The 144179-nt window shown below is 36.5% G+C and overlaps 7 protein-coding genes across 7 annotated transcripts; 6 read left to right on the forward strand and 1 right to left on the reverse strand.

Moving 5' to 3' along the window:
• Positions 1-2506: 2506 nt before the first annotated feature.
• Positions 2507-4040, forward strand: LOC129247671 (uncharacterized). Its single transcript, XM_054886902.1, has one exon. The coding sequence runs from the start codon at positions 2659-2661 to the stop codon at positions 3943-3945; it is 1287 nt and encodes a 428-aa protein (XP_054742877.1). The 5' UTR covers positions 2507-2658; the 3' UTR covers positions 3946-4040.
• Positions 4041-12914: 8874 nt separating this feature from the next.
• LOC129247938 (uncharacterized) lies at positions 12915-14402 on the forward strand. Its single transcript, XM_054887317.1, has one exon. The coding sequence runs from the start codon at positions 13041-13043 to the stop codon at positions 14325-14327; it is 1287 nt and encodes a 428-aa protein (XP_054743292.1). The 5' UTR covers positions 12915-13040; the 3' UTR covers positions 14328-14402.
• A 43745-nt stretch (positions 14403-58147) lies between these two features.
• On the forward strand, positions 58148-61604 carry LOC129248598 (uncharacterized). The gene is made up of 2 exons (XM_054888215.1): positions 58148-58358; positions 61370-61604. Exons 1-2 carry the CDS (start codon positions 58197-58199, stop codon positions 61463-61465), a joined length of 258 nt encoding a protein of 85 aa, XP_054744190.1. The 5' UTR covers positions 58148-58196; the 3' UTR covers positions 61466-61604.
• A 680-nt stretch (positions 61605-62284) lies between these two features.
• On the reverse strand, positions 62285-103981 carry LOC129247444 (WD repeat-containing protein 75). The gene is made up of 11 exons (XM_054886573.1): positions 103548-103981; positions 103106-103489; positions 102940-103047; positions 102725-102860; positions 102121-102531; positions 101878-102056; positions 100730-101822; positions 100512-100653; positions 100268-100428; positions 99984-100187; positions 62285-63079 (listed from the first exon to the last, which is right to left on the reverse strand). The coding sequence occupies exons 1-11, from the start codon at positions 103637-103639 to the stop codon at positions 62594-62596; spliced, it is 3396 nt and encodes a 1131-aa protein (XP_054742548.1). The 5' UTR covers positions 103640-103981; the 3' UTR covers positions 62285-62593.
• LOC129247445 (uncharacterized) lies at positions 83769-91993 on the forward strand. The gene is made up of 2 exons (XM_054886574.1): positions 83769-84406; positions 91000-91993. Exons 1-2 carry the CDS (start codon positions 84308-84310, stop codon positions 91120-91122), a joined length of 222 nt encoding a protein of 73 aa, XP_054742549.1. The 5' UTR covers positions 83769-84307; the 3' UTR covers positions 91123-91993.
• Positions 103982-104241: 260 nt separating the features above from the next.
• Positions 104242-107130, forward strand: LOC129248378 (malectin-A). The gene is made up of 2 exons (XM_054887904.1): positions 104242-104912; positions 105701-107130. The coding sequence occupies exons 1-2, from the start codon at positions 104538-104540 to the stop codon at positions 106283-106285; spliced, it is 960 nt and encodes a 319-aa protein (XP_054743879.1). The 5' UTR covers positions 104242-104537; the 3' UTR covers positions 106286-107130.
• Positions 107131-110206: 3076 nt separating this feature from the next.
• LOC129249134 (leucine-rich repeat protein 1) lies at positions 110207-111797 on the forward strand. Its single transcript, XM_054888787.1, has 2 exons — positions 110207-110900; positions 110960-111797. The coding sequence occupies exons 1-2, from the start codon at positions 110328-110330 to the stop codon at positions 111641-111643; spliced, it is 1257 nt and encodes a 418-aa protein (XP_054744762.1). The 5' UTR covers positions 110207-110327; the 3' UTR covers positions 111644-111797.
• Positions 111798-144179: the final 32382 nt, after the last annotated feature.

The raw sequence follows: 144179 nt of genomic DNA on the forward strand, positions 1-144179 counted from the left end.
ATGTACTTCAATTGCGTAACCTCTTGATCCTTCAGATTTCACCCCTACACAGTTCATGGTTTTTATAATCGCTGATTAGATTACTACGGCACACTTCTACAGAGAAAAGCGAAGCTTAGTCCCATTTCCTTCATTATAGATTCTAGACCCTCACCGAGTCAGTAAAGACTCCATCGTGTATAAGTTCGGGCTCAGTTTGGGGTTAGAATCATTGTGTTTATATATGATATGTATTCACCTTGCATTGAAGTGACCCGTATTAATAAAGCAAATCTTATGCTGAATATAGTAATTGCTTTGACAAAATACTCAATTGGCTTTACCTTTCCTCTTCTTCTTCTTCCTTAGCATGACACTCCTGGATGAACCACTGCCTCCGCAACTATCTTCCTCCAGATTTTTCGATCCGCTACTAAGCGCCACCAGTTTTGCCCGTTCATCTCTTTGATTAGCTTTGGTTAGCTCGCTTCCCATACGGTAGTTTCTGGCAGACTCGTTTTGGTGCACTCTTTCTGCCTGATTTTATGTATTTCGTGATGTTTTGATATTGGATGAGGTGCCCAAGTTCAGAGTTGTATCTAGTATGATACGATAACTGTCGTATCACCAGAAATCTTCACTCCATCTACTCAGTCTCACAGGGTAGTGAGGACAAGCTTTACATGAAGTGTAACTCTCTTCCGCGGTAAGGCTAGGTTGCTCTGATTAAAAAGCTGAAGTGGATGAAAAATATAGATCAACTATAATGAAAAATTTCTGAAGTCTTCTATACAGACATATGGGCCACTGAAAGTGGGAACTATATTAAATAAAAAAATATGCCACTGTATATACTGTCAGTCCTACTTTACTGTATGGCGAAATTTTAGGATAGCCTGCCTTCTTTCCGACCTCGCAAAATATCAAATAACTCATTGTTTCATCCTGTAATAATTTTTCATTTTATAGGTATTTAGTGCTCTTCCAAGTAGCACAGATCTTTTTGCACCAATCTCGGAACCAGAAAGCAATTTCAAGCAATCGAAAGTTGAGTAAAAGCTACTACAAACCACCTGATAGTGAAGGAATCTATTTATTTACATATTTAGATATTTTAGGCCTTATGGCAGGCTAGTAGACGTAGGCTATCTTTTCGGTTGCAGGATCATTGCTAGGTGGTGATTTCAGCGATCGTTGAGGTTGTAGCATAATTTGAAGCCAAACCTCTGAGCGAGATTTTATCTTTAGCCAGGTAGTAATCGGAGCTCTGATCGCATTCATGTTTATTTTTCATCTTGAACTACACATTCCGTTGACCTCTTTGGAAGGCATTCGAACTGAATAGATTTCACCTCCCTTGGGCTCAAGATGATGAGAATATAGTGGGAATCGGGATGGATGATCAAATTGCAAGGCAAAGGAAATTTATACCCGAATCTTCATGAAAAAGAAAGTATCGCTTGCAAACTGAAGCCAAAATACGTCTTCTTGGAACTCCTGTTAAACGTGGATTGCATGGGATCGGAAGTGAGGGTGAAGTATGAACTACCTAACCGAGAAGAATATATGTATGTACCCTTGTCAGAGCTCTAAAATGGCATTCTGTATAAGGAAGATATGCAGAAAAGCTAGTTGTGTCTTTCCAAAGATAGCGCAGAAATTGTTTGAACCGAGAGGAACAAGAGATTTCTCTAAAGCTCCTCTTTCAAAGGAGATTGTGGTAACTTTTCTAGTTGGCTTAATCAGAAAATCGGTTCAGATGCTCAAAGAGATTTTTCAAGACGGAATGTGATGAAGTTCACAATGGGTATTTATTTTTAGTCTAAGTGTTGCGTCGTAGTCAACCGTAGTCACTTTTACTTACCTAACCACCTACGTAGTTATCTTTATCATTATGATACTCAGCGCTCCCACAATGCAATTTTTATGCCCAGAAGTAGAGACTATCTCTGTTTTATTGCGGCAACTTACTCAAATAAAGTAGCTGCTCAAAATAATATATTAGCCGTAATAAGACAATGTATTTTTCCTAAAATTACAACTATACATGCGGGCAGTACTTTCGTAAATTTTCTTTTTATAATTTTATTTTCTACCTCATCATCCTGATGCCTCTAATGGGAATTATGGATCATCGATGAAATTTTCTCCCATTCCTGTATATAAAACGTCCACCTTTGGAAGGATAATTGAACAGCAAAGCCTTGCGAAATCTTCGGCAATACTATTATCGTCCCAACCACACATTACTTCAATCAGCCACATCCACTTGTGGTGCTCAGCTATGTACGAGTATTCTTCCAGATATAATTGCCGGCTGCCTTCGATACGCCCTTCATCTCTTAAAAAAATTAATTGTTCTAATCTCGGCGACACCTTAAATCTTAGAATAATAGACGGAATAACATAAATAAAGAAATTAATCTCTTTTTTTGTGTGCATTATAACGTTTCTAAGCAAATACGACACATTTCACTCAAGTTCGTTGAACGCCTGCAATCTGCTTATAAATTAGAACCCAACAAACAGGGACAAAAGTTTCGCGGCTTCTAAATTAAGCGTCATTTTGCTTCATTGACTACTTCAGTTCAGACCCTCAGTCTCAGACATCGCAGTTCCCAAAACTTTGTTTAAAAAATTTAAGTGCTCCTGTTGCTGTTTATTCTATTCTTCCACAAAATGGCTACTACAATTGAATTGAGCAGCATTGCCTTGCAAAATCTCTGCCAACGCTATCACGAATACAACCACCAGTCCAATCAGCCACGCACACTTGAGGTGCTCAGCTACGAGCATTCATCCAACACAGACACAGTTGCCGGCTTCCTTGGTCGTCATCAGCTTCTCAAACTCAACGTGCGTCGCATCGATGTTGATGGCCAAGAGCATTTCGAAAAACTACATTTCTTTACTAAATCTCCAATCATAGAGTTGGCTTCCCACATGGATTACGTAGAAGAGTATGGCGTTTTTAAAAAGGAAGTGTACGTTTACCGTGAAGTGCTACCCGAATTGCAGAAAATCTTTCCCAATGTGGCGCCAAAATGTTACTACGCCGATGAGCGATTACTTGTCTTCGAGCACCTTGGCGATCAGGAATTCCGCATGGGTGCCGAACGTGATGGTTTACTAAACTATGAGCACCTGCATTGTGCACTGAAAACACTGGCTGCGTTGCATGCCAGTTCGATTGTTTATGAGGTGCGTTGTGGCCGTAAGCTGAATGAGTTATATCCCGACGCGGTGGTGGAGAATGCCTATCCGTTGGGTATTTCGGAGACACACGTGCGCTCGCAAAACTTCAATAACGCGAATCGCGTATTTGTAGAACTCATAAAACTACTACCGAAATATGAGGAAAACCTGGACTATATATTACGTGAATTTCCGCAACGCATGGCAATGATCTTCGAGCTCACTCAGACGTCAGACAAATATTTGAATGTGTTTTCTCATGCTGACTTATGGGCAAATAATGTTATGTTTCAGTATGGCAAATTTGGAGCATTGCCTCAACAGAGCCGCTTGGTGGACTTCCAACTGGCGCGGTATGCCCCGCCTATGGTGGACTTGATGACTGTTCTCACTATACCGACGAGCAGTAACTTCCGCAAGCAACATTTATCTGAATTGCTTTGTGACTACTATCGTTTTATGACGGAGTTCCTGAAGAGTGAGCAGTTGAATATTGAAGACTACTTGCCGCGTCAAGAATTCTACGAGACGGCGGAGAAATTCCGAATCGTCGGACCCATCGAAAGTTTGCTTTTCTCGCACTTGACAATTTTACCTCCAGCAGTGGCTCAGGCAGTGACGTCATCAGCGAATGGTTTCAGTGACTTTTTCGATGCCAAGCGTGTGGACATGTGTTTGGAAGCTTTTCGCACTGACGATATTTATAGAGAGAGATTGACGGACATGTTGGAAGATTTGATAGATAATTTTGTATTGAATATTAAAATTTAAATACAAAATTTTTGCGTATTAAATGTTTAGTAAATTGTTGCTTATTTCTTGTGATTTAGTTAAAATAATGTTTTAGTGAGAGAGTAATAAATTTTATAGCTAATAAAATCATAAAAATTCCATTGACCAACACTGAGTACAAATATTAGGTGAAGTGAAAATATCTGTGAGCGTTTCTCTTTTTTTTCGTTTCTCTTTACTTCGGTGAAGTAATTAACGTATTATCGGATTTAGAAAAAAAAACATGCTCTGTTTTCTTAGATAACTTTTGCACATTTTATCAGTTCCCTCAAGCCAGCCCGCTGGGATGACTTCCATTATTTTATTAATATTCTCGACGATAGTTGGATCAGTGCGTGTTTCCTTTTCAACGTTAATATTTATTACTTGAATGCAATGATTAGAAGCACTATTTTGCGGTAACATCGGTTGTTGTGTTGGATCCGTAAACAGCAAAAATTTTCTTGGTTGCCTTTTTCGACTTTTAACCTTCGTATTTCTGGTACTGTAGAAGTTATAGAATTTCCTCTCTTTTGCCTATTGGAAATATGTAATGCACAAGTGATTTCACCCAAAATATGAGCAAACGGTTCAAAGTTCCAGCGCGATGCTACGACTACTAAGATGCTGGTCAACTTCGATTATTTCTGTGGTTGTCTCAACGAAACCAAAATTGTACGTGATTATCTGTTACAGTATGCAAACAGGCAGTACAAATAGCATTCACATTCACAATTTCAGTGGCCTGGCCTGCATTTTCGTCTTTATCAAAGAAAAATTGTAAAATGTACCGAATAAACATTAACACTCTGTAACTCACAATAGAAAAAAACATCAACAGACTTTTTTAGTGTGATATGTCAGCTTGACAACAGGCATAAACTTTGAGTTGCTTGATTGGTACTTTACGAGATAACAATCACTACAGCCATCTACCAAGCAATGGATTTATTTTCCCCAAGCGCCGTATTCGTTTCGCCATGCGTTAAGGACTAGTGTTAAAAAAATAAATATGCATAAATTCCATTTGTTCGGAAGCACTTAAGGGGGCCTCTTATCAGTGGCTTCAAAAAAAGGTGTTTTTTCTCAATTTTTTTTTTTCGAGGCGAAAAAGCGACACACAGGAATAATCTTTTGCATTTATTTGAAGGCATGATTGAAAAGTAATAAACAATTTTTTAACATAAATAAAACAACACATGGAAATTTTTCGTCAAACAAAGTAAGCAGAGAAGTAGCAAATCGAAGATGGCTTATATAAATTGTGACAGCCAGTTTGATATGCGCACATTGGAAATTTAATTATTTTCATTTCTGAAAATATTTTTTAAAGAATGAGGCGGAATCAAGGCACATTGTTGTAGAGCGAACACCATAAGAGCAAGCAAAGATTGAGAGTTTAGGGATAATTTAAATAAGATTTTACAATTTAAAGACCAAATAAACAGAAAAAAATCAAATCAGCTACTCTAATACCGACATGGGTACACCGAAAAATAAAATTACTATATAACTGCAAAGTTTTCATACTGAAAAGGAGCGCCATTTCTACCTGACGCACTTTATATCATTACACTATGGTTTCACCTAAGGCGCATTCATTAAAGGTGATGGCACCAGACTAACAACAACGTTTTGTACATTAGAATGTCCCGGCAAACAAAAATAGAAAAAAAGAAAAGGACAAACTGCGTTGAACAGCTGGCATGCCTCCCATACGAGAAGCATACGACGATAGTGCTAATGGAACGGCTTTTTGCCATTTAATTTTGTGCTTAAAGATTCGCCTTGACTTCACCAAGGTAGGTAGGTAGGTGAAATGATTGAAGTGCCAGTCTGGCACTCCTCAAGCAGCACTGAACCGCAATTTTGATACCATTATGAGACCTCAAACAGGCAGATGTCTATAGCCAACCAGAGCTGTTGATATAATGGAGATGGATTGAAGGGATTTAGGTTGGCGCGCTGCCCGAGGCTGTCGAAGAAAGGAGCACCTAGTGCCCTTAATCGTCTAGCTGCCAAACCCGGCCATTTACAGAGAAAGTGCTCAACAATCTCCTTCTCAGAAAGGTCCCCACAGCTTCTGCAATGGGGGTTAAATGGTAACCCAAGCTTTTCCGAGGGTGTGCAAATCGTCCAGTGACCTTAAAACACAGCTACAAGTTTGGAAAATGAATGGCGAGGAGTCCAAAGGACTTTCTAAGTCTTTCGTATATCGTACTGGGCCCAAAGGGTTTTCGAAATAGCACTTGAAGAAATGGAGCTCCATCTTTTCTGTTCTTTTCTGAGAAATAATTTGTACAGTTCCCCTTTAACAACTGTCAGGGGGATACCTATGACCGGGTAGGAGGTCTGTGAGGCCAATTCAGTACGCTTCCTGGCAAGCTCATCAGCAATTTCATTTCCCTCTATGTTCTTATATCTTGGCACTCAGATCAGAGAAAGGTTACCTGCACACACAATAGATTTGATTTCCTCCATACTAGTTTACTAATTTCGTTCTGCACCATGGCGTCGTCAGAGCCTTAATCGCGGCTTGACTCTCGGTGACGACTCCTTCGCTTCCGCGTTCTCTAAGCATTTTGCATGCCTGCAGAATCGCAAAGACTTCTGCTTGAAAAACACTAGCTGTATTCGGTAGTTTAAGTCCCAAATACCTAACTTCCGATGAAAACGGAGAACGTGGTTGTTTAATTTGGGAAGTCGAAAGGGTGGAGGTTTATATTTTCTGGTAAATAGCACCAGCTCCGTTTTGTCAGAGTTGACTCGGAGGCCGCAAGTGGTAGCCCAGCGACTGAGCACAGAAAGTACCTTTCCAAAATTTCAGCTATAACTGAGGGAAACGGTCCCGATACCACTAGAACCAAGTCATCGGCGTATACTACTACCTTAACCCCACCCTTATTTAGCATTATCAGAACTTCGTCAATAGCAACTAGCCAAAGTAGGGGCGAAAGGGCACCACCCTGCGGCGTCCCCCTGTGAACGAATCTACTGACTTTAGTCCCTCTTGCCACCGCAATAACTTCCTTGCATCCAAGCAGGGACGAGATCTAGAGACAGATAGGTCTTTCCACCTTCACTTAACAAAAAACACAAACTTACAAGCATGAATTTTCACTTCAGAATCTAAACAATGAACTATGTGAACAAAACACTTACAAGTATTTTTTGAAATTTGTGTACTAAAGCGAACAAATCAGCTATTCTACTGATACCAGCTTGAATGGATTAACTTTGGTTGCACCTGGCGGAAACAAATAAAAAAACTTGTAAGAACTTTTAAGATATGGCTTACTACAGACATCCAGCGGAAAGCATTATTACTTTTTTTTTACTTCACGTAATACAGAGGGTCCCTCAAAAGTCACAACAAGATGTCAGTAGTGAATAATCGCTAGATGGTGTCTTTTTTTATGTCAATTTTGACATTTGTCAGTCCGACAGACAGATGTACAATTTTGCACGATAGAACAAAACGCCAAATTATTGACACCTATTTTGAAAATGGCCCAACTCTAAGAACAACATATCGCAAAATCCTTGAATTTTTATGGAAATAATCGTCCGAATGAGTCGATAATTCAAAGGTTGGTGGAAGAAACTGATTCTGTCGAGAATATAAAAAGGGCTGGCAGACAAAACAGTGAACGTTCTGTTAAAAATAGTGCTGCTGTAGCCCAAAGTGATGCTGAAAAACCTTCATCCTTCAACATGGATACTTCGATGTTCTCAACAACTAGGCGTTCATGAATCGATGGCGACTGTTTGGTGGAATTTACCTGGTGCTCATGACGGGCATTCTAATGATGTCATTTTTCATATATTAGGTGCGCAACTCAGTTCCCGCTTTTTGTCAATAGATGCCGCCAGCAGTGTGTGCTAGTCGATTCTAACATAACCTAAACGTTATAAACCAAGCTTAGATATATGGTAAACAAACTGTTTCAACACATTAGTGATTTTTTTTTGGTATCATATACTTTTGGTTTTGTGAAAATGTCTGATTTTCTGCCCAATAAACGTCATTTCCCGGGAAGTGTTGAACTTCCTCTTTCATTCGAAAAAAAACGGCGGCTGAATCGCATCGAGAGCTACCAAAAGTTGATGGAGATGCTGCTTTAAATGGAACAAGGTGCAAAGATTGGTTCTGTCGCTTCAAAGACGGTGATTTTAATGTTGACGACCGTCCGCGTGCAGGAAGGCCAAAAACCTTCGAAGACGCTGAATTGGAGGCATTGCTCAATGAGGATCCGTGTCAAACGCAAAAAGAGCTTGCTTCAGTATTAGGAGTTACCCGCCAATCCATTTCCAAGCGATTGCATGCTTTGGGAATTATTCCGAAACAGGGGACTTGGGTTCCTTATGAGTTAAAGCCAAGGGATGTTGAACGTCTATTTTTCGCCTGTAAACAGATGCTCCAGCGGCAAAAAAAGGAAGGGTTTTCTTCATCGCATCATGACGGGTGGTGAAAATTGGATTCATTACAGCAATCCAAAGAAAAGAAAACCATGGGGACTGCCCGGTCATGCTTCTACGTCGTCGCCCCGGCTGAATATTTTTTGGTGTTATTTATTATGAACTGTTAAAATCAAGCGAAACCTGGGGATCACTGGGGATCGGTATCGACTTCAATTGATGCGATGGATGCGATTGAGCCGAGCACTGTGCAAGAAGCGTTCGCAATACGCGGAGAGGCATGAAAAAGTGATTATACAGCATGACAACGCTCGGCCTCAAGTTGCCAAACCCGTTAAAACGTACCTGGAAACACTGAAATGGGAAATCCTACCCTACCTGCTATATCATCTACATATTGCGCCTTCCGATTATCCCCTGTTCCGATCGATGGCACATGGTCTAGCTGACCAGCAGTTCCACATATATGAAGACATCAAAAAATGGCTTGATCCGTGGATAGCCTCAAAAGATGAACAGTTTTACCGCGACGGTATACGAGATCTACCACAAAGATGGGAAAAAGTAGTAGCCAGCGATGTGCAATACTTTGTACATCACTTGTAACCGTTTTTTCAGAATAAAGTTGTATTTTCATCAAAAAACAGCGAGAACTTAGTTGCACAACTAATATATATTGTAATATAGGTATACATATATTTTGTAATAATTTATTTTCAATACCGTCATTTTCTTTGAGATTCAAGCACTTTCAGTATCGATTCTGTCTATCCCTAGTTTATTTTGGTAAATAAAATTAAGAAAACACAGAAAAGAGCTTTTGCATAATAATACAGCCCTTGCGTTTTTCTTCTTTATTCTCTTCGGAAGACTGAAAAGCAAGGAGTTTTTAATTTTTTTTTTTAAATTGCTATTTCTACAAATATTGTAACTCAGCTGTGAAAACATTATTACTGAAAAGCAATAAAAATTTGGAAACTGCGAAAACCATAAACTGTGAGACTTTCTGCCTCTCGAAAAGTGTCAGTTATTGTCTTTGGTGCTTTGGTACATTACTAAATTATTATGCGACTTTGCTATTATACAAATACTATAATAAAGTAATTTCTATCTCCAGAGGCATTTGCTGTGCAACTACAGTGGGCTCATATTTTTTAATATTTTTTTTTTTTTTGTTATTCCACAGGTTAGATACTCGTATACAGTGGGAAAAGAGGCAAACAGCACGCTGCGAATGATAAGCAATAATTTTAAGAATATTTTAATATTTTTTATTTCATTATTTTCTGCGATAAGCTCTGTGGCGGTATATCTTTCCGGAAGACATTTGACATTCTTTACTTGTCGTAGCAAATTAACCCGGCCTGTGATCATCCATGCGTGCCTTGCAAGAGCTGCTTTCCGTTCTGGTGTTAAAAAGCCGCATTTGCGGACAAATTGGGCGGCGCTAATACTGTTTTCCCTTTGCACACAAACTTAGTTTTGATGGAGGGAAAATATAAAATGTTCATGGGCATATTACCACTGATTCCAGAACTTAATTTGAGCAACCCAACTCCTTGGCTGCACACTGTACGAGTACTAACTTATCAGATAAATGTAATATGTAACAACTTGGTTTTCCCCACAAAAACATCTACACGCGTGAGCATTAAAGTTGCAGTGCTCAAGTGAAATTCTCGCTTCGGGTTATCTAAATTCTTCGCTTACAAATTTGATCAAAATTAAAATATTTTGAACTTATAGCAATGAGCGTTTTTAATCAAATTATTATATAACCGAACTTGATTGATGAACTTTTGCAGGTTTTTCATGTACAGCCATCTTCCGTCAGTGTAGATTTTTTTGTGCAGGAAACTCTTTGAAACTAAAACAAGTTCGGCATGATCCGCTTGAATTCAACTTTACTCTTTAAGGGAGTTCTGCAGTGACCGCAAAAGCTGACCGTCTGGCGGTTCAAAAGCAACTCTAAATGATGGATTTAACAGAAGTTTCCAGCTTCGCTCTCGAAGTTGTTTATGATGTGATCTAACGTTGTTGTGATCCTTCCCTGTTTATCCAACTCGCTCGCTTCAATAGAATCAGTTGATTTTTTAGTAACAAACGTGGCTTCGCTTACTAAATGAAATACTTAGCGAATTTTCCTAAAACCAGCGTAAACTTCTAAAATATTTTAAAAGATCCCTGATTTCCACAGTACTGAGAACTGCCAATTATTAAAAAAATTGTCGATGTAAAGTGGTGAATCTACGTGTGGATAGCGCAGGACAATGGACACAGAAGGTTCTAAATCATATCTTCCTCTTCCTCGTTTAGTCACCTTTTACAGAAGTTATGTGTCTGCACGCCTATCTTCTGGGCGTGTCTGCCTATTAATTCATCTATACTATTTTTTATTATATGCGCCTTAGGAGTTAGGTGGCAGCCCCATACACAAATAAAACTTTGTTCATTCCTTTGAACACATGTTTGATACCCATATCCTAACCTCGAGTTAATTTTTTTTATTACATACCTTTTAATAACATCTTATTGGATTAAATTTGTAACATTTTATATAATATATACATAATATTTTTGTAAAATATTCCTTAATTTCTGCAAAATAGGTGGCAACACTGGTTAAAATATTTTTGAATTAAAGCTTATTTAAACGCTTTTGATTTTATACCTTATCTTAATATTCACCGGAAATGTTTGATAAACTGCTATCTTCCCAATAAACTTTAGGTGCTATCAGGAAAATTGTGTTTTGGAACATATTTTCCCAAGAAATTTGCCAGTAATAGTAAAGTTTATTTTCTAATGCAACACGCTTTTTAAATGAAAACCACTGGTAACACCCAGAAAAAATAACTGTTACACCCAAACCATCTACGATCCAATAAGTATTTTTAAATATGTACAAACAAGTGGTAACACCTTTCGTTAAAATATTATATTATTGGATTAAATTTGTAGCATATTATGTAATATAGACACATATAATATTCTTCCAATATATTTCGTAGTTTCTAAAAAATAGGTGGCAACTCTGGCTAAAATATTTTTCTATTAAAATTTGTTTAAACGCTTTTCATTTCATACTATATATTAATATTCAACTAAAATGTTTGATAATTTGCTATCTTGCCAATAAATTTCAGGTGGCAACGCTATAAAAAAAATATTTTTGGACCATATTTCTCTAAAAAAATTTGCAGTAATTATGCTATTTATTTTTCAATAAATTTGTTTTTTAAGTAAAAACAAGTGGCAACACCCAGAAAAAAACTGTTACACCCAAACCATCTACAATCCATAGGCTTTCGAATGACATAAAAAATATTAAAATTGAGAAAGTAGTTTTGAGTGATGCTATTTTGAAAAATTTCTTTTCTTTTTATATGAGGTGGCGCAAAACTAGTCATCCAATTTTGTTTCTGAATACATTTTCTTAGTAATTTAAAAACAAAAACTGATTTCGAGTGATGGAGATCTTTATTTCGATATATATGTATGCGCTCCATTGCTTCTCTGTTTGTACACTGCAGATGTTTAGTTCACTACGATGCCATTTATAAAAATTATAAATTTTTCAATACGGTGATTAATTTTGCGCCACGTTGTATACGAATGGATGTATATCAGTTTGGGCAAAAAGAAATCCATTATGTTTGAGTAAAATTTTTGCGCAAATGGCTTAAAACTATTTTGTGGTCCATCTTTAGCTGCTGGACAATGCTACGACTTGGATTATTTCAGTGATTTTTATTATTGATTATTGACATTTTCTTTAACATGAAATATGGCAAAAAACGGAATGGATGAAACCAAAATTGCACGTTTACCTATTACACCATCGGCACCATAGACACCTTTCACAATTTCAGCGACCTGGCTCGCATTTTCGCTTAATCAAAGACAAACTACATATAAAACGTACCAAATTTCTCTTTGCTGGCTTGCATCTCCCTGTAACTCGCAACTGAATGGAACGAACAAAAAGCAGCAAATATTTTTTTTTTGCTTTGCAATATTTTGGGAAGCTTCTGCTTGATTCACTTACAATCGTTTTGATTCATTTACAAAAGTTACTGCCGAGTGTCGTCCATTTCCCCATTACCAGTAAGGAAATGGTCATTCTGCTTTGCCCTGGATGTTGGTCGCTAGGCATACCATCCAAAATACAAGATCTTCCCCGCTAGGTATATATACCCCCATCTTCTTAGTATAATACAATTTGTCCTTTCACACGTTTACCAGAAATTATATTCACCTGCTTAATTAACAGAAATAATTTTGAAGTTATTTACTGCAAGGGATATTTTGTCCCTAATTCACATTCAGAAAATCTCTTTTCATTTTCACAACTGTACTCTGTACACACTCTGATTTGCATTAATACTTCTAATCTCGTCGACATCTTAGATATCAAATAGAATACGGAATAAAGCAAATAAAGAAATTAATGTCTATTTTTGTGTGCGTTATTAAGCTTCTATGCGCAAAAGATGCATTTCACTCAAGTTCGTTGGACGCCTACAATCTCCTTATAAATTAGAAGGCACTAAACATGGATAAAAGTTCAGCGACTTCTAAACTCCGCGCCATTCTGTTTCACTAACTACTTCAGTTCAGAAATTTGTATAAAAATTTAAGTGCTCCTGTTGCTGTTTATTTTATTCCTCCACAAAATGAGTACTACAATTGAATTGAGCAGTATTGCCTTGCAAAATCTCTGTCAACGCTATCACGAACTCAACCATCACTCCAATCAGCCATGCACATTTGAGGTGCACAGCTACGAGCATTCATCCAACACAGACACAATTTCCGGCTTTTTTGGCCGCCACCAAATTCTCAAACTGAATGTGCGCCGTATCGATGTTGATGGCCAAGAGCATTTCGAAAAACTACATTTCTTTACTAAATCTCCAATAATAGAGGTGGATTCCCACATGGATTATATAGAAGAATTTGGTCTTTTTAAAAAGGAAGTGCATGTCTACCGTGAAGTGTTACCCGAATTGCAGAAAACCTTTCCCAATGTGGCGCCAAAATATTACTACGCCGATGAGCGATTACTTGTCTTCGAGCACCTTGGCGATCAGGAATTCCGCATGGGTGCCGAACGTGATGGTTTACTAAACTATGAGCACCTCCACTGTAGACTAAAAACCCTGGCAGCGTTGCATGCCAGTTCGATTGTTTATGAGGTGCGTTGTGGCCGTAAGCTGAATGAGTTATATCCCGACGCGGTGGTGGAGAATGCCTATCCGTTGGGTATTTCGGAGACACACGTGCGCTCGCAAAACTTCAATAACGCGAACCGCGTATTTGTAGAACTCATAAAACTACTACCGAAATATCAAGAAAACCTGGACTATATATTACGTGAATTTCCGCAACGCATGGCAATGATCTTCGAGTTCACTCAGACGTCAGACAAATATTTGAATGTGTTTTCCCATGCTGACTTATGGGCAAATAATGTTATGTTTCAGTATGGCAAATTTGGAGCATTGCCTCAACAGAGCCGCTTGGTGGACTTCCAACTGGCGCGGTATGCCCCGCCTATGGTGGACTTGATGACTGTTCTCACAATACCGACGAGCAGTAACTTCCGCAAGCAACATTTATCTGAATTACTTTGTGACTACTATCGTTTTATGACAGAATTCCTGAAGAGTGAGCAGTTGAATATTGAAGACTACTTGCCGCGCCAAGAATTCTACGAGACGGCGGAGAAATTCCGAATCGTCGGACCCATTGAAAGTTTGCTTTTCTCGCATTTGACAATTTTACCTCCAGCAGTGGCTCAGGCAGTGACGTCATCAGCGAATGGTTTCAGTGACTTTTTCGATGCCAAGCGTGTGGGCATGTGTTTGGAAGCTTTCCGCACTGACGAAATTTATAGAGAGAGATTGACGGATATGTTGGAAGATTTGATAGATAATTTTGTATTGAATATTAAGGTTTAAATATAAAAATGTTTGTGTGTAGTAAATTGTTGCTTATTGGTGTGATTTAATTAATAAATTTTACTGCTAATAAAATCATAGGAATTCCATTGGTCAGATAGAGTTGGTGCAACCTGATAGTTATGCTGGGAGCCTTATGAAGTTTGTTTGAAGTGCAATGTTACTGCTCAATTCCCTCCTCAGTCAAAAATAGTGATTATGAACAAAAGATATTCTCGATGTGATTTTAAGGCTGAAATTATTAGTGATGTGTCGCCGACAGAGAGAAGTACGATTTAACCTGCCAACGGGGGTAGACGTGTCTGCGAGTGAGTGAACTGCTCGGTGCTAGTTCACCGATTTTAGTCATTACAATTGCATTGATTGCTATTCTTGGTATTTTTAAATATATACAAGGGAGTCATCCGTGACAGAAATTTATGCTGATGAATCACGACCACAATTACCTCAAGTTCCTTATGCACATGGAGCCGATAGCCTCACGTTTCTTAAAGCAGTTCTGATCGAACGTTTGAGCCCATTGCCTAGATAGACCAGGGCAGCGACAGAGAAGGTATTGTATAGCCTCATCTTCTCCACATCTTGGCCACTTCTTCAGAAGTCGTTCCAAGGAACACCCAGTGTAGGAGCGTAAAAGCCATTCAGTCAATGTGCTTGTACAAAACGGACCCCGGTTGCTACACAAATTTTTTGTCTACTGATTATGCCGACTGAATATATTGATTAATTAGAAGTTTGCAGGTTTGTAAGGCAGGTATACGAGTATGCCATGTCTAGCACGCTAACCTTGCATTGTATCGCACTGGCGTGGAACCCAGGCACTGTGAGTATGAAATGTCTCAGTCATCTTGTGAAGTGATCGGCAGATTTTCACAGTCACTTTTAATAGCAGTAATCTTTTTTTCCAGGGATTTAATGGCTGACTTTCTGACAGCGAAAATGTCGTATTGCAAATCCGTGGAATTGTATCAGTGATGCGGCTTGAATATAGCCATCAGCATGGCCTCAAATAAGCTAGAATAATAGTTCAGGCGCAAACTGAATGATATGTTTAAATTTTTATAATACATATATACTACCCCATTCAGTACATCAACTCACAGCGAGCGTGCACACAGCTGTGCATAGGTGAAAATTTAGTTCTCTGAGCCACTTCCACAATGCACTTATCCCTTGTGCCCAATCTGGTTGGAAATTTGCGTTGCTTGAAAATGTGTAGCTCTATTTCAAGGAGCGAAGTTCTTGTTAAGGGACGAGAGAGTTAAATAACTTAAGTATTGTTCTAAGAGGGTATTTTAGGACACACTTTCCTCAAAGACAGGCATACTCGTAATTGTGTTTGACAGGCATTCCTTTGGCTCAGTCGGATCTTTAATCTAAGATGCCTCCTGCTTTAGAGGCTTCAAAAAATCGATTTTTTTTTTTTTGCATAAATGTCTTCCCAAACTATCCAAGAATGTGTCCTCAAATTTTCAGAAGCAAATTCAAAATATTTTCGGATATACAGAAGAAATTGTGAGCAAGCGTCAAGCAGGTATACGAGCGTATATATTACCTGGCTGTGGTATATAGTATACAAAACTTGGACGCGCGATTTCTCGGTTTTGTTATTTTTACGATTTTTCCTAATTGGCGGGAAAGATAGGGAAAAAGTAAACGTCCTATCGAAACGAGATAACATTGAGGAAGTTATGATTAACCCACTTCTTAAACAATCTAAAGTGAATTTGTTTTTCTAGAAAAATGATTTTTTTTTAATTAGCGAAAAATTGTTGAATTTCTCAATTTTTGTTTAATTTTCTTGATTTAACTAGAAGCTATACTATACTAAAATAAAATTTTTTTTGGGTTTTTGGTTTCAAATGAAAATTGCGACCTGCATCTTTCCCGCCGCACGACACATGCACACTCGAGACGCCTCGGCAAAATGCTTGCACCAGGCACAATATGACATATATTTTAATGAAATAATTTGAGAAGGCTGTTGAAATATATAACAATAAAACCTGAATGTTTCGTTTCAATCGACTATTTCTTTCCTTCCCAAAAAAATCCACGAAGAAATCGATTTTTTCAAGACTCTAAAGCAGGCTCCCCCCTTAACGAGTATTGCGTCATTCAAGAAGAAGAAGAAGAAATAAAACAGTTATTATTTAACATAGCCGACCATAAAAACGCACACTGTACAATCACTTGAATTGAATTTTCTCACACCACTTTGGCAAAGCTCTGCTCCATGCTTTCTGCATTCAAGCATTTAATTTTGCAATATTTTGAGAGAAAACATAATTATCAATTTTCCTGTACATACCGGTATACCTTCTTTTCTTAATGTTTTGTGTTTTATTTTTGCATTTTTTTTTTTCTTTTTTTGCCTTGTTTTTGTTGGCAACTTATGCATACATAGCTCCAGCGACAACTTGTTCCCCAAACAAACCATTTCCCAGCATATTTCCTCGTTGAAATGTGCATCGCTTGGATAAATTTTTAATTTTTTTTTTTATTGCTGAATTTCTTTGTGCTGCTTCACCATCTTCGCTTCTCGCCTTCTTCATTAGTTTTCTTCTTCAGCATTCGTTTCAGTGGCGGTTGGTTTTGATTTTTCAAAATCAAGCCTGGGCTATTCCAGTGCTTGAATGCTTGGCGGGCTTAAATTTCATGTGTACTTACATACAACGGTTAACTGGTCAAGATGTAAGTTTCAGTTGGCAATCGGACGCGTTCAATTAAACTACGTATAAAGCGCGCAAAAATACGAAATAAAGTAATTTAAATTTCAATTACATTTCATTCGTGGCGGTGTTAAGTGTCTAAGTGCTCAGTGGCGCTAAATTTTATGCGGTTAAATACGAGTACAAAGCAATTAAATATTTATTGTGCAAAATGTGAGTTCACCCAAAATTTCTGCACTTTAAGGGCTAAATAATTTTGATTTAATGCATTTCATAAAGGAATTTTTGATAATCCAATGATAGTTCCTTCCACAAAGGCTCGAAATGAATCGATCAAATCGGAAGGGAAATTGCTGATAAAACTGAACTTTTACTTTAATGCTTATAAGTTTTGTATAAGAAGTTGAATAGCTTCGGCTCTCGAAATAATACTTTCCGACCATTTTGTGGGGTCAAGAAAGTGGCCAAATAATACTGATACTATTTCATAAGCCCATTTGGCTTGTCGAATAAAGTTTATGAGTTCGGTATGCTTCGGTTGTTTTTTAGGTTAGTAGGTCAAAGCTTCAAACTTTGGCTACAGAATCTTAAGTAAAAAGTGTTGTAAGTCGATTTCTGATTGTAAAGAATATTATGTTTGTTGAAATAAAATTACTTCTTGGTTGTTTGGCCGAGCTTCTCCTGCTATTTGTGGTGAGCGTCTGGGCTTTTGCCCACAATTTAAGAGATCTACAGTTTTCGCCGCCTCCGAATGGCAGGTGGTTTTCTATGAGAAGCTTTTTAATGGCGAAAATTTCCACAGAGGTTTGCCATAGTCTGCCATAGGAGCGATCGTTGTTAAGAAGAACATTTCCTATCTCTTGGTGTTGCATGTCCGGCGATTGGAACTTATGCACTTCCGAATGGTAGTGCACCACGCATCAACCCCAAGGGTGAACCAAAAAAAAAAATTTTTTCTTTCTCTGTTGCAAAAATTTTTTTCTGTGGCCAACAAATGAGGCACCTGAGCGATTCCATGTCAAGTAAACCAACTATTTTAGGCATTAACGTAAATTTTTCTGCTAATTAATTTATTTGTACGCTTGGACATAATAATATAAGAATTGAAAAATTTTGGACAACAAATTTTTAATTTTGAGATATATTCAATTTTTTTGTTATTTTAAAGTGAAATATTTTCGGTTATTGTTTTATTTTTTAGTATAAAGTATACGTCAATTTTTTTTTTTTTTTGAAGAAAAATTTTTTATATTTGTTCAATATTTTTGGCGAAAAGTTTTTAGTCAGTTTTGAAAAACAGCCTATCAGATTTTTGTCTTATTTTTTCATTTTGCTTCCCTGTATGTATTTGAACATAACTCGAAAAGTTATGAGAATCCCGATATGAAATTTTCAGGATTTACTGAGCATAATTTAAACTATGATATTATTATAGGGAGAGGCGTCAATATGAAAATACAAATTTTTGTCACAAAAATTTTGAAGAAAATTTGATATACATTTTTTGCGAAATTTTGTTTTTTAAGTAGATATATGAAAATACAAATTTTTTTACAAAAATTTTGATCAAGAGAATATTGCATACATTTTACTGCGAATTTTTTTATTTTTTTTAAATAGATATATTTTAAAATTTAATAAATATATTAATTTAGTTTTTATTTTTATTTTTTAATTTAATTATTAATTATATTTTTAAAAATAAAATAAAAATATTTAATGTCAAAAATACCCGTAGAAACGAGCCCATTAAAAAGGGGTCTAATCGACCCTTACAAATGAAAGCTAGGGGCTTAAATGTGCCATTAAAATAATACTTATAAAATCCTACAATGGATGTTTAAAAATAATATTTCAAATAAATTATAAGAAAATTACTCTTTTTACGCGTAATAAAAAGATTTTTATGGAAAAATGTTTATAACTTTGGCCCACTGTAAAATATAAAAGTAGATATGTTAGATATTAACTTTTTCTACAAGCATCGTATATCCATAAAGTAGTTTCAAGATTATGTGGTCGCTTTTCTGTTCCATTAACAAAATTCAAAATGTTTGAAATGCAAAATGAATGAAATGCTTTAATTTTATTAAGCTATTATAAAGTCATAATTTTTGACTTATTGGTTTCAAAATTCTTTATTGCATGTATTTCAAATCACCACTTAGGACTGCAAAAAAAAAAAACTTTATAAATTACAAACAAAAAACACAAAAAAACAAAACAACACGAAACGAAATTGCAGGCCGACAATATTTGACTGATTTTCAGAACAAAGAACTATGTAGATTAGAATTTGTTGAAGGTCCTTAACTTAGGGAAATCAAATCTGAGCTCAGAATATCTCTAAATAATACTTTCAAGCTATAAATATTTGAGGTTATGTGACACTAAGAAATATTTTTAGTTTTTTAAGATCTTAACAGTATTTAAATGCGACACTCTTTCCCTTCTGAACTCACTCGCACTGATTTTTGATTGCCTTCTCAGGCCAACCGAACGCTTTCTGTTAACATTGAAACTATGTTGAAAGTAATTTTAGCAATGCAATGGAGGTTTAGATATCAAACGAAAATTTCGATGAATGAATTTAAATTTTTTATTTTTTGTTCCTGATAGAAGACTGCGAACTTAAGATCTATGGTGCCTACTTCAAGGGCTTAGGGAAGGATCTTCGGGAGGATCGTCAAACATTTCAATATTTAGCACTTGGAATTAGTTTTGACGTTCTTTGGTCACTATCTAACCAAGGAAATTTAAACGGTGTAGAGAAATCTTATCCGAAACTTCGAAGGCTGATATTGTTCTACAAACATATGGCGCAAAATTAATCATCCAATATCGTTTTTGAATCACTAATTGGCACATACACTCTTTTTTGGGTGTTTGGCCGAGCTGCTCCTCCTATTTGTGGCGTGCGTCTTGATGTTGTTCCACAAATGGAAGGACCTACAGCTTCAAGCCGACTTCGAACGGAGTATTTTTTTTTATGAGGAGCTTTTTCATGGCAGAAATACACTCGGACGTTTACCATTGCCTGCCGAGGGTTGACCGCTATTACAAAAATGTTTTTCTTAATTTTGGTGTTTCACCGAGATTCCAACCTACGTTCTCTCTGTGAATTCTGAATGGTAATCACGCACCAACCCATTCTTTACTAAATAAAAAAAAAATGATTTTGAGTGATGAAAATTTCTTTCTTTTTTACCTTTTTATGGCTTTAAATTTACAACCCAATTTGTGTTTTGAATAACTTTTCCACTAAATAAAAAAAAAACTGATTTTTAGTTCCATCTTCATTTTGACCTTTACACGCTCCATCACTTGTCTTTTTGTATGCTGCAGCTGTCTAGTTCACAAGTGTCAAATACGATTCTCATACGACGTCATTTGCAAAGATTAAAAAAAAATATTTTCGTACGAAAATTTATCAGACGCACTGTATGAGTTTACTAAATATTAAGCGATTTTTTAATATAATTACTTAGCATTACGCGCGCATTGCACCAACGGTTATTTAAGACTTCACCTTAGCCCAATTGTGAATTGATTGCAGTCACCACTGCGGTAATGTAAATAAAATAAACAATCGACAAATTTGAGCTTAAAATTAATGATACTCGACTAGGGTATACACACACACACATAGCTATACATATTTTGCATGTAAATTTTGCGAACTACAAGAATCAGTAAAATATAACTTTTAAACAAAACCAACCAAAAATACACAATTACCTGAAATCACAAAAAAATTAAAAAAAAAAAACGAAACAACGAAATCCTGGTAATTGAAATAAACCACATAAATGTAAACAATCCAACAGCTACCAATATTTCAATAGCTAAAACGCCCACTTGAGGCAAAACGCTCACTGACTACCAATTGACAGCAGCTGTCTGCCACTTGCCGCAACCACAATTGATGTGCAGCGAATGTTTGGGTAGCGCACAGGTAAGGAGTGAATGTACTAGTGCCTACGAGCACTGCGCAGCGAGAATTGTCCAAATCGGCATAAAGGTCGAGTGGGGTCGATGAATGAGCACTTCAGCGGCAAAGCAGTTTTTTCGGTTTTTTTCTTACTAATAACTACTTTTCTGGCTTGCAACTATTGTTTGGAGTATTCTTGGCTGTCATTTGGCTTTGATTGCTACTTTGTAGGTTTACAAATGTTTTACGAATTTGTGGCTCATTAAGATTCAGGGAATGATATAACTGTAAAAAAGTAAATATTTGTTGGTTGGCGTTGTTCGTATGGCGAGGGCGAATGGCAGACAAAGTTAAACTATTAATTGTTTCAAAAGACATGAGCGCAGACCTTACAAGTGCTACAATAACAACGATTTGTTAATATATCTTTGCGTCGACCTTGCGCACTTTTTAATGGTTTGTTTGGGTTTTGAATATTTTTACGATTAAACAAAAAAAAAAACATTGAGTAACAATAATCGCCAAAGTCGGAAATCTTGCTTGCGACAAAAAGCGCGTAATACACTGTGCAACACAACAACCGAAACCAGCCTGGACTTTGTAAATATTTTCGGAAAGCATACTTCAGGAGAGGTATTGATAAAAGATTCGTTGAATATGCAAAGAGAGCTCGATTTATTTTTTTGAAGGCATATAGAAGGGTTCATGTACCGGACTAAGTTTTACAAAAAAAAGAAAAAAATAATAATAAAATAACTGTCTAAGCGAAATGAAAGGTTAAGACAAATGTGGCAAAGTTTTACGGGGAATATTTTTCTAGAACATTTTAACACATTAGCTCCTACCTAAAAGTGTCTTTTTGACCCTTACTTCAGAAATCTTAAAAAAAACGAATTTAGAAAGTCGTTAGAGAACTAAACTGCCATGGAAAATTATTCTTCGCAAAATTTACCTACCGGTTTTCTTAGGCTAAACCTCCATATTTACCTATTTTTTTGAATGCAACTTAAGCTGGGATATGAAAATTTTGATGGGCCGTAAAAAATACTCGAACTAATTTTTGCAAATTCATCGAGTGTTTTAAGTATAACTGCATAGAAAATATTAACAAAGTCCGGGCGGGTTTGAGTTGTCATGTCCCAGCCTACGTTGTTTTCAAAACAGTGGAAAAAATTATTAAAATATGTGTCTGAGCTAAAAAAAGATCGGGGCATATGTAGGAAATATTTTTGTGGAATATTTTAACCTAATAAGTCCGACTTAAGTGGGGCCTCTTATCAGTCGGCTTAAAAAAATCGATGTTTTTTTACTGCAATCGATAGATATATTATAGGAGAATATGCCCTCAAGAGAGTCTATTATATGCGGGAAAGCCTTCTGAATAAGGCAATATTTTTTTCTTGTGTTTCAGGTGAAAACTACGACCGCAATCTTACACGCCGTTTTACTAGCGCACAACGTGAAGCTGTGCGAGATTCCTCATATGTCCGCCATTTTGTTTTTTTATTTATGTTAAAAAATTGTTTATTACTCTTCAATCATGCCTTCAAATAAATGCAAAAGATTATTCCTGTGTGTCGCTTTTTTCGCCTCGAAAAAACTTGAGAAAAAATACCTGTTTTTTTAAGGCCCCCCTTAAAAGTGTATTTTTGACCTTTACTTCAGATAATCTCTCGAAAAAAGAAATTGGGAAGTCGTTAGAGGAATAAAATACTCCAGAAAATTATTCTTCAGAAAATTTTAGTGGGTATCTTCTCAGACAAGATCAACATATTTTAGCAATTTTTCGTTTTTCCCCTGCTTTGAAAGCAACTTAAGCTAGGATATGCAAACTTTAATAAAACGTAAAAAAATGCAAGCTAACTTTAGCAAATTCGTCAAGTGTTTCAAGTATTACTGGATAGGTAAGTATTCAGAAAACATTAAAAAAATCCGGGCTAGTTTGAGTTTATTTATTTATTCATTTAATAATCTAGAAATGCACTATTTCTTACAAACTTCGAAATACAGATGAATGCTAAATAATTCAATCAAAAATAAATAATCCAAATTATATTATAATTTCCGTGATTCACTGTAATGAATAAAAGAAAATTAAACATTTCCTATAATTAAAGAGAAAGAATTTAAAAAATGCTTAGAAGTTAGTGCAACAATGAATTTAGTAACAACTTGAAGTGGTTCTTTGTTTAAGAAAAATATAGACCCATATGATTTGAAAGCGAATTAAATTCTCACAGAGTTCTAGAAATCGGGGCATGGGAAGCATCAGTTCTAACCCTTCCTAACCAGAAAATATTTATATTTCCGTAAGCTTCGCTGAGGAATATTGAAATAAATTGTCTCGAGTAGTGATAAGAAAGAGAAGTGAGGGGGAGAATAGTCCTTCTAATATCTAGCGTTTTTTTAGATTAATGAGCAGGCACCGACTTTGATAGGATGGAATTGCATTAGCGAAATGCAAAGAACGCAAAGCATAACGCACAAATGCTTTCTGGATACGTTCAAACCTACTAATATGATCAGCAAAATATTGTTTCCAAATCGCCTAAGATTTGTCACTCAGTGATATAACTTCTGCTCAAATATGAACGAGACGGTATCAATAAAACGGTCCGAGGATGACATATGGCAAAAATAAATTTTTTGTTTTTTGGTAGGACTGTTATAAGCTTACATGGCAAATTTCAGCGTGATATGTCACATAGTTTGTTTTCTGTGCTACTGTAAACAAGTCAAGCTCCTACCAAAAAACAAAAAATTTATTTTTGCCATATGTCATCCGCGGACCATTTTATTGATACCGTCTCGTTCATATTTGAGCAGAAGGTATACAAGGTGGTGCAAAATTAATCATACAATTGGAAGATTTATGAATTTTGCAAATGGCATGACGAGCATATTTGACACTTGCGAACTAAACAGCTGCCGTAAAAAGGCAAGCAATCGAGCGCGTAAAGGTCAAAATAAAAACTTTCAACAATCCAAAAAAAATTATTTTTTTGATTTAGTAAAAAAGTTATTCAAAAACAAAATTGGGTGACTAATTTTGCGCTGCCTTGTATACCAGTTAGATACCTACGCTAGAGTATTTTTAAACCTTCCCAAATGTCTTTTTTTTTCGTCTGTCATCTGTCAACAATATTCAGTTCATTATTTGTTACGTTTCATGCAACAATGCATTTTTGTCGCTCTTAAAAATGTCGAATTTCGTTCCTTCAAACTGCGATTTGCGGACATCGTTGATTTTCTGTTTTCAATTGAAGAAAAACGCTTCTCAAGCTCATCAAATGCTTATAGAAGCTTATGGTGGACATGCTCTAAGTAGAGCACAGAGCTTCAGGTGGTTTGAAAAATTCCGAAGTGGTGATTTTAGCGTGGATAACGAGGACCGTGGCCGGCCACCGAAAAAGTTTGAGGACGCCGAATTGCAAACATTGTTGGATAAAGATGATGGTCAAACGTATGAAATGATGGCAGAGCAGTTGGGAGTGACCCAAAAAACCATTTCCAAACGTTTGAAAGACATGGGCATGATTTTAAAGGTTGAAAGATGGGTGCCGCATGAACTGACTGAAAGGCTGGCAAGAGGATCAAAAAACCAGTTGTGAAATGCTGCTCTCCCGGTTCAAAAGAAAGCCTTTTTTGCATCAAATCGTTACGTGTGATGAAAAATTGGTGTATTTCTCCAATCCCAACCGTAGAGGATCGTATGGTCCGCTCGGCCACAAGCCAAAAACAACGGTCAAACCAAATGGCTTCGGCCGCAAGGCAATGCTGTGTGTTTTCTGGGATCAGGGTGGTATGATTTGGTACGAGCTATTAAAACCAGGTGAAACAGTTGACGGTGCACGCTACCAACGACAATTGGCCGATTCGATCAGCGCTATACACCGAAAACGCCCAGAATATGCCGATCGGCGTCACAAAGTAATTTTTCTTGATGACAATGCACCGTCACATCGAACAAGAGCAATCCGGGAATTGGGAACCGCTAGTGCATGCGGCTTACTCACCAGACTTGGCGCCTTCCGATTATAATTTGTTTGCATCGATGGGCCACGCACTTTCCGAGCAACGCTTCAATTCTCACGAAGAAGCCGCCAAAAAATGGCTCGATGATTGGTTTGTGGCCAAAGACGGCCAATTTTTTTGGCGCGGCATCCACAAATTGCGTGAGAGATGGGAAAAATATGTCGCTAGCGATGGCTATTATTTTGAAGATTAAATTTGTAACCATTTCTTGTTAATAAATAAATAAAAAAAGTCTCATTTCATAAGTATCTACCGAATATATAAATTTACAGAGGCCAATATTTTAAGTCAATATATTTTCACTAATGTTTTTGTTTTAATTTATTCTCGGATGGGATTCCATGTAAGTTCGTAGTTTTGTTGGTAAAACTTTTTGCTTTGGATTTTTCGAAAAATGTCAAGTCAATATACAGTCCTACAGTTCATTGATTTTTGTGCAAATAAAATTGAAGTTCAAAGTAGCTCAAAAATTCAATTCATTTTCGAGAATTTTTTTTTCTTTGCTGGCGGTCTTGTGTATTTTCTCCATTTAATGATTGCTCGACAGGCAGCCACCGTAGCCGAATGGGTTGGTGCGTGACTACCATTCGGAATTCACAGAGAGAACGTTGGTTCGAATCTCGGTGAAACACCAAAATTAAGAAAAACATTTTTCTAATAGCGCTCGCCCCTCGGCAGGCAATGGCAAACCTCCGAGTGTATTTCTGCCATGAAAAAAAGCTCCTCATAAAATTATCTGCCGTTCGGAGTCGGCTTGAAAACAGGGTGTACGCGCCAATTATTGTATTGTTGTATTGTATTGTAATGATTGCTCGACATTTTGTTATATGCAAGAAAACACGCAACAAAAAAAAATTGCCAAAAATCAACGTTATTCCTCAGCTATTTGAAACTTGCACTTTATTGTACCAAAATTTAATAGACAATAAAACAGCATACTTAGAATTTTTAAAAAATTTTTGTAATATTTTTTTTTTTTTAACTTGGAAAATTTTGTCTAAAATTGTTTGTTTTTTAACTTAGAAAATTGAAATTAACTTCTGAAATTGTTTTTTTTTTTTTAATTTTTTGGGAAAAAATTTTCTAAACATTTTTTTTTTATTTCGAAAATTTTTTCTAAAATTGTTTGTTTTAATTTTTTGGGGAAAACTTTTTCTAAGAATTCTAAGTAACCGTTTGTAATTTTGATAAAAATTTTCGGAAATTTTTTTCTAAAATTGTGTTTTTTTTAACGTAGAAAATTTTTTCTAAAATTGTTTTTTTTAACATAAAAAATTTTTTCTAAATTTGTTTTTTTTTTTAATTTTTTGGAAAAAATTCAAAAAAAACTTTTTTTTTTTATTTAGAATTTGTTTTCTAAAATTGTTTAATTTAATTTGTTTGGGAAAATTTTTTCTAAGAATTCTAAGTAAAAGTTTGTAATTTTGATGAAAATTTTCGGAAATTTTTTTTTAATTAGTAAATTTTTTCTAAAATTGTATTTTTTTTTAATTTTTTGGGAGAAATTTTTCTAAAAATGTTTTTTTTAACATAAAAAATTTTTCCTTGAGTATTTTTTTTTTAATTTTTTGAAGAAAAATTTTTCTAAAAATGTTTTTTTTTATTTAAAAAATTTTTTCTAAAATTATTTATTTTAATTTTTTTGGGAAAAATTTTTCTAAGAATTCTAAGTAAAAGTTTGTAATTTTGATGAAAATGTTTTTTAAAAAATTTTTTAACATAGAAAATTTTTTTCTAAAATTGTTTTTTTAACACAAAAAATTTTTCCTAAAAAAGTTTTTTTTTAATTTTTTGCGAAAAATTTTTCTAAGAATTTTAAGTAAAAATTTGTAATTTTAATGAAAATTTTTTCTAAATTGTTTTTTTTTAACATAGAAATTTTTTTCTAAAATTGTTTTTTTTTTAATTTTTTGGGAAAAATTTTTCGAAAAATTCTAAGAAAAACTTTGTAATTTTGATGAAAGTTTTCTGATTTTTTATAAATGTTGTAGAAGGTTTGAATACTTTACATTATATGGTTTTGGTTTTGGTTTTTTTATAAATATCAGTTATAGTTATTAAAAAATAAATAAATAGTCAAAACTTGTCATCATTTGGTGTACACTTTCTTTTGACGCTGACAGTATGTGGTTTACACTGTGCAGCAGTCACAAAAAGATAAGAATGCAGAATAGCAATTCTAAAAGAGGAAGAGCTGTAGAATAATGGACCAACAGACGCTTTGTCCCTAACCGTCACCATTTTTTGTTTTAGTGCCTTAAAGGTTTCCTAATTTGGCAGTCATGTCGATCGAAATTATTTAAAAAAAATAATCATGTAACATTAATATTGTCTTTCAAAGTCTTTAATAAAATTTAATGACACATATTTTTGTGGAATATTTTATTTCAATATTTCATACCCGTATGGGTATTTTTGACCCATTTTTTCGAAAGTTCGAAAAATATTAGCTTATTAGGGTCGATAGGGGGTTAAAATGTTCCCTGGAAAATTTCAGTACCTTTTCAGACGAATTGAGTGTGCATTAGCGGACAAAAGTACACAATTTTGTTTCAAGCTTGATCAACATTTTCGTCTCGCTAGGAAGCCCCGAAGCTGGAATGACGCAAAATTTGCTGAGAGCCTCACTAATTTCCAGTCGCCCTTACTAAACTTTTCAATTAAATGTCCATATGAGCGTAAGTTTTTCTCTGATTTTTAGAAATTTTGAAACAAAATTAAGAAAGCGTTAAGCCTTAGAAAAATGAAAAAAATCGATTTTTAGAAAAAACAAAATCAGTGAAATATGCAGAAACTCTCACTAATTCCCAGTTGCCCTTACACTACGCTTTTTGAAGAAAAAGTGTTAAGGCGCAACAAAAAAATATAAATAAATTGTAATGAAGACACAACGACTAAAACGCCACAAAATACATATGTATGTGCATGCACTTTGCAGATATCTAAAAAAACTGTTAAGTTTCCTTTTTTATTTATTCAGAAAATCGATGTTAGTAGCATTACTGACCCTTGCATGTATTGCCCAACTCTGCAAGTTACATAAAAAGTTACCTGCAATCGTAATCTTCTGAGTTTATTGGCTGAAAAGATTGCATGCACTTAAAAAGCCCAATAGCGATACATGAGGAATGAGTGCATACACACTTGCACACATGTATATGTATATGTATTACGTAGGCACTGAATCATCCACATCGCAATAAATTTAAATATTGCCGATATTGGTTAGGGTTTTTTCTCACGGATAGATTTGCCAAAGCTCTAAAAATTGGATCGCAATTGAATTTATTCGATCAAATGAAAGTACCCACTATTTATGTGAATTTAAACAATTTTGTTATATGCTTTAATACAATAATTTTTTTTACACTTTTACCACAGTCATCATGTCACTATCGAATTTTAGAAAGGCCCAACACTATTTTATTACTATTTGCAATCAAAATCAAATATTCAATTTAAGCAATATTCACATGGCCAATACACAATAGGTTCAAAGACTTCATTTCATGGATTAATTAAAAAAATATTTGTGTATCACCTATAATCTAAATAATCTAAAAATCATATAAAATTCATAAAATTCTAAATCAATAAGCAAAAAAATTATGTCAAATTTTTTGTATTGAGACCTTGAAGTTGAAGATTGTGAGAAAAAACATTGGAAAATAGCAAAATAGAGATCTGAAACTCCTGCGTAATAAAATACAGCTTACAGGCTCAAGTAATTTAGAAAAATTGGTAGATTTAACTATGCAACCTTCAAACTCTATGTGAGGTAGTCATAAAAATTTTTTCGCATTTCATTTTTTTTTTTGCATTTTTATTTTTAAAAATATTTAATAATAAATAACATTTTTATTTATATTTAATAATAGTAATCCATGCAGAGAACCTTTTATCAAAATTTCAAGTCGATCAGTGCAAAACTAACGAAAATATGGGCATTTGAGCATCCGTTGTTTCACACCAGATTTTGGTATATGCGACAATAAGCGTTTTTTTTTACTGTGCGACCGATGGTGGACGCCACGCACCAACCCATTCGACTACGGCGCCCATCGTCTAGTTCAGAAGTGTCAAATATGATTGATGTACGACGCCTTTTGCAAAAATTTGAAATCTTTCGATGGAGCGACTAATTTTACGCCACCTTGTAAAGGCTTTTCCAATAACAGGTGTTACAGGTGAATTCATTGCGCTATCGAGAGATGACTAAAGATTTTTTATGGCCGGAACTGGATGGTATTGATCTGGACAACGTTTATTCTTACAAGAAGACGGCGCTACGTGCCACACAAGTAACGAAACCATTGATCTTTTAAGGGAAAAGTGTCCGGACCGTGGTATCTCTCGAAGAGGTGATCACAATTGGCCACCAAGATCTTGTGATTTAACACCTTGTGACTTTTCTCTTTGGAGCCACGTGAAATAGAAGGTCTACGCCAACAGTCCATGGTCGATTCAAGGTTTCAAAGATGGAATTCGTGAGGCTGTCGAGAACATAGGCTAGCCAATTTGCAATTCGGTTATGGAAAATTTCATGAAAAGGATTGTCCTGTAAGCGTGGTCGTGGCGGTCATTTGCCATATGTTATTTTCCACTATTAACGGCATACTTTCCTCTTTATGATTAAATAAACATCCGATCATTTATATTAAAAATAGCATTTTTCTTTGAAAATCAAAATAACACCTCTTATTAAAAACCCCTTTATATACATATGTATATAATTGGCGCGTACACCCTTTTTTGGGTGTTTGTCCGAGCTCCTCCTCATATTTGTGATGTGCGTCTTGATGTTGTTCCACAAATGGAGGGACCTACAGTTTCAAGCCGACTCCGAACGGCAGATATTTTTATGAGGAGCTTTTTCATGGCAGAAATACTCTCGGAGGTTTGCCATTGCCTGCCGAGGGTCGACCGCTATTAGAAAAATGTTTTTCTTAATTTTGGTGTTTCACCGAGATTCGAACCTACGTTCTCTCTGTGAATTCCGAATGGTAGTCACGCACCAACCCATTCGGCTACTGCGGCCACCCTTTACATGGATAAAAATTATGAAAAGTTCTTATTAAAAAGTTCGAAATTTTCTTGATTTATTAAATTTATTTATAATATTTAATTTTCACGAATTTTGTACAGAGTGTGGAACTTTGACTTATAAGGTTTTTGTTATGCCCTTGTCCAAGAATAGGGACATTTGCTATTACAGAGCCAACTCTTACCGCAATATTCCACACAGAGCTTGTGATTGGCGATAAAATTTAGTTTGTTTTGCCTTTTCACTTTATGGTCTTAGCTGCTGATTTTTTCTATTATACTTGGTCATGCACGTACTCATTTATGTATAGAAATATGCTTGTAAATTATATTTTTCTTCACCATTTCCATCCTGCTGCCAATTCATCGCTTCACTGATTTACACTTTTCTCAGGAGCAGGGGAGTGAACGCCTATTAGGCAAATATTTAGAGAAATTGTTGACTTGACTTGTTTACTTAATGTGTTATACTAAATGATAAAATTCAAACAAAACTTAAAGAACATTTTTTGTTCATTAAAAAAGATTAAAAAAAAAATGTCTTTGATTTAAATTTTTTGCTCGACACTTGAATTTACACGATACTTTTTACCGATATTCATTCAGTCTTCGATGCTTTGTTCCGATGCCAGAAACAAGTAAAATTATCAATACCAAAGTGGTATCCTATGATTGCTACCCGTTTCAAGACATCTTTTTCACAGTTTCCTCACTAAGTAATTTATTTGTCCATTGCATTAAAAATATGAAAGATATTCATAAACTTATTTTCAGTACCAATTATTATTATTTTTTTTTTTTTTGTTTTACAAGAGCGAAAATAGAACAGCTCGAAACTGTTGAAGAAACACGCTGGAAAATATACCTGGGTTAAGTATAGTGAGGAACAGAGAATGGAAATGGAAGCGAAAATATTGTCTTAGTTTTTGGGTGATCGCCTTTTACTATACCATTTATCTGAGCTTTATAGCTCGGAGCGCCTAACAGCGTACGCAAAGCTAGTGTGGTATATTTTTCAAATTTATTAAGCCCCTTGGCACGTGCGACTCTTGTACAGAGATGCTCATATGTTTACCATTTCATACGCCATTTGTGAGGTGCAAAGATTTGCTGAACTAGTGAAATGATAAGGAGAACGCGCAACTTCCTACATAAGATACTTAGCGGCGACAAAAAATTGTGAGCGCAACTCGCCAGCATCGTGATAGGCATTCCATGCATTTGATTCACGCACTCACTACTTTTAGAGATACAACTGGCTGCAACTTTATCGTTGTCAACAGAAAAGTGGAAGCCAAACGGTGAATAAAGTATTTGACGGTATCTATTTGCCCGCATAGTTCTCAAATATGATAAATAAGCTGAACGTGAGATCTAAGCAATGCAGTAGAAGTGATATAAAAAAAGTATCATGCACAACTGTTCGATAGGTATTATAAATAATATTATACGGATGTAGTAAGTAATATATGCAGGTATGTCAAATAAACTTTTCGCTGTATTTTTTTTTTTTTTTTTGTTGCTAATCTATTGAAGATTTTCTCGAGTATGCAGTTTATATTGTAATGACAATTTTGTTAACAAATCGCATAACCAAAACGAATCTTATTTCATATTTAGATTTTTTTGATTTTGAGTGGATCGTGTGAAATGTTTGTATGGTTGTAAGTCTGCTACTTCCGAGGCTATGCTAAGTATTTCGCTTCATTTAAAATTTTCTCATCAGTGATTATCTCCTTGAAAATTATAGGCACATATATATATTTTCCTTTAGCTCTTATATTAGGTGAAAGCAAAGGCCTCAATAAGCAAGTTAAAATTATATTTATTTACGACCTGCTCGTAGTGCTTTTGCTTCCACTAGTCACTTCCACTTAATATATGGCCTACCACATCTCCAATTGCCTTGTGGGTTCCAGTCTAGGGCTGCTTTTGTTATATCTCCTTGTAGTTTTCGCAGTGCGTAACCGATCTATTTCCACTTTCGCCGTCAGATTTCTAGATGTACGGGTATCTGCTTCGTCAATGCCCACTGGTTGGTGTTGGTGTCAGGCCAGAAAACAAGAACAATTTTGAGAAAACTGTGATTGATAAATACTTGAAGTGCTTGTACTTACAGGGTGACAAAAAATAAGTGTATACAACATTTCTTAATGAAAAAAATTTATCATTAATAGTAGCTCAAAACAAATTGTGAAAATTTAATAGGCAATGTTTGAGCAACATTATAATCAGTCAGTTTCGAAGTGGCCACCTTTAGCACGATTACATAAGCTCAAACGTTTCAAAAAATTTTGGGCTATAGACCGTAGTTCGTCTACCGTTATGCGATCCCACACTCGACGCAACGCTTGCTTCAGGGACTCCAAAGTTTTGTGGCGTTTTGCACAGGCCCTTACTTCCTAAATTGACTATATGCTGAAATCTAGCGGATTCAGATCCCGTGAGTAGGGTGGCCATTCTTGGGAAGTAATGAAAGAGGGAAAATTGGCTTTACACCACTCATCGTCACCAAAGTGCTGCTGGGACCAGGGAAGAACAACTGCTTCTAATATGTCGTGACGGTAAACTTCTTTATTGATTTTGACTCCTTGGTCTATGAAAATCAGAGGAGTCTTGCGACTGACGCAAATTGACGCAGACAGATCGCGGATTTTGATGATGTTCAACAATGAACGAAGGTTCGGGGGCTTCTGTAGACCAATTTCTGCCGTTTTGATGATAGTGAGCTTGTACAACGGTAAACAGCTTCTCATTCGTAAAGACGATTTTTTTCCAACCCGTACCTGCGCCCGACGTTGGAGCGAGCGACATCTTTCGAGTCTTACTTTCTTGTTTTCATCCGTGAGCAACTGGTATTTTTATAGTTTATAAAGCTTAAGTCCAAGTTCTTTTTTTGCTATAAGGCGAACCGATTCACGATTGATGTCCGTCTCACGAGCAATTTTCCTCATCGGGACCATAGAATTTCGTTGAACTCTTTTTTTGATGATTTTTCGGTTGTTGGAAGTTGTTGGAACAGCTCGTCTTCTTCCTCTTCCAGGACGGTCACCTTCATTACCAAACTCCTTAAAACGTTTGATTGCACGAGAAAAGAATGAACGTGCAATTCCAAGCTTCCGACTGAGCGACTACTTGACATCGTTACACAAAGTATTTAAAAAGAGCTGGAACAGAAACGAATACTTTTATTTGTATTTCAGAATACACACAACAATCACAAAATAAGAGCATTCGCTAAAAAACAGGTTAAATTCATCTAATTGCACAGAGAAATTTATATACAGTTATTTTTTGTCACCCTGTATATATCACGCATTGTTGTATTCCATGTGTCATGCCCACACAGAAGAAGAGAAAATAATTTTGGAATGGTTTCGATTTTATTTTTAAAACCCTTGTTCTCTCTGCTCGACGGCCTCGACAAGACTATTCCATCGTTCACGGTTCTGGGCTCTTGTTTTTGCGCCGTCTCATGTGATGTCAGCGCGTCGTTGCTGATGGTGTTCGGCCAGAATATTCTACAGATGATGCGGAGGTATTTGTTGACGCAAGATTGTAGTCTCTGTGTGATGGTGTTGGAGACCAGACATTAGGCCGGGTCGATTTGTGGGGAGGCAAAAAAATCGTCCATTGCTCTGTGAAAATCATATTCTAGGGATCAAAATAAGAAACTTTGCCGAAGGAACCATACCTCTAAAACGAATTCTGATGTCCCCTAATTTGGGTCGAACTCTTTAGTTTCTTTTCTCATGTAAAGGCCAAAAATGGTGATATTTTGAAATGATTGTATGTGGAACCCCCCAGGGGAGTTCCAGGGGGTGGATCGGGCGTCCAAAGTTAGTGGGGGTCGGTTATACATTTGGACTCGAATGGAGCACTCTAAATGGGTCAAAGTGGGATTTTTCGTTCGACTCAAATTGGGGAACATCAGAATTCGTTTTAGAGGTATTTTTCCTTCGGCAAAGTTTCTTATTTTGATCCCTAGAATACGATTTTCACAGAGCAATGAGCGATTTTTAAATCGACCCGCCCTACCAGACATGTTTCACTTCCGTACAATAATACGGACTTCACACGTTAGCTGAATATTTGCAGTTAAGTTCACCTGGAAATTTGCGAACTCACGCATACTGTATGCATTCGTACGAACGCCGTCTTTACTTTGTTTAGCCTGCAGTTGAAATCTTCATCTGCTCCGCCGTCTGTTGTGATAGTGCAGCCGCGGTAGCAAAAGCTTTCGACAAACTCCACACCAGACACCTGTCAACCATTATATGTCTTACTTTATTGTGGTGACAGGGACCAACCTTGCCTTAGTCCTGCGCCGTTGCGAAGCACTGCGTTTATATCTGTTAGTGGTGTTTATAGGTATCTGAAAAAGTAGCTTAAGATATGCCGAAATTAAATCCCGAAAATCCCGATAGTAAAATTCCAACAAAAGGGGATTTCTCTGTATCGATTTCATAAACTTCGTATGAAATTACCAATCCCGAAAAAAACCCGATATTAAAATTCCAACAAAAAGGATTTTTCTGTATTGATTTCATAAACTTCGTAAGAAATTACCAATCCCGAAAATGCGGGACTTTACCACCAGGATTTTCGGGACTTAAAAAATATCTAAATCCCAAACTGCTAGGCACTCCTAACTACACTCATAAAAAGTTGCGTAATTTTATTCTTAAATGTATACATGAAGTTACCATGAGGCTTCAGCTCTACAGAAGCATTCAAAATTCGTGTTCAAAACCCATATCCATATCCATATCCAAGGATGCCACAAAAGCGTTAGAAGAGACATTTCCTGTCAATTAATGTCTCTTTGTCTTCACAGTAGTCATCGAATCTGCGTCCAAACGAATTGCACTCACGCACAAAAACCCAATCGTCTACGATGGCCGGCAAACTGTAATAACTTCTCTGTAAAAAGTGAATGCCATCGTTGCGTCATTGTGACAGTAACCAAGAAAGTGACAATTACATAATCGGCCTGCTACATGTCAGGCAACATTGTAGCAGAAAAATATGTTGACACAAATGGACAAATACAAATACAAATACACGCATATATGGCACATGTCGGTTTATGTGGCCATCAAGGAAAGCGAAAAATGCATAATTATGTGCAAGTGCCTAACGACTGCCAAGTGGAGTTCGGCATGTGATCAACGCTCATAAGGCGAGTAAAAAATTAATGCAGTCAAAACTTGCCACATGTTACTTTTGGATTTCTGCTGCAACATCATTTTACAATCGACGCATTGCCGCTCCAATTAATGCCCATGCAACTCGATTATATGTATGTTTGTATGTGTGTATGTAGCTCATATGATAACAATTTGCCGGTAGCCATCCGGCTGGGCATCTTGTGCGTGTGTCATTGGAACAAGTTATTGAACATGACACTGTTATACAAGGCACAAGGAAACGACGAGAAGAGGCAAATTGAAAAAATAAAATAATATAAATAAAAATTAAAAAAATTAAAAGACCCATGTGGAAAACCTATTCGGACTCTGAGGAATTTCACACTTCACAAAACGAATTTTAAGATTCATATCGAAGTCATGACAGGTTAAGATCTTTCTAAATTTGCAAAATATTTTGAGTTGAGTTTTAGAATGTAGGATCGAGATTTCCGATTTTTTTTTTTGTCGGGACAACTAGCAAGTGCAGCACTCGACATTAATTAAGTCCATTGTACTACACTTGGATTCCCTTTTAATTTTCTTTAAATCTACCCGATCTCCGATGAAATCTGAGTAGTTCTTGTGGCGCCAAGGAGCCAAGGTGATCGCTTCTTAACACATGAGTGCCAAAGACCTCAAGCCTGACTCGAGCGAAGCCGGGCAGACGCACAGGAAGTGGTCCGCCGTCTCATCCTGATCTTCACATGCTGGGCCGAGTGCACTGTCTGAGATGCCTTCCTTTTCCATTTGCTTCGCCCACAGAAAGTGGCCCATCATCAGTCCAACCAGCTGTCTGCACTCCCTTCTGCTTGACTGCCTATTCACTTGAAGCTTTTCGAGCAAACCTTGAATCTCCGAAAAAACCCTTGTAATAATGGCTGAAGGAGAACCCAAATGGGAATTTTATAGACAGTTTCGAGTAAATAATTTAACCACAAATAAGCTCATAAAGGCTGTTTGTCTGAGCTACGGACAACCCAGTATCTTTGTACAAATGTCACTCTTGATATATGGCGGACTGCTATTGAAAATAAGGCAAAATTTAACAATAATTCCGTTAAAATAACGATTATGGCTTAAAAAGAAAAAAATATATTACCTATATTGTACCCACTACTAAAAAACTGTTCAAGCAAATATAAGAAAGAAAGGAATATGACTCTAATAATATTTTAGTTAATGGACGTATTCCCGCCCATTTAATGGTAAATGATCTCCGAAATTCCTTCGTAAGCTCTACGAACCACGTGGCGTTTTATCTTGCATGATTTTGTAGTTAAATGAAGTGAGGCGGCAACCGCGTCCACCTCACGTATAAAAGAGCCCATCTTTACCTGTCAATCCGATCACCATTGCATTGACGAAGTCAAGTAAAAATTAGATAGCTCAAAGATACTTGGTACCCATGAATGAAATTATATTAATAACCCCGCCCTCCTTACATATACTGATAATTTTTGAAATCTAAAAAATGTATTTATTCCTATAGCCAATGCAGGAAATCTTGAGATATTTTGAAACCAAGAGGTACTTTGAGACAAAGTATTTCTATACACAAAGTCAGCTGAGGTAATGAAAAACGAAACCGTGGTACGGTTCATTAAGTTCCAGAGAGTAAGATGACTGGGGTACGTTATGAGAAACATCAAAGAGCGAGCAACACGAAAAACGCTTGAATCGTGCCTGGTTGAAGACCGTTAAAGAGGACGCCCAAGAAAAATATGGCTCGAATATGTGGGGGCAGAGCTTAAGAAGCTAGACGTGAGGTGATAAACGGAAGTGTTTTTGAATAGATAGATAATAGACGCGGTTGGAAATGAAGCAACGGTTCATCAATGGTAAAAAGAAATTGGAGTCAGCTGAGCTAGTGCTGGGTTCAGTTGCAAAGTTACAAAGTAAGGGAACTTAACGTTGAGCGCGACCTCGGTTGCAGGGAGCCAGCGCTGATTTTTCCCCCGTAGCCGGCTCCGATCCTTGGGGACCATCGAGTTATACTCTTCATGGGAGCGAAAGTGTTAAAGTTAAAAGATAAATGTTACCTGAATGAATGTAGGCAAATATACTTTTAATGAGCTTTTACGAGGGGTGCCTTGTATATGTCGGGATTTGGCAACCCTGGTGTTGCAATCTGGCAACTGACAGCTGTATCGCAAAGTTTTACATTTTTTGGCTTTTACGTACTCAGAATGTTTTGAAATACCAGCGCTATTTGTGTTGTTTACAGTAACTTAAAAGATTCATCTCGGTCCAAAAATGGAGTTAAATCGTGAATATTTTCGTGCGATTATTTTTTACAACTTTCGACGTGGATTAACTCAGCAACATTGCATGGATGAACTTAATTCATTTTTTGGCGATGAAGCTCCATCAAGGACCAGTGTTTATCGATGATATGGTGAATTCAATCGTGGTCGTAGTTCACTCCAAAACGAATTTCGTGAAGGTCGTCCAAAATCAGTTGTTGTTCAGAAAACCATTGATGCTGTGCGCGAACTGATATTGCAAGATCGTCATGTGACCTATCGTGAAATTGAGACAATCTTAGGCATTAGTGGGACCAGCATACATTCAATATTGCATAAACATTTGACTTTCAAAAAAATTTATTCGCGTTGGATCCCACATAATTTGTCAATCGCTCAAAAAAAGGCTCGTGTCGATTGGTCGAAGGAAATGCTCAAAAAGTACGATCGCTGGACTTCGAAACACGTCTATGACATCGTGACAGGTGATGAATCATGGATTTACGCGTATGAGCCCGAAAGTAAACAGCAGTCGACTGTATGGGTGTTTCAAGATGAGCCAAATCCAACAAAAGTTGTTCGCGCACGAAGCACTTCCAAGCAAATGGTCGCCTGTTTTTTCGGAAAAACTGGACATGTCCCAACCGTACCACTAGAACAACGCAGAACAGTAAATTCTGAGTGGTACACAACCATTTGTTTGCCAGTTGTCTTCCAAGAAATTATTAAAACCAATCGCCAAAGACGGATCACTCTTCACCAGGACAATGCGAGCTCTCACACATCGGCTCAAACAACTGCATTTTTGAGCACCCAAAACATCGAATTAATGGATCATCCGCCGTATAGTCCTGACTTGGCACCGAATGACTTCTTTTTATTCCCGTACGTAAAAAACAAACTGAGAGGTCAACGTTTTTCGACATCTGAAGAAGCGGTTGTGGCATTCAGAATGCATGTTTTGGAGGTACCTCATTCAGAGTGGCAAAAGTGCTTCGACAATTGGTTCAAACGCATGTAAAAGTGTATAGATCTTCATGGAAAATATTTTGAAAAACAATAAAGTGATTTTCGATGATTAAAATTTGTTTTTGTTCTCTAATCTCGACATATAAAAGGCACCCCTCGTATTGAAGCAATCTAAGCAAAAGTCTGATTGGGATTTTTACACGTAACAAAATATTACTTGTTTTTGTTAAATATTCAATCTAAATTATTGGCTTTCTTAGACCCGAATAATATTGAATTTGCATCATAACAACCAGAATAGTATTTCCGAACTATATAGACGTCTTTTTCCTCTTTCTGTAATTTATGCACAATTTGTCTTTGCCGAACTGGAATTTGTTCATCTACTCGCTGTGTCAGTTCATTTACCAATTCTCTCCAAAATTTCGTAACTGATATTTTTTGTCCGGTTACCTCTTGAAAGAGGAACAGCGAATTGATCGCTGATAATATTGCATTATCGCATACTTAGAGAGCGACCGCTTTCTGCCGGACACTCAACGTGTTAACCAGTGGCAAATCGAAGGCTGTTTTGGGAGCTGCTGGAACTCAATGGACCGGAAGATTGAAGTTCGTACCTGTCTTTCATATTTGATCTTCTATAGGAACTGAGTAGCGTCATCAAAGCTTCTACTCCTGCGCCTACACCGATATTGCCTCTTCCAAATTTTTACCTCTAAATTTAAACCTTCTCAAAAGTTGTAATATCCTTTTCTCATGTAGGATGAAATACCTACCAGAAAACACATCTATCGTTTTCACTTGACTCCCTTTCGAATAATTCCCTGTTTGAACTCCATCAACAATACAGTGTACTCTCTTAAGTGGGCACCTACCTGACTGAAAAACTTGTCCGCATATAAGAAAAGTGTAAACAAAGTTAATTATAAGTTATGGGATGGTTAAAATGTTATAGGAGGGTTGTCCGTTCAAAAGAAAATAAATTAAAAAAATTCTTAGAGATTTGTGTTTTAAAAGTGGTAAAAAAGTTTGTGGTAAAAATATGTCTGTTAAAAAAATTTCTGCTTATGGAAGGTGTCTGCTTGTCCGTTAAAAGGGAGTACACTGTCCGTTAAAGGGGAGTATTATAAATTTACCAATATTTTATAGTTTCCGGAAATCCGAATTTGGTAAGTAAAATCTAAGTTTCAGACATATCGACTCCTTTAGCCAAATCTGCAGATATAGAATTTTTAAATATTACATAACTAATGAATTACATCTGTGGGATGAAGCGGCCAGTATAACCGTAAGTGGGTATCGTTCGGTCTTCTCCATGACCTTCAAACATAGTCCCTTTTCCCAATTCTTTCTTTCCTGTCTCTCAAATTGTATTCCCTCAATAGTATCACAGGGGGCGAAATTCATATTTTTGATCCAAATGGGCCTTGGCACGGCCAACCATATAACCTAACCTAAGTGAAAGGCATGAATATGATTGGTCCTACAGTACCTGGTGTATGCCATATACTATTCCCATGCAATTTTCTTCTACATGCCACTCTACGAACTCTGGCCAAATGAATTTGAAGTTTTCAAACATAAAATTATGTTCTGCACAGATCAGCAAAAGTCTAACAAAAATTTTGGATATACTCTAAAGGCAGCATTTCACTATTACACAAAACATCTCCTTGAAAAGTTTTAGCTCCAAAGTGCTCCATACCTCCTTAAGCCTAAGAGACTCTTATCTCATACAAACTGTGTCGTTTCATTCATGAAGCAGACAATGTCACGTATTTACGCAGGCGCGTGCCTACTTGCCAAACCACCACTTTCACATACATTTGTGTGTATAACCAAATATGTTAGTATGCCAACTGGTCTATCAGCTGATGCACAGCTGGTTGAACGACCAAACACCATCAACTTAATCAGCTGATTACCGACTGCAATCAAATTGCATTAACCTGTTGGCAACTCGCCTGACTGGAAGTGGGAAGGATCGCGACACGGCAGCTAAAAACATTTCGATATGTTGTCTGGTCAGCGAACAATGCGGAAATGCATAGCTGGAAAAGTGGTCCCTGCAAAGCATTTGGTTCGAATTTTTTTATACACCTATGAATACAAATTCAAAGTTCGCACATACGTGGAAATATTCACGCATCGTTGGTTTCACTTTCAATTGCAGAAATAAAAGTTATTTATATGTGTGTATGGATGTTTGGATGTGCAAGTGTGCTATGTCAATGTTGCTATAGCTGAACGCATTTGTCACACATTTCCTTAATAAAAAATAAATAAAAAAACAAAAACAAAACATTCACCTTTGCTGGTGATGATTGCGTAATAGCAAAATAGAAGTAATAAACTGTTTAAATATGTATATTATGTACAGTATTGTGCGAAAGAAATTCAAAACAAAACATTCACCTTTGCTGGTGATGATTGCGTAATAGCAAAATAGAAGTAATAAACTGTTTAAATATGTATGTACAGTATTGTGCAAAAGAAATTCAAGTGTTTTTTGTCTGAATTTGTCTGAAAATAAGTTCATTTTTAGGCTTAAATGTAATAAGAAATAAGCCGAAAAAAAATTTATAATTTTTTTATTTACTCAATATTGAAAATGTTGGTACGGAGGTTCTTAAAGTCAAATAGGTATCTTCGATTTTATATGTATATTTTTTTGTTTTTTTTTTTAGGATAAAATGTCAATTAAAAGAAAAATATTGGCAATTTTTAATTAATTTTTGTTGCGAAACTTTTTTATTTTTTTAATTTTTGGAAAAAAGTTTTTTGTCAAATGTGAAAAACAAGTTATACTTAAATACATATGTACATCGAACCAATAAAAAAAGAAAAAAGCACGAATAAATCTTGCGTAGATACGATTTCCAATTCGATCAACTTTAAGATGGAAAAAATGCACTATGAAACTTGAGATTTACGGCGATTCAATGTTGAACTGTCAAGTGATTCAAGTATTTTGTAAATACATATTATTAAATTTTTATGAAAATAGATTTCTAATAAAAACAAGAAAAAAAACTAAACAATTTATGAAAAACAAAATTTAATAATTTTCACGTTTATTCAATGTTAATAATTTCAGTACGGAATTTCTGAAAATGACAATTTATACATTTTTTCTTTATTTTTTAGGATTAAAAGTCCATAAAAAAAATTTTTTTTTTTTTTGTTTGAAAATTTTGATTTTTCGAATTTTGTTTTTTTTTTTAATTTTGGAAAAAAAATTTTGTTTTCACGTTTTGGGAAATTTTGTTATTTGTCGTATGACTTATGTTATGTTCAAATACATATGTATGTACATCGAACCAACCAAAACAAACACATAACACGAAAAAATAGCACCGACTTCCTATTGGCTCGACTTTGAGAAGGAAAAAATATGAGTACGTTGTGTTTGCGTTTCGCTGAAGCAATATTTTGCACTGGTTTGGGCTCACTCTACGTTTTTGAGTATAACTTGAAAAGTTTATGGAATTATACAATGAAACTTTTATGGATTACTTAGCATTTATTACTGAGATTTGTTCCATAGTACGGAATTTTTTTGAACTATTTTCTGCTCTTTTTAGCATTTTTATATATTATAATTTTTCTTTGTCTTTTAAGATAAAATATCCATTTAAAAAGAACATTTTTGGAAATTCTGTTTCGAAATTTTTTTTCAATCTTTGAACATTTTTTTTTTAATATTTGTTATTTATGTTTATGTTTAATGGAAAACGGAAATCATTTGTTCTGGCACTATGCGCCCAGTGATCGGCGCGGGAGCACTTAATCATCATCGTCAGACTATTTTTTGTGGCACCCCGTTTAGTCTTAATGTTAAGCCAACCATTAACTGCCGATTTAAGAGCTGAAATATGAGGTGTGTTCAAAAAGTATCGGTAATTTTGTCGCCTTCAAAGTAATACCCATGAGATATTATGCACTTGTGCCAACGTTTTTTCCAATCTTCGAAGCACTTCAAAAAATCATTTTTTTTATCTTGTTCAGCTCCTTCTTGCCGCCTTTATCTCGTCAATCGTAGCGTAGCATCGTCCTTTCATGTGCCTCTTCAGTTTCGGGAACAAGAAAAAGTGACAGTGGGCCAGATTTGGAGAATACGGTGGTGGCTGTGGCATCATTAGTGAGTTGTTTTTGTCCAAAAAGTCGCGCACAAGCAACGAAGTGTGAGCAGGGGCGTTATCGTGATGCAAGAACCAATTTTTGTTCTTTCACAAATCCGGGCGTTTCTGGCGGATTGCTTTACGCAAATTGTGCATAACTTACAGGTAATATTCCTTATTGACCGTTTTACCCTATGGCAAAAACTCATGATGCACAACGCCCCTACAATCGAAGAAAACGGTAATCAAAAAGTTTACATTCGACCGAACTTTGCGTGCCTTTTTCGGTCTTGGTTCGTGCGGCAGCTTCCATTGAGATGATTGCAAGATAACGTGCAAGCAAAGCAGCTATCAACCATTAACTGGACATTCAAAATGTCCGCACTCGTCGGCATGAGTGAGAGACATGAGTACCAACATATCGCCACAAAAAAATTTGAACACACCTCGTATGAAGTTGAAGTTGCCATTTGTGAGATACGTCTCAAAACCCGCGAAAATTTACTAAAAAATTATGTTTATGGAATGGGCTACTATAAAGCCAGACATGGAATCATTTCAATATAATTATGATCAATTTTTAGTGGCATGACTTACACTTTACAAAAATGAAGGAATAATTAAAAAATATTCATGCGTATTTTATTTATACCCGAGGTAAATAAAATTCTAAGCGCGGGATGGGCCACTCTGTAGTTTGTTGCCTTTAATGAGCTTTAAATAATTCATTCAAGTCCATAGACTGATTATTGATACAAAGTCTGAAGCCGTACTAATTACGCACTAACTGTCGGAGATCTCGAAAACTGTGACTTGAAATTTTCAAGTTGGTTAAATTTTGCGCAATACTGCATGGAAAAATAACAAATTTATGTGTCTCAGCAAAAATTGCAAGCATGCAAACATACATACAGAGATACAAACGTAGCAACTAAGGCATGCCGCACTTTCTGCGCAAACGTATTTTTCTTGTTTTATTTAGTTTTTATTTTTTTTGGTTGTATGTGTATAGTATGTATGTTTATTCTGGTACTTCTTCACTTAGTTTATTTTTATAGTTTCATTGTTTAGCTGTCACTTACTGGCTGGTTTTTGTCTGCCATCTGCCACAAATAAAACGCATTTGTTTTCCGGCAAGTTTTTGCCATTGTTCCTTTTGTTTTCCATAATTGTTTGCGTTTTGCCAAAGTGTCATCAATGACAGTGTTCATGACAGTAATGTATCGCACAGTGCATCATTTTACAAACAAAAACAGAACTCGTAATTGCGCACCTCTTTATTATAGTATCGATATTGTCCAAAATATAACCCGAGCCAGCAAAATATAATCGCAGCCCACGGAAAAAAAATTTGGACTTCACTTTCTAATTTGTATGTTTTAAGTGTTTAAGTTTTAATATAAAAAAATGTTTAAATGTTAAGTAAACTTGTTTCAAAGTTAATAGTTGGAATATACACTAATTTTTACCCCATGATATTTTAGGATATTTGAGTGAGAGCTAAAGAAAAAAAACTTGGAAGAAGACTCAAAAGTATTTGGGCGTATAAAGGGTTTGATTGAAAAGTAATGAGCCTTATTTGTTTTAAGCAGTTTTATTAAACCTTTTGACTTATACAACTAATATTCTTCAAAATAGGACCCTTGAGCGTCAATACACCGCTGATAGCGGTCCTTCCACTGCAGGAAACATTTTTTAAACTCATCCGCCGGAATCGCATTCAATTCGGCTGTCACAGTTTTTTGGATCGCCTCGATGGAGTCGAAACGCCTCCCCTTCAGCTTTCTTTTCACGCACGGGAACAAGAAGAAGTCCGGAGGGGACAGGGCTGGGCTGGGCTGTAGGGAGGGTGGGGACGCACCGGAACCCACATCTTGGCCAATGCAGAGGTGCAGAGGAAGGCGGTGTGCGCCGGCGCATTGTCGTTATGAAGGGTCCAATTGTTGACGAGGTCGGGCCGAACCCGGCGACGCGGTTTTTCAGCCGAAGGAGCATTTCTTTGTAAAATGCCGGTCAATGTTCAAAAATTCTCTAACCGGGTTCACATCTTCGTCCGTTTGCGTTGTCGTAGAAAACTGTAGACTTTTCAAACAAATTAATATTGTTTTTTATTTAACAACTTTCCCCATTTTAATATGTTTCGAAAAAAAATATCTTTTCCGTTTCTTTCTTTTTTCTTTTTTTCTAGTCTCTAAAATGAACTATTTTCTTTAAAATAAAATTACGTCACCGATTTAAATGGAAAAGTTACTTATAAATCATAGAAAATTAAAAAAAAATAATAAAATTAAATAAATTAAAAAAAACATAGAAAATTGTAGACTTTCAAAGAGATTAATATTTTTTTTTATTTAACAACTTTCTCCATTTTAATATGTTTCGAAAAAAACTTATTTTTTTAGTTTCTCTATTTTTTCTTTTTTTCTACTCTCTAAAATAAACTATTTGCTTTAAAATAAAATTATGACACTGTTTAAACTGAAAACTTACTTACAAATTTACAAATTATAAAACAATTTAAAAAAATTTAAATTTTCTAAGTTTTACAAAAATTTAAAAGATTTTTATATTACAACTTTTTCCATTTTAACATCTTTTGAAAAAAAAAAATTTTTTTTGCTTCTTTCAATTTTCCTTAAAATAAAATTATGGCAGTTTTTTTTTTAATTAAAAACTTACTTACAAATCATACATAATTTTAAAAATTCGGCTTTTCCAGCTTTTCAAAAAAATATATTTTTATTTTACAATTTTCTCCTGTTTAACATCTTTGAAAAAACCTTTAAAACTTTCTCCAATTTAACATCTAGGTTTTTAGTGATTCTTTTAATTTCCTTTAAATAAAATTATGGCCCTTTTTTAAATTGAAAACTTACTTACAAATTATAAAAAATTAAAAAACTTAAAAACTGCAGATGTTTCAAAAAATCTATATTTTGGTTCATTTTACAACTTTCTCCGTTTTAATATGCTTCTTAAAATCAAAATATTTTATTTATAATAGCATTTCTTTTAAATTTTTTAAATAAAATTATGACATTTATTGAAATTGAAACCTTACTTAAAAATCATAGAAAATTAAAAATTCCAAATTAAAACAGTGCGTGTAGCGTAGTAATCATAACAGAAGTGAAACTTTCAAGGCAGACAAAGAAAGAGCGAGAGACCAGAGAGAATGAGAGAGAAAGAGAGAAAGAATATATATCTAAATAAATTCTCAACATTTGCAGAGAATAGAAATAGACAAAATTTTCAAAAATATGGCGTTAGTGCTGTACGTTTACGCGTCACTCTCTTTCTCTCTCTGTTATATTCTAACGCCTTGTATATAATGTATACGTGGTTCTCTCTCGCTCCTACAATACGAGTAACGTTGTACGACTTAGACTAGAGCCTTAGCGTAGGAGTGGGAGAAAAGACAAAGCACCGCATAAAAGGGAGGCGTGAATAGCCTAAAGTGTATCTAAGGTATATATAAGGTATAGCTCTCTCTCCCCTTTTCCTCTAGGTTATATCTTTTTTCTTTCTCGCGGTACGCAAACGCCCAAAATGGTCTTGAAATTTTACTCTCCATTCTCGCTCGTCCAATGACGCCTAAGAAGTTTCACTTCAAAAATTGTAAATAAGAAAAATGTAGATTAAAAAAAAATTAATATACAGGGTGGCTGATGAAAGCCGCTACCAAAAAAAAATTGAATAACTTTTTTTCTTTTTAAGTTATCTGTTCCATTTTTGTTTTAATTTGCAGATTGATCTTTAAAATTTATTAAAATGGATAACTGGGACACGCAAACAAGAATTTGGATAGTCCGCCGCTATCACGCACAGGAGTCCGTAGTTTTGCTACAAAGAGAGTACAGGCGGATGTTTGGCGGCGATCCCCCGAGCAGATGGACCATAATGAGACTGGTGAATAATTTTGCTGTGCAAGGAACAGTCGCAAGAAGGCCTTATCATCGAAACCCACCAGTTCGGACGGAGGAAACGATCGCTGCTGTAGCTGCAGCTATACAAAGCAATCCAAGGGTTTCAACAAGAAGCTTATCTGCTCAACTTGGTGTCAGCCGACAGTCTTTGCAAACAATAATGCACAAAGATTTAGACTTATTTCCCTACAAAATTCAAATGGTTAACAAACTGAATGCAGCAGACTTGCCGATTCGCTTGGAATTTTGCCAGAAGATCCTGCAAATGGTGGAAGAAGACCAAAACATGTTAAACTGCCTTTTCATGTCTGATGAGGTCCATTTCGTTTTAACGGCAATGTGAACAAACAAAATTGTCGAATATGGAGTACTTCTAATCCACAGATACTCCACGAGACGGAATTGCATCCTCTTCGCGTGACAGTGTGGTGTGCGGTTTCTTCACGCTGTATTGTCGGGCCTTATTTTTTTGAAGAAAATGGTCACACCGTTACGGTTACTGGAGACCGTTATTTGAAAATGCTGAAAGAATTTTTCTATCCAGAACTACGCCGAAAGAGAATTCCTTTCAACTCTGTGTGGTTTCAACAAGATGGGGCAACGTCTCACATAGCCCAGACTGTTATGACAGAGTTGCGACGAAAATTTCCCAATAAACTGATTTCAAGAAACTCCGAATTTCGTTGGCCCCCCAGGTCGCCTGACCTTACTGCACTTGACTTTTTCTTGTGGGGTTTATGTAAACAAGAAGTTTATAAAACAAAGCCAACAAATTTGGATGAACTAAAACAATCCATTCGGGCAACAATTGCGGCTATTCCTGTCGCAACTCTCAAAGCAGCAATGAACCACTTTTTACTAAGATGCCGCACTTGTGTCAACGAGCATGGGGGGCATTTAAATTCAATTATTTTTAAAACTAGTTAAGCTACATTTAATAAAATTTAATGACCTTCAACTTGAAAAAAAATAAAATAAATGAATTCCATACACTAAAAAAAATTTATTTGAGTTTCTTAATGTAGCTAAATTCATCAGCCACCCTGTATTTTTATTTAACCATTTTCTCCGCTTTAATATGTTTAAAAATTTTTTTTTTTTAAGTTTCCTTGCAAATAAATTATGGCACTTTTTAAACTGAAAACTTACTTAGATTTTTACAAATTAAAAAACAAATAAAAAACTTAAACTTTTCAGGATTAAAAATTATAATTTATATATATTTTACAACTTTCTCCATTCAAAAATTTTTAGAAGGAAATAAATATTTTGTTAGTTTATTTAATTTTATTTAAATAAAATTATCCTTTTTGAAATCTCAAACTTACTTACAAATTATATAATTATTAAAAATTTTTAAATCTGTATATTTTTCAAATTTTTTTTTTTTTATTTCACAACTTTCTCCATTTTAACATGTTTTAATAGCCTGAAGTTTTAGCTTTCGTAGAATTTTGCAAATTTCTTAAAAAAAATTGTGACACTTTTTCCAGCTGAAAACTTTAAAAATTTAGGTTCCTATAGAAAATCAGATAAGAGACGAGCAAGCGGGTTTTCGCCCTCACAAGTAGAAGAATCAGTTGAGTGGCGCTCCCCGCTCTACATGCTGTTCGTAGACTTTAAGAAGGCGTTCGACACTATCAAATGCGCAATATGGCTGGCACTGAGTAGAAAGGGAGTTCTCGCCAAGATAATCCGCCTCATTAAAGCTCTCTACGAGAACTCCGAGCTGGCAGTGCTTCACAAAGGCGATATCAGCGATCTATTCACTACCAACACAGGCGAAAGACAAGGTTGTCCCCGGTCGCCCCTTTTTTCGCCATTGTCCTTGATGACGTCATGAGCCAAATGACCCTGCACAAAAAGGCATCGTATGAAGTTTCATAGACATCTTGAGGACCTGGAGTTCGCCGATGACATCTGTCTCCTCTCTCACAAACTCTCCGACATGCAAGCGAAGGTGGACAAACTGGTCGCGCTGGCACACACTGTCGGACTGGAGGTCAACAACGCTAAGACCAAGGCCATGAGAGTTAACCACAACAACGCAGGGCATATATTGGTTGACGGATGCCCGGTGGAATTCGTTGAAAGCTTCTGCTACCTCGGCTGACCTAATTTCAGTCTATTAATTTTTAAGTCAGAGTTCAAGCAAATTTATATAAACGCGTTTATACTTTGTATTGATGAGCGATATATAAATAGTTATTTATGCAAGTCGTGTCTGAAAGTTGTTAAGAGGCATCAGTCCTCAAGTAGTGCATCGGCTTGAGTTAAAAACGGTAAGCGATAATTATGTGTGGCTTTGAATGTAACAAGAAATTCCATAACTAGAGTCGTCTAAATTTTAATCATTTATTTTAACTCTTTAGATAATTGGTGTTTTGTTTTTTTTTGTTTTTTGCTTACAAATTACTCTACAGCGCCAGTACAATGTGCCCGATACCCACCTACCTCGTTGGGTCATTCTTTAATAATTCATTTTCCGATCTTATCGGTTATCGCACTAAAATATTTGCTTAATAGATAAAATGTGTTATAAATCAAATTCTGAAGCCAAAAATTTACTTTCAAATTTAAATTTTTATGCTGTTTCGCTTTCCTGCCACTGCACAAAGTCTGCTTATCATTCTGCGCAGATTCTCAAGCGACTATTGTTTTTGAGCACGAAAAACCATGAAACTATAATTTTTTTTAGCTTTTCTATCATTCCGTAAGAACCCACTGTGCCTGCTCAATATCGCAAATAGCCATCAATACCAACACGGCAAACATCATTAGCAAAGGCTAGATCTCCCTCGGCACTCAGCTGTGTTCTCCCTCTCTTTAGCTCCACCACTCTACTATGTTACCACCAATTCACTGGAAAAGTGGGTCAGAAGACACTTAAGTACATATTGTTGGTGTAGTTACTAGCAGTTGTTGTCGTGACGGACAACTAAAAATGTTGCAAAATCAAACGAATATAAGTGTGAGTATGTAGGAATGTATTCATGTAAGTATGCATGTATGTACGTATGCATGTGCCGTGACTATCTCACCGCTGTGACGTATTGTTTATCATGTCTATACTAATGTCTGCTTTAATTGCTGATAGCTCTGGACTTTGAGATATTTAAATAATAAATTCTTATTTTTTCGCTATTATCTGCTTGGCAGATTTTTAAAAGTCTGTTTATAAATATTATTTAAATTATAATAAATACTATTTCTTATTGTCTTAGCTGACTTTTATTGCTGATTAGGCAGTTTTGTAGCGATTTGTATTATTTTCTGGTTCGCGTATCTGCTGTATAGGTATTTTGTATGGTTTTTGTGTACGTGGTTTGATTATAATTCCCGTTTTGTTTTATTTTGTTGGTAATGGCTAAGCCAGTCCTATACTGAGGGGTTAGACCACCGTAGTGGTGGGAAAAGTAAGCGTAATTTGGGAAGTGGGGTAATGATATAAATCGAAATTCTGAAAAAGGGCATTTATTGTACACACACACTAACATACCATAAAGTGTGTAGGCTAGGTTAGGTTAGGTTTGGCAGCCGCATCCCACATAGAGAGAACGATGCCACTTAGACCACGAAATGGGTCCGTTGTGAGCCGCGGAGGATGGGCTACATTTCCCTCTCCATATTGAACCATGCTGAGCTTTTGATAAAGCGTAAAAGGTTGTTGATGCCTAAAGTGAATAGATTATCTATATTCGTTAAAAGAGGTGTTGAATTGTTTCCAACTCCTCCTCATCTCTGCAGCTACGACAGAAATCATGCGTGTAAACGTCTAATCTCCCTGCATGATTTCCTATGAGACATTGTCCTGATTCAGTTTTATAAAACTCTTGGATAGACGTAAATTTAGCCTAGCAATTCCACAGGTGTTTACGCTAATCCATCTTTGATTTGCAGAACTCATTGGTGCGTCCTTAATGAGAAGCTTACAAGTTGCGAGAGGTATCTCCATAAAATTACTTATGTCTGGCATACAGGTACCTTCTCTTGCAAGTTGGTCTGCCCTACAGATGCCCGGTATATCTCTGTGGCCTGGCACCCAGCATAAGATTATACGATATTGTTTGGCCATCTCATTTAGAGATTGACGACAATGTGAGACACTCCGTGATGTTGTTTGGAATGCATCCAGGGTTCGTAGGGCAGCTTGGCTATCCGATAGAATGCAGCTTTCCATTGATGATATTCTGTTTATCTTTAACCATTTTAAGGTTTCATGAATAGCGTTTATTTCTGCTTGAAAAACACTACAGTGATCTGGTAGTTTAAAGGATTCACTGAGAGATAGCTCTTCGCAAAATAACCCTGATCCTACACCGGTGTCCATTTTAGATCCGTCAGTGTAAATCTTAACGGGTGTGTTGGGTGTTAGATCTTCTTCAAACCATTCCAGTCTAGAATGCGAGGGCGATAATCACAGTCACTGGGTATATCCGTGAAGGAGTCTAAGATGGTTGAATGTCCATGTGTGACAGTTCTCCATTGTGAGCTCGCTTTGAGCCTTAAAGCGGAGCAGGTACTTTCGAAAAACCAATGTTGAGTGCAAAACACGTTGAAAAACTAGTGGAATGGGCGAAGGAAAACTTGCACCGCGATTGGGGCAACGTTATTTTTTCTGATGAATCCTCCTTCTGGGCATTTCAGAGCATCAAACACGCCTAGGCAACCTCCACCTGTAGGATGCTTCAACGGACTGTTAAACACCCCGTCAAGGTCCATGTTTGGGGGTGCTTCTCAAACAAAGGTTTCGGTACTTTGTTCTTATTTACCAAGAATTTAAATGCCGAAAAAATGAATAAATATATCAATCCAAATACCATCTGCTAAGCAATGGTATATCAAGAAAAATGAAAGCTGGATCCTTCAAGAGGTTAGGTTAGGTTAGGTTGGTATGGTTGCCCAGGGAATGGGCACACTTGGACGAAGAAAGATTCGTCCTTTGTGATACCATTATGAAGGGGGTGCGGTGAGAGAGAAAGACCGACGGGATGCACCTCATCCTCCATACATCCAGCGCAAAAAGGACTCTTGGTGATTCCAAGTCTCACAGCATGCATTCCTCGCGCATTTTGTCCTGTGAAAGAACCCACTCCCTCAAGAGGACAACGATCCGAAACATCGGAGTCGAGCGTGTAGCGAGTGGAAGGCGCAAAACGGAGTTGTCACTTTAGATTGGCCAACTCAGTCACCGGATGCAAATCGCATAGAAAATGTGTGGGCTCTGACGAAAAGCTAGCTATGTAATTTAAATCAACTTTCTCGAAAAATTCGGAAAATTTGGAGGTCTTTTCCCTTCAGAATATGCAGAAAAACTAGTGGAAAGTATGCCCCGACGGTGCCAGGCCATAATTGACAATGCAGGAGATTGGACTTGCTACTGAGGTATTTGCATTGAGTATTGACGACCAAATTATCAATAAATATGCGAATTTTCGAAAAATCAATTGTTGTTATTATTTAACAGTGGCCACGCTCTTATGTATCAGACTGTACATATACATATGTCATAAATTGTATAAATTACTATAATGCAAAGTTATACAAAAGAAGATGGTGGCTGAATGGCTTTTGTTCGATCAATCATTATATTTTTTGAAGGCCACCCAGCCGGAGAAACTTAGCCAATTTTGTGTGTGAGTAACTGTAGAAAAGGTAGGATTTTTTTGATATACATATCAATTTTTCAAAAACTGTGTGCTTAAAAAATTTCAAAATTTTCAAAAAAAAGTTGGTAAACATTTAGAAAAAAATACTTTGTAACATATCAAAACAGTCCATCCGTATTTCCGTGCAGAATATTTTAGTGAACGTACAGTTAAAATTTCAAGTAAATTGTTCGCGATTTGTTTGGGTTCGTAGAGTGGCTCTGCAGGAGTGGATCTCTCGAAAGGATCTTGCTTCGCCTGGCAGAATCCCTCACGGATTCAATGGACTCGCAGTACTCCTTCCAGGAGTTGCGTTTTGCATATTTAATGGTTTTTTTGTATTCATTCAAAAATACTTGGTAATTTTCAAAGTTTTTAGTTTGGCAGCATTCGTTAAAAATCCGACTAACCTTCTTTTTCAAGTTGGTCAGCGTCTTGCTCCACCAGGGAGGAAAGTCTTTCTTGCTAAAAGATACTGATCAAGCCACTTTGAAGGCCGTCTGATAGGATAGCTGGAAGTGTACCACCTGCTTGTCCAGTTGATCAGTGGATGAGTAGGAAAAAGTTCGCCTGTTCAATCTATTATTGAAAACCCTATTGAACAGAGACCAGTCGCTTCTTTTAGGGTTCCTGTGGCGAGATATGGTTTCCCGTGCGAAATTGATTTCGAAAAGGATCAACCTGTGATCCGAAAAGGAATTTCTCTGAGAAGCCTTCCAATTATTGACCCTAATGGCAGGCGAATTAGCTGAGAGAGTGATATAAGGAACCTCCTCCCAACCGTTTGATGTTTCCGATGCTGGAAATACAAGCTTGGGGGTGTTGGCCTTGTTCCAAATAAGGAGATTACGGCTAATAATGAAATCAAAAAGAGACTCACCTCGATCATTTATGTTGAGTTTGTGTTTCTTTTCCTCGAGTACCTTCAGGGAGTCTTCAGAAATTAGTAGAAGTACAGTGGACCTATTTTTCTGAGATTCCTCCAAATTGATCATAGACCAGTTATCCAGCCAGTTAGAAACCTCAGGGTTTTGAAGCTTGAGGCTGTGGAAGATCTTCGGACCCTCCAGATTTGCCTTCGGTAGCCAAATGCGGTCTCTGAGTCTTCTTGGGATCTCCGAAGCTGGGATGAGCTTAGGTGAAAGCCCCTCTCAGGCATTGCTGACCTCAGCAACGCACCTCTCCAAGAAACCCCTGGAGAACTCATCGGCACACTTGATCACCCTACAGCCACGGCAGATATCTCCCGAGTCGAAAATAGGTACCTGTCCTTGGTTTGCCATGAGGTATTCGACGATCATTTCTGACAGCCTCCCTCAGGTTCCAAGGAGTTGTATGTGATTGCAGGTCGGTAGTTTCCTCGCGGCCATGATTTCGTACTCCGAAACTACGGCCTTAAATCTGGCCTTGTCCCCTGCATCGCGATCATCTGGTTTACCGGCCAATTCATTCTTAGCTATCTTACCCATATTCGAGCTCTCGATTTTGTTCGCAAATTGAGTACCCATAGATCCGTTTAATGCTCATTGCTAGAAAATGTTCGGGCATGAGTTCGACTATACCGAACTTCTTCCAGTAATTCGAGCATGAATTTTGATTATTTTGTTTTTGTTTTGTTTTGGGAACCTTTTTTTTACTTTTACAAGTTATTTATACACAGCGCTAACGACATTGGAAACCTAAAGAAATGTTGGCAAAATAAAATTTTCAATTTTCCTTTAGCTGTTTGTGCGAGAGAAAGTGTCGAACAAACCTTTGAGCAGATGAGCAATGAATTACGAGTATCGGCCACTCGCACTGCTGGATACCCTAGTGTTTGGAACTCTAGAATGTTATTAGTCTCAATCTACTGGCTTACACTGGTTTACAAATCATTAATAATTTTTTTTAACCAAGAATTAGACCTTTCAATTCCTATGTGAAATCAGTCGCTAAGTTAGAACGCATGAGAATAAAAATACTTTATAATTGCAATTTTTTTCTTTAGGGTAAATAATTTTTTGTCGATTCAGTGTTAAACTTTGGTCAAAGCGAAAATGTGTATTTTTGTATTCTCATGCGAAAAACTCTTAAATTTATTGGAGCATTTTTTTATTTATATCATAGATTTTTTCTAAAGATTTATATTTTTTCGGAAGATTTATAATTTTTACAGTTTGTGTCGTACATGAATCATATTTGGCACTTGTGAAAGATTTCTATTATTCAAAAGCAATTTTTTTATTTAGTAAAAAAGTTCTTCAAAAACACAATTTGAAGACTGATTTTGCGCCACTTTGTTTATTCCTAAGCAGCTCTCGTAAAGCCATAATAGAGATTTAGAGATTTAGAGATAACTCAATAGAGATAACTCAACATTTTTTTTTATTTAGTTGGAAATTCAAAAGCGAAATTAGATGATTCATTTTTGCCACCTTGTATATTCCTATACAACTCTCGCAAGGTTAAAATAAAGATTTCTATATCTCAACAACATTTTTTTTTATTTAGTTATAAAATTAATCAAAAGCAAAATTAGATGATTAATTTTGTGCCACCTTGTATATTCCTATGCAACTCTCGTAAAGTCAAAATAAAGATTTCTATAACTCAATAGCATTTTTTTTATTTAGTAGGAAAACTATTCAAAAGCAAAATTAGATGATTAATTTTGTGCCACCTTGTATATTCCTATGCAACTCTCGTAAAGTCAAAATAAAGATTTTTATAACTCAACAACATTTTTTTTATTTAGTTATAAAATTAATCAAAAGCAAAATTAGATGATTAATTTTGTGCCACCTTGTATATTCCTATGCAACTCTCGTAAAGTCAAAATAAAGATTTCTATAACTCAATAGCATTTTTTTTATTTAGTAGGAAAACTATTCAAAAGCAAAATTAGATGATTAATTTTGTGCCACCTTGTATATTCCTATGCAACTCTCGTAAAGTCAAAATAAAGATTTCTATAACTCAACAACATTTTTTTTTATTTAGTTATAAAATTAATCAAAAGCAAAATTAGATGATTAATTTTGTGTCACCTTGTATATTCCTATGCAACTTTCGTAAAATCAAAATAAAGATTTCTATAACTCAATAGCATTTTTTTTATTTAGTGGGAAAACTATTCAAAAGCAAAATTAGATGATTAATTTTGTGCCACCTTGTATATTCCTATGCAACTCTCGTAAAGTCAAAATAAAGATTTCTATAACTCGACAACATTTTTTTATTTAGTAGGAAAACTATTCAAAAGCAAAATTAGATGATTAATTTTGTGCCACCTTGTATAGGGTGATCAATTAAGAGGAGTTTTTTTCATTTGCGTTATTTTTACAGATCGCGCGCGAGTTGTGGCAAACTGTCATCGTGGATTTGTTGAACAGCGTTTGGCATTTCATCATGGAAAGACTCACACCGCAACAACGTCTACAAATTGTTCAACTGTATTATGAAAATCAGCGTTCTGTTGCCATACAGCTCGTGAAACAATGACTTTATTGAGAAGTCATTTCGGAGAGCAGCTGATTTCACGTTTAGGACCTGTGAGTTGGCCACCAAGATCTTGTGATATCACACCTTTGGACTTTTTTCTTTGGGGATTCGTGAAGTCCAAGGTCTATGCTGATAAACCAGCTACGATTGAAGCTCTGGAAGCCAACATTACGCGTGTTATTCACGACATACCAGTCGAAATGCTCGAACGAGTGATTGAAAATTGGACCTTCAGAATGGACGACCTTAAGCGTAGTTGCGGCCAACATTTGAATGAAGTCATATTCAAAAAGTAAATGTCAAAGAATGTCCTTTCAAATGATAAATAAAGGTTTGGAACATAATTTACATTTTTGTTTTTTTTTAACTATTGAAAAAAGCACCTCATGATTGATCACCCTGTATATTCCTATATAACTCTCGTTAAGTCAAAATAAAGATTTCTCTCAAAAAATATCATTTTTTTAATTAATAAACAAGTTCTTCAAAAACACGATTGGATGATTAATTTTGCGCCACCTTGTATCGTAAAATGGAACGTAGCGATAAACAAAAGTTAGCTGAACAACGCTCGTCCGCATTTTTTGTAGAACATAAAAAATGCCACACATTCACCTGGTTAGGGTACATCAGTTTGAGAACAAAGAACCAAAATTTGACAGCTCTGACCCAAGCGGAGTAAATGCAACATTATTGAATACATTAGGTTAGGTTGAAAGGATTGTCCATGGAGAGGGCACACTTGGACATTGCACTAAAATACATTACAAAGAAAATGGCATTTGGTTTAAGAAATTATTAAAAAATATTCCGAAATCGTTTATAAATCGAAAATGTTGATATTTTTGCGAAAACAACTTTTTTATTAAACTTTGTAAATATCTTAAAAAAAGAATTCTGATTCAATGATAGAAAACTAAATTACCTTTAATTTGTTATACCACTGGTTTTCATCGGTTAACGGATTCTTCCGACATTCGTGCCATTTCTATTTATACAGATTTTCAGACCCAGCGACCCATTTTACAGTCAGTGTCAGAAGAAAATAACCGGTTTTTTCTTGTAACTTCAAGATATATTTCGTTCTGCTTTTTGCTGCATAATAGTCCCAACCAAGGAGGAGAAGAATCTTACGGCTTGAAGCGAATGACGACAAAAAAGTAGGATAAAGTGATTGTGCAACTTTTTAAGAGGGACCCTTCTTTGCGACTATGCCAAACTCGCACAATTCTTGCTAAAAAGGGAAAAGATGTGTGTATCAACACCATCGAACGAGGACTGAAGGAGGCGAACAAATCCTACCGTCCCACATCATGAAATCCATTGCTCTCAGAAAAAACAAACGTTGAAAAACAACAAAACAAGAAAATGGCGTCACAGTAATGGACTGGCCTTCCCAGTCCCCAGACGCCAACCCCATAGAAAATGTGTGGGAATTATGAAAACGCATCTTTGCGGAAAGCCAGTCAACTCGGGACTCAAGTTCGCAAAATCTGGTCCTCTTTGTCGACAAGCTACACAGAAAAGCTGGTTCAAAGCATTCATGTCAAAACAAATTTAAATATATATTACATATATCTTTTATACTTCACGAATAATCGTGGTTCCTTTTTTCTGACACAGACTGTATGTAAGAATTGAATGGTCTGCTTCTTGTGTTTTCTGGCTGTAAACTAGTCTAAATATTTCCCACTCATAAAGTTTTAGTATTTTGTGCAATTTTTTTTTACATTTGCAATATCTATTTACTTTTTAGTATCGCCCTTTAATTTACTGAATGTTGACATGTTCGCCTTCTAAGGCATTTCCGGCAACAACTGATATTTCTCATATTCGTATCAACCATTATTTCCGTATCAAAGAATCTACATGGTAATTAGTTGACTAGTGTGAACAGACTATCAAAATACGTGATATGAATTTTCGGCCTTTTATTTCATTAAATTTTTGTTCTCTGAAAAGTCTCTAACGTGAGATAAGATGAGGTAAGGCCATATCAAAGCTTAGTCGTGCATATCTGGTTGCTGATAATCTTTTAAGGTCTAAGCCACGCTGATAAGTTGCAGGTTAACCGAAAACGCAGATGGGCCCAAATATTTCACAAAAACCTTAATGAAATCTTACAATTGCACTACTAAGGCGATCCATTACCAGGTAATTGATGCAAATGGAATTTTTACACTATTTCTGGGTAACATCAGGCGACATTATTTTAAGAGGTTACAACACCTTTCTGGCACCATTCTTTGTATAAATAAATGGTATAAAAAATACCATCATGATCTGTGACATGAAGATCAAAACAAAAATTTTATTGAACACCAATTACTTTTTTTCTTTTGCTTAATATTTTTTACCCAAACATAATAGAAATAATGGTTAACGTATCAATGTGAGAGAGAAATATGATGTACTAGATCCAAGTGTGTGAACCTATTGCTTGGTAGTCAATTTCAATTTCTCCCTATCTTACATTTTTTTTGTCTCGAAGTAGTGTCTAAAATTTAAATATAGAAAATTGCCATCTTTACGCCATTCTGGTTTCTTTTTGCAGGTGCCTTAAAAACGTTCACAACATCAGCCTTGTTATTCTTCTCTTCGCTGCTACTATGATCTGGGCACGACCACAACGATACGCTCACATTGCCGTTATAGAAAATGATGCCTACGAACAGACCTTGCCCAATGCGCTGAGAAATCCCTTCTATAAAACGCCGCGTGTGCGTGAAGCGCTGGCTAAATCTAGTTGGTTTGGACCGGGCGAAGAGCCGGTAAGAAAATAATTGAAAAAAAGTACAAGGAAATGATAAATAAAAATAATGAATAATAAATAAAATAAAACTAATAAAAAAAAATAAAAATAAAAAATATAAAACTAAAATAATAAGAAAAAGAAAAATAACAAATAAAATAAATAAAAACAAAAAATAAATAAAGATAAAAGTAATAATATTATTAATTATTAAAAACAGAAATAATAAAAAGAATACAAACTAAATAAATAATAATAATAAAAAATGATAGTAAAAAAAATAATAATAAAATAAGTAAATGATAAAATAACTAAATTTAATAAACAAAAAATAACCATACAAAATAAAGATAATTAACAAATTAATAAAAATAATAATAACAAACAAAGAATTTGTTTCTATGTTCCCAAAAAATACCCATAAATAAGAAAGATAATTAACAAATTAATAAAAAAAATAATAACAAAAAAAATAAATTTTGTTATGCCCCCAGCGGCCCAGCGGGTTGCAGTACGGCATGCTTGTCATTAGAGGCGGCTAAAATCTGGCAGGAGAGGAAGGGGTCAGACTTGAAAAGCCTCTTATAAACCGAGTATCTCTAGCAGCAGGGCTGTAAAGCGCGTCAGGGTCGCGACCAGTAAGATCCTAATTATGGTATACTGGAAAAATTATTCGGATTCCACAGTCTAAGGGTTGGTGAAAGTAGTAGCTTATCCACATCAGTACAGGAGGGTGACACCTCACCGAAATGGCTGATAGGCTAATGCTACAATCGCCTTCGTCTCGTTAAAATCCTGTCAGGGCTTCAACTACGTTCGATGCTACATCACCATGAAGTTGGTGGTACAGATTAAGTTGAAACAACTCCTGACTAGTGTCTGATTCTGGCTCTGAACACAAACTCCCAAGAGTAGTCGAAAAAAGACCAATAAAAAATAATAACAAAAAAAATTACTTAACAAATAAACATTCGAAATGGCATCTTTCAAGGTGACTCCTTGAGTGCACTCTGGTTTGTTCTTAGCATGAACCCCTTAAGTCATATCCTGAATGAGACGGGACATGGGTTTGTATCAATGCGAACAGTCTGGAAGATGCTGGATGCATTATAACTAGCATGTATCGAAAAGACTTGCTGAGCGCACATGTCGAACAAAAATTGTCGCACTTATGGCTTACCAACAGGTCGATATTCGCCGAAACGGAGGGTACCATTTTCGCCTAATAAGATGGTGTTGTTCCAACCAGAAATTACATTAAATATGTAAAGCGAGATCCAAATACCGCTGCAGACAGATGTCGAAGATGCAATAGTCGGAGTGAGACATTAGACCATGTGTTAGCTAGATGTACCACACTGGCAAACTCTATGTACCTGAAGCGACACAAAGATATCGGGAAAATAACCACTAACGCAGATGTACAACTTCAATCAAAGCAAAATACCGTATTTCAGATACATCCCAGAACATGTTCAAGAAGACTTCAACAACCTTTTCTATTAGATACGATACCGAAATCTATACCGATGGTTCTAAGATGAACTGTGGTGTGAGAGCTGGCTTCCATTCGGAGCCACTCAACCTATCTCAGTCAATTCGTCTTCCTGACTATGCCAGAGTGTTCCAGGCAGAACTTTTACCGATCAGAGAAGCATGCAAATCACTAAAACTCTATAAGGAAGTTGGTGCAGGAGTAGCTATCTTCTCAGACAATTCGGCAGCTATCAAGACCGTAGATGCCAACTCCATTTCATTCAAACTGGTCTTACAGTGTAGAGAAGAGGTGGAATTGCTTAGTCATTGGCTTGAAATTACTGTGATATGGGTTCCCGGTCATAGGAACATACGATGTAATGAGATAGCGGCTGAGCTAGGAAGAAAAGGTTCGACACAAGACTTAACAGAGGTGGTGGCAGTCTCCACCCCACTAAACACATTAAAAGCATCCATAGCTTGACACTATCTTGCTTTAGCCGAAAGAAGATGAAAGCAAATAACGGCATGTATTACAACAAAAAACACATGACCGTCATACAAAGCCAAAGGATGTATGATCTGTTAGGATGTTCTCTGCCAAACATCTCACGCATCCCTGCAACCCTTACAGGACATTGGAAAGTAGGGGATCATGCAGCCAGATTCAACTTCCCGTCAATCCTATCTGTAGAAGCTGTCAAGCGGAAGGGGCGAAGGAAAGTCTTTTCCACTATTTGTGTGAATGTCCGGGACTAGCCAGGGCACGAATCCGATCCTTCGGTAAGCCTTTCCTACAGCAAATTAAGGAGATCTCAGACATTGAGATAAAGGATCTGCTGTTATACTTGGACTTCACTAAATGGATCTAACTTGGAGAAAAAGAAAAACAAACATCATCACACGAGATAGTGGTAGTAAAACGGTGCTGGTCACTAAATAGGAGTATTTCAGTGGAAATATTCACCCACTTCAACAACAACCTTTTCTATTATGACCGAACAATTTTAACTAATGCAACAAGAAACCATAATAGGCCAGACATTTTCTGGATCGATAAATCTCAAACGACTGGTTATAAAATTGATATTGCTGTTGCTCTGAACAAAAGCATGCAAAAAACATATGCAGAAAAAAATATCAAAATATTCTGACTTAGGGATTGATGTCAAAAGCCAGTGGAAGCTAAGGAAGGTGTACATACTACCAATTATGATCTCGGCCCATGGAGTCGTGCATAAAAACTTAGCAGACAACGTGAAAACTCTTCAACTCCCTGAATCTTAATTTTCGACACGCAGGCTTGCAGCTAAGCTGTCTCCAATTAATGTAAACCGATCATTTTTGGGATGCAATAAGTAAAAAATATTAATAATATTAATATTAAGATAAAATAATAAATAAACAAAATAAAGATTAAGAAAAACTAAAAATTTATTTAAACACATAATATGTAAAAAATTTAGAATAATAATAAAAAACAAATAAAAATAGTAATAAAATAAGAAAAAAATAGTAATAAAAAAAAATATTCATCATAATATTTACTTGCAGGTATATGACCGTCAAGCGGAGAAAATACCACGCGCCGAGATCTACAATGTGCTCGCCCACGCTGGATTCATTACACGAAGAGGAAAATTGATTTGAAATGCAGGAACGGAAATTAGAAAAAAATGTAGAACAAAATAAAATGGCAAAAAATTTACAAATGTAATAAATAAAACAAGTAGTGTACCGTTATATTATTTTGGCAAAACAGAAAACAACAGAAAATATAAGAAAATAATTCGCATTCAACTTTTTACTCTGCTTAGTGCCACAAAACGCGTTTTTTTCGTAAAATTTATGAAGATTTATGTTACTTCTATTATTGTTTCTTAATTGTTATTACTTTTCGTTACTTTCGTTACGATTTTTTTTTGTTATTGTTAAATTTAATTTAAAAAATGAAAATTTTTTTTGTAATTCTTAAAAAAATGGTTTTTAACATGTTTTGTATAATTGCCTTGCCAACGCCATATACAGCAGCACAAACATAAATAATATTTGTTTCACATCCTGTAAATTTTAAGTCATTAGCTACTGCTCTGAATGTCCTTTTGTTTTATTTTCGTTAGTTTATTTTTGTTTTGGGTTATTTGTATTTGGCTCGTTGATTGGTTTGCGACCAAAGACGACCCATCCACAAATTGCCTGAGAGATGGGAAAAATGTGTCGCTAGCGATGGCTATTATTTTACAGATTAAATTTGTAACCATGTTTTGTTAATAAACGTTTAAAATTGAAAAAAGTCTCATTTCATAAGTATATCTATATATAATTTCTTTTGAAGATTTTGCAAAAATTATGCATCTTTCGATAGGATGATTAATTTTGCGCCACCTTGTATTTCATTAACTGTGTGGCACTAGTAAATATGTATGCAAGTGGAAGTTGAGAATTCGTTGAAAATGAAAATGGCAAGCATTTAAGTTATAATTTCAGCGGCTTTATTAAAATTATTCATTGCAGTCTGTAACTTTAAGTATTGTCCAGTGTTAAAGTAAGCAAAAACTGTTTGTTTATGTTGTTGTATGCACACAAAATTATTGCATATGTACCAAGCAAAGTGAAAATAAAAAATTAAATAAGCGGAATTTTTACAAGTTACGAAGGTTTGTAATTTGGACTTATCGTTATTTCTTACATCGCTTGCATTTTCCTTTCAATTGTAGTCCGAAGTCTATTTTATCTAAAAATATTTATATACATATGTATGTATGTGTGTATGTATTTTTAAAATTCTACGACTACACTCGTCTCTGCAATGCGTTGCAACTGCGCCTCGTTGTCCGGCCGTTGTTGTTTGTTTGCCGCACTTTTCGCCGCATTTGCACTGATTTCCTCATTTTTAATGATTAAACTCTTGCGTTTCTTCAGCGCTGTCGCCTCATCCACCATTTCCACATCGCCGTCCATGGCTGTGGCATGCTTCGTCTCATGCACAATCGCATTTTTCTCTGAGCCAACGTCATCCTCCTCATCGCTTTCGTTATCTGAATCAGCACCGTAACCATTCGTAAACTTAGCACCACCATTTAGCATTTTTCTTCGGTTATACTTTGGCTTGTCTGCCTTTTTCGTCCGCTCCGCTGCATCATCCGTCTCCGTTTCCGCTTCTGCATCTTTCGCTGGTGAGTCAGCAGTTTTTAAGAGGGATTTCACAAAATCGGCGGCGAGGAGACTTAGAGGCGGCATTGTGTGTGTGGACATGTCAATAAGCTGGAAGGTAGAAACAAAAACAAAAAAAAAACATTTTAATAAAAAAATATCTACATGTGGGTATGTTTTTTAGAAAATTGACAGCAATGGTTTCTAATGTAAGTATGAATTTGAATGGCGGCCGCCGTAGCCGAAAGTGAAACACCAAAATTAAGAAAAAGTTGTTTCTAATAGCGGTCGCCTCTCGGCAGGCAATGGCAAACCTCCGAGTGTATTTCTGGAATGAAAAAGCTCCACATAAAAAACAAAACTTTATGGAACAACATCAAGACGCACACAATAGGAGCAGGGGATCGGCCAAACACCCTAAAAGGGTGTACGCGCCAATTACAGTTAAGGAAAAAACTCTACATACACCCTACTATTTTCAACTTCTAGAGAACTCGTGATAATATTCAACATAATTTTGATGTGAATGTTTACGACATTAATAGTTAAGAATGTTAGAAGAAAAAAAAGTAAAATATTGGTAACTTATAAACTATTGGCGATAAACATAGAAATCGGTGGGGGAAAAGTCTACTTACAGCTTTGGCAACTCTTAAAATACATAAGGAAATGAAGAACTTAAAGGGAAAAAACCCGTTAGTTTTCTTGATTTGCTTTATCTGTCAAACATTACAATTATTTAAATTCAGAAAGCGATTTGTAAAACACGTTTTAACTTAAAAAATGGCAAATAGAAAAGAAATTCAGCAATCAGTTCGAAATTTGGTGGTTAATCTTCAAAAAGAAAACAAATCTTACGGGGAAATTGCTGAAATAGTAAAATTAAGTCGCTCTACAGTGCAAACTATTGTCAAAAACTATAAAAAAAACCCAACAGTACCGAAAACAAGCCAAGATCTGGAAGGCCGAAGAAGCTTTCAAGACGCGATGTCAGTAGTGTCCTTAAAGAAGTCCACAAAGATCCAAAAACAAGTGCCCCAAAACTAGCCGAATACCTTGCAAGATATTCGAATATTACTGTTTCATCAAGAACAGTAATAAACGTTTTGCATGATAGCGGCCTTAAAAGTTGAACAGCACGCAAAAAGCCATTTATGTCAGCCAAGAATCCTCAACTTCGCCTGGATTTTGCTAAGGCCCATTTACAGAAAGGAATGGATTTTTGGAAGGAAAGATATTTACTGATAAAAGTTAGTATAATATTTTCGGGAATGACGGCCGAAACAAAGTTTGGCGAAAACCGAATACTGCACTTAATCCCAAAAATATTATACCTACTGTGAAACATGGTGGGGGTAGTGTTATGGTGTGGGGAGCTATGGCGGCATCTGGAGTTGGTCGATTGGTTTTTGTTGAAGGCGTTATGGATAGATATCAGTACAAGACAATATTGGAAAAAAATCTGAAGCCATCTGTGGAAAGCTTGGGCCTGGGAAACCAATGGATTTTCAAACAAGACAACGACCCCAAGCATATTGCGCATATTATTTGAGACTGGCTCCTTTATAATGCACCGAGACAGCTCAAAACACCTCCCCAGTCACCAGACCTTAACCCAATTACAAAGTTTTGACTATTTATTGGGTTGTCCGAAAAGAAATCGCCGATTTTTTAAAAGAAAGTAAATACATTTTGACGTGATAACGTCTTATAATTCGATTTAACAGGCTGCACGCACGAAAAAATGTGTCGTTACCTTGCTCATTACTGTTCATATGTAGTTACCTTGCTCATTGCCGTTACCTTGCTCATATTAGTGTTACCTTGCTCATTACTGTTCATATGTAGTTACCTTGCTCATATTAGTGTTACCTTGCTCATTGCCGTTACCTTGCTCATATTAGTGTTACCTTGCTCATTAGTGTTACCTTGCTCATATTAGTCTTACCTTGCTCATTGCCGTTACCTTGCTCATTGCATTGAATGAACTGCAAGCGAAAGGGCGGAACGAACGACAAAGCAAACAAAGCAAACGAACGGCAACGTTCGATATCTTGCTCTCTCCTACTTAAGTGAGCGTATATATGTATGTATGTATATGCGCAAATGTACATATATAAATTCACGTATTTGTATTTGCATATGCCTTCTTATTGATTATTATTAATTTGATTCACTTGAAGAATTTAAAATAAAACCAAGTTTGTTAATAATACCTGTTGTTTTAATGTTATAATTATTAATTTTTTTATTATATATGAAGGAAAAAATGTATGGTATATTAATATTTACCATATACCTTATAAGATATGTTGTCTATACTAATATTATAAAGAGGAAAACTTTGTTTGTTTGTAATGAATAGGCTCAAAACTACTGGACCGATTTTAAAAATTCTTTCACCATTCGAAAGCTACATCATCCACGAGTAACATGGATTATATTTTATTTTGGAAATAGGGCTCGAGATATAGGTCAAAACGTGGACCCGGGTAACCTTCGGATGTGTATGTACAATATGGGTATCAAATGGAAGCTGTTGGTGAATGCTTTAGTACAGAGTATTTTTCATGCCGCTCCGTGACTGGGGTCTCGAGATATAGGTCAAAACGTGGACCCGGGTAACCTTTGGTTGTGTATGTACAATATGGGTATCAAATGAAAGCTGTTGATAAGTGCTTTAATACGGGGTAGTTTTCATACCTATTGATGACTAGGGTCTCGAAATATATGCCAAAACGTGGACCCGCCGTGTCTTTGAACCGAATTAAACTAAACTTACACACATTGTTAAGTAGGTATTGAAGATGATTTCCGTATAGTTTGAATTCCTATTGGTAGATAGGGTCTCAAGATATAGGTGAAAACGTGGACCCGGGTAACCTTCGGACGTGTATGTACAATATGGGTATCAAATGAAAGCTGTTGGTGAATGCTTTAGTACAGAGTATTTTTCATGCCGCTCCGTGACTGGGGTCTCGAGATATAGGTCAAAACGTGGACCCGGGTAACCTTTGGTTGTGTATGTACAATATGGGTATCAAATGAAAGCTGTTGATAAGTGCTTTAATACGGGGTAATTTGTTATGTTATGTTATGTTATGTTGTGTTAAGTTATGTTATGTTATGTTATGTTATGTTATGTTATGTTATGTTATGTTATGTTATGTTATGTTATGTTATGTTATGTTATTTTATGTTATGTTATGTTATGTTATGTTATGTTATGTTATGTTATGTTATGTTATGTTATGTTATGTTATGTTATGTTATGTTATGTTATGTTATGTTATGTTATGTTATGTTATGTTATGTTATGTTATGTTATGTTATGTTAAAGTATATTATGTTATGTTAATGTTAACTCATTCTCTATATCCATACAAAATATCTATCAAACAAATAAAATTAAAATTTTCTTTTGAAAATGCAACCATTCAATCAGTATTTTCTTATGACGTTATCACGTTAAGCTATCGTCAGTAAACCGACTTTACAGACAACCTCTTTTTATTAAAAATTAGAATGAACTTTAACCAATTATATATTTTCCATTTTGTTCGATAATCGTTTGCCATCTTTCCGGCAAATTAATTTTTCTGCGCTCATAGAACTTCTGGCCTTTATTTGCAAAAAACTGAACCAAGTGCGATTTTATAGACCCGTCATTGCCGAAAGTTTTACCATTTAAGGAGTTCTGCAAAGACCGAAACAAATGGTGGTCTGACGGTGCAAGGTCAAGGCTATATGATGGATGCATCAAAAGTTCCCAACCAAGCTCTGTCAGTTTTTGGCGAGTGACCAAAGATGTATGCGGTCTAGCGTTGTCCTGATGAAATATGACTCCTTTACGATTGATCAATTCCGCTCGCTTCTCCTTGATGGCTCAATTTGTCCAATTGCTGGCAGTAGACATCCGAATTAATCGTTTCGTTCCTCTGAAGTAGCTCAAAATATACCACACCCTTCCAGTCCCACCGAACTGACAGCATATTCTTCTTTTGGTGAATATCAGCCTTTGAAGTGGTTTGTGGCGCTTCAACATGCTTGGACCATGATCGTTTTCGATTGGCGTTATTGTAAACAATTCATTTTTCATCATCAGTGCGTTTAAGATGCATATCTCAAGCGTTGATTCGATTTGTTAAATGAATTTCTTTCAATTCATGTGGTACCCAAATATCAAAGTTTTTTACCAGTCCAAGACTCTTTATATGCTCATGAACGGTTGGTTTTGGTATATTTAACTTCTCTCCAATCTCACGCAAAGTTACATGACGATCCAATTCGATTAAAGCCATTGATAACGTCTTCATCGACATCACTTGGCCGACCTGAACGAGGCTCATCTTTAAGTGAAAAATTTCTAGAACAGAATTTGATAAACCAATTTCGACACTGCCTTTCTTTTAAGGCTTTATCACCATACAAATCACGCAACTTTTTAGCAACCTTCTCTGCGTTTTTTCCTTTATGGAAATATCAGGTCAGTCCATAAGTTCGTGCGTATTTTACCCATAATTTCACTTTTGTACGATTTTTGCATACAAAAAATTATCGCGGAATATAACGGAACTATTTATATTTTCTTTGATATATTGTGCATTCAACAAGTGATTTTAATCGCGTGCTGTTAAAAAATAAAATGAAATCTTCGAACGCGTATAAGAGACATACTTTGAATTTTTTTCATAAAAATGGTAAAAATGCAACAACTGCTGCTGCAGATATAAACACTGTTCACGGAGAGGATACCGTGAGTATAAGGACTGCGCAAAAGTGGTTTTCAAAATTCCTGAAGTCTTTCAACTCCTACGCTTTGCTCGAACTCGTGGAAGCTGTGCCAAATTTGACAGTAGATATGATAGCTCAGAGGTTAAATTCAGCATGGAACAGTTCACAGGCACCTGGTTCAGTTGGGAAAGGTTTCAAAGCTGGCCAAATGGGTTCCGCATAGACTTTCCAACGCCAACCTTCAGCAGAGAGTGAATGTGTGTTCTCAGCTGCTGCAACGGCTTGAAAATGAAAGGTGATGGTGATGAAAAATGGGTCCTTTACAATAATCCTGTTCGCAAACGCCAATGGTTAGATAAAGATGAAACACCAGAACCGACCCCTAGAGATGGCCTTCACCCCAAGAAGATTATCCTGTCTATTTGGTGGAGTATGACCGGTATTGTTTATTATGAACTTCTGGAACCAAACCAGACGATAACTGCTGATTATTATTCCCATCTGCTATCAATCCTGAATGAGGCACTTAACAAAAATCGACCGTCTTTAGTGAATTTAGTGAATAGACGCAAAGTTTTGTTTCGCCACGACAACTCTATGAGGGCTTGCGGCCGCAAGGCAAACATTAGGCAAACTGAACGAGCTCGGATGGGAGCTAATGCCGCATCTACAATACTCTCCGGATATTGTACCTTGTGATTATCACCTTTTCCGTGGACTTCTATCCCATATGAGTAACAAGAACTACTCCTCAAAAGAAACTATAAAAAGGGATATCGAAGAGTATTTTGGCTCCAAGGACAAACAATTTTTTGAGCAGGGAATTAAAAATTTGCCTAATAGTTCGGAAGACATTATAAATAATGAAGGCAAATATATTATTGATTAATAAATACTTTAAAGATCTTTTTTATTAATTTTAGAACCACCTTTAAAAAACGCACGAGCTTATGGACTGACCTGATATTATTGTACATAAAGGTGTAAAAAATTTTGATCAAAGGTTTGAAATTTTGATTCAAATTTGCGTATTTTTTTTAAATTAGTACAAAGTTTGAAAATTTGAGTGAATTTTTTTTTGTTTTAATAGAAAACATATTTTTATAAAAAGTGAAAAAAATTTGAAAGTGTAATAAAAAATTAAAAAAAATGTTATACAAAATAAAGAAAAGTTATAAAAAATAAAAATATTTATAAAAAAATGTATAAAAACTAAATAAATAGCCAAAACCTCGCAATATATTTCCTTGTGCTATTGTAGTACACACAGATGTACGTGCATATGCAAGCAAATGCGCCTTATTGTAGAAAAAATCGCCGAGGTCGCTTTACAAAAAATGCCCACCAGTCGAGATTACGAGAGATCGAGTTTACGCGCACTTGTCAATTGAAGGATGTTTTTATTGTTTTTTAGCCGCAAGATTATTTCAAATTTAAAACGCAATTCCCAAAGTCAATAAGTGCATTTTTTGTTTCGCTTTCAGCCAGTGGCTGTTTGTAGCTAAGAAGTGGCATAAACAGAAAAAAAAGAAAGTGCATTAGAAATAAACTCTACAATGAAATAAAGAAAGACAAAACCGAACCTTATAAAAACCCAGCACATGTTTTTAGTGAAAGCTGGAAATGAAATATTCATCAAGCAGGTATGTTCAGGCATGCACCTCAATTGCGAAAGCCATTTAAGCCTTTAATTGAGCCCAAATGCTAAGCATAAGATGAGTAGTAAAATTCCCCATGCAACTCTGTGAAAATTGCTTAATAAGAAGAGCAAAGTATATTCTTTGAGAAAACGAAATGTCTTGAAAATAATAAAGAGAAAAGTTGAGTACTTTTTAAATTTTTTTTAATTTTCATAAATTTTATATAAAAATATAATTTATTCTATTGTACAGCAAATGCCATATAAAGTTTCAAACTTTGTACAAGATTTATAAAAATACAAAAAAAAAATCATGAAAATTTAAAACTTTTCGTACTTAATCTTGTCGTAAATTGCGTGAGAAATTTTACAATGCATACGAGAACAAATTCGCAGAAAAAAGTTCCGTTATTTCCGATTTTGTTCATATGCACTATCTACTCATAAATTATACTCAGTTTAGTGGCAAATTTCGCGCGGACCTAAGGAATATCGCCTTGCAGTGATTGCATTATAGAAGTAGGGTAAAAACACAAGTGAGATGTACGAATTGCTGAAAAAACTTAATATTTCTAGATAGAATGTTTGTTAACCGCGCGGTCAATGGTTTTTCCCAAACGTCTGAAGTGACAGACAGAAAAAGAAGTGGTCGTTCTTGCGTTGCTCGAACCAGTGCAGCCATCATAAAAGTCGTTCGAGAAGGAGTTCGCAGAAATCCTCTTAGAAAGCAGAAAATCATATCCAGGGAAATTAATGTATTGACCAGATCCATGTTAAGACTAATTAGTGATGATCTCCAACTCAACGTCGCTCAACTAGTCATCTTTTGGCAACGCGCTTGAAGAAAATTAGACTCGACAGATGCAAGCAACTTCTTCGGTGGACCACGTGCCACCTTTTCACAGATGAGAAAATTAAAGTTTTTAATAAGCAAAACGACAAAATCTGTGCTAAAATTTCTAAAGACCCAAAAGATGTTCTTCCAGCAAGATTCCCCTCCAGCCCATAAGGCAAAAAACACCCAGCAGTGGATAAAACAACCAAAATTCCTGGGTTCATAGTCGCAGAAGATTTGGCCGTCTGGAAGTCCAGATCTGAATGCTTTGGACCACAGTTTGTGGTCAGAATTGCAGAGCATGATTTGTCGAGGACCTCACAGAAATTTGGAGTCTCAAACAATCTTTGGTTCGAGCAGCAACGTCAATATCCATAGAAACCGTTTGAAGGCTTGTGTTCATTGTGTGACCATTTCTAATGAAGATTTACAATTTTTTGTTTTAATATTTACATGATTTCTAACTTTATTGAGAAAAATATTATAATTTCATATCTATAAGGGACTTAACTTGTAACAGAACTTATGGCAGGACTAAGTATAACAAAGTGCACGTTTGAAGTGGCTCAAAATTTGCGCTGATTTGTAATTATTTTTGCTCCTGACGGTATTGTCGATTTTCTTCATAAAACGAGCGCACGATTACCTCAGCCTAGTGCACTAGTCCGCATCAGTATAATAAACAGATTAGCTATCAATTGAAGTACCATTTCGATTGCGCACCTGAGCAACAAAGTCAACCGCATTGACACTAATCGAAAAAAAAATTATAATGGCTTCGTGGAAAAATTTGCCAGATTTGTGCATATACGGGGAGATCAAAAAGTTCAGTCAGATAGCAGACTGAGTAGATTTTTGGACATCGTCATCTAGTTCAAGTTGATTACTGCCAAAAAGAACTGCTTAAGAGACGGCTGGTTAGGTTTCTAGTAAATACTGAAACCCCATTCTAGTGTCATTTGTCTAGCTGGTCTGTGACATCTATGCACCTAAGATTATTAACTTTTTTTTAACTACAAATATCGTCTTTCAGCCAGCAGGCCAGCCGTCACCTTTCCATATTTCGTGCTCGATGTTGCTTGGCTGCCAATCTAGGGTAGTCGCTTTGCGCTCAAATCGCTTTTTCTCCACTGTCCGACGGCAGTTGCCCTGTGATCTGCATCAATAAGACTACATAGACTGCACGGTGCGCTGAGTGATGAATACTATACCTCAGACTATTACGCAATACGTTGAATGTACACCCTGCGCAACAAAATGTTTTGACTATTTTTCTTCGGTTGTTTTTGAGTATTTTTATTTCTGTAATTTTGTTTTTTTTTTTCATTATTTATATTATTTTTTCTTTTATTTCCTTTTTTCCTATATTTTTCTTTTTTTTAACTGTTTTTCTTAACTTCTTTGGTTGGTTGGTTGGTTGGTTTAAGGGTGACCCCGCATCGGAGTGGGTCCGTTGTGTTGCCCTAGAGCTCATTATATTATATGATTTCCCCACCTGACCGAGATTTTTATTATAGATTCTGGTAAAAGATATTAATTCGTTTCGAGAATTTAATGAGAGATTCGATTTTCAGGTCCAAGAGTACTGAAAGATTGTCAATTGTTGGAGAGCCTAGAAGAACGAGTCGACTTCTGGCTAGACCGGGACAACTGCACAGCAAATGCCTGCTCGATACTTCCTCATCTTCGTCCTCGCAGTATCCACCTTCTAACTTCTTTCCTTTTTTATTTTTAAATATATTTTTATATTTTTTATATTTTTTTATGGTTTCTTATATTTTTTTATAGTTTTTTATATTTTTTTATATTTTTTATAGTTTTTATTTTTCTATTTTTATTTAACTTTTTCTGTTTTTATTTTATTTTTTATTTCATTTTTTATATTATTTATAATATTTATTTTTTTAGAGTGAATTTCAAAGGAAAATAATGTTTGTTTTATTTTTATTTGTTATTTAATTGTTTTATTTTTTTATTTTTTTATTATTATATTAATTTTTTATTATTTATTTTTTATTATTTATTTTTTATTATTTATTTTATTTATTTTTGTAATCTATTTTTTTTATTTTTTTATCTATTTTTTTTAAGTTTTTATTTTTCTATTTTTATTTTGTTTTTTATATTATTTATTTACTAATTTTTAGCCTGAATTTTTAGAAAAAACATGTTTTTTTTTTAATTTTTTATTTAATTCTTTTATTTTTTTATTATTTACTTAATGTTTTTTAAATTTTTATCGATCTTTTTATATTTCTATTTTCATTTCATTTTTTTCTATTTTTATTTCATTTTTCCCATTTTTATTTTATTTTTTATATTATTTATTTATTTATTTTTTTAGTCTGAATTTTTAGAAAAAATAATGTTTTTTTTTATTTTTTAGTTATTATTTAATTCTTTTATTTTTTATTATTTGTTTTATTTTTTATCTATCTTTTTATTTTTTTATCTATTTTTTCTTTTTTCATCTATTTTTTTATTTTTCTATTTATTTTTTTATTTTATTTTTAAACTTATTTTTCTACTTTTTTATTTATTTTATTAATTTTTTTTATTAGTTTGAATTTTTGGAAAAAAATTAGAGTTTTAATTAGTCTACCTACTTTTGGTATAAAACTGCGTGCAGATTTCTGATATTTTTTGATTGATTTTCCATATAAAGAATGCCTGAATTTTTTTATCATGACAAACCGGAAAATATTTTTAAAAATTTAATTGTAAAAACGTCTTAGAGTAAGGTTTTTACGACATTGGTTTTTCCATAGCAGAAGTACACTCGAAGGTGTGCCATTACCTGTCGAGGGACGATTATTTCTATCATTTCGTGTCTTACGCTCACTCTGGGTTCCGAACACAGGTTCTACTGAATGATAAGTCACTATTTCGTAAAAATAAATATATTTCTGACTTCTGCAAATAAATTCTAAATTAGACGTTTTACTTTTTTTGTAATGATTCAACAGCTACCGTAAAATGATATTTTTCGAGGGTCTTATTTTTTGTGAATTTCTATTCTAACAAAAAAAGTGAAAATGAAAGTTACAACATCATCTCTCATGAAAGGTTCTCGGAAGATCACTTTTTTCATTCTCTTAACCCGTAACACCTTAAACGAAATTTGGATGCTCAGCGATATGAAAATTATAATAAACCACCTTCCACCGCATTTCATGCACTTTTTAGCGCCCTCCATTTATGTGTGGGTATGTATGTATGCACAATACTACATTTATACACACAAATATACCAATTTCACGGCAGATAATTCTAAAAATATATTAAGCAGCCAATTAAATTGTTTTGAAATTGCCTAGCCAGCTGTTAGGCACATATTAAATCAAGAACTACATACATACACACACATATATATATATATACATTTGATATTAGCATACGTTGGTATGTAGTAAATTTTGGCAGGCATACTTGTGTGGAAGGGTCAAAGTTTGAAAGGAGATAGTGCCTGATAAGCCTCCCTGAATAAACACATTCGCAATTATAATAAAATTGTATTATTGCATAACTATAATTAGAAGCTTTAATTGATTTTATTGGGTATTGTATTAAGTTCAGTTAGAAATTCGGGCACACTTTCAATATATTTTATCTTCTTAATAGTTGATCTTGCGGGCAGATGACATTTTCCAGTGTCAAATTTCTGTGCCCTCTGTGCGAAAAACTGGTGCAAGTAAAAATTTAAATTCAATAAAAGAATTTCGCAGCGACGGAAACAAATATTAGACCTAGACTCAATGGATGCAACAAAATTTTCCAGTTAAGCTGTCATAGCTGCTGTTTCTGGACTGATGGAGTCAATCCAGTCTACTTCAGGGGAATGGCTTTTTTCGATATTATCAACTTTTAACCGTAGATGCGAAAATTGATCTCTGATTAATTAGATGGTATGAGTTCATAACGTCAATTTGTTTTTTAATTGTTTCGGATCTCACTAAACTTCCAGTGCATTCCATCAAAATATAAATTCTTTTAGAGGTGATAGCAATTTTCCCTTCTCACTCCACACCAGAATTGAACTATTGTAACAAACCTCATGTGGAGGTCTTCACTGATCCATGTATTTTTATGTGCTCTCGCAAGGCAGAGAGCGCTTGTAGGTATGTACGACGTTACTTGACCCTCATTAAAAGAGTCTCCCAAGCCACTCAGCGGAATGAAGTTGATAAAGGATGGTCAGGTGCACCACTTGGGTGCACGCTAACAGGACTAGCCATAAAACACAAATAAATGCAGTCCCGATATAAATATAACATTTACTTTCAAGCTTGAAAGTTTCATGGCAATCAGAAGTCCGTGCCTCTTTGTTCAGCCAGAAATATTTTCTCTTCATTCAGTTCTATTGCAGTCCGAAGTCTAAGCTGCCTTACTGATCTATTTATAACATTTTCTCTTAACGGAGCTGCACGGCAAGCCGAGGTGTGAATATCTTTATTGATTCAGATAAAATAGTTTCCCTTAATGGAGCTCCACAGCAATCCGAGGTCCGTGTTTCCTTATTCACTCAGAAAATTGTTCCATTAATGGAGTTCTACTGCTGTAAGAAGCCCAAGCCTCCTTGCTAATCTAAATATAATATTTTCCCTTAATGGAGCTCCACAGCAATCCGAGGTCCGTGTTTCCTTATTCACTCAGAAAATTGTTCCATTAATGAAGTTCTACTGCTGTAAGAAGCCCAAGCCTCCTTGCTAATCTAAATATAATATTTTCCCTCAATGGAGCTCTAGAGTAAGTCGAGGTCTGAGTATCATTATTCATACAGATGTAATAGTTTCCCTTAATGTGAGCTCCACAGCAATCTGAGATTCGAACCCTGTTCATCCAAATGCATTTCCCCTTGATGGAGCTCTACGACAGTCCGTGCCCCCTTATTGAGCCAGAAATATTTTCCCTTAATGGAATTCTACTACAGTCCGAAGCCCAAACGACTTTGCTAATCTATTTTTAACATCTTGTATTAACGGAGCTGCACGGCAAGCCGAGGTCCGAACCCTATTCATCTAAATATATTTTTCCTCAATGCAGCTTCTCGATAGTCGGAGTTCCGTGTCTGCATACTCAGCCAGAAATATTCTACCTTAATGGAGTTCCATTTCAGTCCGAAGCCCAAGCCCCTTTGCTGATCTAAATGTAATATTTTCTCTTAACGGAGCTTCATGGCAATCCGAGGTCTGAGTGTCTTTGTTCATACAGATATAATTAAAGCTTCATTTAATGGAGTGCCACAGAAATGCGAGGTGTGAACCCTCGTCATCCAAATATTTGGATTTAATAGAGTTCTACTATAGTTCGAGGTCCGTGTCTCCTTATTCAGTCAGAAATAGCTTTCCTTAATGGAGCTCTGCTACAGTTCAAAGTCGAAGAATCCTTACGCATCCGAATAAATATTTTCCTGTAATGGAGCAACACGGCAGTACGAGTTACAAGCCTCCTTATGCAACCGAATAAAATATTTTCCCTTAATCGAGCTCCAGGACAGTCAGCGGTCAGAGCCTCCTTATTCAACCGGGTATAATATTTTCCATTTATGGATCTCTACTTTAGTGCAAGGAAGAGTAGAGATATTCGCAACTTCAATGCTTATCAAACAGTGTTCAGGTGCCCATGAACAAATTAATATTATCAGGCAGTCCATATAATTGACACAGCCGAGTATATTCTGCGTTTGAACGTGGACTCGAAGCCGACTATGGATTTGACACATCAAATGATAAAACAAGTTTTTTTTCAATAGCGGTTGTCCTTCGACAGGCAATGGCAAACCTCCGAGCGTAGTTCAGCCATGAAAAACCACCTGCCATTCGGAGGCGGCTTTAAACTGTATAGTTCTCTATTTGTGGAGAACCATCAAGACGCACATCACAAACTGGAGTGTCAGTTCGGACGGGTATGCCATTAATTTGTTATCGAACTTTTTAGGCTACCCAATAAAAATGTGTTAGTTTAACAAAAATGAAATACATTTTTCTAAACTTATCAATACTTTTATATTTTTAAAGATTTTTAAATCAAAATATGTACGAGTACACTTTGAGCTACCAAAGAGTTGAAAAGAGTCAAAGCCATAAAGAAATCATCAATGCACGCGAACGCATATTTTTTTCTAAAATAAAAATGTTTTTAATTTTTTCTGTTTATAATAAAAAAAGGTAGCTTGTTGTAATGGCAAGCGATAGCGAAATCATTGCAAAGCAATAATGATTCAGAAGGAAAGCAAGTGAGCCTGCACTTTCGAGTAAATTGCAATCATTCGAAAGTAGGGAAGTAAGTAACCAGTTAGAACTGGCCAGAACATGAAGTCACTTGCGGAAGCTGCTCGAAGGCAAGCAGATTATGTATGTATGTATGTACAGCATATAGTAGCAACAACGATGATTGATATGACGATGATAGCAATGATTTGAATGTCGGTGAATGACTTAAGAAATCTTGAGCTTGCTCCCGAGTAAAGATTACGCATGACACATTTCGCTGGGGGTATAATACATACACACATATGCACGATTATAAGCAATGATGGCACAAATATTCCATGGAAAGTTAATTAATGAATTTCCTAAAAGTGCGTTCGTCATAAGCAACAACAATAAATGGGTAAATTTCAGGCAACTGCCGTTTAATGTCGGTAGCAGTCGTACATATAAACAAGTAACTCTCTTAAGTGCATTAATTAATTTTCCAAATTGACTTAGACCTAACTGGCTATCCACTTATCCGCCCCACGCAGCAATGCTCCTCCTCATCACTGGCCGTATAGTTGAAGGCACTCTTTGGACATAAGGTGTCTTCGCAACGCAGCCAAATGAGTAATACCCATTTTTATTGATATGAAAATGAAACTCAAACTGACAGTCATAAAATGCGTTTGACCTGCTATATAAATAATTAAGCACAAGCGCAACCAAGTCACGGACAGACAGAAGACAGAATGTGCAGCACAGTGTTGCCAGTGGTGAAGATTTATCTTAAAAATAAAGGTTTACAAAACAAAAATAAATCTCAAAAAAATATATGAAATCTTCACAGTGAAGACAATTTCAATAGTTGGACAGTTGGAATAGTTAGACAAATTTGCGATTTTCGTCAACTTTTGTATCCTACACCTTATAAAATAAAGTTTCAAACGATGTATGTACCATACGTTAACCCTTTGAGGACGCGTGTCGGCATATAGCCGGCCAAGCCGTTTTACTGTTACGGAAGCGTATCGGCATATAGCCCCCCACAATTAGTTCGTAGCTACAAGACTCGCGACGTCTGTCATTCTGAGCAATAAGATACGCAAAGGTGTAATAAAAGAGTCACGTTTTCATACAAAGACCTTAGGGGCCATTAGCGATGAAGTTTTATCTTCCTTATAACGTAAACTTACGATGTGAGACGACGGTAGAGTCAGAACGAAATTCAGTTCTTCGATTCGGTCTCTCAGTGCCACTGCCAGAGGAACCAGCAGTCTTTTTATATATTTTATAGTTTATCCTACGCACGATCGCTAAGCGATCTAGAGATGATATGTGGGACAGTGACAGTTTTGACGAATATTACTTGGAATCTGATAAGACGCAAGATGACGGCATTACTTCGTCAAGTGGAAGTGAAATCCATGCAATAAAGAATCCAAATAATAGAAATAGAAAAATAAAAACAAAAAAATAAAAAATTGTGTGCACTTTCACTTATTGTGTTGCATGATGGAAAGAATTCAGAAGAGGTGTCCAAGATCAGATCGTTCTCAACAGATTTGAAATAATCAGTTAATGGCTGAAGTCACCGGGTCATGACAGAGGTTTGTTTACGAAAAAACTGAAATTGGCTTTGTGATATACGAAAAAATTCAGCACAGTTTTCGCTCGTGTCGCTTCGTTGCCGTCAGAACAACTACTGGTTGGACGCAAAGATGATAGAATAAAAGGTTGCGTCTTCCGAATTCGCAGTGTCGTCAGACTCTATGAATAAACGAACAAAAGGAAGGGAAATCACTTGTTTGTGAAGAGGAAGAGTAAGTGAAAGCAATGGAAACAACCAATCACAAGAAATTATACACACACACACACAATTTCTTGACATGGCGTCTTTCGCAAAAAAAAACTGCATTTGGAAGCAAATGTGCTTTGTGCTTTCACAATTTAACAAACGGCACTTCGCTTTCCTTAGTTTGTATAGTTTAAATCTTACAAATCACAAGATTGCCAAGCCATTCACTGATTTTTTACAAACATGGAATTTTTCTTCCTTTTGTTTCATTCGTTCCTTTGCTATGTATTGATAAGAGACTTGACGCCACCTTCAGTATTCAATTCGTGTTGGATTGGGCGAGTGTGTGAAAGGAGCGAGCAGAATTCGACTGCCCAGCAGATTGGCCAAAAAAAAGATTTTTAGAGGTGTGCTCTTTAGCAGACCGTTATTTGGCTCTGAGCCAATTTGACAGAATCAGTTGATGGGCTGACGTCACTTGGCATATGTTTACAAACAAACAGAGATTGTGTTAGTAATATATGAATAAAATCAACCAATGACTCTTCGTTTGCCGTCTGAACAACTGAATGGGAAGAGGGTGTGAACACATCTGAAATGATCGTGCAGAATTCGGCTGCCAAATCTCTCAGACGAATATGAATCTCTCACGTGGCAGCCGAAGTTCCCCTCACAATTATTTTTTTCACCATAGTTAAAGAGCAAACCTGGTAAATCTAAAATTTACCCTTGATTGTGTTGCTCACTACACTTACGCATTTTTTTTCCTTGTTCACTCCACTCGGGAGCATAGGGCCTCGACAAGACTCTTGCGTTGGTTTCATTAATCTATTTTGCTTTCTGGCAGGGTAGGTGATTAGTCTGCCGCTACCAGTGGCTTTCGCATACATGTGGTGAATTTTTAATTTTTATTTTTGCATTTATAAAATAAGGTTTAAAAAACTTTCCGTTTTGCTTAAGTTACTTTTTAATAAATTTGTTGCTTTTTTTTTAATTAATGTAAAATTACATAATATACTCAATTTTTGCTGCTCTATAAACGAACTATTTTTGTACAATAAATTAGAATTTTATGTATTAAAATGTCTAAAAACAATTTTTTTGTTTTAGTTTCTTGAGAATTTCTTATCACGAATTGACAGAATTAAAAAAACAAATTGTCTGGCAACTCTGCCAGCTCAACATACAAATAGTTAACTGGAATTACAATTACAAGGAGAAGAAGAAGAAGAAAATAAGTAAAAATGCATATGCATGTATGAAATAATAAATGAAAATCGCCAATTATAATAAAAAAATACGCTTGGCAAATGCACAAAGCCACCACATAGGAGATGGGTTGCCGAAAAACATACACGAAATACACAAATACAGTAGATGTTGTTGTGCTGAAGAGTTGGTTTTATTGTATGCAAATAATCGCAGCAATTAGCCGCATAAAATATGACCCCACAGCCGCATCAAATGCTTAGCAGTGAGCAGCGATAAAAATAGCAATAAAGTAGCCAATAAGGTGGCAGCTATCAAAAAATAAACCGGCCAAAAATATATGTAGTTATAAAATAAGTGGAGGAGGGGAAGGCGAATACGAAGAGGAGGAGGAAGCGGAATTAAGGAATCGAGCTAGCGAAAATCGAATTTCCTTGTAAACCGGAACGCTAATAACTTCTACACATGAAGCTAATGAAGTGGCTGGTAGCTAAGCAGCTTTCAGCCGGGTTAAATATAACTCAGAAGGTTGCGGGTTCTGAGACCAACCAAAAATGGCAAATAAACTATTTATTCTTTATATTCGGCTTCTACCATGAAACTCATTTTGAAACGCTAGATATTATTTGAAAAAAGTAGGATGATAAAACTTGGTGTTATTTCAAATGTCCTGTTATATAAAAATTAAGTGAAGTAAAAAGTTTACAGCATTTTTTCGATTTCTGAAATTAATCTATTTTGTATTATCAGATTTATTATATGCGTTAATTTTTTTATATAACTTGTCCAGCGTGAAGAAAATTCCATGGTTCCACGGATGAAGAGATCCTCGCCCCTGAATTTTGTAAAAAAAAATAGGTAAACATTTTAACCTGCTAATTTCTATAAGCCTCTTTTGAGACCAGTTTTGCACCAAAAATAAAATTTTACAAATACTTGAAAATGTGGCAATCCCTTGATGTCAGCTGTTGACTATACACCCCATGCTTATTATTATTGATTGACTGTTTGTGCACTGCGACACGAAGAGATCTATGGCTGCACGCATATAGTCTACTCAAACAGTTTTAGGTTGTTAATAAGTCCTAAATTTGTTGCAGGTTTAATTTCTACCAGGAGGTTTGGATCTATAACCCCATTTCCCAGGTAATTTAGTCTGCGTCGTGCCACTGTTGGGCAGTCGCATAGAAAGTCTTCTGCTGTTTCTTGTGCCTCTTTGCAGAGTCTACAGGAATCGTTTTCTATCGCACCTATATTTTTCATGTAATAATTAAGTTTACAGTGTCCTGTTAGTAGTTCACTGTAAAGTTTTATATCCTTTCTGCTTAGGTTCTGGATCTATTAGTCTTTTCGACTGCCGCATGCTCGATTGGGCTCTCCAGTAGTCGATTAGGCCTCGTTGTAGCCTGCTCACGTAGAAATGCACTTTTGAAGCTGTTATTTACCCTGCAGAAAGGTTCAGGACCTATGAAGGGCATTTTTCGCTAAAGTGTCCGCAATTTCATTCCCTTCATACCCCTCATGTCGCGGAACCCACATCAAGGTAACAGAGTTTCTTGATGCTAGAGTGTTGAGAATTTCCAAACATTCCCAGACCAATCTTGATTGGAATGAGAAGCTATCCAGCGATTTTAGAGCTGCTTGACTATCCGAGAGTATGTTAATATTGGCACCGCGCGTGCCTCTCCGTAGATATTTTCTGGCACACAGCTGTAAGGCGTGGACCTCCGCCTGGAAAATGGAAGTGGTTGCTTTACAACCTCCTATCCATGCTCTTCGCACTTCTGGCGCATCATACAATAGTGAGCGTCTAGTGTTAGCTTAACTAGAACAACACCTTTCGTATTTCTGGTAGATCGCCCACATAAATCTGGCCAATTGTTAAGTTAATCAGATGACAGCAGAGTTGGGTATTTGCTCAGATGAGAGTAGCTTTTAATAGGTGATTTTTCGAATTTCCCCATATAAACAGCTTAGTGTGACTCAACCACTACTATTTTTTTTTTTGTTTTTTTTTTTTTTAAATTGGAAAAGTAATGAATTACAATCACAATGATTTTAAAGCATTAGCGGCTCGGCCATCAGCTTATTATTTTCTATTTTTGTTCTGGGATGTGATCAATTTTCCATATGTAGTTATCATCCGCTTCAGCAAAGAATTACAGACGCCAATTCGCCGCCCAAAACGTTCCTTGGGGTCAATACATATGGCACGCACACAGAGAACTTCTGCTTGCGACGAGCCTTAAATCATTGATTCCAAAGGTTTTTCTGGCTGATCCTTAGTTCCTGGACAATGGAATAAGTGCTCGCATACCGGGCCAATACTATGATTTCCCGGATTTTATCCGATTAGAATTATTATTATTTCCAAAATCTCCAAACTATTGTAAACAAAGTTGAAAAACACAGCAAAGACTTCGGGCTAAACATAAATATTGACAAAACCAAATTTATTATATTATGGCAAAACAATAGAAAGAGTAAAACGTTTCAGGTATTTGGGTGTATGGCTGAATGACCAATGGGACCATGATCAGGAGATAAGAGGCAGAATAGAAATGGCTAGACCGGCCTTCATGAATATCAAAAAGATACTGACACGCCGGGATATACCAATCGGATTAAAGACAAGATTTTTAAAATGTTATGTATGGTCAACACTCTTATAAGGATGCGAGGCCTGGACATTGAAAACCGTAAGCATACACCGACTAGAAACTTTCGAAATGTGGTGCTACAGAAAAATGTTGAAAATAAGCTGGAATGAGAAAATATCAAATGACGTAGTGCTAAATAGAATGTAAACCGCTAGGAACATGCTTACGGACATAAAAAGGAGGAAAGTCGCTTATTTCGGACACATAACAAGAGGTGACAAGTATGATATTTTAAAACTGCTGATGCAAGGAAAAATTGAAGGACAAAGAGGAATTGGTAGGAAGAAAATGGCATAGCTAGACAACATCAAAGAGTGGACACGCCTCAAAACAATCGGCGAACTAACAGCAGCAGCGAAAACAGACAAAAATATAATGGCATCATTAATAATATGACCTGACAACCGTACGACTAAGATCACAATGACGTTTGTATGTAATCGCGAACATCCAGCATGGATACGCCGATTAAGAAGAAGAAGAAGGATTATCAGAGATCGTGCTTCCTTTTCGAAATCCATATTATTGCTTTGCATTCAATACCGCGCTGAGCCCATAAGCAAGCAATTTTTCTCTTTTACTACCTCCATTTTGGAAAGCTCTGAGACCTAACTTTCATCGAACATCAAATTCCCTTGTTACAAAAAAAACCCAAAAACCAGCCTGAAATTGATAACTCTCGCTCTCACTTTTTAGGGATTTTGATAGAAAACTATGCCAGAGCACTAGTAACAAATGCAAAAAAAACAGGTCTTGCTTTCTTACTTGGCATAATCGAGGAAAAATTTCATAAAAAATTAAATATACGGAAAACAGGACCACAATTCAAAATTTCAATATATCAACTAAATAATATTTAGGCGTCGAGAACTAGACCTAGATGAAAGGAGGATAAGCATACAATACCATGGCTTGTATAGTATTTACTCGTACCTACCCCATAGTCTAGTTTTTACTCCTATACTCCATAAAAATGCACAAATTCAGGGATAACAATCGCTGCCACCGGCGAAATGGTGAGTAAATAAACAGTAACAAATAAATATTTTGCAGGTGAAAAATATGCTACAACAAAAACACCCATAGAAATACGATGGGCATTCAACTGGAACATAAAGTGTAGTAAACAAGTGGCAAAAGAAAAATGTGCAGAAAGAGGGGGAAAAACTAGCATTTTTTTTTTAAATACATTGAAAAGAAGAGGAAGATACAGCTCGCAAAACAGTTGTAAACAATGAAATATCACAATAAAAAAAAAATTAAAATTAAAAAAGGAAAGAAAAATTAAAAACTTCACAATACAAACAAGAAGGAAAAGAAATATATGAGAAAAATAAGATAAGCGCTATTGCCATTGACTGAAATGCAAGCGGAATCCATTGCGCACAAAAATTGCCAGAGCTGGTGCAACTTAGTGCAGCAACTATGCAACACAATAATTCTCGATGGTTGCCGCCACAGACTACCACCATTACACTCGTTGCTAACCACACCGCCCCCACTCAACACTGGCATCACCACCACGGCCCATCGCAGACACAGTTGGACGAGAAGCAGAGTGAGGCAGCGGCAACAGATGGGACACTGGCGCTGGTGCTGGCTGTGACTGTGACTGTGACAAACGTGGCAGTTATCTCCGCTGTCGTTTTCGCAGTCGTCGTGCAAACAATGCGAGCATCGGTTCTCGCATATAAATTGGGACGCATGCAGCACTATGTCCGATAATTTGAAATTGTCATTCGCGCTCGTCAGAACACACAAAAGGCTAAACGCGGTACAACGTGGCGTATGCGGCACGCGCAAAAATCGAAAACAAAAAATTGTAGAAAGTAACAATAAAAAATAGTTAAATAAGCATTACACAAATATATGTATGAATTGTGGATTGTGAAGTGTGTTACAAAAAAGCATAGAAACAAAAACCAACGGAAAATTATTAATAAAATTAGTAAAACGCAGCAAAACTTAATGTAACAAAGTAGCGAACGCATTAAATAATAAACAGAGGAAGATTTGTTAAGAAAGTTTTGCAAAAAAGTGGCAAGAATTTGAAGTGTTTGCGTTTTTCTTTGCTTTTAAACTTTATCCTTAAACATCAACAAATAGAAGTGAACTTATTGTTTTTTTTGTGTAATAAGTGCAAACTTTTCGCTGGAAGGATTTCACGCACATACAGACACACTCACACATTTAAAACGAATTGTGAAATTCAAAAGCGTGAAAAATATAATAAATCATAAATAACTGCAAATATAAAAAAACAACAAAAAATGCTGTCGAAATTGTTCCATATTTTTGCTATTGTTGCACTGCTGCTTTTCGCTCTGATGCCAACCAGCCAGTGTGGACCGTTGCCAAAAGTGGATGAGGTAAGGGTTTGTTTGGATTGAGAGAAAAAAAAACGAAAATAAGTTTAAAGCAGTTCATTTTAAAACAGAAAAACTGAAAGTAAAGCATCAGGATAGAAAATGAATATTTGGAACTGTGTAGTTTATTGTAATATAAGAGAAATTATTATTTTTTTTTTGTTCAGCGCGGAATAAGAACATTTCAAGGCAAGTATACAGAGAAAAAATATGTACCAAATGTAACAGAAGATACTCGTATACTTGAAATCATAATAAAAAGAGCACAGCAGCTGAAAAGAGTTTCAGGAAAAAATAAAATTAAATAATAATAATAATTAAAACTACTACAAAATTTGTAAAGTAGTTTTAAGATTAAAAAAAAAATACTAGTTTTAGGTACGTTTTTCCTAACACCCTATATCTTCTTGGTGTAGATTCTACGAAGGTTATATCCATACCTAATAATAGCTAACAGTCAGCCTGGAAATCCAACGTAGAATCTCTCGTGCCAACAATTGCTATTTTGGACTAAGCAGGCAACTGAGCAGTAAAGTCCTCTCCCGACGAACAAAACTAACACTCTACAAGGCTCTCGTCATGCCCGTCCTAACGTATGGCGCAGAAGCGTGGACGATGACAACATCCGATGAAGCGACACTTGGAGTGTTTGAGAGAAAGATACTGCGAGAGATTTTTGGACCTTTGCACGTTGGCAACGGCAAATATCGCAGACGATGAGCTGTATGAGCTTTACGACGACATAGACATAGCGCAGCGAATAAAGATCCAGCGGCTACGCTGGCTGGGTCATGTCGTCCGAATGGATACAAACGCTCCGGCTCTGAAAGTATTTGATGCGGTACCAGCTGGTGGTAGCAAAGGAAGAGGAAGGCCACCTCTGCGTTGAAAAGATCAGGTGGAGAAGGACTAGGCTTCACTTGGTGTGTCCAACTGGCGCCGGTTAGCACGAGAAAGAAACGACTGGCGCGCGCTTTGTTAAACTCGGCCAAAATGGAGTAAACGGTTATAGCGCCAATTAAGAAGCAGATAGCTAACAGTCTATGATTTCCAACAAATGCTTCGTCAACACTCGACTTTCGAAAAACTTAACAAAACTATATTTATTTATTTATGACCTAACATACTCAAAGCAAAAACAAATATGAAAATATGTGATAACCCTCGACCGATGCGGTAAGAGACTCTAGACCAAGAACGATTAGACGTGACAAGAAAAGAACTGAAAAATGCAATCCTGTAAAATCTTAGCTGAAACAAAGGACAATTTTATTTGATTCGCAACTAAAATTAACAGTTAACGGCACTTTAAATCTATGCACGTGATCCCGTGCACAATTACCCCGTCAGATAAAAAAAGCTTAAATGCACTCACAAGGCAACTTAAAGAAGCGCTTGTTAATGAACGAAGCACACAATTTAATCGCTATCTCAGTAGTCTAAGCGCTACAGCAGATTCTGAGTAGGTACTCGCTCTGGAAGGCTGCTAGAAATATAAAAAGACCTATACTCTCTAGATACCTGCCCTTCGAATGGAAAATAATGAATGGGCTAAAAGCGACTCCGAAAGAGCAGCGACATTTGCCCGGCACATAAAAAAGAGTATTTACCCCACACTCAATGACCTCTTCACCCAGTACCCTAGAAGACATAAATTCTATCCTAACACAAACCTATCAAATGGACCCAGCCACACGTAAATTCTCTAAATTTGAAGTGAAATCTGCCATTAAAAATCTGAACACTAATAAATCACCCTGCTACGATCTTATAACAGCCAAAGTACTCAAAGAGCTCCCAGAAAAAGGAGTTACTCTGTTAACGTATTTTGTAAAATGCAATTATACTAATTGGAAAGTTTCCTGCCCAATGAAAAGTGGCTCAAATTAAAATGGTCCTCAAACCTGGCAGCAACCCAGATTCAATTGAATCGTATCGTCCAATAAGCCTTCTACCAATCATTTCCAAACTTATGGAATGATTTATTCTTAAAAGACTGTGTCCGATCATCGAAGAACGAAAAATAATACCCAATCATCAGTTCGGTTTTCGAAAAGAACTCAGTACTATACAACAAGTTCATAGAATTGTTGAATACACTCACAATGCATTCGAAATAAAAAAAATACTGCACAGCAGCGTTCCTCGATATTGCCCAAGCTTTTGACAGACAGGGTATGGCACGACGGCTTGCTCTACAAAATTTAAACCACCTTCCCTATGAACTTCTACACACTTATAAAGTCTTCTCTTAATAACCGAAATTTCTTCGTCAAAGGAGATCATCTCTCCGAGCTCTGCGAAAGTTCAGTGGGCGAAGCGTAATGGGACCAATATTGTACCTACTCTACACATATGACTTACCCGAAACTGAAGGAGTAACTACAAGCATATTTGCTGATGATACTGCTTTACTAGCAAGTGACTCTTTCCCGTAAGCAGCTTCTTCTAAACTGCAAAAAGGACTCGACAAAATCCCCCTATGGCTCAAAAAATGGAGAATAAAGTCCAATGAAACAAAATCAGTACAAGTCACATTCACTCTTAAGCGAGAAACTTGCCCACCCGCCATACTCAACGATATGGGCATTCCACAAAGCAATGAAACCAAACATCTAGGAATGCATCTAGACAGAAAATTAACATAGAAAACACATATATTCTCAAAAAGAAAATCACCTGGTATTAAAATCAGGGACTTTTAATGACTTTTATATGGTCATTCCCAAGTTTCTGTCGAAAGCAAATTGCTCTTATACTCAGCAGTTCTAAAACCCGTGTGGGTATTCAACTTTGGGGCACTGCGGCAAGCTCCAATAAGAATGATCACCAACTCACCCTACTGTATTACAAACTCGCAAATACACCGTGACCTCCAAATATCCACTGTTATGCAAGAAATAGAGAAATATGCAAGATCCCACAATCTCAGGCTCTTAGCTCACTCTAACTCCTTAATAACGGAAATAATAGCAAATCCCATTGCTTTCACCCGACTCAAAAGAAAATCCACCACAGATCTCCTCTTTTAGTAGGGGAAAAATGAAATGGGTTGACCACTAGCTGCATCCCATAAACGACTAATATTCTCTAGCTGCTAGTTTAAGTTATTCTACAAATATTGCTTATGTATACAGCTTATATATACAGCTTGCAATAAAAGTGTTCTTAAAAAACAAAAAAAAAAAAAAATAAAAATAAAAAAACAATTATCACAAAGATGTGCACACGGCAGGTAATGGGTTAATACAAGTTCCTTTAAAGGATAGTTTTTGGGTCGGGCTAACACACAGGATGGTGAAAAATAGAATAAAATATAGAAACAAATTTAGATTCAATGGCACAGCAAGCCGGCCGGTTTTTGTCTTATATACAAGGTAACAATATGTATGTATGTATGCATATACTATGTATGTATGTACTATGTGTCTTTGATGTGTCTTTGTACACTTAAAGGCATTTGCATGACCTTCACCACAACCATTAGCTATTATTTTCAACAAAACTAATTTGGTAAACGTGCCGAATTGATGAAGAAAAAAATCACATACACAGATAACACAAACAATAACATTAAGAATAACAATCAAATCACATGAAAACAAATTGATAAACAGCAGGCATTTCTAAACTATTTCTGTGACACTTAAAACCTAATGAATGATGGCTTCGTTTTAAGGGCTATCAGAGCAAGTACCTACTACACAGTGAACAAGAAGAAGAGAAGAATAAAGCGTTTATATTAATATTACAATTCAAGCAAATCACCTACGTTGGTGTGTAAAATAGCGGCACTAATAAAAATGCAGCGCCCAGGCGCCAAAAAATTTACACAACAAACGATTTTACATAAACGAACACTGAGTGGGAAGTAAAGTACAACTAAGTAAAGGGCAGACTAATTGGGGGTAAGGATGGTCATATGCACGTTTTCCATATAGTAAAGTACAACTAAGTAAAGGGCACATGAATGGGGGTAAAGACGGTCATATGCACGTTTTCCACATATTTAGTTGACCAAAGTATTGATCGCATGCTGACATTGTGCAGCAATACATACATACATATTTGAATGAGCGAATTCTATTTGAAAAAAAAAATAAAAAAATAAAAAATGTTCATATATTGACGCAAAATTTCCAAAGGATACAAGAAAAATAAATAATTCAAAATTAGCAATAGCGCGAGAGTGGCTGTCAAATTAGTGAAAAGTAGTCATCAAGCCAATTTCAAAAATCCTGAATATCGTCTGCCCGTGAACATCGAAAACTGAAGAAAAGATCAATAGAGTAAAAGAAAAGTTGATCAATCATCGCAAATTAAGTGTCAAAAAACTGCCAAACATTGCTTATGGATCCGTTCAGGACATTGTAGCGCGTGATTTGGGTTTCGTCGTGTTGCTGCAAAGTTGGTCGCAAAGCATCTGAGTTTCATACAAAAAAGGGACCGCGTTGATATCGCCAAAAATCTTGGAAACTGAATTCGACCCAAAATTCATCAAACGCATCATTACTGGAGACGAGACGTAGATTTACGAGGTGAGTGAGTGCAAATCAGGCGAGTGAGTGGAGATAGCTCCGAATGAACCAAGACCAAAAAACCACGTCGTTTTCATCAAAAAAAAGTAAGCAATGTTCATGGTTTTTATGGATTACAGCGGCATTGCACACCACGAATTTTTCCCAAAAGGTCAGACAGTCAATAAGGACTACTATTTGGGCGTTATGAGACGTTTCATGTGTTTTACGTGAAGCAATTCGCCTGAGAATCGGGGATTTGTGGGAAAACAACTCGTGGATTTTGAACCCTGAAAACGCACCGCCACACAGTGCCATCGTTATCCGTGAAGCGTTGACCAAAAACGAAACGAATATCATCCAACAGCCAACGAATTCAGCTGATATGGCTGCCTGCGAATTTTTTCTGTTTCACTACGGAGAACGCGTTTTAACAACCGAAAGGAAGTAATGGAAAACTAAAGATAACTTTAATGCCTACCGAAAATAGAGTTTCTAAAATGTTTCTAGAGCTGGATCAAACGTTGGCGTAAATGCATTGCAGTTGATAGAGAGCACTTTGAAGGCGATAATATCACTGTTGAAGAATAAAATTGTATTTTGAATTATTTGAATAAATGTCGGGAACTTTTTGCTCAAGGTGGTAGATATACTGAGGCAATACGAACGATGGTGTGTAGATTAGGTAAGGTTTTTGTGGCAGTCGATCACGATGGCACAATGGTGTGTAATAGACAAATATTTTTCATATATTTCTTTTTTTTTAATATATTTTTAATCCAATGAATGTTAGGAAAAATCATAGCAAGTACCTGTTCAACTTCGTTAGCGAGCCTGAAGATGCGTTTGCACGACAGTCGAATCTATGTTATCGGAACATCCCGGATTTATATCCGGTCAAGGACTTTCACTCCCGTACATGTTTGGGGAATATGTATGCTTATACAACAACAACAATGCCTTTGGATATTAGGGAGTACTGGCGCGTTATCAGGATAGAAAAGTTCTTTTAGGGGCAATGCCTCTCTGGTACCCTGCCGTATATTTTTTCTTTGGCTTTGAGATTTATTGTATAACGAAATCTGAAATCAAGACGGTCATAAAAAAGCAATGTTGCATTTAAGCGAAATTACTGTTATGTGACATTTCATCATCATTTTGGCATCATTTTTATTTCTTATTATAATTTTTTTTTTATTTGTTTTTTTTTTAGTGTTAGCCGGATCGGTAGATCTACATAACAGCAGAATAATTGTTAGGGAAGGAATGTAGTAGGAGCTATTAAAAAACAAAACAAAAAAACAACAAATTGTAGCAGGTTAAACCAGTCTGTTATTGCGACAAACTCAGTACAACTCGGAGAGAACTGACTTCATCGTCCCGATAGTAACATTCAAAAAGAATTTTGGCACTCTTTTTCCATCTCAGGAAGAAGGGTTACGCTCTTACGGTATTCTCACTTTGAAACTTCGACACTAGAGTCTACACAGACGGCTCTAAAATAGATTGTGGTGTTGGCGCTGGTATATATTATGATAGACTTAGAATAGAAAAATCTGTTCGCCTTCCTGATGCCTGAAGTGTGTTTCAACCGGAAGTACTGGCATTTGTGAGCCACTAATCGCTGAGACTAATCGCCAGACTAATCGAGAAACCAGCAACGAAGAAATAATAAATTTGCTTGAATAGGCGATATGACGGTGAAACTGTTGCGCCCACCCTAGCATGAAAAAGAGTAGTGGCACACGCACACATTTTCGATTGATGTTTACAAAAAGTGAATTTAATAATCGAAAAACAAAGCCTATCACACGACCAAAATCACGTAGACTTGAAACACTATTCTTTCATATTTTCATTTTTTTATTTCTTTCGTTTTGTTTTTTTTTTTTTTACTTTTCCTCTCAGAGATGACTCACTTACATTGCAAGCATTTCTAACCGCAAGCAAGTGCAACGGCACTCGCTCTAGAAGAGTACTTTTGTTTAGAATATGTAAAGCAAAATAGAAATGCGCAAAATGTTTCAATTGAAAATTAAATGAATTCTTTCTTTCTTTTTCTACTTGATTTTCTTGCAGCAACAACTTTCGAAAATACCGCAATGGCATTGTTTGCGCTACTTCAAACACGATTTGTTGATGATGCGTCGCTGTCGGCATTTGCATGTGCCGACGGCGCCACGTTCGGGTAATGTCAAATGAGTGCTAATGCTGGGTGGACCCTGCCGCCCACCACACTGGATTGGTTTCGTTGCGGACTGATTAACTAAATGACTTACATATATATACATAGTATAACAAGGAGGAGGAGGAGAAAAATGTTTATTGCAACAACAATAATTACTTTAATAGCAAGCACAACAACAGCAGCAGTAGCAGCAGCAGTAGCAGCAGCAACAAGCAAACGAAAAAGCTTAATATTTTGACCGAAGTTGTATACATACATGCGTATGTGTGTATGTGTTCATGTATTGTTATGCACAAATTTATATACTCATACGACAATACGCACCCACTGACTGATTATCGCATAAATAATGTGTGAAAATATGTATGTACGGGTATGTAAGTGTAATTGCTCGCAGAATCAAAAAGACCCGGAAATGTAGGCAATTTTTTTCTTTCTTTTTTTTGTTGCCTTTTATTTTGATCAAATATTATATACAAATACTCAAATAAAAAGGTACTCACGCACATTTGCATACATACATATATATGTGAATATATATATGTTCTTGTGTATATAAGGAAATATTTTGTTGTACATCTCAACTAAACTGCATACATACATAAAAAGAAAATAATAAAAATACTCAATAGTAAAAAATTTATTTCTCAGGAAATTTTCTATGATTCCGTATGACCGCGAAAATTCTTTGTACAAGGAAAAATATTGAAAAATTATCTGAGCAAAATTTCAATAATACAAAATTCAGCAAAATGTCTTTACGTGCATTCATTTATTTTGTAGCAATTAGTAGCAGCATTTAGCTCTAATTTTACTTAAAAAATAATATTAAATACTTTTAAGAAAATACATATTTACATAACTGTATTTATGCTCAAATAATAAGCGAATGCCAAATGTACTTCATACATTCCTATATGAAAATATGTTATTTGTACTTTTTTATGCTAAATTTTTTGTATTTTTTAATAAACGTAAAATGAAAATTACATAATAATAATAAAAAAAAACATATTTTCACTACATTGAAATAAGTTACTTATCCGGCAGTAGGTGATAGAAATTTTATACTCATACAAGGGTGTGCAAAATTAATAATCAAATTTTGTTCTTGAATAATATTTTTCATTAAATCAAAACAAAAAATGATTTTGAGTGATGAAAATTCCATCAGAGGAGGCAATGTCGGCATTCAATATATGCTTGGATTGGACAGCGCAAAGGAATGCTTGCTTAAACGATGTTATGACGCTGCAGAGGCTCAGAAGCGGTGTGGTTCTGAGCAAGCGAGTGCGCACAAAACAAACCAAAATCGAAAATTTCTTTAATTTCAAATGAAAATTATCGCTTTAAAGCGTATTTAATTAATATAATAAAAAAAAGTAAACTTGGATTGCGATCAGTAAAAAAAACCTATTTTAATTTGTATGGGAAAAAATCCTCAGTACTTGACAACCTCAAGTACTAAAGCGCCGTTTTGATACCATTATGAGACCTCCAACAGATATCTACAGCCAACCAGAGCTGTTGATGTAATGGAGAAGATTGATGGGATTTAGGTTGGCGCACTGCCTCAGGCTATCGAAGAAAGGAGCCCCCAGTGACCTTAGTCGTCTAGCTGCCAAACCCGGACATTTACAGAGAAAGTGCTCTACAGTCTCCTTCTCTGCAAGGTCCGCACAGCTTCTGCAATGGGGGTAAACCAAGCTTTTCCGCGTGTGTGCCGATTCTCTAGTGACTACGAGTTTGGAAATTGAATGGCGTGGAAGCCCAAAGACTTTCTGAGCCTTCTCTATATTGTACTAGGGCCGAAGGGTTTTCGAAATATCACATGAAGAAATGGAGCTCCATCTTTTCTGCGTTTTTCTGAGAAATAATTTGTGCAGTTCCTCTTTAACAACTGTCAGGGGGATGCCGATGACCGGGTAGGAGATTTCTGAGGCCAATTCAGTCTGGCGTCGTCAGAGCCTTGATCGCGGCTTGACTATCGGAGAATATGTTAATATCGCCCTCACTTCCGCGTTCCATTACTAACCATTTTGTATGCCTGCAGGATCGCAAAGACTTCTGGTTGAAAAACACTAGCAGTGTTCGGCAGTTTAAAGGAGATAGACAAATTGGCTGATTTAGAGAAAACCCCTGCTCCGACTCCCGATTCCATCTCGGAACCATCAATGAAGACAGAGGTGCAAGCTTCGGTGCAGATTTTCCCCTCGATCCAAACCTGCCTCTTTGGAAAGATTGCCCTTGCACGACCCTCAATCTAGAATCTATTACAAAATTTTCTATTTTTATTAAATATTCTAATATCTATTACAAAAGTTCTTCCAAAAATGGGTCGAGAAAAGCCCATCCAAGTCAGTCCTGATACTTACAAGGTAAAGTCCAAAATAAACAAGACTGGCGTTATAAAAATGTTTTTGAAGGCGCCATCTTTTTAATGAGTTAGTGCGTTGAAAGTTACATCCCTAGCTGGCTTCCAGTGAAAGCTTGCTGGCATTTGGTTCAGTGGAAGCGAAGTTATTGCGTCTAAAGTACCCGTATGTTTGTGTCATCGGTACAAAAATGAGTTTCGAACAAAGAGCTACTGTCAAATTTTGTTTTAAAATCGGTTAAACGTTTACCGAAACATTTGAATTGATGAAAAAAGTTATGGCGATCTATCTCGTGCCAGAGTTCATCAAGTGGTTTACACGTTTCAGAGATGGTTGTGAGGACATAAATGGCAATGAACATACGGGCCGCCCAAAATCAGTAATCACCGAAAACTTCATCGAAATTGTTCGGAAATTTATAAAAATTGAACCAAAATTATCGTTGAAATTCATGGAATCGGAGTTGAATATCTCTAAACCATCGATTTATCGCATTTTAACTGATCTTTGGGCTTACGAAAGGTCTGTGCACGTTTCATTCCGCACAAGTTAACTGAGGACCAAAAATTGCTCAGAATTCAACATTCTTCTTCTTCTTAATTGGCGCGATAACCGCTTACGCGATTTTGGCCGAGCTTAATAAAGCGCGCCAGTCGTTTCTTTCTCGTGATAACCGGCGCCAATTGGACACACCAAGTGAAGCCAAGTCCTTCTCCACCTGATCTTTCCAACGCAGAAGAGGCCTTCCTCTTCCTCTGCTACCACCAGCTGGTACCGCATCGAATACTTTCAAAGCCGGAGCGTTTGTATCCATTCGGACGACATGACCCAGCCAACGAAGCCGCTGGATCTTTATTCGCTGTGCTATGTCTATGTCGTCGTAAAGCTCATACAGCTCATCGTTCCATCGTCTGCGATATTCGCCGTTGCCAACGTGCAAAGGTCCAAAAATCTTACGCAGAATCTTTCTCTCGAACACTCCAAGCGTCGCTTCATCGGATGTTGTCATCGTCCAAGCTTCTGCGCCATACGTCAGGACGGGCATGATGAGAGTCTTGTAGAGTGTTAGTTTTGTTCGTCGAGAGAGGACTTTACTGCTCAGTTGCCTACTTAGTCCAAAGTAGCACTTGTTGGCAACAGAGATTCTACGTTGGATTTCAAGGCTGACATTGTTATAGGTGTTAATGCTGGTTCCCAAATACACGAAGTCTTTTACAACCTCAAAATTATAACTGTCTACAGTGACGTGGGTGCCGATACGCGAGTGCGCCGACTGTTTGTTTGAAGACAGGAGGTACTTCGTTTTGTCCTCGTTCACCACCAGACCCATTCGCTTTGCCTCTTTATCCAGTTTGGAGAAGGCAGATGATATCGATATCATCGGCATACGCCAACAATTGTACGCTCTTATAAAATATTGTGCCTGAGCGATTAAGTTCTGCGGCTCGTACGATGCTCTCCAACATCAGGTTAAAGAAGTCACACGACAGTGAGTCACCCTGTCTGAAACCTCGTTTGGTATCAAACGGCTCGGAGAGGTCCTTCCCAATTCTGACGGCGCTGCTGGTGTTGAGCAACGTCATCTTACATAGCCGTATTAGTTTCGCGGGGATACCAAATTCAGACATAGCGGCATACAGGTAACTCCTTTCTGTACTGTCGAATGCAGCTTTGAAGTCGACGAAAAGATGGTGTGTGTCGATTCTCCTTTCATGGGTCCTTTCCAAGATTTGGCGTATTGTGAATATTTGGTCGATGGTAGACTTTCCAGGTCTGAAGCCACACTGATAAGATCAGTTGGTTGACGGTGGGCTTCAGCCTTTCACACAATACGCTCGCTAGAACCTTATAGGCGATATTTAGAAGACTAATCCCGCGGTAATTGGCACAAATTGCAGGATCGCCCTTCTTATGGATTGGGCAGAGCACACTTAAATTCCAATCGGCAGGCATGCTTTCATCCGACCATATTTTGCATAGGAGCTGATGCATGCACCTTACCAGCTCCTCGCCGCCATGTTTGAATAGCTCAGCCGGGAGTCCGTCGGCGCCCGCGGCTTTGTTGTTCTTTAGGCGCGTTATCGCTATTCTCACCTCGTCATGATCGGGTAACGGAACTACAATTCCGTCGTCATCGATTGGGGTATCGGGATCTTCACATTCTCTATGACATGCGCAGCTGTCACTATTTAACAAGTTCGAGAAGTGTTCCCTCCATAATTTAAGATTGCTCTGTACGTCAGTCACCAGATCGCCGTCTTTGTTCTTACAGGAAAACGCCCCGGTCTTAAAACCTTCTGTAAGCCGCCGAACTTTCTGGTAGAATTTTCGGGCGTTGTTCCTATTGGCCAGCATCTCAAGCTCCTCGCACTCACGTATTTCGGCCTCTCGTTTCTTCTGTCGGATAATACGTCTCTCTTCCTTTTTCAGCTCTCTGTAGCGATCCCACATGGCTCGCGTTGCGCCCGATCGCAGCGTGGCTCTATAGGCGGCATCTTTTCTTTCTTCGGCAGCATGACACTCCTCGTCGTACCAATTGTTTTTTCGGGCTCGCCGGAATCCGATTTCTTCTTCGGCGGCGGTGCGTAGGGAACGAGAAATGTTGCTCCATTGCTCGCGTATGCCGATTTGTTGGGCAGTGCTTTCGGAGAGCAGGAGTGAGAGTCGAGTGGCGAATCTTCTGGCTGTTTGTTGTGATTGCAGCTTTTCGATGTCGAACATTCTTTGCGTAGGTAGATGCACGTTTTTTGCTGCACAGAGGCGGGTGCGCAGTTTGGCTGCAACAAGGTAATGATCCGAGTCGATGTTGGGTCCTCGGATCGTACGTACATCTAATACACTAGAAGCGTGTCTTCCATCTATCACAACATGATCGATCTGGTTTCGCGTTTTTCGATCAGGGGACAGCCAGGTAGCTTGGTGTATTTTCTTATGCTGGAATCTGGTGCTGCAGACTACCATGTTTCGGGCCCCGGCGAAGTCGATCAGCCTCTGTCCGTTACCGGATGTTTCGTTGTGCAGGCTGAATTTTCCGACTGTGGGACCAAAAATTCCCTCCTTGCCCACCCTGGCGTTGAAGTCGCCAAGCACGATTTTTATGTCGTGGCGGGGGCAGCGCTCATAGGAACGTTCCAGGCGCTCATAGAAGGAATCTTTGGTCGCATCGTCCTTCTCTTCCGTCGGGGCGTGGGCGCAAATTAGCGATATGTTGAAAAATCTGGCTTTGATGCGGATTGTTGCGAGACGCTCGTCCACCGGAGTGAACGACAGTACTTGGCGACGAAGTCTCTCTCCCACAACAAATCCGACACCGAATTTGCGCTCCTTTACATGGCAGCTGTAGTAGACGTCGCAAGGTCCTATGGTTTTCTTTCCTTGCCCCGTCCATCGCATCTCTTGGATGGCAGTGATGTCAGCCTTTACTCTCACGAGGACATCAACCAGCCGGGCAGAGGCACCTTCCCCATTAAGGGACCGGACATTCCAGGTGCATGCCCTCAAATCATATTCCTTATTTCGTTTGCAGGGGTCGTCATCAGTAAAGGCAGTTCTCATCCGAGGCTTTTTTAATCTTTTCATTGGGGGGGATTTTTAAGTGGCGGGTCCCAAACCCAGCGCACAACCAGCTATCCTGGAATGTTTCGCCTTCTCACGTTAGCTCACTCCCGAACGGGTGTTCGGAAGCTAACCAGAGGATACGTGGGCTAATCCCGGACGTTGTGAGCTGCTTGAACCATATGTAGAAGAATCGTCCTGGCCACTCCCAAGTGAATGGCGATCAGTAACTTTCCCCACTTGCGTGGACTTCTACACATGGAACCATCCTCAATTCAACATTCGGATGACCTTATTAAAGAGGCGAGAAAATACGAGCACTTACTTTAGAACATTGTAGTTGGTGATGAAACGTGGTGTTTCCAACATGGACCTGAAACTAAGCGTCAAAGTGCCGAATAGAACCGAATGTCTCAGATGAGCCACCACTCAAAAAATCGCGTTTGAAGAAGTCGAAAATCAAGTCGATGCTCATTTGTTTTTACGATTCCAAAGGAATTGTCCACAAGGTGTTCATGCCAAACCATCAATGCAATTTTCTATCTAGGCGTTTTGAAGCGTTTGTTGCAACGCATTCGTCGAATTAGCCCTGAATACCACGAAGGAGGAAGCTGGCGCTTATTGCATGATAATCGATCCACTCTTGTGACTGATTTTTTGACTATAAATCACATTTTTACCAACAATCACTCACCGATTTCGCCTGATATGGCTCCCTGTGGATTCTACATTTTGCGTCCGTAGAGGCCATCCAAAAGGCTTGTACCGACATCCTGGAGGACATTCCGGCCAACGGCCTGAAACACTCTTTCCAAAAGCTTTTAGAACGCGTAAAACAGTGTATTGTAAAACAAAGCGCCTGTCGTTCCTATTTTAGCTCAGTCTTGTTCATTTTGGACTTCACCTTGTATAACAGGCTGTCGTAGGAATGCATACAAGTTGCTCATATCATAAATTTTTGCAGGCTCACTATTTGTTAGCGAGTTATGCGCTCAGAAATATTTCAATCAAGAACTTCGCTCATTAGCTTTCAAGTAACAATAAATCAAGGCACATTCATTAAAGGTGGAGGCACTAGACCAATAACAATATTTTGTACGATTGATTGTGAAAGAATAATGAATTCGCCTTGTTTCACTCTAGGCTGACAGCAAGGCGAATTTATTACAGGTGACAGCAAACACATATAAGTAAAACCCTATATGTATTTGTTGTTGCGTTTGGTCCAACCATCACGTCAAAATCAGCAAGCAAATGTAAACATACGAATGTAAACATACCAATACATACAAACAAAGCATATCATTTTGACGTAAGCCATACCTACGGCGAAAAATTCAGCTGGGTGAATGCTGTCACCTTATTAAATCCACCTTGGCTGACAGCCACATGGACACGGCGAAAGAAAAAAAAAATAAACCAGCTGATTTACCGATACCTCCTTTCATAGATTCGGCTTGCAATAAATTGTAAAAAATGTGTAAAATTTTCTAGCCTTCAAATTACTATAATTAGATATTCACTTCTTTTATCCATATAAAACGAAATTTAACAGAGTTGAAAAACTGTGTTTCCTACCAAATAATAAATGCCCTACAAACGACGCGAGTTCGGGCAGATGTAGGTAAATACCAGTTTGAGGAAAAAGAAAACTATTATTTTTGCGTAAAATTTTTGCCCAAATGGTTTAAAACTGTTTTATGGTCGATCTTTAGCGCCTGGACGATTCTACGACTTTTAACATGCCGGTCAAATTCGATTATTTCTGTGATTTTATCGAAATTTTTGGCATTATCGAAATTTTCTTTAACGTCTAAAATGTCTGAACGGAATCGACGAAACCGAAATTGCACGTAATTAGCTGTTGCAGTCGACACCTTGAACACCTTTTACAAATTTATCAAAGAAAAACTGTAAAAAGTACCAAATTTTCTCTTTGCTGACTTCCATTGCTAACACCCTGTAACTCACAACTGAAGTGGTTAGGGGTAGTCAGAATTTTAAAAAAATTGGATTTTTTTGCATTTTCTTAAAGTGTAATATCATAAAAATATTATGTGAAAATTTGAAGTGAATCCGACAAATACTTTTCGAGTTATTCAACAATTAACAAAGGGCGCTCGGGCGCTCCGGAGCCTTCAAGAGCGAGTAGCTAAACTTTAAACGCGTTTTTCTCAAAACTACGTTTTTTGAACTGGTGATCAGTGTAACTTAAAAACCGCTTGATAGATTTCAATAAAATGTATACTGCTTTTAAAAAACATAATAAACTCGTGCCTGATCGAAGGATTTTTTTTTCAAAAATTTCAATTTTTTTTATTATAACAATTAATTGTCGGTTTTTTTCCTCGAAAATCTGAAAAATATTTCTTGAGGCCGCCATATTGTTAATTTTGAAAAAAAAGCTTCGATCAGGCACAAGATTATCTATTAATAAAACTAATTTCTCTTTTCCGATTGATTTTAGATGGATCTCCAAGGACTTGTGATGATCACCGCAAGGGACTTCTGGATAAACGGGCTCCACACAACAGCGATAACTTTTAAAATTATAAATTCTTTTTTTTTTTTTGAAATTTTGCTAAAGCCAAGTCAAAACACGTCAAGTCGAATGCTATATTTTTATTTTTGTAAAATAAAGCAATTGACTAAAAAAAAAAAAAAATTATTGAAAATCACCATTTTTCGGGTCTCTGACTCCTCCTAACCCCTGAATGGATCAAACAAAAAAACAGCAACCGATTTTTTTTGTGTGAAAAGTCACCTGGAACATAAACTTTAAATTGTTTGATCGATACTTTACGAGGCATCGATCACTACAGCCATCCACCGAGAAAATAATGGATTTTTTCCCCCCAAACTAATATTTTATATATTCACACAAATGCGCAAATTTTTAGCTTCTTAATTTCTATAAAGCGATAAAAAAAATGTAATGCCCTCACCGATTTGACAGCCATTTTGTGGGAATTGCCGATAACCAGCGGCCCGATCGGCTGCCGTGTGCTGCTCTGCATATCTGAGTGTTGTTGTTGAGCAAAAGTGCCAAATACACTGTACTGCACAGCCTGCTTGGCCGGATTGCTGAAAGTAATTGGGGCCGGCGCATCATCGTCCATACTATCTGGCACGCCCAGGAAGAAGATTTCCTAAAATAGCCAATGAAGCGTCATGTTAATTTGTGTCATAAATGGCAACTGATAAGTAAATTTTTTTCCGTATAATTCACCTGTTGCTCTGTTAAAAAGTATAGCGTAGACAACGCCTGCCAGTCAACGTTGAGCGAGCGATTTTTGGGATGCTGCCGTGGCAGCCAGGCAGCACCGTACAAAGGTGGCAAATTGCGCCGTTGGTAGATGGGTAGCGGTACATTTGGTTGGAATACGTACACTATGAATATCAATAAAGAGATATTTTTATGATTATAAATAAATGGATTTCAACTGTTGTATCTGCTTGGGCTTGTGGCTTACATTCATTGTACTTGGTAAAGGCAGCGACTAAATTGCTAACGGGATCGAAGGCGAAATGCTCCACGGATAGCTTACACACAGCATGCAAACGTAGCGTAAGTAGATTGTAAATGAGCACGCGTCGCTCGGTGCACACGATGACCTGCCGATAGCACGAAAAACAAGTATTTCATATATTTATTAGTTTAGTTGCGAATATTATTTCATATTTCTATTACCAAATGCGCCCATTCGCCAGCCGCAAATTGCACCTTTGAGATCTGTGCAATTACTGGGGTAGCCACCATTATTGCTTGCAACGGGTCTGTTTCTTCTGAGTGCGCTGCCTCGGTTTTGGCGCTAGCCTTTGACGTTGACGCTGAATCGCTATCGCTGTGCTGCACTTTGTTGCCGTTCGCAAGTCGCTGCTCCTGGCGGTTGCTATCACCCAGATCGAGTATCTCCATGAGTGGCAACAGTTTTTTTTGCATAGCCGCTTCATAACGATTTAGCCTTTTTTCATATTCGTGCAGACGCCATTTCGCTTTGTAGCGCTGTCTCACACTGAGTTGCTTCACTTCCTCCTGCATTTCGCGCAGGCGCTCATGCTGGCCTTCTGGCAAAATGTTTTCATACAAATAGGCGAGCACGCGTTCACGCCCTTCGGGATGCACCTTTACACGTATGCCGAGCCGTTGAAATAGCAGCACTTTGTGAAAGAAATTCAGCTGATGCATATCCATAATTTTGTTGTATAGTTTCTTTTTTCTCTCCTCATCGATTTCCTCAGGCAACACTTCCTTGGGCTTGAAATCGATTCGCTCGCATTTGTCAGCAAACTTTTCCAGCTCTTTGATAATCGTCTCGTCATTCTTTTCCACGAAATTATTAAACAATTGTAACCAGCGTTTGCGCTTCTCTGGCGTAAAGTCCTCTTTTAGCGGAGAATCCTGCTCCTTGCTGCGCAAGCACACCTGTATGTGGGGTACAACACCATCAAAGCCCGGCGGTGGTGTGAGCGCAGCTTTCAGTTGCAAATTTTCAGCTCTAAAAATGCAAAGTGTATTGCCGTAACCTGCGGCTAACAAAGATCCATCTTGCGAAAATGAAATTGACTCTACATTCAAATCTTGGTAGTTAGCTTGCGCTATGCAGAACCAAACTTTTCCCTTTTTATAAATATCATCCGATTCCTCGAGCGACCACATTTTTATGATATTATCTTCGCCAACCGTGGCGCACAGCAAATTATTGACACGATTTGGACTGGAAAATTCAATAGCTTTGAAGCCAAGCTCATGCGGCAGCTCGACATTTGTCTTCAATGTGTAACTAGAAAGAAATTTATTGTTACTTGAACGCAATTTGTTATTAAGCAGACACTCACGTTTTCGCTGCCTCGTTATAGTTCCAAAATTTCAAACGCAACTCAGGCAAATGTTCCTGATCATTAAATACCTCACCAGTCACCATCCAATCGATATTAAATGCGGCCTTTGTCACGATTATGTTGTATAGGACCTTATCGGTCTCCATAGAAAGTGGATTTTGCATTACTATGTCCATCTGTAAGCGTTGACAAATATGAATTAATAAAAGTGCGTACACCATTTTTCAGCATGCAACTTACATTATACAACAAACTCTTATTGTATACAGAGTAAAACTGTAAGTGTCCATGTTTGCCATTTAGCACAATCGTATTTGTGCGTGGATTCAAACGTAAACCGACTGGGAATTTGTTGTTGCCCGTCTTGTCATCCTCCATGTAAGTGAATTCTTGTAAAACACTCATAATTTTGTTGTCGGTGCCAACGAATTGGACGCCATTATCGGCGGTAAAAACGGCAACTTTCGAATTGTCATCAGAAACGCATAGTTGGCGTATTACGGAACCCAGGCGCGGTAAGAACTTTTTCAAGTCGGGACGCTTAATATTCCAAAACACGAGTACGGACTCATTGCCACTGCTATAGAAACTCGTGCCGGTAGATGTAAAAGCAATGCTAGAGACAGCCGTGTGATGCCAATGATAGAGGGTCTGTGAAGAAATATACAAATTAATGGTTTTTTCTCATACATTTAATAAAAATTCTAAACGTTTACTGTTCTGATTACACTATTAATTTCAACTCAAATTAACAATTTTCGGTATGCTTACATGAGTTGTCAACCCAAAGAGAGTGCAAAACGGTTCGTCCAAATATACCTCACTTTTTTTCTATTTAACTTACCGTCTTTACTATACTTCCGCTATTCATAAATTCGCGCCACAAAAAAATTTTACCCGTTTCATCGCCAGTAATTACCGATTCTTCGAGCGGATGTGTGCGCACAACGGTGATGGGCACGTGGTGGGCGTTAAACAATCTGTTAAAGAAAAAAATTGTGTTGCATTAGTAACTCCTTTTTACTACAACAATGTAGTGTTATATACAACAAAACTAACCTTCTCCACTCCCACGTTCTATAATTAAGGAAATAGATGTAGCCACTCTGCACAATTGCGATATACTTAAATTTTTTCGCATCCACTGCCACAAGCGTATCGTCGTCTCTATTTTTAAACATACGCACGTAAATATTTAACACCAACGCATATACGCAAAACTTACCGTAACCTTAGATGGCATGGCACATTTAAGCGCTCCCCACTCGTTGTATCCACAACAAACCATTTTACCAGATCCTCATTTTCGTTGCGGAATGTCACAAATGCACAAGCAGTTTTTGAGTTACCATAGAAATTAATTAAATTAAAAGTGAGAAATGTTGGGTTGTTGTACATTTTTAAACGAAGCGTTTTCTGCATGCGTCCAGTACGCCAATACCATCGCAACACATCACCATTGGTTGTGCATGCAATAAGCGTTTCATTGTCGAGTAATTCCAATTCCATCGAGACAAGGTTAGCGTTAGCGCCGGTAAGTTTCCGTACTACCTCACCCGTTGCTGTGGAATATACACATATTACATCTTTGGAGCGTATAAATAGGAACCTGGAATGTGAAGGGTTAGGAAATTTTGCCGACATTTAATGGGTTGTTTACAACTCACTCTCCTCCAGGCGAAAACAGCGGCGTATGCTGCACAATACTGGCTCCAGCCAAATATCTGAGTTCCAGCTTGTCAAGCTCCTCAAAATCCATTGCAGTAAACTTAGCTCTTATCGAAGTTTACTTTTCTATTACCGAAGTTTTTCAACAGTGGTAACTGAGCTATTGATGGGCACGCGTTTGGCTGCTTACGAGTTGTTTGCTACACTGCACTGCTTCACTATAATGGTATTTCGCTTTAAAGCTGGTCGGATGCAAACCATTGCCTTAAATACTTTTATGGGTTTGCAAAAATGTTACCTGCCACTTTCTTAAATAAAGTAAATATCAATTTTAACAGCAAATTTCCAAAACTAAATGTTTAGCCGCACGTGTTGAATCTGTCAAAGTGTGCAGGCTACTATTGAAAGTGTTGTGCTTTCAAGCAGATATTAATACACAACCTCTCAAACTGTTATATTATATTATATTGCCAACTGCAAATCAGCCATTAAAGACTTTAATATGAAGCATATTTTTCATAGCCAACTTTAGATGATATTTTTGTTATTTATAGAAACCGATTTTATGTTTTATGATATATTATTTTTTTATTTTATTTTATTTTATTTTAATTTTCTTCTACCTTATTTGCCGCTTCGCTGATCGATTACTGTGATACAGCTCACTACATTGCTCACGTTCAGCTATCATCTCTATTTAAAAACAGCTGTTTGCTGCGTGGAGCATTGATTTTTTTCATTGATAAAAATTTACACACAATTAGCGCTATTAGAAAACGCTAATATTTTGCTCATTTCTCACAGAAACCTCAATTGAAACACAGTGCAGAGACACTTAAATTGGTTGACAAAACATTTAGAAGCGTAAGTGTAAAGTGAAACAGTTGTCAGCGCATTAAACAAACGGCAAAATAAAAGCAATACCACTCCGGCCGTGAGCGTGTCCCGAACTGAACCTAGCGATTTATTTATAACGTATTGTATGCAAAATGCTGTCTAGCGCCAATTATATTTCGCTGCTTGTGATATGGTATTCGTGTCTGCTGTTAACCTGTTTTTGTCCCAGGAGTGTGCTTGGCAACCTTAAGGTCATCTATGCAGTGAACGCAGGTGGCCAGGAACATACTGACAAACATGGCATACATTATAGTGCTGATCCATTGCATGGACGTATTGGCACAGCATCCGATTATGGTAATCACCTGCTATTGATTGGACGTGTGCCGGAACAAGATGAGGTCCTTTATCGCACTGAACGTTATCATACAGCCACATTCGGCTACACGTTGCCGATAGACGGCGATGGCGAGTATGCGCTCATAATGAAGTTCTGCGAGGTGTATTTCAATGAGCCCAATAAAAAGGTGAGCACGCCTATCTAAAGATAGGCAGACAGCTAGCTTTGATAATTGGGTGTGTTGGCATACATTTGTTATACATAGATACTTTTAATGCCGTTTTGGTAATATCATTTTATATTAATATTATAGTGGGCGTTTAATATATTTATGTATATGTAGATATGTATTATTGCAATGCTAAGTGAAATGTTTGGCTTAATGAGGCGAAACGAAAGGGTTATCGTTGTAATTAGCTACGGTCAGTGCTTTTCAGTTACTTTTGATATTTTAGTATGCATATTCCGGTATACCAGCATTGGTTCTACGTTAACTTGATTAAAAATTTTGGTGCCGTAAATCACATAATTCCAGCAAACTATTTTATTTGCTGATTCAGCTGCGGTTAAAACACGCGATAATTGCTTGCTGACATATGTATAAGAAACTTCATTATTTACCAAAAACAACATACCTACATATATGCATGTAATTTGTTCTACAGAACACGAATACAATGAGTCTGGTGTGAATCGGCCTATCTGACCATAAACAACACACTGACGAACTAATTACAACAATAATCGGCGCTTAACTGCACTTTTTGTTTTCAAGTGTATTTTAGATGCAACTGTAATCGAGTCTGGCTATTATGACAATTCATTTTGAATGCACATTGCTTTTGATTTAGTTGTTAACGGTGCTTTCACACTGTACTAGAGGTGCACGGTTCTCAGTAGCTCTCTGCATAATAATACTAATGCTTTTAACGTTGCTCATACCGCTTGATTTTAATTTTACATCTATTTTTCCAGATATTTGACGTGGTTCTAAACAATAAGCACATCGTAGTAAAAGAGTTGGATATCTTCCATCAAGTTGGTCGTGGTACTGCGCATGAAGAGTATGTTTACTTCATTGTCTCCAACGATCGTCTCTACTACAAAGACGAACAATCGGATATACGCAACGGTGTCGTTCGTTTAGATTTTATCAAAGGACCTTATGATAACCCCAAAATCAATGCCTTTGCCCTGCTCAAAGGTGATGTGGCGAATATTCCACGCTTACCGCCAACTTCAGATGACATTCTGCCAATGGATGCTGATATGGCAGTATTCAATGATCGCGTCTCTGCTGATAGTGGTAGTAGCGAGGTAACCGCTGAACAAGCACACGAACATCAACAGCGTATTAGAAATGCTGCGTCCTCCCCAGTCAATGAAGTGTTGTTGGATGAAGATGAAGATAACGAGCCGGAATCACTTTCAGCGACGCGAAAGGTTAGTGGCCCACGACAGCCGAATCCATATTCCATGGATGATTCATCAGTTATGCTACCGGTTTTCATAGCGATTGGTGCGTTCATACCGTTGCTTTTCTGCCTCTGCAAGTTGTGATGTGTTGAATATTGCAAAGGAACTAATGTTAAGAGCAAAACCATTTGGTTTTTGAACAATATTTAGATAAAAGGAAATGGTACGAAATGAAGTGATATTGTGATCTTCGCAACTTCAATTCGGCATCCGGATAAAATGAAGTCTAGTATTTATTGATCAACGAAGATTACTTCGAGTCGAAGCGCTACTTAAATGCCTATCGCTGCCTATAAGTTTCCCCTGTTTGCTCCCAAATAGCTGCTTGATCTCCGTGTACTTTTTTTTTTACTTTTATTTTTTATATTTTGTGCTATTCAACAATTCAATTTATGTGGGTTCTGGTAGCTAATTTATTTATCTCTAAATGGACATTTATATTTATATGAAATTTAATGAGCTCAATACACACTTTGTAAATGCGTATACACATAAGTTTTGGAATAAGTTTATTTTGGGTTGTGAAGCATTGGAATAGCGTGAAATGTGGGTACTTATAATGCGTTGATAAGATAACTATTCCAAATATAAACAAAAAAATAATAATAACATTAATCACTGCTCAGTGCACTTTGTTTTCAACGCACAATACAAAATAAATATAAAACAGTGGATTTCTGGTGCGCTGCATCATACTTAAAGAAAAATATAAAACTTAAAGTATTGAAATTTGAATAACGAGGCATGTACACGTATTTTAGAATTTCATAGTTCTGCTTCGCGAAATTACTTGAATCAACACTTGCCCTACTATTTGAAAATTACACACTATTCTTAGTAGTACCTAGAAAAGCTAAATTAACTGTAAACAAATTTTATTTTATGTGGTAGTTAAAGAAATTTCGAAAAATGGATTTGTGTCAAATTAATGATATGTGTTTCATTTTGAGGCGGGTTTGCCATACACAAGAAATATAAAATTTGTTGGTAATTCAAACACAACCTTCTGCATACATGAATAAGTATTTACTGATAACGTTCGCACCTCGGCAGTCACTGGTAAAACCACTCCATACGTATTTCTGACATGAAATATACATATTTTCAAAAAATCAGGCATTGTTCATATCTGCGACTTAAAACTGTAGATTTCTCCATTGGTATGAGTTGGTTAGAAATTAATAACCCTAACCCGGAAGATTTATAACTTTGGAAATGAGGTCGTAAGCCAATCATATTTGACAGTTGTCAACTAGATAGCTGCAGTATACAAACAGACAAGCAATGGAGCGCAAAATAAAGATTTCCATCAGACAAAATCATATTTTTTTGCATGATTAATTCGTAATCCTTATTTCGTTTGCAGTGGTCGTCATCAATATAGGGAGGTCTCATCCGAGGCTTTTTTAGACTTTTTATTGGGGGGGATTTTTAAGTAGCGGGTCCCAAACCCAACGCACAACCAGCTATCCTAGAATGTTTCGCCTTTTCACGTTAGCCCACTCCCGAACGGGTGTTCGGAAGCTACCCAGAGGATACGTGGGCTAATCCCGGCCGTTGTGAGCTGCTTGAACCATATGCAGAAGAATCGTCCTGGCCATTCCCAAGTGAATGGCGATCAGTAACTTTCCCCACTTGCGTGGACTTCTACACATGGAACCATCCTCCATGCCATGAAGTTATGCAGTCGAAATATATGATTTTATAGATTATAGATTACTACTTTTATAAGATCATTTTGTGTCTGCTTTTATTATAAACATTTTTTAAGTGCAACTTCTTAGGCGTCGATGGACGAGCGAGAATGGAATGTAAAATTTCAAGGCCATCCAACGTTTTGGGCATTTCGTTCCGCGAGCGAGAAAAAAGATATAACGTAGAGGAAAAGGAGAGAGAGAGTTATACCTTATATATGTATATCGTAGATACACTTTAGGTTATTTTTCCTGAGTTCTTCTTTGTGGTTGGTTATTTCTAGTGAGTAATAACACTGCCTACTTTTTGGCGGCCGCCGTAGCCGAATGGGTTGGTGCGTGAGTACCATTCGGAATTCACGGAGAGAACGTCGGTTCGAATCTCGGTGAAACACCAAAATTAAGAAAAACATTTTTCTAATAGCGGTCGCCCCTCGGCAGGCAATGGCGAACCTCCGAGTTTATTTCTGCCATGAAAAAGCTCCTCATAAAAATATCTGCCGTTCGCAGTTGGCTTGAAACTGTAGGTCCCTCCATTTGTGCAACAACATCAAGACGCACGCCACAAATAGAAGGAGGAGCTCGGCCAAACACCCAAAAAGGGTGTACGCGCCAATTGTTTATATTTATATACAGGGTGGGCCATATAGCGTTTGCTTTTTGAACCACCTATTTTTTAGAGAATGGTAACACAAATGACATGTCGAATGTGTTCATAATTTACTTAAAGGTTTGACATTTACGAAATGGGACGCTATACGCTTGAACAAAATTGGGAAATATTGAAAACCTATTTCCAAAGTGGTGAGTCTTCTTCTTCTTTCGCGGTTACAGTAAATGGCGAGCGTTACCGTGACATACTCACCGAGTTTTTATTTCCAAAAATTGAAGAGGATGACATGGATGACATGGACGACATTTGGTTTCAACAGGACGGTGCAACTTGTCACACTGCCAAAGTTACACTCGAACTTTTGGCTACCGTTTTGGAAACCGAATAATCAGCCGAAATTCCGATATCAATTGGCCGCCTCGGAGCTGTGATTTAAGCCCGTTGGACTATTTTTTGTGGGGAGCCGTTAAGGACAAATGCTATGCGAACCATCCAGAGACCATTGATGCTTTAAAACACGAAATCGAAGATGCCATTCATGAAATTGGAGCCCAAACAATTGAAAGTGTGCTTAAAAATTGGGTTGATCGAATGGCCTACTGTAAAGCCAGTCGTGGCAGTCATTTGAACGATATTATTTTTCATTCATAAATGACAATGTTCAATCTTCAAAATAAGAAAAAGTTTGAAAAAAAATTGATCCGTTTTTTGTTTTATAGCCGATTCAAAAAGCAAATTTTATATGGCCTATATATATACTTTTTGCGCTTGTTTGTTGGTGCAAACTTGTAGGAAATACATATATTTCCTTGGTGCCTACTATTTGGGGCATTTTTTGGTCTCATTATTTTGGCGTTTTTTGGTGCCTACTTTTTGGCGCTTATTTCCGTTTCCTGGCTAGTGCTTGTGCGTACTATAAAGTGCTATCCCTTCCGGCGTCGGATTTATTGGTATTGCTTTGCGGTAATTTGTGCCGTTGCTGCGGTCCTGGAATAGCTGCGTTTGTGCGGGTGATAAACTCTCGGAGTAGTGCGTTTTGTTGCCACGGTTTTGTGTCCGGCGTTTGCCTACACCTGTCGACCCTTCTCCGTTTTTTGTAAATTTTGTCTATTTGTATTCTCTGCAAATGTTGTGAATTTATTTAGATATATATTCTTTCTCTCTCCCTCTCTCTCATTCTCTGTCGGGTCTCTCCCTCTTTCTTTGTCTGCCATGAAAGTTTCACTTCTGTTATGTGTACTACGCTACACGCACTTTTTTTTATATGTATATGACCTTTTTTGTGGATATTTTCTCTATTGAATGCTTTTGTGAGAAAAACTGTGTCCTTTACCCTCAGCTGGGCATCTTTTTTAAAACCTTAGGTTGGCCATTACGGTCTGGTCTTTTCTTTGTCCTGTTCGAGGATCGTTTTTAAAAGGTTATATCCACAAATCGATTAAAAATTAAATTTTAGGACGCCACCTTGAAGCTCAAGTCGTTAGCTATAATAAAAATATGTTGAACTCACGGTCAAAGTCGAAAAAGCTCTGGCCGAACTCACTTGCCTAACCAAGGATTAAGGTAATAAACTCCAAAATTATAAACCCTAGTTTTGGAGTTGTGTACTTTTAACTTCGCTTAGTTTTGCTACAAAATAAACTTCACAACACTTATTTCGATAAGGTAAATAAGCATAGTTTGAGAGCCAATGTAAATTGTGTGTATGACATATGGTGCATTAAACGTAAATAAATTTAATTAAAGAGCGACAAATATTCGCCAAAAAGTAGAAGTCATATAAAATCCTTATTCAATGTAATATCAAGTTGCTTCTAAAATGAAAATCCTCTGTGAAACTATGCTGCAAGACCGCCTAACGCAACGTAATCGCTCGCCACGCTACGTTAAAGCGACACTGGCTGTTGGCTACAACAATTCCGCCAAAAATGGGGATGGCAAAAGCACCAGGCAATTAGAAATAATGCACTTTACGCCACAAAATCAAGCTGGGGAACGTTTCAAAGTGACAAATAATATTGAGAAAATATTTTCGAAATTCTTGCGTGATGGCAAAGTCACCATCGGCTTCAAAGAACCACCAATAAACCTTATGATCAACTGTGATCCCATACAACTAAAGGGCTTCCTACAAACCATCAAACTTGGCTTGGAAGGCAAAGATTCCATAAATTTAAGACTGAACATAGCGGCCGCTACCGCCATACCACAACGCTCCAGACCACAAGAGAAAATGACGGTGCTAAATCGTGGTGATTATCCTGTGAAGGGATTTCCACGCACATTGAAATCGCTAAAAATTTCTAATTTAGACTTACACAAAATTACCTTTGATATTTGCTCACTACGAAATTTGACAGTACTTGATTTAAGTGATAACAAGATTTCCAAAGTAAGTAGTATATATAGCATTAATTTCCTACATATGAATATATATATTTTATTAAAAAGGTGCCACGCGAGATGGGTCGCCTCTCGCTCGTCAACTTCAACATCAACAACAACAAGTTGGGTACAGTCAATGACTGGGAATGGTTGCGTGGCAAGAATATACGCAAATCTTTACGTGAATTGGATTTGTCTGCTAATGAATTGAATTATTTTCCATTAGAAGTCATACGACTGGAGCAGCTAGTAGGATTGAATATGAGCCACAACAATATTAGGCGAGTGCCATTCGGTTTTCGACGCCTGCGCAACCTACGTAATTTACATATTTCCTCAAATTTCCTGACATCGTTGCCGTCCGATTTCAATCATATGCGCATTGTGGTATTGGATGTGTGGGGCAATAAATTCGGCATGAAAGTGGATCATCATATAAGTGAAGAGAGCAATAAGTGTAGCAGTCCTTCCTTGTGGCTTTTGGCGGCTCGCGCTGTGTGTCAATACAAACTGCCTTATTCAGCGGCCACCTTGCCATGGTTGCTGACTGATATCCTGGCAGAATCACCACTTTGCGCTTGTGGAAAAGTATGCTTTGATACTATCGTTTTTGAGCGTGCCGTTATGGCTACACTGGATAGTATAAAAACGTTGGTATGCTGTAGAGAGCGTTTGATTTACGCCGATATAGTATTGTGTGGAGCAAATTGCGCAGGACGAAAACAAATGCTTTCATATGAACAACCTTAGCTGAATTTTGGAATTTATTTTAAGACATTACGCACTCGCGATCGCTTCGCTATTAGTATTTAATATTTAATATTTCTATTTAAAATATATTCTTTTCGATAAATTCCAACGAAAAAAAGCGGTGGAAAAAAATAAAACTTTTCTAACATATTAACTCAGTTTAGGGTTTAGTTTTGGCACTGTTTTTAAGGCTTAACTCAACGCGAACTCAAAGTAAGAATTTTTTAAAACTATATCATTTTGGTGAAGGAATACTTTTTGTGCAAAGTGCTAACTGAGTCAAGGTATTACTTGTTTTTGTTTATTTTCTGAAGTTCTCTTTTGCGCTATTATTTAAATGGCGGGATCCACAAATTGCCATTGTATTCTACTTTATTCTTATACACTTGTCCGTCCGTTATTACGGCAGCTCTTTCTTAAATTTATGAATCTTCAAAATACCGGGTAGACGCGTACGCCATACCCGACTGTCTTAAACTACGTATAAAATAAATTTTTTTTGGTGTTGGTTTGGTATTTAGTACACTCATACTTCTTTGTTGGAAGACGAAAAATAAATTAATTGTTTTGGTATTTTAACCTTCAAGCGTTATTTGTGCTAATTTGGCTTAATTTTCAAATCGAAGTGCTTTTATCTTTACTATTTGTATTCGTATTAACGTGGGATCTTAGCTCAGCACGAAAATCATATACGAGCTTTTAAAAATAACGTTTCCTGCTTCGTACTCGCTTCAAAGCTTCATGTTTCTTTGTTATTGCAGCATCATTAGTTTTGTTTTCAATGATTTGATGTGGGGATTTGTACAATCCTTCTTTTCATGATAGATACTGTTTTAATTGACTGTATAATCCAATTATTTATGATTATACATTCAATTTTACAAATGTTTACAAAAATCGTTTGCCACAGGGTGACCTTGTTAAAATACTCATATTCCTTAATAGTACTTAGTTCATTTCATATGAATGCCCCTGCTTTATGCCAATCTAGCAAACACCTGCCTCTAAAAAGTCTACAATTGACTAAAACAAAATGTCTATTCCAAATTTAAATATTCCTTTCATTTAACAGCGGTTTTCACTTAGGACTATAACTACGGATAATATTTCTTATTCTTGCTGGAGCGTAATATCGATTGGCTAACATTCATACAGTAATTGGATGATGGAAACTAAACACATAGAATTTTTTTTCAATATTTTTGCTTTGGAAAGAATATATATGTATGCACGAAACACATAATCCGAGAGTAGAATTTCTCATGATAATTGTTTTGAGCAGCCTAAAGCCGTGCGCATGCCCTTAGCACTGGATATTGATGTAAGTATTTGACAACAGGCATCTTTTTTCGCGAAGCGTTAGCAAGTGGCGAATAGATGAAGCGACTGGTATAAATAAACATATCTTGGCAGCGCTGGAAAAGAGTGGCCTAAAAGTATTATGCATGTGTTTGTAAAATAGTGAGTTATACCAGTTTAATGAAGTAAATATAACCATACTCGCTAGCGGCGAATCTTGCTCGAAAACTTTGTTGTTGCTTTCGGATGCAAATTTTTCGTCAAGTTAGCCGAGCAGAGAGGTATCTAGCAGAGAAGTGGCGAATAGAAGAGACCTAATATTACGTACTGCATTTTTCATTATTCGATTTCTTATTGAATAAAATTCACAGGGTTGCATGGAGAATTTTAATTAATTTCTTGTATGAAATAATGAGCTCAATTCAATTTGTTTGAATTTTCTAACTGTCTAAGCGATTTTGACCGCTATTGGAATGCATTAACTAATTTAAGCAATTTTTAAATAAAATATCGTTCGAAAAAAGTTTGCAGTTGTTTTAAGTAAAGTATGGAAGAAATTTTGCTATAAAAAGGGAATAAAATACAATAGATTCATTTGATATTTTCCAACACTGTATACTGCAAGTAAACAACTACATAATATACCGCAATATTTGCTGCATTCGGTTGCGAATCCAGCAACAAAAATATTTTATTTTTTGCACGTATTTTGTGTTTGCAATTTGGTAGGTGAGAATTAAAATTTCATGAACAAAAAAAAAAAAATCAGCTATTTTACTGTTATCACCTAGTATGAATGCGTCCTGATTTGATATGTCTATAGAGCAGTTTGACGCTTAGCTGACATTTTTCAGGTACTTTCCAGCGTGTAATATACAGTGGTGCATTTTCTTACTTTTCAACACTTCTAACCAGGTCGCTTATAATTATGCGTTTTCAACTGAAACCAGTTATATCAACTCAAGTGGGACATTTTGCGTTATTACTTTCCACGTAATTCGCAAAATTTCCTAGTGTTCTTTTACAGCTCGGATGCAAAAAGAATATAGTCACAATAGTGGCTAGTTTAGCATCTGAGCGAGAAGCCTGTAAACAAAGAGCGAGAATCCAGCACTACACTGCACTAAAGAGAGAGAGATAGAGAGAGAGAGAGAGAGAGAGAGAGAGAGAGAGAGAGAGAGATATGTTTGCTCTTATAGTTAATTGTACTTATAACCCAAAAGGCAATTGATTTGGAACGCAATTCATTCGATAGGCATTCGTATCAAATACAACAATAAATTTACATGTGAAGGGTACAAAAATTTAAAAACATAACCTATGTATATAATTTCGCAGAGTTTGCTCAATGAATTCTTACTCAATGATTTACTTTAATCAACGATTTTTTTATTCTTTATAACAAAAGTACATTTTTGTTTAAAAATATTTCTTATAAGCGCTGCAAACTTCAACTCTTTTCTCTTGCACGCTACCAAGTGTTTCCGAAGTAAATTTTTGCGCTGAACACGAATGAATAGCGTTTTTAAAAGTTTTCGAAAAATTGTAGGGAATATATTAAGATATTATCAGAAATTAAATCCTAAATTATGTCCTTTCAAATGAGCTATAGGCGAAATTGATCACATCTTAACTTTACCGAAAGTTCTCCGTCTTTTTTTAGAGCATATTTGTTTTTCTTTACTTACAATTTTCGACTTTATTTCCGAAGAATTTATTTATTGACATATATACCTACATATTTAACTAAAAACATTATTTTTATTAATAAAATAATCTTACGGCTTCTTCCATTGTGTATCCGCTTTATTTTTATCATTTGAAAAGCAAAAAAAAAAAGGCATAACACAAGCAACGATAGTGTTGCTTATGGGATATTCTTAAGTTGTAACTGTTACGGCGCTCTGTACCCGCAAGGCAATGAAAATTGTTATTAGAACAAACGGTTCATGCTGCAAAAGAGAAGAGTGAACTTCATTGGCTCTCAACTCTTGATGGTGTTGCTTATGGAATATTCTTAAGTTGTAACTGTTACGGCGCTCTGTACTCGCAAGGCAATGAAAATTGTTATTAGAACAAACGGTTCATGCTGCAAAAGGGAAGAGTGAACTTCATTGGCTCTCAAATCTTGCTAATATTTGTTGTCGATTGAATTTTGATTGGCTGGCAAACCGAATCAAAGCTAACATACGCAATTGCACTGACTCGCACTTTGTGCAAAGAAAGCTTGAAATGTTCGGGTAAATATCATAAAAGCCTATTTATTTGGTCCACAAGTCGTCAAATTTTGTATAAATTACCCTAAACTGTCAATCTTTGTTTATAGTTTTTGACATTCTAGGAAGCAAAAGCAAAAATAATATACGTACATATGTACGTACATTGACCTTGTTCTTTCTGCTCTACTGCTCCTATCTGTCCAGTGTGTCTTGGGCAAATATTCAGTTCTTGCTCGTCAAATCGACAGCCCAATTTCACTGTTGATTGTATTCGGCCTTCTTCTTTCATGAATATGATTCTATTTTTATTTTCCCGTCCCTATTTGCGATCACAGAAAATGTTATGCAAAATATTATGACTGATAAGCAAATGCCCACACGAGCCTATGGGAATAAAAATTGTAGCAACAGAGATGAAGAAGGAGCATTTAAGAAAAGAAATGAAAAACTTTTCATGGCCATGAGGCAGGATAAACGTTGTTTTTTTAGCAACAGGATATTACAAACATCCAGCCTAGCAGGCAAGGAATTGGATTTGGACAGAAAATTATTCTAGTCACACTTCCTCTTCAAAAATGTTTAATCTGTGAATGTCAAGGAGCATTACCGACGTATGTACTTATACATATACGTGTACATACCTACCTACTCAGACATATTTTTTGACAATAAATTCAACATATTCATATGTACATACATGCAAACATACAAACATATATTGATATTTAAGCTCCTATTCAGACGTCTCCCTAAGCTCAAATACATACACACATACTCATGTAATACACATGTATAAGCACATACAGCCATAATATGCCTGCATGCATGCACACACACACACATTCATGCAGACATCCGCCGTACGTGCTCACTTCATGACAACGCTTAAAAATACATACATAAAAACATGTGTGTGTACTCGTATGCTTCGGTACCGCACATGATTATGACAATAAGGACACCGGCACGTCTTAAGTAATGAAAAGTGTTGATTGCATTATGATTGTTTATGTTAGGGAGCCGTAAAGTCATTTTTTGGGTTTAAAATTCCTTACTTAATTCTTTTTCTCTCTTTCAGCTGTGAGTTAGCCAAAAATGCTAGCTGCTGGCAGAATTATTGGGAATTTTAATTAAAATTTATATAAAGTTTGGTAAAATTTTTGGAAATATATAGAAAAACTACTTGTAATAATTAGGTGAGAGGGAACATTGTATGCTATTATATCTTTTATTTATTATTTTCATGTAGCAGATGGTGCAAAATTATTCATCCAATTTTTTTTTAATAACTTTTGTACCAAATAAAAAATGAGTTTGTGTGATGGAAATCTTTATTTAACCTCTACGCACTCCTTTGCTTGCCTATTTTTTCTTTTTCATTATCTTCAATGGGGATTATTATCCTTTTTCTAACAAAAGCTTATGTACATATTAATATGCAATAAAAAGATCAGTGTTATTAATGATCAGATGATAATGCCGATATCCAGCACTCTTTCCACCTCTTTGGTGGTCTTCCTCGCGTGTGTGCAGTGTTTGGTTTTCCGGTCATCACCAGTTTTGCCAAGTGGTCGTCGGTCATTCTGAGGACATGTTGATTCCAGGGGGCTCGGCTCGAAAGGCCTCATATACTCCGATTATCTCCACCGCCAGGGCTGTAAAGCTCATCTGGATCGAGACCAGTAAGGTCCTGATTACGGTATATTCTTAGATTAGGATGTCTATAGGCTGGTGAAAGTAGTATTCCATCACCTCAGTGCAGGAGGGTGACACCTCACCGAAATGGCTGATAGGCTAATGCTACAATCGCCTCCGTCCCGTTAAAACTCTGGCAAGCTTTCGGGTATGTTCTTAACACGTCGCCATTAAGTTGGTGGTGCAAGTTCAGTTACGTAATCCTGCCTAGCTCCTGTCCTGGCTCTGAGCTCTATTGCTCATGAATCGTAGAGTTAAACCTCGCATGGCCTCCCTGCGCGCATAGATAACCATGGGGACACTTAGGGATACTGCACTTTCGTGTAAAGAATTGAAAATGAATACCCAAAATAGAAAACAAACCACCGAGCAAAGAACAGATGAAGGAATCAGAGGTGGTCGAAATGACAACGTATATCCAAGAGCAGCCTTCAGAAAAAGTAGCTTACTGCTAAGATCCCTGCCGGCAAAGAACGCACCAATCTTTAATGCAGCTGGAAGCGGACCAGCCCGCACTGCGTTCAAAAATGTCAAAGGTGATAGCCCCGCAAACGGCAACGGGCACAGTAATATCAGCATTATGATGAAGGATGCCTCCAATACCGCCATTGGAGGGCTACAATCAGCGCAGTATACGCCAACCAGCACTCTTGCAGCGGTAGAACGGCTCGTTACTCCCATTCCAGCAAATGGCAACACAGAAACGATCTCCACGGCTTGAGCTAATAAAAAACATGAAGAGGATGGAGGAAGATGCAATCTCCCAATGTAATCTGGTAATAAGGTATATGCAACAGGCATTCAGACGTCAAAAGAACACTAACAAGGAAGTCGAAGCAGCAGTATCCAAAATGGCTGAGCCTCTGATGTAACGCTGAACTACAGACGTTCGTGGAAGGCAGCAGAAGACAGAAGCGAATGGCAACCAGTGCGGCTGCCCCTTAGAGCTGTTAGAAAGCCAAAATCTCATTTTTTCATCTCCAACATTAAATTTTTCAATTTTGTTGATGTCGAGTGGACTTTATCCATATCGTTTCACTCTGAAATATTATGTGTTAAGAGTTTATTTTTAGAAGTGTGTCTCCAAGCGAAAACTCACGAAATTCACAAAATTTTAAACCACTATATTTTCACAAAAAGTAAAAAAAAAATCAATTACGCATCTCCATTTTTCGCTATAGAGCCCATAAACAATTCCAGCCCAGTCAAAAATTTTTGATTTTTAAAATAATGCCCAAGATGCACTTAGGTATTAAAGCAGAATCCCTAAGAAAACTTGCTGACTTGGAGCACTGATAGAATTGAAGCGGTCAAAAAAATGAAGAGGCGTTGCAAAATTTGAAATTTAAGATTAAGAATCATTGTTGATTATAGAAATAAGAAATAATTAATAATAAATGCTTTATAATCAAATAAATAGTTTTAATAAAAAATAAAAATATTTTTGTTTTTTTAGAATGATTTTATTCCTTTTCACTGTATATCTTACTTGTTGTTGTGTTTAAGTGGTTGATTATTTTTATTATTTATAATTATTATTAATATTAATTAGCTTATAGCGCCGTTTTACTACCACTGTTCTCGTGTGCTGTCCGTTTTTTTTTTTTTTTGTTTTAGTCAGATACATTTCGTGAGATCCAAGTATGGCAGCGAGAGGCTTAAAGAGAAAGAGGCTTACCGAAAGTGAGAAGTCTTGATTTAGCTAGACCTGGGCATTCGCATAAATAGTGGAAAAGACTTTCTTTCACCCTCTCTGCCTGACAACTTCTGCAAATGGGATTAAAGGGAAGGTTGAGTCTTTCTGTATGATCAACTACCTTTCAGTGGCATGGAAGGGTTGCAGTCACACGTGAGATGCTTGGCCGAGAGCATTCTAACAGATACTTCGACCTCTGGATATTGTACGACTGGCGTCTTTTTCTTGTTGTGGCGCATGTATCATAGTTAATTGCTTCCACCTGTGTTCAGCAATGGATGTTTTCATTGTGTTGAATGGGGTAGCAACTGCCACTGCCTCCGAACTTTTTCTTGCTAGCTCATCTGCTGTCTCGTTACAATCTATACTCTTATGATCGGGAACCCATATCAGAGTAATTTGAAATCACTGACCAAGCAATTCTAGTTCCTCTCTACGCTGTAAAACAAGTTTGGATGAAATGGAGTTGGAATTTACGGCCTTGATAGCTGCTTGACTGTCTGAAAAAATAGCTACACTTGCACTAATTTCTTTGTAGTGGTGTAGTGATTTGCATGCTCCTCTGATAGCTAATACAGGGCCCGCCATCTATCGTTACGGATTTGAACTAGGTATTATTTGAAGAATGGTAACACTTAGCTGTCATCTGATTTGACAGAAAATTAGTTTTATTCTTCCGCTGAACGAAAATGGTTGTGTATACGCTCAAAGAACGCTGGGAAATATTGCGACATTACTTTGAAAATCATGGTAATGTTGCAGAATGTGTACGAAAATTACGTACGGCAATGGGAAGAAGAAAATCACCGAATGAAGCGTATGTGCATTGTTTTCGAAGATCGCATTATCAGCCGAAATTCTGATATCGTTTGGCCGCCTCGGAGCTGCGATTTGATGCCGTTGGATTATTATCTTTGGGGTGCGGTCAAAGACCAGTGTTATGCCAACAAACCAGCAACAATTGATGCACTGAAGACCAACATACCCGATGTCAAAGCTGAAATACAGCCGCATACATTCGAAAATGTGTTGAAAAATTGGACCGATCGTATGGGATGGTGCATGGCTAACCGAGGCAGCCATATGAATGAAGTTGTGTTCCATCATTAACCGGAAGGATTGCACTTCAAAATAAAAAAACAGTTTGGAAAAATATTGAGAAGTTTCTTTTTTATAGCATTTTTAATTCCGTAAAGTTATATGGCGGACCCTGTAGTTCCGCTTGGAACACACTGGCATAGTAAGGAAGTCTAATTGATTTGGTTAATTTATTATATATATTACATAATTCTTTAAGAATTTGTTTTTTCTAGAATTAATGCCATTTAGAATATTTGCATTCCATTAAAAATTATTTAATTTGTCTGTAATAGCAATTATATTTTTATTGAAAGAAAAAACAAGATTTTTTTCTGGAATCGATACCATCTCTACAATGTACGCTCCATTAAAAATGAGGTAATATATTATTTATTACATTTGTTTTGGCAAATAAATTGGTTTCCAGGACCAATACCATTTAAAAATTTGCACGCCATTAAAACTGATTTTAATTGTCTTCAAAAGTAATTATATTTCTTATTAAAAAATAGTGTTTTAAGCCAATACCACTTCCAAAATTCCAAAATTTACGCTCCATTAAAAAAGTTTTTTATAGTCTTCAACTGCAATTATGATACATTTTTTATTAAAAAAAAAAATTTTTAGATTTGTTTTTATAACCGATACCATTTTAAAAATTATTTATTATATTGTATTTAAGGGGTTAGGGGTAGTCAGAGGCCCGAAAAAATGATGATTTTCACGAATTTTTTTTTGCTACTTAATTAATTTATTTAACAAAAATAAAAACATAGCATAAAAACATCATGTTTTAACTTGACTTCACCAAAATTTCAAAAAAAAAAATTAATAATTGCAAAAGTTATCGCTGTTTGTGTGAAGCCCGTTTCTCCAGAAGTCCTTTGCGGTGAACATCACAAGTCCTTGCAGATTCATCTAAAACCAATCGGACAAGAAAAATTAGTTTTACTAATAGATAATCTTGTGCCTGATCGAAGCTTTTTTTTTTTTCAAAATGAACAAAATGGCGGCCTCAGAAAATTTTTTCCAGATTTTAGAAAAAAAAACCAACAGTTAATTGTTAAAAAAAAATCGAAATTTTTGAAAAAAAAAATCCTTCGATCAGGCACAAGTTTTTTATGTTTTTCAAAAGCTGTATAAATTTTATTGAAATCTACGTAGCGGTTTTTAAGTTACAGTGTTCACCAGTTTGAAAAACATAGTTTTGAGAAAAACGCATTTAAAGTTTTGCTATCGGCTCCGGAGCGGCCGAGCGTCCTTTGTTAATTGTTGAATAACTTGAAAAGTATTTGTCGGATTCACTTCAAATTTTTACACAATATTTTTAAAACATTATACTTTAAGAAAATGCAAAAAAAATCGATTTTTTGAAAATTCTGACTACCCCTAACCCCTTAATTTAATTTTTTTAAATTTATTTAATACTTTTTTTTTTAAATCAATACCACAAAACTTCGTAATGTACGCTCTATTAAACAATGTTTTAATAGTCTTTAGCAGTATTTATATATTGAAAAAAATGAAGAAAATTCAATTTTTTCAGATGTTAACATTGATATGTCCGCCACTGTACATCCTTGCAGGTGTGTGTACGACTTATAGCTCTATGCAGTCTCCAATTGGCGGAGAATTCTTTTCATTTTCTATCAACTGATGCCTCAGTCTAAACGTGTGCGTCGAACCCTAAACCAAGTGAACTGCACTCAATCGCAAACCAACCCGGCTAAACGCCTACCATAGCTATGTTTATCTCTATCCAATTTCAGGCATTAATAAATATCAAAACGACAGTTGGGGCGGAAGTTAGCAACAAAGTCGGTATTCGTCCTTTCCTCCTGATACGAGTGCACAAAAATTGCAAAGTAATGTAAATATATTTATTTTTTTCATATGTCTGTAAAACATACACAGTCTCTTACATATTTTTCTGTATGAACAGCACAGCTCTCCTATTTTCGTTCATGCCAATTTTAACTTCATTTTCATTTTCATTTCAATGCCTCTAACCCTACTGCGTTCTCCTATTTACATATTTGCCTTGCTGTCAAGTTCATATATAAGTATGCACACACATACATATACACATACTCCCAGTTGATGGATATTTTTTATGCTTCTAAGCATATGGAAAACATTTTTTATGTGCAAACATTGAAGTGTATCGTAAAAGTGGACGACTGGCCGAAGGAAGTAGGAAGTCATAACAGCAAAAAGGTAGACCCACTACCACTGGCCAAAAAAGTTAATACTCGTAAGCGATTTAAATGCTGCAATACCCCACCAGTATCTGTGCAGACACATACCTACATACAACAAACACCTCCCAAACAGTATGCACATATGTAAGTATGTATTGGCAAAGGAGTTTGTGAGTGGCTGACTAAATAATCAATTCGTCAGGCGGGTCAGTTGATGTGCATACAAACATATTAAAAAGTTAGATTGGCTGCTGTGCGCTGCCTCCTATGCGCTGCTATTGACAACACTGAGTCTGTGGCTGAAAGCCAATTGGGACAGCAAGTCAGGCCAAGTGCAGTCTTATCAAGTCACTCCCTGTGGGCCAAGTACATCAAAAGTTGATTACAAAAATTTCATTTGAGCGATAAAAAATAATATTCATACTCTTTTGCTAGCAGTTGGTGAATATCTGTTTAAACGAATACATTCAAGTACGTACGTACATATAGACATTTGTAAAATACCCCGTTGCAAGATTATAAAAGCAGTACATATTAGCAAATTTTGACTACTTAATAGGTTCCTTAATAAGTTTACCGGTTCGATAAGAGAGGACGCTCCTACTAATCTATTTTTTTTGTTGTGTTGCTACACTCCTCATATTAAGTTTCATTTTAATCCGTCAATTCATTCCTTGTTTACAAACGATTTAGAATTTTCTATAATTACAATGGAAAAAATCAACTATCGAACAGCGATTGAATTTTTATTTTTGGATGGTTTAAAAGCAAAGGAAATTTATGAACGAACATTGCAAATATGTAAGGAACTTTCGCCATCAATAAGTACAGTATAAAAATGGGTTGCTGAATTTAAACGTGCTCGTGCAAGCCTTGAAGACGATCCACGTCAAGGGCGTCCAAAAATAGCAACAACACCAGAAATCGTAGAAAAAATACAGGATATCGCATTGGAAAATCGTTGAGTAACCGAAAGAGATTTAGTAGATACCCTAGGCATCTCATTGGGTGGTGTAAGCATTACTTTGACTGAAGTATTGGGTTTCAGAAGGCCGAGTGCACAATGGGAACAACGCAATGGAACAAAAACACATTCGAACGCGACTTTCTCAGCAACGTTTTGAGCGTTTTCGCAAGGATAAAGTGAATTTTGTGCGTCGATTCCTCACTATGGATGAGATTTGGCCTATCAACATGATTCTAAATCAAAACAAGAGGCTAAAGAGTGGTGTGAATCTGGTTCTTCGGCTCCGAAACGAGTTCGTGCGCAGAAATCGGCCAAGAAAGTGTTTTTTTGGGAAGCAAAAATAATTTTTTTGTGAATTACTTGCAAACTGGTAGAACAAAAAATGCTGAAAATTATTTTTTAGACAAGCTGAACGAAAAAATTCATAAAAACAGACCCAGTTTTTAAAAGAAAAATGTTTTTTCCCTCAGGGAAATAGGAATAGCTAAAATCCATGAATTAAAGTTCGAATTGGTGGAGCATACACTGTATTAACCACTGATGGTATCTAGCGACTTCCCTCTGTTTTTCATGCAAGAAAAATTCATGCGTGCAAAGTATTTCATCAAATGAAGGAGTAAAAACAGCTGTGGAAGCGAATTTTGCAGCCCTTCCAGATTCTTACTTCAGGAATGGAGTTCAGAAATTGGAAGCAGTGTATTGTTGTTCAGGGGTCTTTGCTGCATAATAAAATGTATTTCAAACCATAAAATTGTGTTTCTCTTATCAAACCGCAAAACTTATTGAACAACCTAGTATTTATTTAAGTTTTAATTTCAATTATTTTTTTTATAAGAATGTGATTATTCTATAACAAGTAATAGAAGTATCAAACTTCATAATGGATGGCGCAAAATTAATCACCCTATCGGTAGATTTATTATATAATTTATGTAAATGAACAAAACAGCTGCAGTATTGAAACTGACAAACAATGAAGCAAAAAAAAAGATTTCCATCAGACGAAATCATTCAAAAACTAAATGTGATGATTAATTTTGTGCCACCTTGTAAAAAGTTTGTGGAAATTTGACAAATTCTTCAATAACAAAAATGGATAATGAATTTTGTGCTATGTTGCACAAGATTTGTAAAATCTTGACAAATTATTCAAAAACAAAATTGGATTATTAATTTTGCGCCACCTTATACAAGATTTAAAAAAATTCGACAAATTAATCAAAAACAAAATTGGATGATTAATTTTGCGCCACCTTATACAAGATTTGTAAAAACGCGACAAATTATTAAAAACAAAATGGGATGATTAATTTTGCGCCACCTTGTAAAAGATTTGTAAAAATTCGACAAATCATTCAAAAATAAAATTTGATGATTAATTTTGCGGCACCCTGTAAAAGGTTTGTAAAAATTCAACAATTTATTCAAAAACAAAATTGGATGATTAATTTTGCGCCACCTTATACAAGATTTATAAAAATTCGACAAAATTTCAAACCAAAATTTGAAATCACAATTAAAAAAAAAATTGAGAATAAAATTTTATAAATTTTAGTACCACAAAGCGCAAATTTGGAATGACTCAAAATTCTCGTTGATTTTTGATAATTTTCTTTTCTATGTAGTTTCTTCATGTAAAAAAATGTCGTGCATCCGTAATTTGCCTTGGTTCTTAACATTTAGAATTTCAGAAGATTTCTACAACCTCTTCCACAGCAAATCGTGGCATCTTATTAACGTCTTTTAACACTTTGAAAATATCTGGCGGACCACTTTTGTGAAAGCCTAACTAGTCCAGGATCTACTTTTTGGAATATTTAATAGTTTTTGCCAAAAAATCGCTTTAATTTAAAAAGTAAGTTGAGAAATATTTTAAAAATACTGTGTAAGACAATTTATTCTATGATTAAAATTAATTTCTATGATCACCTTGTGAAAATTTTAGGGTGAGCTTGAACTATACTAAAAGAAATCATTCCCACTTGGGTGGTAGGATCTGACAAGTGGAAGTGTCAAAATATGAAAACAGCTGCTAGAAAAAAATCTAAAAATCGTAATGCAGTTTAAATCTGTATTAGAACATCTTATGCCAATTTTTTTTTAAATATTTTCCAATAAGAACGAATTATGACATCACGCAAATGTCTGCTGTGGCTTCGTATGTTGGCGCGGGTCCGAGAGGTTCAAATTCTAACGACTTTGCTGCGGCTGAATTTGAGTAATCACCTGGGTTATGTTAATTTCGGCCTCGGTAGTCTAGCGTAAGTGCACTAGCCTACCATCCCACAGGTTGTGGGCACTTTCCCTGTTTCTGAAATTTAGCAAAGTCCTTAACCATCTGTGCGATCCCTCTGCCAAAAAAAGGTGTGACACAGATGGCGCTCCAACCAGTAAAGAAGGCGTTGTTCCTAAGCAACGACAGATGTACTTCTCGACAACTTAAGACTGGTAGCATCAGGCTAATCACCTATTCTATCAGAAATCAAATAGATTAACGAAACCAACGCAAGACAAGTCTTGTCGTGTCCTTATGCTCCCGAGAGGAGTGAACAAAGAAAAAAAAAAGTTAACTTTGAGGGTATCCGTTGACTGCAGTTTATGGACAAAAAGCTGCGACTTAAGAAAACCCCAAAAGGGAAAATCTGATGGGGTCAAATTGCAGCAAAAAAATGCGTATAGCCGCAACAGCCCGCTAACATTGCTCCGTTCCTATTCGAAAATCTAAGCATCAGAATATTGCTCATACGCCACGTATGTTTTGTAGAGAATACCTATGTGCCCATCGGATAGTAAAGTTAAGGAAAGTGAAATGATGCCGCGATATGTGGTCTCAATTGGCCAACCTGAGCGCTCAACGACTTCTATTGACAATGTTTTTACTGGATAGGAGGGCGAATGGAAAGGTAAACTCTTGGCCAAATTCATTTTTGGTTTTTTTCCTTGCATCATGAGAACCTTACACAAGGCATGAAACTTAATTTTTTCAGTAACTAGTTGATGTTTTTTTCTTTTGGTTGCTTAGGCTCAACTAATTAAGCTGCCAATATTTTGACTAGATTTGATTTTTCTTTTGTTTATTTATTTAATTTTTATAAAAGTTGTAGCTCATTGCAAAAGCCCACATATCAAACTTTATACAAAAATTATAAAAATTCGGCAAATTCTTACCAAAATTGTTACCTATTCAAAATTTTTAGGCAAAAGTTAGGTACACAACCCTTTGGAGAGAATAATAAGGTGGCGCCTATCGTGGTACCGTTACTTTGTTCTCATTGAATTAGACAATATCAGCTGATTTTCGTGGCGTCACTCTTATGCATTTGGTGATGAGTGTGACCAGATTACCATTTTCGTAACTTGATTTAGCATCTTTTTTTGTTCTCTAGCCTCGGTGTTTCAGTTCTTTCTTCTTGATATTTTTCTAGCCTCTTTTAATTATACTGTGAAATTTTTTAATTATGTGAAATATATATTTTTTTTTAAATTAGTTCAATATTTCGCTCAGTTCTATTTAGCTTTAGTTTTTATTTACCATCTGGTCACATTGTTGGCAATTGCGATTATTATTGGTGTTGGTTCATGATTCAATTATTGAATTTGCTCACTTATGACATTAGAATTCTGACACTCCCTTATAAAAGGTCGCATTTAAAAAGGATGAAGAATATGGAAACATTAAAAAACTTTTTGCTTAAAATGGTAGCAAAATAGTCCTTTTTTTAGTTAAATTATAATAAAAATATATAGTATAAATGGAAATTCCCAAGTATGATATTAAAAAAAATGGTTTAACTTAATGCCAGAATTATAAATATTATATTTTGTGAATTAATTTTTAAATTCAAAACTGATCGCAAAGTTTCGCCAATATGACGCTATTATGTTACCTAAGTATTATGACTTTGAATTCTTTCATAGAAGAAGCGGATTTATCATAAATTTGGTTGACTAAAAACAAACTTTGAACATCCTCACGGCGCTTTACTTTACTATCCCTTGCCCACGTAAGTTTGGAGTTTGGATCACCCAGTCAAGATTATTCTTACATTCATAAATAAAGGGTGTTTTTTTAGAGGTTAGGTTTTCAAGTTGGCACTACTTTTTTCGTAGATGGTCTTTTTGACAGCTGTCACTTGATTTATGCTCAGTTTAGTTTGCCATTTTATAATGAATAGACTTACACCTGAACAACGTTTGCAAATCGTGCAAATTTATTACGAAAATAATGGTTCGGTTCCCGCGACGCATCGAAGAAAATTTTGTTCAGCGATGAAGCTCACTTTTGGTTGAATGGGTATGTCAATAAGCAAAATTGTCGCATTTGGAGTGAACATAATCCACAAGCCATTGCTGAGACGCTGTTACATCCTCAAAAAGTCACTGTTTGGTGTGCTCTATGGGCAGAGGGAATCATTGGTCCACATTTCTTTAAAAATGAAGCCGGCCATAGTGTTACAGTCAATGGAGAGCGCTATAAAGCCATGACTAATGACTTTTTCGTGCCTGAATTGGACGATGTTGATGTGGACGACCTTTGGTTCCAACAAGACGGCGCTACATGCCATACAGCCAACGCAACAATCGATTTATTGAAGGAAACTTTTGGTGAGCGCATTATCTCGCGCCGTGGAACTGTGTCGTGGCCTCCAAGATCGTGCGATATAACACCGCTGGACTATTTCTTGTGGGGTTATGTGAAGTCGCTTGTCTACGCAGATAAGCCCGAGACGATCGACGTCTTGGAAGAGAATATTCGGCGCGTTATTGCTGACATACGGCCACAATTGCTGCAAAAAGTGGTCGAAAATTGGGCCTCTCGGCTGGAATTTATTCGAACCAGCCGCGGCGGCCACTTGCCCGAAATCATTTTTAAAACATAATGGCAAACCCTTATCTTTATAATAAAGCTAAATTCTTGGCCATAACATTAAATTATATACGTTTTATTTCATCTTGAAAACCTAACCTCTAAAAAAACACCCTTTACTTAACAAACTACCTGCACTCATTTAAACTAATTATTATTATATAGACGGCAGCCACCGTTGCCGAATGGCTTGGTGCGTGACTACTATTTGGAAGTGCAAGGGTTCGAAACCGCGAAGTACCAAATGCTAGAAAATGTTGTTTGTAATAGCGGTCGCTCTTCGACGGGTAATGGCAAACCTCCGAGTGTATTTCTGCTATAAAACAGCTCCTCATAAAAAAATATCTGCCATCTGGAGGCTGTGCTTAATTACATGTTGCTAAATGAGCTCTTGTTGGTAACTTATGTATCTTTAAAGTAACCTAGTAAGTACTTCCCCAACCATTATTTGAAACACATCAAGCTCAAATTATCAAAACGGCCATCTTTCACGTTCAATGCCTCCAAAAGATGATCTAACATATCCTGATTTACTTAAGCTGTATGTCAGTTAGTTTTCCGTATCGCTTTGGTTATGGACATACCAAGCAAGTTCCTGTGCTTTAAAGCCCTTTTGAGAACAAAGTGTTTAACTACAAATTTTACTTTTCTTCCACTTTACTTAAATATTTTTAGAGTTAGCAATCCAGTGTCTTGTTAAGAGAACCGATTTGTCAAGAGGAAATGAGAAAGCTGTTTACTGAGCAAACCTTTTATTATGAATCATGGTGTTGGTTATTATTCGTGCGTTATCTGTGGGTGACATTTTTTCGCTATATTTACATTTTTTTCCAAGTTTGTTCTTCTTCTTCTCCTTCGAGCAGTCAAATATCTCTCTGTCTCTCCCAACTTCAGTGTTGCCTAGTTTTGGGTATAAAAAAGCACTAAAATGCCCATTTAAGGAAAAGAAAATACCAAATTTTTATTGAATTACTTCGAAAATTTGTCTTTAATGTGTGCATTTTTTAAAATAAGTGTATTATGGTTATGTATGATAGTCTATATGAAAAAATAGAGTTTTAAAAATGCATACTTTCATCCTTGTATTTAAAATTTATGTTAAGAGAATTTCTCTTAAAAAAAACAAACCAAAAATCACTATTTTGCTATGTTTGAGGTTATGTAATAATATAAGGTACGCCCTTTTCAAAAAGCTCGTTGCGATTTCTTCAGTATTAGCTGGTATTTTTGGTTTGTTTATTTTTACTATGAATGGCTTCTCGTGTTCAGTAAATTCAAAAGCTTTTTAAAATTTATAATAAGATTTTAAATACTAAGAAGAGTTGAGAGAATAACATCCAGTATTCCTGCATAACCTCAAAAGGAACAAAAGATTAGATTAGATTTGCAATTTCATAACATTAAATTCTATAAGAATTAACAAATTTTCCATGACACTGAAATCTTCTCAGCATAATATTTAAATGCAAGAGTGGTCTTTTTTAGCCTTTTTTTATTTTTCAACATATAATTTTGGTAGCTTTAAATTAAAAGAAGGCGCAAATACCAAATTCAAAAATTTTCGCATCTTAGGTATAAAAAAACACTAAATTTATTGCAAAGAGCAAAGGTTTGGCAAAACTGGACAACTACACTACGCACATTCTTTGATGGGCGCAATCTTGTTTGTATCATTTTAGGGTACACAGATTTATGGCCCAATAAATTTTTGTATAGCAAAATACAAGTTTAAAGTATCATACGTAGATAAAAATTTTCATTGGCTTCTGATACCTTTTTTTCACGCCACTTTTCTCTATAAAATGTTCGAATGCTTAGAAGATTTTTATGTAAAAAAAAAAGTTGGCAGCACCGTAAAAGAAAAAGATTATCAATATTCGGTCAAGAATTTTCAAAAAATCGATTTTTTTTATTTTTGATATTTCGAAAGTATAGACTTTTAAGAATATACTGTAAAATTTTTGGAAAGATATTCCCAGTATTTTCGATTCTACAGCCGTTGTAGCAGGGAGAGTCAGATTCGTCACGCGACCACTCTCAAAACTTTAAACTCAACTACTTTTTCAGCTTGGAGTTGCCAAAAAAGTCAAACTATTCAACCGAATCGTCTGAAATTTTGGAATATTGTTCACAACATCAATGGCTATTGCCCCTACTAGAATTAATAGAATATTAAGTTTTATTAAATTATTTCGTATTCTTTTGATTAAAAAACTGAAAAAAAACCGATTTTAAGAGTGTCAAATTCAAAACCGCGCCATGTTGTCACATTTGTTATTCTAGTAGCGGGGCATAGCTACAGTCATACTGATGAACAATTTTTTGGTTTTTGTGTTTCAGATAAATAGAAGAGCTAAAATGGACAATACCGCCCAGGTCCAATTTTTCGAGAGGGTCAACTTCAGCGCCATTTTTTAAATTATTAATATTAAATTTTTTTCATTTTTGTATGTAAAAGAAGTGAAAAAAGCCGAAAAATTTAAATATCGTTTTCCAGTTTTTTATTGTAAAGAAAGAATCCTGAAAATACCGTAAAGTTTCGAGCTCTAGACCACTGGAACTCCTTAAGCCCTTAAGCCACATTCTAACTTATTATAATTACATAAATAGACTATAAAACTGCGTACCCAAAACTGTTCGAAAAATTCTGAACAAAAAGTATGACATTTTTGATGGAATTTGGATGAATATTTTTATGAATTTTCCATTTATATGGTTTTTCTTGCATTATTTATATTATTTATTTTATAAAAAACAAAAAAATATTGGCAATAAATAACAAAATAAAATAGCGAAAACTGTTAAAAATGTTCCTGGTTTCGTTAATTGAGCGTAAGAATAAGTCTCAGAAATGAATGAACCTTTTTACATGTATGGTAACAGTGTAGTTATACTAAGTAAAACAAAAGAATTTCTCCAACTCCCCAAACTTTGTGTTCTCCACTCTTTGTTTCAGATATACACCGTTCTCACATGTTGCAGTAATGTTAATCAACATGTTGCTTGTTTATAAATGTTGCAAATTGCAAGAATTGGCGTTGACGAATCTCACTTCAATATGTATTTTTTTTCTCATTTCCGTTACATTATTACCATCATTTATTTACATATAAGTAATGTTGTACAATACAAACAAAACTGCATCACTTTTCTATTTATTCTATGTTGCTGTTGTGTCGTAACATTTTTGTGCAATGTTTTTCCATTTACTGGCGAACACAAGTAAATTTGTTATCAAAATTTTTATTTGAATTGCACACGCGCCCAACTATTTATTGTACTTGTAACCTCAAAGAAGCAAAGAAACAATGGGGGAGTTCGAGCATGCACACGCCCCTCTGCTATTGCTATTTACGGCAATCAGGCGAACACAAAAAGCCATTTTCACCCCATTGTCTTTGCTTAGGGAAAGTACAAAAAAAAAAAATCCAAATTAATAAAAACAAAAACGCAATTGGAGTGGAAAATTCGCGTGCACTCGTAATCAAAATACTTCAGAATTTGCCATTAACTTTTTCTGCTCTGCAACTTTAATATAAATTTGAGTAGAAAAAATATACGAAATCACGGTAATTTTTTTCGACTGCCACTTTGCTGATTGCATGGGTGGATAGCAGCATGGCCGGCAGGGAGATTAGAAATTGATAATGCTGTCGTTCAAAATGGAATACCAGCAGTCGCGCTTTTCCAAATACGCTATGCACCACCACCAAGCCCGACGGCTCACTACGAACTTCACTTACCTAGCGAAGTTCTAGCTGTCCTTTTTACTGCAGTCTTCCACTTGTTTGCCGTTTACCACCGCACATTCCACCCTCTTTATGAAGTTTAATGTCTCTGGCAGCAGTTGACTTAACGTCTGTTGCGCGATTCGATTTATTTTCATAGTCTAGGCCGTGTAACTTGCCTTCCTTTTTCTCCATTTTCAGGTTGCTGCGCAAGTCGTCTAAAGTCGGCGTAGTAGTTGCTCCTAAAAGCAGGCCACATGCCAAGCTAACATGAGGCAGTTGCTGTTCTTTCGAGCTGTCACTTAACTACGCCTGACTTTGATTCAGTCGCCCATAAAGCAGCTGAGGTCACAGCCGGCGCGTCTTCCGCCCCACAATACCCGCCGTTATGCTGCTACAATAATAAATATAACACTTTGGTTGCATTTTTCGCGTTGAGCTGGAATTTTATGCGTTTTTCTTGTGCGCCAGCAACGCCACTGATAAGCAAATCAAAAGCGCTCGCAATGTCTTGCTGCCGTCCAACTGCCATTAGTAAACTGCCTGACAGCGCACCCCAGCACACTCCAGCACACCCTCTGCCCTCATTCCCTTGACTTCGTTTGCCTTCTTCCGCTAAACCACAAAATGTCATAAAGTTTTGCTGATGCACGCAAATTGTGGATAAATTTTGTTTGCCGGTATGCAGGCTGGGTGTTGTTCTTGTTGTGCACCTGATACGTTGTTTAATAGTGAAATTCCTTTGTCTGGGTAAGTCTTTGATTTGCTGGTGCTGCTACTAGCAACCCTCTTTTCCTTTACCTACGCCGCTCAGGTCAATGCTTGCAATAAGGGTACGCCACCCTGGCTTATGGGGATTTTTTATTATTTACTCAATATTTGTTTTGTCTACAAAAGGAAGTGAAGGAATGGAAAAACACATTTTAACATACAAAGAGTAAATACTAGTGAAATTGAAGCGGGGAAGGGGAGAACGCATATTTGTTGCATTCTTTGCGAGTTAAGTTAAATGACCGGACTTGGTCGCGCTTAATTATGGGGGAGTGGCTACTGAGCTTTCCGGCTTTCTTGACATATTTTTCAAAGTCACACGCTTACAAAGCTATTATGATGTAATGGGTGTTTGCACCTAAGTTTATGTTCATATGTATATGGCAGCATGCAATCCCAAAGGGAAACCAGGCATGGTTGCCCTATAAAGAAAATGTTTTTTTTGTTTTTCATTTCGAGCAGGTTTTTTCAAACAATATTTCTTATTGTTCATAGTTCTGCGATTTCCTAATTCCTTGGTGCTTATTAACAATTGTAAGCAAATTTCAGCAGCTGAACCAATTTTCCATTAGAAGATTTTGGATGAGTACAGTGCGACTAGATAATTAAAATGAACAACTTTTTTTAGCAAAAAAGTTCTTCCTACCTAAATTTATTTATTTGGTAATTTCATTCATGAATTCACTTTTAATTTGCATTATGCGTTGCAAAAGGCTCAAAAATTGCATTCTATAAAAATCGAACCGCCCTAATGCTTACATGTATGTATAAGCGTGCAAAATGCATCTCTGCCAAATGTGTAAATATTAGATTGAACTAAGCTTTCTCTAGACCTAACCTTAACCCGCGCTGGTTTTTCATCTTCTTTGTAGAACATTTTAACCCTCTAATTGCCATTTTTAACGGCCTTTCATTAGAGCTGTTTTGAAAAGTGGTCCAAAAGACCCATTTAACTAGGAGTTAGAGGGTTAAAATCTACTACAAAAATATTGCTCGTTAAATTCTACAGCAATATTCTAAGGGTAGAAAATTCATATGAATTCATTTTATACCTCATATGTACCATAACCTATTCGTACTTTTGGTGAAAATTGTAAAACTTGAACTCACATGAAATAACTCTGACACTATGAACTAGTACTATCTTCGACAAAGGTGGTCTGAGAGGTATTCGCATTTCTTCGTGGGCCAAAAAACGGTTTATAAATACATTTTCTTCGAAGCATATCGACAAAAGCGCCATCTGGCAGATAAAATGAATATTGGTTGGTCAATATTTTTCTCATCATTTATGACTTCATAACTGTAAAACAGTTTGTACTAGTCACGAGCTCTGTCAAGTGGTCCCATAAGCTTTTCGAGTAGCATTCCACAAGCGCAAATTAAAATTTAAAGGCATAGGTAACCATTCTTTACCTTCCTGATTTATGCTAGTTTTTCTTGTTCAAGTTTCTATTTGCCTCCTTTATACTATAAGACTTAGACAGTTGAGAAGCCAGATCTTTACTTACTGTACTTTTGCTACGTTCCTCATAAACCCGCAAATCCCTTAGCGCGCGTGATGTACAGCTTCAACAACCTCAAGTCTTGCATGTTTAAATGCAGATTCCACCTTTACTGAGGTAGGATAGAAGTCGCACGACACAGAATCAGGCGAATAGTGCATACAGGGTTGCCCATATTCAACGGACCCTTCTGGCAACCCTGTATCTTTTGACAGAGACGCCAGATCACTTAATGACATACCGCGTTGGAAGCGTCAGTCAAAGCAAATTTTTCCCATGGAACAGTACACGTCACGCGAGCGCTCCCAATTTGTTGAAATTTACAATCAACAAAAGAAGTCAATTTTGAGAACTCAACGTGCGTATAAAAATTAAATAATGTGAAAAGTGCGCCTTCTAAGAACACCATTTTCGACTGGTGATGCTCTTTCTAATCCAAAGAGGCCAAATCAAAACCGACCAAGGCGATCGGATGAGAATATTGCTCTTGTACGGGGCAGTGTTGAGACGTCGCCAAGGACATCCCAAAATCGCCGTTCTCAGCAGTTGGGCATTGCTCGGACCACTTTACAACGAATTATCCGCATTGATTTGCATTTATTCCCGTATAAGATTCAATTGACGCAAAGATTGTTGCCTGCGGACCAGCCTCGTCGATTGGAATGGGCCAAAAGAGTCATCGAAATCCGTCGGGTCCGTCGAATATGGGCAACCCAGTAGTCCAGCACTGGGATTCTATGCGTACTAGGCTAGAGACGGTGTAAAATCTGTGACTTGACTGATTGGTTTACAGAACGAGACGCACTGCATGCGAAAGAGACAACTTCATGCCACACAGCTGGTGATTACTGAAAGTTGCGTAGTTCGCTAAAGCAGTGGCAACCGCGTTATTTTGTGACACGTTAGAGACCATACTTCGGACGCTCTTTCATTGATGACTTTGAAATAGAAACTACAATAATTTTTGGATTTTTTTTCACGGTGTTGTGTGTTTATTTTCGTATACCTGCGAAGAAAAGGCTTCAACCGTATTTTGAAGACCCTTCAAACTTTCACATTCAATGGAGTAAAAATTTTAAACTCAAATACTAGAATTTCTGCTAAAAAATATGAAAATTTTATAAATTAAAAAAAAAATGTCTACAAAATTTAAAACTTTGCCTTATATGTTTTTTGTTTTAGTATGAAATAAGTATATTTTTATAAGAAAAAAAATTGTGGTGTGCATAGAATTTGGCACCGAGGTGTAGGTATAAGAGAGAAAACCGTAGGGATACAAATTTATAGCTTATAGAGTAAGGGTAACTGAAACTTTATAAAGTTTCAACTTTGCTTTAAATTAAAAAAATTTAGTAAATCTCAAAAAGCTTTTCCACAATTTTCAACATTTTAATCAGAATTTCTAGAAAACTTTTGCATATGCAGTTTTACACCCCATTCATTGCCGGTTTTAGGGTGCTTAAAAACCACGTTGATTTTTGACCATTTTTCTTAATAGAATGTTGAGAATTTTCTTCCATTTAAAGTAGATGTTGAGAAATACAAGGTGGCGCAAAATTAATCACTAATTTAGTTTTTGAATAACTTGTTTACTAAATAAAAAATAATAATTTGATATGTGGTGGATATCTTTATTTTTACCTTTTTTATGGCGCAAATTTAATCGCCCATTTTTGTTTTTGAATACCTTTTTTACTGAATAAAAAAAAAAAGAATTTGAGTGGGAATCGTTTATTTTTAAGCGATCGTAAAACTCAAGTTTCATTACAACTCAATTACAATTTAAAATTTAAAGTTTCTAAAAAATATTTTTTTTGTGATTTTGTTAAAAGCTTCTCTGTTTTCTATGCCTGCCCCGGCTCTAATATTACTCAATCATGATATTTGTTTTCTTACAATATTTCGTCTTCCTTCTATTTTACCTTCCAGGATAAGTTGCAACATTTTGTATTTGCAATTTCGTAGAATATCCTGTCTTTATTCGCTTTACCGCCGTGAGAAGCTGCCTACTCTGGTTTATTCGGCGAAGAACTTCACTGTTGGAAAAGTGATCAACATTCGGCTGTATAACCACATTTCAAAGCTTTCTATGCTGTTCATGTTAGCCACTTCAAGGGTCCATATCTCGATGGCAAACAAAAGAACGTGGCCATACGTAGCCTTTGACGAAATGAAATTTTAACTGCATGCTAATCTCATGACTGTAGAGCAATTTTTTCTAGTTGCAGAATGCTGATTTTGCCATTTCTATTCGTGCCTTAATTTCTTCGGTGCAGTCACAGTTCTCATTAATCCAACATTCAAGGTATCTAAATTTGCATCCCTAAGGTTAAATTATTGCAAATAATTTTTCTACATACAGGCACGAGCTTTGGTCTTAGTAACATTGATCTTGAGGCTGTATTTATTGCTGTATTCAGCAACCTTATCAAAAAGGTTTTGTAGATCTTTCATACTGCCTGCAAAAAGTGTTGAGTCATCAGCGTACCTGATGTTGTTAATAATCATACCTTGAATGTATGCCTTGTATGCCTTCTCGTGCATTATGAAGTGCTTCTTGAAAAATTGCTTCAGAATAAATATTGAATAAAAGCGATGACAATACGTACTCCCGTTGAACGCCTTTCACTATTTCAATTTCGTTTGTATTTTCGTTATTTATTCTAACCTCTGTGGATTGGTTCCAATATAGATTTCTTATACAACGCAACTCCTTTTCCTCGACGTTAAGTGATTGTAGTACATCAAATAGCTTATCATGTTGCTCTGTATCAGAGGCTTTCTCATAATTTATAATGCAAATAAAACCTTCTTTTTGCACATCTTTGCAATCTGGGATGAGAACTTGAACGCATAGAACAGCTTCGCGTGTTCCCAATCTATTTCTAAAGCCGAATTTGGAGTCTCCCATGGCTTTCACGCACTTATCCGACTATGTACAATTTTTAAACAAAGTTTTAAAGAGTGATTCATTATTTTCAAAAATTATAAATCTCCCGATAGGGTGACTAATTTTGCGTCACTTTGTACTATTTATGAAAAAATGTACATTCTGAAAAGTTCTAATTAAAATTTGAAAATGTTCGTGATAATGTTTTGAAATTTGTTAAATTTTTGTGAATTTCTTATTTTCAAAAATTATAAGTCTAGTCTTCTGATAGAGTGACTACTTTTGCGCCAAAAAATTCTTAAAAATTGTATTTCAAAAGTTGAAAATATTCTTGATAAGTTTTTCAAATTTGTTAAATTTTTTTGAATCTTTTACAAAGTTATAAACTTTGGTTTATAAAGTTTTTATTAAATAATGAACTATATTAAAGAAAAAATGTATTACATTTTTAGTTCTAAATCTCCCACAATTGTCCAAAGATAGGAATATTCGATTTTAGGAGAGTCAACTGTTACGGTTATATTCCACACACAGCTTGTGATTAGCCATAAACTCTTATTTGTTTTGCCTTTTCACTTTATGGCTCTTAGCTGCTGTACTTTTGTATTATACTTAGTCATGCACGTACTCGTTTATGCATACAAATGTACTTATAAACCATATTTGTCATTTGCCATTTCCATTCTGCTTGCAATTCAGCGCTTCACTAATTTATAGATTTTGATTTGGCTTCGCTTGTAATATGTCTTTTTGAAGATGGGTAACATTTTTTTACAGCGTTTTAAGTAGTGATTGGTTTAGGCTATTTACTGCTATCTATTAACTTGCCATATATTTTACTCCTTTCATATTCAAGAAGGAAGAAATGCAAAAAGTCAGAATACCAATTTTCCGTCAGTTAAAAAAGGATGTTTAGTAGTTGAGATTTTATTATTTTCATTGCACACAAGAACTGGAGAAACTACAGAAAACCACCTTCATTGGAATCAGTGTGGCTCTACGGTCTATCCATATTCGAGACTCAATGCTGTATTGCATCAATAGATTTTGCACGTAAAGCTACCCTTGAGTACGCCGCGTTTTAGCCATGAGGCGGAGAAGTGAATAAGTTTCGTATAAATTACGGTTACAACGAAGTTCCCAGCGACTCAGAGTTCATTTTTACTGGTGCTTAATAGTGTATATCTAGTCTTAGGTGCAAGCAGATTCTTCTCTACATATATGTATACATATGTAGCATTAGGAAGTTGAGTGGAATGCTTAGTAGGGAAGATTTCTGGGAGAAATTCTAAATTTAGAAATCAGAAATTAGAAATTTAGACTGCAACTTGAAGTCGTTTGCACAGTAGAAGATCGATTCCTTTGATTGAATATCGATTCCTTCCATTGATTGTGCATTTCTCCTTCAAAGTACTAATTTTCTTACACCTTCCAGAATTCTTCGTAACGCTCTTTCTTTCTATCTGAATAGGCTTGCAGGTGAGTTGTGATTCTGTCTTAATAAGTTCAATACAAATTATGCTCGCAATGCTATTTTCAAAGAAACAATTTTCTGTATTATTGAACTTTATTTTTTAGTTGAGTTAGATGTAAGTTTGTAATTGAATTATGCACACATTTTCATTACTTTTAGGTTTTAGTAGTCGGTTTTAGTTGACTTCTTGAAATAAATAAATAAATTCACCTGTCTCCAATACCATTCCTTTATTAGTTCAGGGGCATGTATTAGGTTTCCACGAGAATTGGTTATACAGTACTGAAGCGACCTTGATTTATATCCAACCAGGAACTATCTCTTCAGCAGTATTCCTTAACAACAAAAACAATAAAAGCTGAAATAAAATGGCTTTATTTTAGCAAATAAATTCACAGAGTTGAGATTATCCAATTTAAATACCTTTTTCGGGCTTATATTCTGTTGTTATTATTGTTGTTGTTGTAGCAGCATAAATACAGGGTGGCTGATAAATTTTGCTACATTAAGAAACTCAAATAACTTTTTTTTTTAGTGTATGGAATTCATTTATTTTTTTTTTTCAAGTTGAAGGTCATTAAATATTATTAAATGTAGCTTAACTAGTTTTAAAAATAATTGAATTTAAATGCCCCCCCATGCTCGTTGGCACAAGTGCGGCGTCTTAGTAAAAAGTTGTTCATTGCTGCTTTGAGAGTTGCGACTGGAATAGCCGCAATTGTTACCCGAATGGATTGTTTTAGTTCATCCAAATTTGTTGGCTTTGTTTTATAAACTTCTTGTTTACATAAGCCCCACAAGAAAAAGTCAGGTGCAGTAAGGTCAGGCGACCTGGGGGCCAACGAAATTCGGAGTTTCTTGAAATCAGTTTATTGGGAAATTTTCGTCGCAACTCTGTCATAACAGTCTGGGCTATGTGAGACGTTGCCCCATCTTGTTGAAACCACACAGAGTTGAAAGGAATTCTCTTTCGGCGTAGTTCTGGATAGAAAAATTCTTTCAGCATTTTCAAATAACGGTCTCCAGTAACCGTAACGGTGTGACCATTTTCTTCAAAAAAATAAGGCCCGACAATACAGCGTGAAGAAACCGCACACCACACTGTCACGCGAAGAGGATGCAATTCCGTCTCGTGGAGTATCTGTGGGTTAGAAGTACTCCATATTCGACAATTTTGTTTGTTCACATTGCGGTTTAAATCGAAATGGGCCTCATCAGACATGAAAAGGCAATTTAACATGTTTTGGTCTTCTTCCACCATTTGCAGGATCTTCTGGCAAAATTCCAAGCGAATCGGCAAGTCTGCTGCATTCAGTTTGTTAACCATTTGAATTTTGTAGGGAAATAAGTCTAAATCTTTGTGCATTATTGTTTGCAAAGACTGTCGGCTGACACCAAGTTGAGCAGATAAGCTTCTTGTTGAAACCCTTGGATTGCTTTGTATAGCTGCAGCTACAGCAGCGATCGTTTCCTCCGTCCGAACTGGTGGGTTTCGATGATAAGGCCTTCTTGCGACTGTTCCTTGCTCAGCAAAATTATTCACCAGTCTCATTATGGTCCATCTGCTCGGGAACTACGGACTCCAGTGCGTGATAGCGGCGGACTATCCAAATTCTTGTTTGCGTGTCCCAGTTATCCATTTTAATAAATTTTAAAGATCAATCTGCAAATTAAAATAAAAATGGAACAGATAACTTAAAAAGAAAAAAAGTTATCCAATTTTTATTGGTAGCGGCTTTCATCAGCCACCCTGTATATATATAATTGGCGCGTACACCCTTTTTGGGTGTTTGGCCGAGCTCCTCCTCCTATTTTGTGGTGTGCGTCTTGATGTTGTTCCACAAATGGAGGGACCTACAGCTTCAAGCCGACTCCGAACGGCAGATATTTTTATGAGGAGCTTTTTCATGGCAGAAATACACTCAGAGGTTTTCCATTGCCTGCTGAGAGGCGACCGCTATTAGAAAAAACTTTTTCTCTTATTGTGGTGTTTCACCGAGATTCGAACCAACGTTGTCTCTGTGAATTCCGAATGGTAATTACCCACCAACCCATTCGGCTACGGCGGCCGTTAATGCTGGTTCCTAAATAAACGAAGTCTTTTACAACCTCGAAATTATAACTGGCAACAGTGACGTGGGTACCGATACGCGAGTGCGCCGACCATTTGTTTGAAAACAGGAGGTACTTCGTTTTGCCCTCGTTTACCACCAGACCTATTCGCTGTTCCTCTTTATCCAGTTTGGAGAAGGCGGAACTAACAGCGCGGTTATCGATATCATCGGCATACGCCAGCAATTGTACACTCTTATAAAAAATTGTGCCTGAGCGATTAAGTTCTGCGGCTCGTACGATCCTCTCCAACATCAGGTTAAAGAAGTCACACGACAGCGAGTCACCCTGTATGAAACCTCGTTTGGTATCAAACGGCTCGGAGAGACCCTTCCCAATACTGACGGCGCTGCTGGTGTTGAGCAACGTCATCTTGCATAGCCGTATTAATTTTGCAGAGATACCAAATTCAGACATCGCGGCCTACAGATAACTCATTTTCGTAGTGTCGAATGCAGCTTTGAAATCGACAAAAAGATGGTGTGCGTCGATTCTCCTTTAATGGGTATTTTCCAAGATTTGGCGTATTGTGAATATTTGGTCGATGGTAGACTTTCAAGAGAGTTGGGATTATCCAATTTAAATACCTGTTTTGGCTTATCTTCTGTTGTTGTGGTTGTTAGAGCAACATAAACGTTCCTCATCCATTGCACGAGGAATGCGGCTGGCGTGACAGCTCTTGGCTAGATATAAAGATGTGTAGCGGGGCTTAAATCATACCCTGTAAGCTTTCCAAGTTGTTTTTTACAAATCTTACAGTTTGTCGAGGAAAAAACAAATAGCTCGTCCATTCTCAGTACAACCGACCCAAAAATGTACTAAGTAAGTCTGTTGAAAGCCAGACAACGACAAGAAAAATACTCTATACTATTCTCATCCTATAAAAGATGTACACAGTGGATTGTTGATGATATCTATGATAACCACATGTGGTCCCATTGGATTGAGCTCCGTAATTAGTCCTATCAGACCTCGTAGTTCCCTACTTAGCTCTCTGTCAGGACTACTTGCTACTACCCTGTCAGGTAGGTTTACACTAAGGTACCAACGATTCACATGAGATTTATTACTGAGGGAATTGATAACCCTACTTTTCTCGACTGTTTGGCTGTAAAATTAGCTCCGGTCCAATTGAAAGCTCTACTAAATTCAACAGCCAGTTCATTAGATAAGATTAAATTACTTCGAGGTTTGGACTTCGAGCTCATGGTCTTTTGTGCCCTCTACTCATCATAGTACCTCATCCAGACACAATCCCCTTATTAAATGTAAGATAGAGCTGGTTTGGGTTGAGTGTATGTGCCTTTCTTCTGTCTGCAGTTGGCCGAGATGTCTCAACCTTCTCCGCGCTATAGCGCTGCATTCAAGGAGAAGGTGTATTGGAGTCTCCAGGGATTGGTCGCAGAAACGAACCATACGAACCGTATTCCGATCATTGTTTTGAGAATCACAGTGTCACGGGCTCATATATGTTCAAGCTCATTCCATCTTTCAACAGAGTTTAGTATAAACTTGCATTCCTGTACTATTTTTTAGGAGATGCGAGGTGTTTGTAAGGTCTTTTGAATAGCTTGGTTGTCACTGCAGGTTGTCACATCAGTGGTTATGATCAGTCAAGGGGACATAAAAGCAAAAATCGTTTTTTCTTCTGCTCCGCTTTCATGCTGTATACGTATGTATGTGTATCTACTTTTTCCTCTTCCTTAACAAATCACTTTGGAGCTGAAAGTAGATTCCAATAGAAGCACAAAGTAACTGCGTCTAATAAAATGAAATTAAATGGCAAATGTCATAAGAAACTTGGCATAAATTTCAATTTATTGCCCAGAATGATGCTGTTAGATGTCAATAGTCTCATAAACGAGTAGAGGCCTTAAATGTGCTTGTGAGTATAGGCATAAAAGGCAAAATCATCAAAGGAGTTGTACAGGTACATACAAGTATTTAATTGAATTGAGTGCTACTACACAAGTAGTAAGGCCATTGAGTTATGGGGAAATGGGGTTGGCAAACAATGCATTCGAAGTGCCTACACACACGAGGGTAGACTAACCAAAGTTCGAATGATTTTTTGAAAATTCAAAAGAGTTCACTTTATTGGTCATAGTGTTTTGATGTTTTATTTTAACTTCTCCTACAAACACACAACAAAGAGAGTAGCAAATACAAAGTTACTGAGAGAGAGTGGGAGAAAAATCCACTGCCAAATAGTGTAGGGAGAGCATGCGCTATCGCATCTATATGACCACCGCGAAGTTATTTCAAATATTCAAAACTGTACATTTTTCTCTAGACGACTAGACTCGTGAAGCTCGCTCAAACTTTTCCACTGCTTGTCGCCTTGTTGAAGTCAAAAATTTACACATGAAATTATTGCCGAGGAAACACATTTCGAGTGGATGTATCGATCCTATCGATATACGAGGTGTCTTCAAAAAGTATCGCAAATTTTGTGTTTTTTCAAAAATTATTTATTTATTCATTAAGGCGACAAGCCTTCAAAGTAATCGCCATGAGATATTATGCCAACGTTTTTTCCAATCTTCGAAGTACTTCAAAAAATCATTTTTTTATCTTGTTGGCTCCTCCTTCGATGCCGTCTTTATCTCGTCAATCGTAGCGTAGCGTTGTCTTTTCATGGGCCACTTCAGTTTCGGGAACAAGAAAAAGTCACAGAATACAGTGGCTGTGGCATCATTAGTGTGTTGTTTTTGGCCAAAAAGTCGCGCACAAGCAACGATGTGTGAGCAGGGGCGTTATCGTGATGCTCATAACTTGCAGGTAATATTGCTTATTGACCGTTTTACCCTGTGGCAAGAACTCATGATGCACAACGCCCCTGCAATCGAAGAAAACGGTAAGCAAAACTTTTACATTCGACCGAACTTGGCTCGCTTTTTTCGGTCTTGGTTCGTGCGGCAGCTTTCATTGAGATGATTGAGTTTTGGTTTCCACGTCATAGCCATAAACCCACGATTCGTCACCAGTTATGACCCTCTGGAGTAAATTTGCGTCGTTGTGGACAGAGCTCAACATCTCATTAGCAATACTCATGCGATGCTGCTTTTGGTAAGAATTTTGTGGCGATCCGTCTCATGCCCAAATCATTGAAAAAAATCGAATGGTACGAGCCAATCGATATGTCTGGGTCCTCAGCAACTTCTCCAGCGGTGATTCGACAATAGACCAATACCTTTTCCTCACTTCAACAATTTTTTCGTGTGTTGTTGAAATGCTCGGGCGTCTGGCACGCTTTTCGTCGTTCACATCTTCTCGGCCTTCTGAGAACATTTTGTATCACCGATAAACGTTGCTTTGGTCCAAAGTAGCTTCTCACACAGTCAACATTTGGAATGCATCCGCGCACTTAATTTCGTTTTTCACACAAAATTTGATACAGGTTCTTTGATCCATCTTTTTGAATAGGTAAAAATCGAAGACGAGCCGAAATACGTGCAAGCAAAGCAGCTGTCAACAATTAACTGAACATTCAAAATGGCCGAACTCGTCGGTATGAGTGAGAGGCATAAGTACCAACATATAGCCACGAAAAAATGGAAATCCAAATATACGTAAACTGCAAAAATTCAAAATTCGCGATACTTTTTGAACACACCTCGTATGAAGAAAGTATTTTTAACTGTGAATTCGAAAAGGCGAATGTGCGTCTTACTCAATATTTTTTTGTTAGCTTCATAAGTAGAGTCCAGCATCACAAATAAAGTATAATTGTAATAGCTGAATTAGATTGGGCCATAACAAGATTTATCCATTCGGGTCGGTTGTACGTCAAAGCTTTCACTTCGCTCCAGCTGAGGTTCACGGTCAATCTTTATTCATGTCATTTATTTTTTAAAGATACTACCATTCAAATATGGGCCACAACTGCGCCGTAATTTGGTAATCCGTAAACACCAATTTTCAATGACTCGCTGGAGGCCTTCGATCGGTATCTCGTGAATGACTTTAGTAATGTTGACTTCCGATGCCTCAATCAAAGCTGGTTTACCCACAAAGCTTTTAGACCTTACA

Source organism: Anastrepha obliqua, chromosome 5 (genome assembly GCF_027943255.1).
Source record: "Anastrepha obliqua isolate idAnaObli1 chromosome 5, idAnaObli1_1.0, whole genome shotgun sequence".
NCBI lineage: Eukaryota > Metazoa > Arthropoda > Insecta > Diptera > Tephritidae > Anastrepha > Anastrepha obliqua.

Coding starts and splice junctions, on each gene's coding strand:
- LOC129247671 (XM_054886902.1), top strand. CDS start 2,659: ATGGCTACTACAATTGAATTGAGCAGCATTGCCTTGCAAAATCTCTGC.
- LOC129247938 (XM_054887317.1), top strand. CDS start 13,041: ATGAGTACTACAATTGAATTGAGCAGTATTGCCTTGCAAAATCTCTGT.
- LOC129248598 (XM_054888215.1), top strand. CDS start 58,197: ATGATCTGGGCACGACCACAACGATACGCTCACATTGCCGTTATAGAA. Junction 58,359..61,369: donor TTGGACCGGGCGAAGAGCCG/GTAAGAAAATAA, acceptor ATTTACTTGCAG/GTATATGACCGTCAAGCGGA.
- LOC129247445 (XM_054886574.1), top strand. CDS start 84,308: ATGCTGTCGAAATTGTTCCATATTTTTGCTATTGTTGCACTGCTGCTT. Junction 84,407..90,999: donor CGTTGCCAAAAGTGGATGAG/GTAAGGGTTTGT, acceptor ATTTTCTTGCAG/CAACAACTTTCGAAAATACC.
- LOC129247444 (XM_054886573.1), bottom strand. CDS start 103,639: ATGGATTTTGAGGAGCTTGACAAGCTGGAACTCAGATATTTGGCTGGA. Junction 101,823..101,877: donor TATAACGAGGCAGCGAAAAC/GTGAGTGTCTGC, acceptor ATTTCTTTCTAG/TTACACATTGAAGACAAATG. Junction 100,654..100,729: donor CTGGCGAATGGGCGCATTTG/GTAATAGAAATA, acceptor TGCTATCGGCAG/GTCATCGTGTGCACCGAGCG.
- LOC129248378 (XM_054887904.1), top strand. CDS start 104,538: ATGCTGTCTAGCGCCAATTATATTTCGCTGCTTGTGATATGGTATTCG. Junction 104,913..105,700: donor TCAATGAGCCCAATAAAAAG/GTGAGCACGCCT, acceptor CTATTTTTCCAG/ATATTTGACGTGGTTCTAAA.
- LOC129249134 (XM_054888787.1), top strand. CDS start 110,328: ATGAAAATCCTCTGTGAAACTATGCTGCAAGACCGCCTAACGCAACGT. Junction 110,901..110,959: donor GTGATAACAAGATTTCCAAA/GTAAGTAGTATA, acceptor TTTATTAAAAAG/GTGCCACGCGAGATGGGTCG.